Source organism: Triturus cristatus, chromosome 4_1, assembly GCF_964204655.1.
Source record: "Triturus cristatus chromosome 4_1, aTriCri1.1, whole genome shotgun sequence".
NCBI lineage: Eukaryota > Metazoa > Chordata > Amphibia > Caudata > Salamandridae > Triturus > Triturus cristatus.
The window spans coordinates 1,148,305,566-1,148,449,744 of NC_140585.1; the positions used below are offsets into that span (position 1 = coordinate 1,148,305,566).

Sequence of the window (144,179 nt, forward strand, 5' to 3'; positions counted from 1 at the left end):
GAGCAGACCCCAACACCATCTGGGACTGCCCCAACCCCTCATTAACTCCTGAGGCCCGATTCTATCAGAGTGTAACCCCTTACAACACCTCCTTCTCCCAGTGCCTTCCTGGAAGAACTGGAATTATGGGTAACGTTTGCCCCCCCACAAACCACACCTCTTTTGTGCTGCACAAGCATTTCCCCTAGATTCTGTTTCAATGGCTGCATCCATGGAGGTCATGAAACCTTTAGAAGAGGCTCAAGGGACACCCAGGACTTAAGTGGAGAGGGCCAGATGGGTCGCTGGCCAGCTACAAAATTTAACTGGTTCAATTACCTCCTACATTGCAGGGATTTAGTCTGGTCTCCCTTCATAGCCCGACACACCTCCTGTAGTCTCGTCTCCCAGATCATCTTTCCTTGCTATTTACCCTGTTACCCTTTGTTTGTTTGTTTGTTTCTTTCTTTCTTTTTATCTTTCGTCTGGTCCTGCCATGGCCAGATTATTTACATCTGTGTCGGAGAAGCATCTCAGTACCATTGTGTGAAAATAGAGAGAGGTTGGCCAGTGACTTTTGCCCTTAAGCCAGGAACCTGAGATGAACACATCCTCTGGCTTGGGGATGTAACTTCATTTTATTTTTTGACAGTGGACTCTTGTTTTTTGCCTCTTTATGGACTATTGATTTTTTTATCCCCCTTTGTTTGTAGACTGGTTCCGTTGATGCTTCCTAACATGTTTTAAATATTTGCCCAACCTCTTTCAAACTACTATGTCCCCCCTCACTTAAGACTACATTTTTCTTTCCTCTTGACTCCTTCCCCACAACAGTTTTTCTTTACACACAATATATGTTTTTGTCAAAAAATTATTTATTATTTATAAATCTTTTGAAATCTAACAAAAATCTCTTTCTTGCATTTACACATCATACTGTATGATGCATTGTATGTCAGCCAAGGGAAATGTTTGGTTATTTACCCCCCAGGAGATAATCTTCTCTTTGTAGAACAAGTAATGGAGACTATAGCCTCCAACTCTGACCCACAACAAAATCATATCTTCCTTGGGGACCTCAACATTCACCGGAACAACGCTAATGATCACTTACTGTGCACCTTTAAAGCTTTCCTCTCTGACCTAAACCACACACAGTCCTGCAACGAACCTACCCATATCAAGGGATCCACCCTCGACTTAATCATTGCCAAAGACAAAGTTATTCAAATGGATGCCATAACTCCCTGTGACTGGTCGGATCATTACTTAATCTCATTTCTCATCCTGGAAAGGGTGTTGACCAGACAAGGTCAACCTCGCAAGACCAAACAATGGTCATGTGACTTAATAAACATCAATATAATTGAGCTAACCAACATTATTAATAACCTACTTCCCCTGTCCTCTAACCTGACAAATCTAGATATCCTTACCGAACATTACATTCACTCCATTAATGATATACTTAACTCCGTTGCTCCAAAGCAACTCAAACGAATACCCAGAAGACCCTCCAAAACCTGGTTCAGCTGCTCCCTTAATGAGGAAAGACATAAACTGAGGCTGGCGGAAAGGTCATGGAGAAACTCTCCCTCTATAACAAACCTTAAGCAGCTGAGGACGATAAGATGCACTTATAACAAACATATCCATAGTCCCAAAACTGCTCACTTCAGGTCTCCGCTCAACCACGCCAAAAACAGGCTGAAAAAACGGTTTGAAATTATCAAACAACAACCTAACCACTCAACTAATCAACACTGTACACAATGACTTAACCCCTAGCTGTGAAGAATTTTCTGCACACTTCATCGAAAAGATAAGAAAGATCGAACAAGATTTACAGCGCAACTCACCAAACACACTGGGCCTGACCCAATCCACTGCCCGCCATTCCCATTGTTGAGTTCTGGTCCCTCTGGCTCCATGGTTCACTCACCAAAAAATCAGGCATTATGGAATTCCTTTATTCTCCCAGACGATGCTGAGTTACTCAAACCTATAAACTCAATAAAACCTTCAAATCTTTCAAGGATCCTCTGCCCGCCAAGCTTTTCAAAGATCTTATACCTTTCATACTCCCACTCTGGTCCAAGACTGTCGATGAATCTCTCCTTCAAGGCAGGATTCCTGATTGCCTCAAGACTGGCCAAGTCACCCCATACCTAAAAAGCCACATGCAGACTTAAATGATCCTAACAACTTTAGGCCAATTTTCAATATCATGATCCTAGCCAAACTACTTAATAAATGTGTTCACACACAACTGTGTAATCACATCGATCAGTTTCAACTCCTTGATCAATTCCAATCAGGTTTACGAGCGGGTCACAGTACCGAATCTGCCCTGACACACTAATGATGATGCTCTGAGATTTCTTGACCGAAAGGAAAGCTGCCTACTTATTCTCCTGGATCTCTCCTCAGCATTCGACACAGTCAAACATGATAACCTGATTGATGTTCTCGAAAAAAGGATGGGCTTATCAGACACCGTTTTAAATTGGTTTGCCTCATTCCTACACAATAGATCACAGAGAATCAAAGTCAACCATTCCCTTTCTAACAACACACCAGTCTCAATTGGGGTCCCTCAAGGATCTGCACTATCACCCACGCTCTTCAACCTGTACATAGAACCAGTTACGGAAATTCTGAACCGCTAGAAAATATATTATCACATGTACGCAGACGACACTCAAATACACCTAAAAGTCTCTTCACTTGACGATATCAAAACTCTTAACTCTGCCCTTGTAAAAACTCAACATTGGCTAACTCACAATCACCTCATGCTAAATAGCCTCAAGGCGGAATTCCTACTGATTGCCCCCCCACAATCATCCCACCCCCATTCAAGACTCAATTGCACTCCACAAGTTGTGGATTCCACCAGATTCTTAGGCATAACGCTGGACAAACACCTGAGCGTGAACGACCACATCAGTGCAACAACAAGAGGAGCCAATCATCATTCAATACTTTAGGGAAAATCAAACCGTTCTTGCCTCCCAATGATATGCAGTTAGCAGTCCAGTCCCTTGTTATCTCCCGCTTGGGTTATGGAATTGTGACCTTAGCTGGGCTTCCCAAAGCTAGTCTGGTCCTTTAAGGGCTACCCTGAACTCTGCTGCCTGACTCATCACAGGTTCTAGAAAAGGCTATCACATCAAGCCGGACCTAATTCAACTCAAGTGGCTCCCTCTCGAAGGAAGGATTTGTTTCAAGATAGCCTGCCTGACGCACAAAGCGCTACACTACAACACTACAGTCTACCTGGCAAAAAACTTGAACTATCTGGTTTGAACTGAGCCCTAAGAAGTTCGAATAATCTACTGCTGAAGCCTCAAAAATTCAACAAAAAGAGAACTTACAACCAATCCTTCTCTGGTCTTGCTCCAAGAATATGGATCTCTCTTCCTCCCAAAATCAGAACTAACCCCTTGATCGCCACATTCAAAAAAGAAGTCAAAGGGTTGTTCCTGAATAGCTACTTGCAATGATAGTCCTGAAATCACCCAAACAATCTGTACTTTCTGTTTACTGCACTGTTGTGTAATGTCCTACAATGCATTTTATACTGCTATTTACCTCCCATGACCTGGGCTATTCTTCATTCTTCTCCTGGTTGAATTGCTTGCTTTCATGTACAGCGCTCTGATACCCTGATGGGTCATGTTCGCGGTATATGAGACCTTTCAAATAAATAAATAAATTAATTTACAAGATGCTTTCAATATCTAGGTGCAATTATTAAATGCCTTACACTTTGAAAATGAACAAAGATAATAACACACATACCAGTATACTAGGTAGTAAATGCAACAGAAAACAGTCAACACAGATGAAAGGTTCACACAGGTTTGTGGTGTAAAAAGTGCACATGGTTTTATTATACAAACATGGTGAGAATAATAAGTAAACACACATATAATGGAGTCTTTCTCCTACTCCACCTATGCAATGCTGGAGGTAAGAGTCTTTGAGATTGTGCTCGTGTGGTGTATAGGTGGTGGTGTAGATGGTGTTTGTGGTGCAAGTGGTGCTGGTGGTGCAGGAGTCTTTGTCTTTGTATAACCTCCTGCATGCGTTGGTCATGAGATTGACATTGGCATTTTTTGGTGATTGTCTTTACACTTTTGAGTAACTTTACCCTGATTTTGTGAGTAGCTAAAAGTAGTAGAGATACTCAAAAGGGTAAGTCTAAGCTGCACATGTAAATTTACTAACAAGCGTAAGTTGCCTTTGTGGCTAGCCCATTTTGTCTGTTTTCCTTCTAATGCATACTCTCTTCTTGGTAGCCACATACCATTGATTTAATTGAGGATATCAATCATCAATACTATATTTTGTTTGCTGTCCCTACGCATCTCCCGGGCACCAAGCTAACTATACCAATATTTTAGCCTCTAAATTAGTTCACACTTACAAAGCATTTTAAAATGTTCATTTTATATGTTGCTTTTTTATGTATATATACTTTATTAATTTGCTGTTATTATTTAATTATCTAACCAGCGGCAGACTCCCTGGGTAGGCAATGCGGATGGTCCGCAGTGGGCACCAGATTAAGCACCATTTCTCCAGGCTTCACATCTTTGTGGCCACCCGGGTTTCTTCTAGGAGCTAGGCACTGAGACATTTGAAGCACGCGCACTCAGCAGTCTTAAAGTAAATGATTACAGCTTTGCTGTCAACATTCAGCCTTTTGTTTGTGCTAGCCAATAAATGCTGTCCAAACACGCCACCCCCTTTTCAATGACAATAACAGGAGCAGCGAAATGAAGGCAATGAATCCACAACAGTTGCTGTATTTCTAAAGCTGTGCAGGACAAAAGAACCTCGACAAATTTTCCTTTTTTCGATTAAATGATTATTTTCACATGTCTGTGAATACTGACATTTGTCCCGACAGCAGTTTCTCAGTAACAAAAAAGAAACTGTATTGATATTCTGCTTGTGTCAAAATTAGCAGGATAGGTATGTAGAATACTGTACTTCATGTATGCAAAGATTTTTTGTTCCCTCTCTATATTTAGTTCGATTGCTGCTCTGCGAGGCATGCTGTATTCAAGTATGGACTTGAAGCCCCGCCCACTCTGCCCATATTTATAATTGGCTTGTGCCTTTGTCCTTCGTAAACGCTGGCTTCTGATTGGTTAATAGGCTTGTTAGTCCCTCCGTAGTACCGCCTTGTCTTCATTTGTAACCTCCCATGAGGACTGGCCCTTTTACTTCTGTTGGTACATGGTCTTATTTAGTCTGTAAGCACTATTTTCTTCAATGAGTTTTGCCTACGGCAGGCTCAGCATGCATTCCTGCAACAGCAGCTGCTCTCTCGTTCCTTGGTTACAGCTGCACCCCTGCACCCCTTACTGCTCACTGCCCCAACCACCTCTCCGAGGTCTGTTTATTTTTTTCTTTGAATTTTTCTTCCCTCACCCCCAACCCCACTTGACCATGCTGTTTTTAAAAATGTTATTTACATTAGTAGATAGATTAAGTGATTTAATTTTGAGCCGATGCCAAGGCTCGAACACTGGTCCCCAGCTCCTGAGTTGGCAGCTCTGACCGCCAAGCCTTATCCTCTCCCTCTGGGGGGCAGCTCAATATTGTAAATATTTGCTTGTTATGCACACAAGTTCTGATACAAACTATACACAGGCAAATTACAATGGACAAATGTTAATAATCAATGCAAAAAAGCCTTCCTTTTTGGTTTTTGGTTTTTAAACAGACTTTAATTGATTTTCATGAAAATATACATTCAAACCCGCCGCCCACTGACTGGGCAACGTGATACTAAAGGGGATGATGGGCGGAGCGCTTGAGCAAATCAAACACTCACCCCCAGTCAACTGATCTGGGTTTAATCCATCATCATTCTTTAGCTCACTCCACCACCCCAGTTCAGACATGGCCATATGCAAATCAGTCTGATCCTGTGCCTCATGGGAACAGTCCAGCCCGAACTGCCAAGCCATGTCTTCCCTGGACCGGAAACAAGCATCCTGGGACCGGTTTCGGGTTCATAACCCTCATCAGCCAGGCTATCTTGAATCCAGTGGCAAAGTGAGCAAGGGGCCCACATCTGGGCATACCCTGCCAACTTAGGGCGAACAAGGCGATACTAAAGGGGATGATGGATGGAGCGCTTGAGCAAATCAAACACTCACCCCCAGTCAACTGATCTGCGTTTGATCCATCATCATTCTTTAGCTCACTCCACCACCCCAGTTCAGACATGGCCATATGCAAATCAGTCTGACCCTGTGCCTCATGGGAACAGTCCAGCCCGAACTGCCAAGCCATGTCTTCCCTGGACCGGAAACAAGCATCCTGGGACCGGTTTCGGGTTCATAACCCTCATCAGCCAATCTATCTTGAATCCAGTGGCAAAGTGAGCAAGGGACCCACGTTTGGGCATACCCTGCCATCTTAGGGCGAACAAAGCAATACTAAAGGGGATGATGGACGGAGCGCTTGAGCAAATCAAACACTCACCCCCAGTCAACTGATCTGGGTTTAATCCATCATCATTCTTTAGCTCACTCCACCACCCCAGTTCAGACATGGCCATATGCAAATCAGTCTGACCCTGTGCCTCATGGGAACAGTCCAGCCCGAACTGCCAAGCCATGTCTTCCCTGGACCGGAAACAAGCATCCTGGGACCGGTTTCGGGTTCATAACCCTCATCAGCCAGGCTATCTTGAATCCAGTGGCAAAGTGAGCAAGGGACCCACGTCTGGGCATACCCTGCCAACTTAGGGCGAACAAAGCGATACTAAAGGGGATGATGGACGGAGCGCGTGAGCAAATCAAACACTTTGTTTGATTTGCTCTAACGCTCCGTCCATCATCCCCTTTAGTATCACTGACTGGGCAACAGCGAAAACCAGGAGGAAATACAACGGACATCACGCCAATCTCAATATAGAGCCATATCCAATGTCCCATAAGGCGACCGTGATACAGTGCAGTCCGTCTTGCATGGTGGATCCAGTTCAATGGTGTGGAGCAAGAAGACCCCCCGCCCCCCCTCTCCCGCTCAAAAACTTCCACAACAGAGCCCACCACCCCAACCACCCTCCCAAGCATGTCGTCAGCCACTAATTTGTGCAAGAGAGCAGATATGACTCTCATACCACCTATCATACTCCCCATCCCACAGGGTGCAGTAGTGAGTGGAACAAGAACATCGGTGGAAGCTGCCTATCATGGTCCCAGTGGCCTCCCCCCCGCCCTGTACTCCCACCGGCGGGGAAGGGTCTCTCAAGGGCCCCTTGCCACGCCCCCCTCCTCAAGGGCCTCTTCATCGTCTACAGTCGAATGCTTGAGCAGCTCCAGGAGTGCCACCCATGCCCGGGCCATTTCTTGTGATTTCTCGCTGCCATTACACCGAGCCAACCTCAGTCTGTAGTTCCCTCTTCCCTCCACTAAGAGCCCTGGGAAATACCGGCCTGACCTGGCGTGAGCAGCCATGGGCTTCATCGCCAGGGCAAATAATAAAGGGGATAACGGGCATCCCAGCCTCGTTCCCCGAGCGACCGTGCGGGCATCAGATATCAAGACCCCTGTCCGTACCTGAGCAGTAGAAGCACTGTAGAGCAGCGCCGTCCACTGTACAAAGCATTCCCCCAATCCGAACTTTCGCAATACATTAAAAAGGTAGGGCCACTCCAGACTATCGAAGGCCTTTTCAATATCAACCGCGAAAATCCAGGCTTCCTCCTTGTCATAGGAGTTGGACCTCAAAATTCGCAGGAGTCTGCGTACATTCATCGCAATGTTGTGGAAGGGAATTAACCCGGCTTGATCCGCATGGATCAGTGTCGTCATATGAGGCATCAAACGACTGGCCAAGATGCGGCTTAAGATCTTGTAGTCAAGATTGAGCATCGCTAAGGGTCTGTACGAGGAACGGTCCCAAGTAGGTTTGCCCGGTTTAAGAAGGTGGACTAGGAGGGCTTTACGCGTGGAGGTAGGGAGGGCACCCTCCCGACGCGCCGTGTTATAGAGTGCCACCAGACAGGGAGCTAGGACATCTGCGTAAGCTGCGTAAAAGTCAACGGGGTGCCCATCAGTCCCCGACGTTTTATTCCTGGCCATGTGCTTTATGGCACTGCGTACCTCCCCCACTTCAATATCCCGGCCCAGAGCCTCGGTGTTGTCAGCCTTAAGCTGTGGCAGCTCCGCCTTTGGCAAAAATTCCTCATCCCCCGGGATCCCGGGACCCAACCTGCTCCGGTACAACTCGTGTAATACTGCAAGAAACAATCATTAATACGCTTTTGGGTGTGAAATACCTCATCACCTTGCCCCCTCAGCTCCATTATCAGGGTCCCCCTGCGCACTGGGTTGGCCAGCCAAGCTAGCAATGCCCCGTCTTGTTCCCGTTCCACATGCGCCTTATTTGTGTAGGCCTTGTAGTCAAAGCAGCGCCGTCTCCCGACTTGGACTGTGAGATCCTCCCGTGCCTCAAGTAACCCTGCTTGCCTGTCCGGACGTTCCGGCGCTCCTTCTCCGCAGCGCGCAACTGCTGTTCTGCCTTCTATACGTTGTGCAAAATGCCTTCATTTTTATGTAGCTAAAGCTTAATTGTACTCAGCTGTTCTCTCTTCGCTGCTAGTTTTAATTATCCTTCTTAAACTTTTAACATTTACCAGTTTTACTTTTATACTTCTTGCCCTGGTCTACTTACTGGCTTTTCCTCTTACTCTCTTGTGTCTCCTGCCCTGTCCCGCCGTGGCTGCAGTGCCGTTTGCACGGAGGGTGTTGGAGACTTTGCAACGCCATTTACGGCCACTTCCGGCCCATGGCTCACTTCCGGGTGGTGTGCGGTCTAGTTTTTTCCCGCCACCACCTATTTAATCATATGCCTAAATGGATGCACAGCAGACAGCGGTAAGGTTGCTGCTCCTGCCTTATTCAATCTCCTCACTGTGTGGCTCTTTTTAAATGCTGCTAGTTTTAATTATCCTTCTTAAACCTTTAACATTTACCAGTTTTACTTTTATACTTGTTGCTCTGGTCTATTTACTGGCTCTTCCTTGTACTCTCTCCTGTCTCCTGCCCTGTTCCGCCTTGGCTGCAGTGCCATTTGTATGGAGGGAGTTGGAGACCTTGCAACACCATTTACAGCCACTACAGGCCCACGGCTCACTTCCGGGTGGTGTGTGGTCTAGTTTTTTCCGCCACCACCTATTTAATCATATGTCTAAAAGGAAGTGCGGCAGACGCGCCCATCGGGTGCGCCAAAGTCAAGCCCGTCTGTGCCCGTTCCCGCCCGGCTGGGGCTACGGGCCAGAAACCCTGGTCCTCTTCAACTGGCTCTCAGATTTTTTTACTTCTCAGCTCTTTACAAGCTAAGGCCGACACCTAGCGTGCATTGCCAGGCTCTTAGTCCTGACACCCTTCCTTCTCTCTGCCCACGATGCCAGTTTGAATGCATCCCTCACCCACAGCTTAAGATCACTTATGACCTTCAGGTCAGGGTGGATGCACCTAAGCCACTCTCCAGTGCTCGGGCTGACCCTTTTCTGCCCAAAGAATTGCAATGTTTTAGTTTAAACTGCTGCTCTCTTTATAAAAACACCAGCTCCATCTATTTCATTTTCTCGTTGATGCTGACCCAGACATGTTTTTTTTAACAGAAACTTGGCTTTATGACGGGTCCTTTACCGTATATTATCTCAGCACTTCCTGATGATTTTGCCCTGTTGGGAAAAAATAGAACAGGTGGAGGTATCACTATTATTTTTAAAAAGATTCATAAATGTAAAATTGAGGACCTTGAGATCCCTCACTGTGAAGCCCTGCTTTTTTCTATCCCTCTCTCTCCTAAATTTACCTTCTCTGGTGCTCTTATTTACCAACCTTCGGGGCCTTCCAGCAACTGCTGCTCAGCTCTTTCTGACTCTTTGGCTCTCCATATTCTGCGGGTAGTCAATTTCTCTGTGCTTGGTGACCTTATATCCCAACCTGACCCAGACCAAATTTCCATGCACCAATGGCTTACGGAGGCTTCCGATTCGACCCTGCCACTTTCATCTAAACCACAATGCAGAATGCATCCCCCCGCCCCCTGGTTTACTGACTCCCACAGACATAATAAAAAACGCAGCAAAACCTTAGAAAGACATTGGAGGAAACATTATGTGCCTGAGGCTAAGTCTGAATATTTGGCAGCATTGAAGAAATACCATATACCATGCCCTTTGTAAATCTGCTCGTGTAACTTACTTCACGTAGAAGATCACCAACTCCCAACACTGTCAGAAAACTTTTAAAGTTGTGAACAAACGTTTGGCAGCTAGCACTTTTCTGCCACCCCCTTCTCTCTTTCATCATCAGTGCGATGAGCTAGCGACGTTTTCCCAAAATGAAGTTGAGTCCATACACCGTCAACTTGACGTGGTTGCCTCCTAACTAGGGAGTCTAACGCGCCCTGCAACTCAAGCAAATAGGCACCAGGACGGATTCCTCCTTGTTATTCAGTCTGAGGAACCTCTCCGAATTAGGTTATGGTCTTCTTTGGACCTGGTAACACTGCAATCATTACTGGGATCCATTAAGTCTAGTTCCCCGCTTGAGCCCCTTCTTCCCTCTAAACTCAGACTTTTGGACGATGCTGCCCTTACCATGATTCTCAACCTCCTCAACACATCTTAAAGTACAGGGCATATACCTCAGAGGTCGAGACATGCTCTTGTCCTTCCTTTGCTAAAGAAGGGTGATCATGATCCTCTCTGTTGTTCAAAGTTTCGCCCAATTCCCCTTCTTTATATTTTTTCTAAGATACTGGTAAGGCACGTTAATTCCCAACTCTCCTCTTTTGTTGCAACCCACAATTTGCTTCACCCATCACAGTCTGTCTTTAGGCCTGGCCATAGCACCGAATCTGGCTTATTCATGGTCACGGAATGTTTTAGGCTACAGCTCGGCTCTGGCGGTATGACCGCCCTCATCCTGCTTGACTTAAGTGCGGCCTTCGATATAGTGTCGCACTCCGTCTTGACAGGCCGACTTGAGACTTCAGGCATTGAGGGTTTGGCCGTGAAGTGGTCCATCTCCTTCCTAAAATATTGCACCTTTCAGATCTTCTTGACAAATACAAGATCGAAGACCTTAGCGTTAACCTCCGGAATCCCTCGGGGATCTATTTTGAGCCCATGACTCTTCAATATCTAAGTTCACCCTCCGGCGGATGTAGCTGAGAAGTCGGGACTCACCATCTTTTCATATGCTGAAGATACTAAGATTATCTTCTCATTATCAGCTGCTCAGCATTAAGATCCCTCCCTGCTCCAGCTTGGCCTGAGAAATATCTCCCTCTGTATGACTAGAAATGCACTGAAACTGAATGGCAATAAACCTGAGGTCCTGGGAAACAACTCCGAACTCTGGGGAGTTATCTACTGGCCGGATGCCCTGGGACCATTACCCACTCCGGTAACTAAGGTTAAGAATCTTGGTTTAATCATCAATAACAACCTCTCCCTCAAGCCTCAGGTGTCTAGGGTCACAGCCACCTGCTTCTCTGTTCACTAATGGCTTAAAAAGATTCTCTGGCTGATTCCGTCGGCCGCCCAGAGAACAGTGATGCAGGCTTTGGTGACATCCAGACTGGACTATAGCATTGCTTTATACCTGGGCGCAGACAAATCCTCGATCCGTCGTTTGCAGATCATCCAGAATGCGGCTGCATGCATTCTATTTTGGCTGCCTAGATATGCTTCAGTCTCAATGCTGCTTCACAAACTACACTGGATTAGGGTGAATAAGGGTATTGAATTCAAGACCTTATGCTTATGTTCAGGGCCACACTTGGCTTGCCTCCTTCTTACATCCAAGGCCTGGTGAAACCCTAGCTACCCACCCGACAGTTAAGATCATCCAGCCTCTCTCTGTTTACAGTGCCCACGTTTCATCTTGTCCACATGAAAGGCCGCACATTTTCTTACCTGCGGCCGAAACTCTGGAGCTTTCTTCCAACTGAGCTCAGGAACTGTCTCCCTTTGCTCGCCTTCCGTAAGAACCTGAAGACCCTGCTCTTTATTTGCTAAGATTGATTCTCAGGCCATGGGGTTGTTGTTTAGCAACCTTGTGACCCTGCCTGCCATCCTGTCCAGCACCGGGAGACCCTTCTTGGGTTGTCGCACTCTCTATAAATCCCCAATAAAATACAACACAATTGTTGTTAGTCACTTGTGCATGATGGCCGTGGGTTAAATTTGACGAGCTGAGCCCTGAGTGCAGGGACCGGCAGAAAAAAATATATAACAAGCATTTGCAATGCAATAGGTCTCGCATTTGCAAGAGTTTAAGCTATTGGCATTGTAAATGACAATGCCTTTTATTTATCTTTTTTAAAAACCAACAAATAAATAAAAGGCATTGTCATTTACATTGGCAATAGCTGAAACCCTCGCAAATGCAAGACGTATTGCATTACAAATGCTTGTTTATGTTTAAAATCAAGGTCATTTACACAGTTTTAACATCCATTCTGAGCCCTCCTTAAGAGTTGGCCAGTAATCGATGCACTATTTGTCACACCCGAAAAAAAATTGGACTCTGCTGGGCCAGAATGTATTGGGTGTGATAATTACCACCCAATTACGGTTTTCCCGATAATGGAGAATAACATACAGAGTTTGCTACTAGTCCCATTATATGCTTCCCCTGGTAAATATCAGCAGGTTTGACCTGCCAAATGTAACCATGGGATGGGATTTCTATCACAATGCTCTTAGTTTGAATATGTGCAGTAACAGGAGTTACAGCACATATTGGAATTGAACAGACAACTGGTGACGAGGTCCATAGTGTAGAGGCAGAGGAGCAGTGAAGTTTCCATGAAGCAAACTCGAGAGAAGATAAGCGGGTTGTGCTGCATGAAGAACATCTTAAATAGCGCGTAATACACTGATTTTATAAGTGGTGAAATTTACAGATGTTACTAGTATCCAATTTAATGTTACTTAATTTACCAACATTGGAGGAATAGAAGGCTGATTCTGCTTTGACAGATTCACTGTGCACCTTCAGATCACTGCAGATGTCAGCAGTAACAATGAGCCCCCTGAGCCATCACAGCAGCTATATGCGATAGATATGGGCTGAAGTTAGACAACTGATCATGTTGCTTTACTCATTATGTAGCCTTTCCTTATTTCACTTTTCTTTGGTTTTGGTGGCCACATTTAAGTGCATAATAGAGCTAATAAAAAGCATGTTCCAATATTTTTTATACCTCTGTGAAACATTAGTTTACTCCAACAGGTTAAAGGTAGCATGAACAAACTAACATGTTTGATTAGGAGATTGTTAAAAAGTATTTTTTATTCAGAACTAATTATTCAAATTAAAAATCAAATGAAAAGTAATTTCATGCTTCCCTTTACCCTAGTGGAGGCTGGCACTCCCTCAAACCAAAAACTACAGTGGACTGCAAATGAAGTGCCTGTGGGGATGGTCCACAAAGCTATTTACCCACCTACAGGATCAGTGCTACGTATATGAGAAAATGACCCCAGCTCTCGCACATCTCCCTCACCCTCATCCTTAAGTGCAGCCTCAAGATCACCTGAACATGATCATAAGACACCTCTGAGCATTATGCACTATACCATCCACCCTACTCATAGAATACACTATACACCAGCTCCCTGCCCCTACTGAATAGCCATGCATTCATCCTCTCAGAAGGTGCTCTGAGGCCTTGTTGGGGTAAGGGATAAAAAGCACTCCACACTTTCTAAAATATATTATTTAGGCGAACAATGTGCTTTTGTTATACACAAGACAGAAATGTGTCCATATAAATAAATGTATTCATATGTAGAATTTTGCAATTATGGGGCAGATTTATGTATCATGAGATCTCACAGGGGTGCATTGTGGAAGCTGAAGCCGAGAACACCTGCAGACGTAAATTTATTTGGGGTGTTTTGGAAAGCTCTTCTAACCACTTTATGATGTCTCCAGAACACTTTGGGTATGGATACATATATTTTATTTTTACTTATTTTGAAGGTTTTATATAGCGAGGACAAGACCCTTGCGGGTATCGGAGTGCTTTACAACAAATATAGGAAATAGACATATACATACAAAATACTATTAGTTATATTAGTCCAACAGTGGTAACTATTACAGCATAACAAATATCTACAAGACTGCATCTAATAGTTCAAATGAATTTGGCCAGGAGAATCGATTTCACTTCTTTTTTTAAGGATGCCGTGTGAGGGTTCTGTCTTGTTTTTGGGGGCAAGGCATTCCAAAGCCTAGGGGTCACTCCTGAGAAGGTGCGGTTATAATTTTTCTTCTTGGTAAATCGTTGTGGTTTCAGCAGAAGGTTGTAAGAACTCCTGGTGGTTCTGTTACCACCCGATAGTACTAATTTCTCCGCAAGGTATAGTGGGGTTTTGTGATGCAGTGCTTTAGGTAGTAGTGGGTTACAAGATAAGGATTTGCAAGTACGAGAAACCAGTCGATCAGCTGGCAAGGTTGGGGCGTGCCATTGATACCTGCTATTCGACATGTTAAAGCTTTGAAGAAGAGTAAGAGCCCTGAAAACCTATGGTGAAGAAGACAACACTGGTGTAAGGTCATTAGGGCTTCAGGCTCGAACTGAGAAGAAGTGTCTCGAGAAAGACCAAATTATTCAACCATTAAAGACATGGGTCTTTAAGGATCTTCTGAATTTGGAGTAGTCATTTTCCCCTGGCAAATGTAGTGGTAGGGAATTCCACATGCAAAAGCCTTAAACTTGAATAGACTAACCAACAAACCCTTTTTTGTAAGTGAGGTTGTTAAAAGATGGCTTTTATCAGACCAGAGGCTCCTGGTCAGAAAGTAAGATACAGTTATGTAAGGTACTGAAGGAAACAACCATATAGTACTGTGTGTACAATTCCACATATGTTGCTTTCTTTTCCTGGGAGCCAATGGAGGGATGTCAGGGCTGGTGTTATGGTGTCATGCCAAATCAAACAAACAATAGGTGAGTCGATTCATTATGAACTCTCTGGTGTATCTACTGAGGTGTTGCAGAGACCTGTGTATAGACTGCTGCAATAATCCAACAGGGACATGAACACAGTGAGCTTTAGGATATTTTTGGGAGAGGATTAGAGAAATGAAAGAACCCCTTTTGGCAGACGTAGATAGCGGAATGGTTTTCTGGGACTGCATTTATTTTGTGGTTAAATATTAGATCATGGTCAGGGTACCACTCCCAAGTTGTACGCTCTCTCCATGGGAATTAGCAGTGGGCCGAGTTCCTCGTGCCAAGATGAGCGCTGTCTCCTTCAACTGGTGTCAGAACTCTAGCTCGGGAGTCTATGGAGATCATCAGGTTAGTGTTGGTTGCCAGTATGCTTTGGATCCTGCTGTTCTCAACAGCAGTAGTGCATGTACCAAGTGTGAGCTGGTAATTCGAGCAGGAGAAAGGGCGGGCAGGCCACACACATACACTCACCCATCTACATGCAGAGGGCCGACTAAACAATTATTGCGCACTTAGGAGTGGGCAAACCACTCCTCCCCTGCCCAGCTCCAAAGGCAGAGCAGCCCTACCCACCCACAAAGGAAACAAAAAATTATAATAACTTTCATTTTATGTTTCCTCTTCTCGCACTGCTTGAAAGCAGTGGGGCGCTGTTCCTCCGCCATAGCAGAGAAGCTGCCACTGTCCCTGTCCCAGCCAGCCAAGGAGTGATTATGTACATGGAGGTAGACTCTGCAACGTAGACTCTGTCTTCTTTCATGATACATTTCCTTTTGCCAAAAATCTGTCATGGGGATGATAATAATCATATACTAAATTGAACTCTGCAATCCTTGTACAAAAGCCTGTATTTAATTTGTTTTTAATTGGCGACTTGTGATGCACCCATTCGTCGATATAAAGATATGATGCCAGAACTCAAGTGTAATAGCTATTACAGTTGAGTTCTCACATCACAATGCATGCTGCCAGGGCCAGAAGCTGGGTGACCAGGAGAGGGGTAGGAGTGGGAAAGGCAGGTCAGGTAATGGAGCATAAGAAAAGCAGCTATTGGAAGACAAATAAAAGTGGATTTTCTGTCTGTTGCTTTGTTTTTCTAGCTTACAGTGACAAGCAGAAAGGATATATTTACGTCGCCATGTTTATTTTATGTACTCCGTAGGTAATTAATAGAAAGGGTAGATTCTTTATCCGTGTCTCTACACATTTGAGCTACTGCGCCTTTTTATCTTTTTACAAGAAAACGACTTGTATTAAACTGAATCTACTATCTTTGTGCAACAATTATTTAACAGATTTTTGGTGTGTTTAATTTTGCAATAGAGATTCTATTCTTATTCAACATATTTGCAAACATGCTCTTTAGTTTCATATGAAAGAGCTACGCGCCAAGGATTTACGTGGTTTGTGGAAAAGGTGATGATGTGACCATGTATTATAAGGAATAAAGTACCCGCTGCCATACACAATAAGGATATTGTAAATCACCTCAGAGTTCCATTATCTCATTAAGGAACTTGGCCTTTGGATTTGCTCCTCTATACGGTCATGGAACTCTTCAGTGACTTGCAATATCCTTATGCTGTACCCAGGGGTACATTATCACATATATCCCACACACAGGCCAGCGGTCCTCTGTCATATCCAGCTCCCAGACGTTTTGGCTTTTGGCCAAGCTTGAGACTTGCAAGTACTTGTGGTGAAGGTTTACGACATGACATGGACTGTTATAGAATCCTACAATCTTATGATCCAAGTATTCTTTTTTTTTTAAAGATCTTTAAACAGTACTCTGCAATTGAGAACTGGTCCTCTGCTTGTACTACAACACACTCCTAGTCTGGTGGAGGTCAGACATCATAGTAACAATATTTCCATACCTGTAGGACAGCAACCGGGCTACCCCGATAAACATTCCATTTGCCCCAAACGTTTTCCCACTTTTTAGGGCAGCTGCTACTTTCATACACCACCCTCTCTGCAATCATGCACCAGTCCATGTCTCTCTTCCAGTTTCTGATGCACTGTGCAGATTCTGCCCCCCATTGACAGGCTATATTCCATTAAGCGATTATTATGCCTAGGGTCACCCAGGTTTGTTCCATTGATTCATATCTGCGGCATCCCAGATGTTGAGAAGACACCACTTTGCAGAAGGTGTGAAAGTGTGATTCAAGTATTCTTGGTTCTCCTTAAGAGTTACAGTTCACTCCGGGCCACTGCTGTACTGGACATATCCTGTAACAGAGTTTTAACAGAGACACTTCTTGGCAAATAGCAAGAACTAGTTTGCAGCACTGTACGGCGTGAGTCGTTTCACTAAATTGGTGAACACAGTTTGGCCTGCCCAGTTTTCGGTTGTATGATGGAACAACTACCACTTGAACAACTACAGTCTAAACAACTACTCCTTAACCACTACCAACTACTGTGCCTTTACCTCGCTTGCCTTTTCCCCATTAATGTAGCTATTTTACTGGTAAGTATAAACCCATATGTATATATATATATATACATGTATGTATGGGTAATGGGTCTGTATTACCTATAAAAGACACTTGAATTTCGTGGTAAAGGCATGCATGCTAAAGACATATGCATTTTAAAGTTAATATTGGTAAGTATTAACACTATATATATATATATATATATATATATACATATACATATACATACACACATATACACACACACAAACATACCCCTATACTCACTATTAATGTTATAAAATCCATTTCCACCCCAAACCTTTAAAATTCATTTTCCACCCAAAAACCTATACCCACACAAAACCCTACAAATTCCCTTTCCACCCAAAAACCCGCACCCACCCTAAACCCTAAAAATACCCTTGCAATCCCAAAAACCCATACCAACCCAAAACCCTAAAATTACCCTTGCCATCCAAAAACCCATACCCACCCTAAAATTACCCTTGTCACCCAAAAACCCATACCCATCCGTAACCCTGAAAATATACTTACCACCCAAAAACCCATGCCCATCCAAACCTTAAAAAGTACCTTTGCCATGCAAAAACCCATACCCACCTTAAATCCGAAAATTACACTGCCACCCAAAAACCCATACTCACCCTAAACCCTTAAAAATACACTTTTCCACACACCCACACACACACACACACACACACACACCCACACACGCACACACACACACACACACACACACACACACACACATATATTACACATAATACTTACCTTTTAAAGTATTTTTTTTTACTGTGAGTATGCCTTTAGCTTTAATGCATTTACAACGAAATTCAAAATCGTTTTCACATAATAAACTCTATTTTAGAAAACGGTTTCCTAAATTCCTTTTGTTTAAAAAAAAAATATCCAAAACCATATAAAATACAGCCATCCGCCATTTTATCAATAGTAATACATCTTTTATATACAATCCAAGAGTGCCATCTGCTGGCCAGAGGTAGTTGTAAATGCATTAGTGGTTAAAAGACTCCTGATTCAGGTTTAGTCCTTGTTAAGGAGTCGTGGTTCAGGCCCTTCCTTATGAATGAGTCGTTGTAAAGGTCGTTTCCCGTGTGCGACAGCACGCGAAGAATATTCTACAGACTTGCTACTACATGCGAGAAACAGTTTACTTGTTAATAGGTCATGCTGAAAAACAAACATATTTACTCCATTTCATTTTCTCTTGTTGATTCTCCGTTTTTCATTACACGTTCCGTGCCCGGGCTATGGACAGGTCAGCTCCATCGTGTGGTGCACATAGAGAGAGGACTTCAGTTTTTCATCGTCCGACTCCTGACCTAGATGAACAAGCTGCGATACAGAAACTACGAGTCCCATGTTGTCACATTGGCAACATACAGGACTTGGTTAGCCCATGTTTCGATTACGAGCACTGACTTACAAGAGTGCTCTCATACATTTCCAGCACCAACTCTGTTCAGCACTAGGTTATGTCGAGTGATGTGATTAATAAAAAGAAAGAAAATTAAATGTATCAATGGGAGGTTTATAGGGGTAGTCCGTGTGCCGCCCTCCTGGGGCCGTCCTACAGGTATGGAAATATTGTTACTATGATGTCTGACCTCCACCAGACTAGGGGCGTGTTGTAGTACAAGCAGAGGACCAGTTCCCAATTGCAGAGTACTGTTTACGCTTGTTGTATCTATACGTGCCTATTGTGGTATACTACCCAGTTTTGCTTTCTTGAGTGCCTAATAAAAAGAATTACAAAAAAAGAATACTTGGATCCTAAGGGGCAGATTTATGAGCCCCTTGCGCCACTTTTGCGTCACTTTTCCCATGTTAAAAGTGACGCAAAAGTGGCGCAAGGGGCTCATAAATCTGCCCCTAAGATTTTAGGAAGCTGTAACATTCCAGAGATACAAAGTATATAGTACATCCTGTGGCTCACGCATAAGGCCGGCACAGGTAACAGCGGTGGGGAGGGGGCAGGGCTGGGCAGGGGAAGTGGACAGATGACCGGATAGGGAAAGTAAAATAAAACAAATAATAAAACCATTGACCTTGCGCTGGCCACATCGCTGAGCCAGCAATGGGGTGAGCGCAATGCAAGTGTTTTTATTTTTATTTTTTATTTTACTTTCCCCATCCCGTCGTCTGTACGCTTATCACCCCCCCCCCCCATCTGCCTCGCCACACCCCTGCCTGACAGTTGTTACCTGTGCCGGCCGCTCCTGATTTGCGCACCTTTTGCACAGAAGGTTCAAACTGTAATCACACTCCTATACTGCCAGGAACAGGCTCGAGATAAACGGCATGAAAACCATGATGGCCACATTCAGGAAGAACACAGCAGGGTGTTGCAGGTGGCATCTTAACAGAGAATGGCTCCAGCACAGTCCTGAATATAAGTTTCTAAACATCCAACTGGACAGTCAAGGTTTGTGCCTTTCAAAAACAAAGGCACTAGCCCCATGTTTGCCCTTACGACTGTGGCCCGTAAATGACTGGGTCCAAGCCAAGGTCCCCCTACTCTAGGTGATGAAAGCAAAGGTCCTCCCTGCACTGTCCCACGGGGGCGAAATCACGCTGGGTAGGGAGGCCACCACACTGGATAACTACATCACGCAGATTTATAAAGCCGCCTTCGTCTCCCAGAGAGCATCACCGGCGCAAATAAGGCTAGAGTTTAACATAGAAAAGCAGTTTTGGGCCAGAAGCAGCTCATTCTTAAATTTCTGACACATGCTTAGACCTGCTCAGCAAGACTCTATGCACGGCTTAGTCTGACTTGACTTAGCAAGCTCAGGATCTTCCACTTGTAAATGCCACCTCAATGAAAAACCAATAGAACTCTCACCTACAGAGGCTTGGGGCAAGCACCTGCCACAGCTAGCATTTAAAAAGCTGACACCAAGTACCACAAAAGGCTGTCAAGGCTAAAGGATATGGCAGCACTGAGCAAACGCCTCCACACCTGGTTAGTAATTAACTCCTACATCCCTTGGAAACAACAGAATTACTTTACCTGCACCTACCCACTGTGGATAACAGCCAGGCTAGTGGCTCTTAGATTGGGGTAGTGGAACATGCAGGGTCATCTCCTGGCACAGCGATGCACACAATCCATGGTGTAATGTGCCATCTCTGTGAAATGGGCAAAGAAACTATTATCCACATCGTATCCATCTGTCCCTCCCTGTGACAGCAAAGAAAAGTTCTCCTTCACTGAGACTTTGTTAGTCTGGGAGTCCGAACCAGCAGACAGGCGGTAGTCGTCAGCCATATTACACATCAATAAAGTCAAATTCCTTGGGTTGGCCACAGCAAAACTAGGTACGGCAAACACCATCTGTGCTGCAATAACTGGTCCCTTAAACTTGATCACCACAATGCTTAGTCCCTACAAAACATCTGAGGCACTCCAGGGCTAATTTGCGGTTCCCTTTGTATTGTCTTTTACTTTCTAAATGCCCTAGTCCCAAGATGAACTTCGCTTGGTGCATTTCTGTGCAGTTGCCCTTCAATCTTGGGTCATCTGTGCTGTCTGCAACAGCACCTTCCACATTTGTATGGATCTTCTAAACGCAGTGCTGTGAAACGCTTGGAGACATCATCTGAAGGGCCTTGAGACACCCTCTGCATTCTTTTTCCGCGCTAAAAATGATCGTCATAACATCCTAAGATGCCCTCCGTTTGATGCATCTTTGTGCAGTCGCTACTTAATCCTGGGACAACCATGCTGCCTGTTCTAGCATTTTCCGCACTTGTCTGGATCCTCTATATCAGTGGTCTTCAAACTTTTTCATTTTGCGCTCTCCCAGTGTAGAAAAAAAAATCATCGGGCACACCCCCTCAACATTTTCACAATTATTCTATTTAACTGGCAATGTTTAAATATTTCTAGACTTAAACATTGCAGCTAAGTTCTGTCACTGTTTTAGAAATGCAAACAAATACAGGATTTCCAAACATACTATTCGGGTGAGGCAGGCCTTACTAATGTGTAATAGTATCCACAGTGTGATTATTCGAAATGGTAGTGGGGGTTTCGGAGAAAATTTGAAGTCCCTTCCCTCTTGACGCCTTCTCCCAGCCAGGATTTAAATGACGAAGGATGTTAATGAGGGCCCATTACAGACATGCTTACTGCCGCTCATTCTTTTGGGCTGAAAACTAAGCATAATGTTTCTTCTGGCCAGAGCCTCGCGCGCGCCCCTGGGATCACTTGAGGCCAGCCTAGGGGGGACCACCCCCCCAGTTTGAAGACCCCTGCTCTATATGATCTTTCATAGAACGCTCGGAGACCCCATCCATAAATTCCTAGGGACAATTCTTTACAATCTTTGAACACTGCACTTCTGCAGAAAGCCTGGAATTTTTATATGAAGCAACCTTGGAACATTCCCTTATTGCCCTCAGCACATTGCACTTCTTTTTTTGCTGACACTAAGAATGAATGTTATAGCATTCCTGCCATTGACCAAAATGCTGTGTTAGCTCCTCTGACTTTTTTTGTATTACCGGCTTTAATAATAGGCATTTTAAAATTTGCAATTTTTCTATGGAGCCTCAAACGAACGCAAACAATTGTTGTCATTGACCAAAATGCTGCTTTAACAATTTGCACTTTTTTGTATTATTTGTTTTTATAACGGGCAGCCTTGTTTTAACTGACTTTAATCAGGGTTAGCAGTTTATGTTTATTTATTATATCCTTTTGTAGCAGTTTATGCTTATTTATTATATCCTTTTGTATTTTGTTAATGGAAGGCGGCTATTTTACATGAGTGATTAATAGTAAGAACCTTTATGTAGTGGCTAAAAAGAGCGTCAAGACATCATATTTTAGCCCCTTAGAGGGAAGAGCAAAAGAAGAAAAAAAATCCCTTCTTTCACTTACAAATATAGGTTGCGGGCATGTTTATGTATATATTCATTAACAAATCGATATATGTCTATTGACCCGTTCCAAGATGGCACTGAAGTGAGGTCTTTCACCAAGAACACATGCTTTTACAATGCTACCCAAATTATTCATTTGAAGGACGTAATTATCAAAACCTATTATTTTAGAACTAGTCATCCTCTCACTCTGAATGTTTTAATGCGTTCCACTTACTAGGGTCTCCACTTACTAGGGTCAGGCTAACAAATTAGGACATTTTATACTGAATTGTCCTTTTTCTACTGAGTAATATGCAGGCTACTCTGAACTAGTTTTTATGTATCACATATAGCATAACTTCAGCTATAAGCAAACTATATAGAAATTACTTAAAATCAAAGGATAGATTGTTTTGGTATTAAGGAAAACAGTGAGTCTTTATACTTGATTCTTAGGTATTTCTGAGACCCATTATGGCTAAATTCCTTGCTTATAGAGAACTGATCTTGCTTTCACAAATATTCTTAGAGTTCCTTTTGAATCGCACCACAATTGTTCCTTTAATTTCTAAAGACATTTCATGTCATTTTGTGATATTTTACAGAATTTCTGATACTATATAGAAGGACTTGATACCATAAAACACCTGAACTGATCTATTGACTTACAACAAAATATTTCAGTATACAAATTGGAGATATGTTTCATTACATGATTCGTTTCTTCAAATTTAATATTAGAGTCAATCCAGAATTTCAGTACAATGGCTTGAGTCAATAATACAAAAAATAAATGGAGCTTACAAATGCCCTTCAAGAATGCTATATATTATGACCAGTATAAAAATCTATATCCAGAACTCCCAAAAACTAATAGGATGATAAAAAGAAATCTGTGACTTTGATAGTGAGCATGGTTTCGTTACCTTCTATGTATATGAAATATAGCAGGAGGGTATACTCAACATATAGAATTAATAATTTGAGTGTTCTGTACTGCATAAATCATATTATAGTGTTGATGTTGCACTGACTGTAAAAAGAATCGTGAGCATATCAAAATAAGTATGTAGAAATGTAAAGTCAATTGTTTTAAAATTTGTATATAGATGTACATTTTGTAAATATCTTTTTTTTTGTATGCACTTTTTGTAGCCCTGAAGAAGTACGCATAAGGACGAAACGCGTTAGTTACTATAACTATTACACAATGGCGTTTCTTTTTAAAGATGAATAAAAAGAATATTTGAATTGAAGAAAAAAACTGGGAGAAAAAAAAGTTGATCCACGACCATGCCAGAGACGTTGTAGCAACTTGGGCACACAAACTCAAATTTATGTTACTATATAGAAGGTCTCAATATCATGAAACACCAGAACTGATCTATTGACTTACAACAAAATATTTTAGTATGCATAGTGGAGCCCTAAAAAAGGCTGTGAAAGGACGAAACGCGTTGGCTACTATAACTAGTACACAATGGTGTTTCCTTTTAAAGATGAAGAAAAAGAATATTTGAATTGAGACACTGTAGTCAGATGATATGATTTATGTCGTGTATCAATTTCTCGGATATGCTCTCAGTGTAAATCATTGATTAATATAAGCAGGACTCTCATTAAATTGGATATATTACTAACAGTATTGTGTGTGCTGAACCACTAGTGGGAAATTGTTTTAATTGCTGTTCTGAGCGTACATCTTTGGAATGTTTGATTGCTAAGGTTTTAATTAACTGTACAATACACTGCTACTAATCGGCGACTTGCGCGCATTGTGAACAGCATGCACACTTTGTAAACAACATATGTAGATTGTACTCACCAGGGCAACAAAGGTGTATTGTCATACAGCAGGCTTTGGATTGAATAATTTCAGCAATTTGCACACTTTGTGAATAGAATGTGCTACAGAGGTCCATTGTTATACAGCAATTTTGGTTTGGCCGCAAACATACAATTTGGAAACAATTCACTACAGTAATCTGATCGCTTTCCATAGTGACCTAGCAGTGCTGTATTTTCCTACCTGATTGTTATTTTCTTGTTAACTATTCTGGTCAGTTTATTGGGTGGTACTACTATTGTTGATTAACAAAACTATCACAATGCAAAATATAATGGCACCAGTATAACTTATACAGTAATCAGGTAAACCACCTTTTTTTTTTTTGCAGAGTTTTATATAGCACGAACTTGACCCGAATTGGGTATCAGAGCGCTTTACACAGCAACAGTTACGTTACAGGAGGACATACATTCATTTTTGTTAGGCACGGGGAGATTAAGTGATTTGCCCAAAATCACAGGATATTCAGCCTCATTGCCGAGACTCAAACCCAGTTTCCCAGGTTCGAGGTTGACCGCCCTAGCCGTTAGGCCAACTCCTCTCCCTTTAGAAGTGACATTGTAGGTTAGGTCGCTCAAAGCATGTTTGGATGCTCAGAGGTATAGACCTGAAAGAAAGACAAGTTTAGTGTACTTTTATTTGGGAGTAGAAGGTCAGAACTTATTTGAATATCCAACTGAATATGTTATTCATGGTGGTAAAGATACTAATGAATTTCAAATCACTGTTGCTCAAGTGGACAAACATTTGCCTTGGTCAAAGAATCTAGTGGTAGGTAGATACAAGTTTTTTACAAGAGCACAAACGCAGAGCAAAACTACTAATACACCACTTCAATGCAAGTTCTAGCAGCAAAGTATCAACTTGAGCGTTTAACCTCATAATCAATTAGGGATCAATTAATTGCTAAGTGATTTGCAAAGAAAATACAAGAAATGCTTTTATCGCGTCAAGACCAACTGTTAGATAAAGTTACTGCCATAGCAAAGAGCATAGAAAGTTCTTGTGAAGACACAAAACAATCAGCGGTCTCTTTATCTAATATCACAGTCTCAAAGAAAGTCGTAAATAGACATTTTACTAATGAGGCTACAGAAAAGAGGAAACAATACTCACTGAGTTTTACAAGGTCAAACATTCAATTTAGACAAACACAGATGGTAATGTGTTACAGATGTGGTTCATTATTACATGTGTCAACATAAAAGAATTGCTCAGCTCTCTGACAACAATATAGGAACTGTCAAAAATGGGACTTTGCTCTTTTTTTCCCCTCCTCTGCATACTGTAAAAACAATGTTAGTTGAGTGTTACCTGAGGAATATGATAATAACAGAGATACAGTTGAAAGTACTAAAGAGTTAGTTTTAGTGGTGAAGAATGAGAACATAGGAAAGGAAAGGGATAGTGCTGATCCAGATATTGATGCACTAATTCATAAACAATGCTTCAAGCTATTGGTAGATGCTTGAGCTCATATTGTGTCCATGGACAAGTTCAAACAATAGTGATCTGTGGAATTGTTATTACTACCAGACGTATTGAGAGAAGCTATTGAAGGCTGCAAGGTAGATCTGATGGGTTATTTTTGGGCTACTTTTGAGACTTTGGGTACCTCTATCAAAACAAAGGTCTATGTAGCTAAGAAGGGCATCAATGTATTCGGATGGTTACATCAAGCAGAATTTGACACCACTATAAAACCAGAATTACCCAACTCATTACTATTGAAAGAAATAGAATTGAAGCACTCAAAGGAGCTAAGTGTAGTGATATGTGGGAAAAGCTTTAGTAATATTTTTCATGATAAATTAGGAAAAATCAAAGGTTTTGTGCATACCATTAAAATGAAGCACGGTGTGCCACCAGTTAAGCACAAACTATGCAACATCCCGCAGTACAAGAAATGATTTAACATCTATGCTGAAGGATATATGTGCATAAGAGATCATTGTGAAAGTAGAAGCCACTATATAGTTGTGTCCAATTGTTTTGGCATGCAGGAAATCAGCGGAACTAAAGTGTGTGTTGTTTTACGGAGATTAAATGAAGCCATTTGAGTTGATAATTTTCCTTTTCCCAGCATCAAGGATGTAATAACTAAGATAGGTCAGGCAAGCTGGTTCAGAAAATTAGATTTGAGAGTTGTCCATCATCAAGAAAAACTTCATGTGCAGAGTTGCAACTTGATGTTTTTTGTCAGTCCCAATAGAGTTTTCCCAAGTTTTCAGAATGTCGTTCGAATGTGCACCGGTAGCAGCTGTATTTTAAAGATTGATGTCAGATATGTTCCAGGAGAATCCTCATGTTGGAGTATCTCAAGATTACACTAGTGTTTTCTAAATACAAACATGATGGTGTTTTGTAGGACTATTAGAAAATAGAGTTGTAACACTCAAGAAAGAGAAATGTGTTTCTTTAAAATGAGAGATAAAACATATTTAGGACACATTTGGTCAGAGGAAAGGGTGAAGCCAAAACAGAGTTTGATAGAGTATAGTGGAAATGCTGCACCAAAAATCAAGGAACTACTATTATCTTTCCTGCGATTATGTGCATTTTACACAAAATTTATGAAAGATGTCGTCAAACTAACAATGTTTCAGAAATTGTTAATGAAGAGGGCTGAATTTGAATGGACTAGTGAATGTCAAAATATGTTTCATAAGATTAAACTGGAACGTGTAGAAGCTGCTGCCTTGCAACTGTTTGTGGAAGGATAGGAAACTATTATGACAGTGTATGTCTCAGAGTACAGTTTGAGTGCTTAATTGACTCAGCCCAATGGCAAACGGGAAGATACCATCGGCTTTCCAAATAGAACTTTGTATCAGGTTCAAAGAAAGTGTTCAGTAATGGAGAACGAAATTCAAGCTTGTGTTTGGAGTGTCGAAAAATTTAAACCTCATCAGTGGATATCTTATCAAAAAAATAAATTAAGCATTCCACAGCTAGACATGCAAGACTTTGTACTGAACTCATGGAATTTATTTTCAATATTGAATAAATCACAGGCGTGAAAAATGGTTGGTCCAATTGCCTATCAAGATTACTTATTGAGGATATTAATGAGCAAGAATGGGAACGGAAATTGAAGAATCCTTTGTGACATGCACTGGAGACGTAAATATTTGTGAAAGAGAATGTGAATGGATAAATGAGGTGAACACATGTAAGAAACTGGATTATTATTTGGTGTGGCTGACTACCCACCTCCAGTAATATTCACAACTTTTGTCAGGGTGACCCTTTCGAGTCCATAAATTAACCTGAGCTCAACCCTCTGGTAGCTATGGTACAGAACAGACAGGCTTACCTAAGGGAAATGTATAAAGTATTAATGCAGCACGAAAACAGTAATAAAAACAAAATACAAAAAATCTAATATTTGTTTAGAAAAATAGAGTATAATTTAAGAAAGAAAATGAAACTAAAATGATAAAAATGCAGTTTGGGGAACCTGGAGATATGAATGCTTAAAGTTTTAAATAGAAATTGTGCCAAAAAGAACAAAGCACCAATTACGGTCAATGGTCATGGTAGACCGAGACCTGAACGCAATTTAAGGCTGACCGCAATGGAGTGCAGGTTGGACACAGAATCCAGGTTTGCCCTGGTCAAAGATATTATCTTCTAACTTGGTCTTTTAAATCCCCATCTGGATCACTGATAGAATATAGGAAGCAAAAACACTGTGTGGACTAAATATAGTGTCCAAATAAATGGAGTACCAAAATATCGAGAAGGTAAGTGAAAATAGGCAAGTATAGATGTACTATTCTTAACTCCACACCTAATTTCTTTGAACAATATTTTTGCCCTCGATATTCCTGACACGCTATTTTCTCCCACAGTAATTTTGTTTCCGATATTCTGTCTAACCACCTCCAATCCACCACAAGAGTACACTTCTAAAGCTGGCACCAGGTCCTCAGGGGAGGCACTTAGAGACTCGGAAGGTGTCAGGCAGCGGCCAAAAGCAGAGTGCATTTGTAACTGGTTAGCTGGGGACTTCCATTAAAAGCCCTCTTGCAGTTTGTCTCCCTGTAGTCACAACCAAAGTCCTCGAACTGACCCTTGGAGTCCATTTCTTTGTACTTGGTGCAAGAGGGATCAGATCTAGTCCTTCAAGACTCCTCTCAGGTCACAGACAGCAGGATCGTCTGATCATCCGCAGGTCCAGGAAAGTGTCCTTAAGGGGGTACCTTCAGATGTCAGACTTATGCCTGGCATGAGCTAGGGGTGCAGACACCTCCCTAACCAATGGGTTAGACATTCCCAGGCCCTGACATACCTACGTTGGCAGGTGTTCCCGTTTACTTTACTGCAAACAGGCCCAAAATACAATGTTTCAAGGCAGATCCAAGATGATAAAAGGCTTCAGCCACACTCATCTTGGGTTGGGGTGTGTATGAGAAGTGTACTATGGTAATCTTAATGTCCTCCTACATCCAATACTAAAATGCAGTTGGAAGCAGCATCTGTACCCACATCAAACCCAGAGACAGAAGTCTGGTAAGACAAAAGCAGGGTCCTCCACCAACCAGTTGGTGGATACACAAACATTGTCTAGGCTTCTTGTTCCCTCCCTTTCAAGTGTGCCCCAAGTGTTTCATGTATGTAAACCCAGTGAAAGAAGTCTGTCGCAACAAAAGCAGGGTCCTTCAGCAACCAAACAGAGATATACAAAAATTGGCTTGGCATCATGTTCTCTCCTTTTGAAGTGCTCCCCAAGTGTTACACGCGGCTCAAATGACCTGCCAACCAACATTTGACATTTTGCTGTCAACATAAGGGCCACACACCCAACCTGCATACTCTGTGGAGTTAGAGAAGCAATCTCTGCCTATTTGGATCAACCCAATGTTGCTCCTAGGAGGCATTTCACATCTATTCAATGCTAATTGATGGCTGGGAGAAGCTAAAGAGCCAATGCAAATTAGCCTCCAGGAACATCAGGCAACGACGCGGTAGCTTTCTAAAAGTTACTTTTCCTTTATATTTGTTAAAAATCTGACTGAACAGTTGTTTAATTATTTGTCTAGCTAGTCCCAGTCCCCAAGATACAGTATTATTATTTGATATTTCTTCCCAGTGGTTCGGCATGGGCTGGTCAGCCAGCCTTCCTACAAAGAAAATAGCATTTTGGTGCTAGTCACTGTAAGGACATGTTAACATTAAATGTCTACATGTCCTACTTTTAAACACCATACACTGCACCCTATATTAGGGGCTAGAAGGCCTACAAAGGGGCGACTTATTTACATTTAGAAAGCACATTTTTTTTACCTGTCAACAGCATTTATTTTCAAATTTAGAATTGCATGTTTTCACTGCTTGACAGGCTACACATGCTTTGGCTGTAGCAGCAGTCCAGAAGTGGCATTTTAATTTCCAGGCCGTGTGTGCACTGTCGACAACCTATATTATGGACTTACAGTCCAGAGCAAGTAAAATGTTCCAGTTAGAAATAAGCTAATTTAACCATATTTAAAGGGGAAGCATAGGTACTTTTATTCCTGGCTAGTAGGGGTAAAGTGCACAGAGGTCTAAAGCTAGGAAATATTTAGGGCCCTGCAAAAGGTGAACAATCTGGGGAACTAAGCAGAAAAAATTGATTTCCCACAAGAAAGATGAAGTTTTGAATAATGTTGACATTGTTTTTTTTAATCTTTTTCACCGTAGTAAAATCTTATTTGGTTGATAAAACAACCATAAAAGAATACAAACTCCATCATCATTATAAAAAAGAGAATAATCGCAAAAAATGTACATTGTATGGTAATCAATAGAACATGAATAACTCAACCATCTGGAACAGGACATCAGTTAGTTCAGTCTCGAGCTCCTGGACGCCAAAGCAGCTCGCAAGAATGACAGAGCAGTAAAAGTAACACATTCATTAGGAAGCATTTGAAGATAAAGCATGGCTGCCTTACTTGGTTAAAACGTAAAGACTTCAAGGAAGGAATTAGAAAATGCTTCCTGGGCCAGCTAAATTAGGAACAAAGCATTACAAAATGAAGTGTCCTGCGGAGACTTGTTCTCGCAGCCGCAGGGCAACCTTGCCTCACGCCGCACCCAGCCACATGGGGACATCAAGAGATGATGAAGTTGGTTGAGCCTGAACCTGGCCAATAAAAACCTATCTTGCTGCAAGCGGACCATGGATATGTAAGGCTCCATACCCTGTATGGTTATCAACAGCATGTGGCCCTCACTGATGGTTTCTACAGCTCATGCTGCTCTCTCTCCATGCGGGTTCAATCCAAGAACAGCCTTTTAACACACCCCAGCTCACGCACAGACAGAGAAGTAGGATTCCCAAAAATGTCGGTCCTACCTAGGGAGGCGAAAGTTGCCTTCACATGGGCTATCCACTGTTTTTATGGGCTTGATCAAGGGTCAGGCAGTCCCAAAGGTCAACCGATTTAGCTTTAGATCTTCCCTGCTCCATATCTTGATACAGCATATTAAGGGGCTTAAGGACACCAAGTCCATCACGTGTCCAAGATGTAGCTCCACCAGCACAGAGAATGCTGGGGTAAAGTGTGGAACCTGTACCAACTGATGTAAAAATGGACCTTGTTCAGCCTTGCATAGCCCCAAACCTCACTACAATACCGCAGTTGAGAAATACATTTAGGCTGATACATTTCTAAATTTTCTCTTGGGGCCCACAAACCTAACCTACATGCAAAGCTGGAAACCACACCCATGGTTTTGATAAACTCAGATCTTTTAGCCTCGATTAGTGGCTTCAAGCAGTTTTTGGCATCAAATAAAACACCCGGGTAATTCAACGCCGTGACTCTACTCAAAGTAATATTGTCCACCTTAAAGGTCTTACTCCTTGTAGATTTTGGGCCCACTACCATCACATAAATCTTGGAAAAATTGACCGACAAATCTAGATTCCTCATAAATGAAACAAACCTGGCCAAAAGTAAGTCTAACCCCCGAGCAGTGCGGGCCATAGGAACCACATTATTGTGCATAATAAGATTGAGAGAGATCTAGCTTCCACCCTAGGGCAGTCCACCAAGACTGATAATAGGGTGGTCTCTAGCCCATTCACATATATAGTAAAGAGAAAAGGGGAAAGAATGCACCCTTGGCGGACACCACAACTAGTAGTGAATGAACGAGTGCAAGCAGCACCCTGGGAAAAACGCGAGGCAGATGTCTTTGCATGGAAATTGGCTAAAAGGGCCACACTGCTTGGATCAACCCCCAAATTGCTAGGCAGAGCTCAAAGTTTTGCCCGTTTGACCCTATTGAATGAGGAAGTAAAGTCCATGAATGCTAAATGCAAGGATTCAGATGGGGAAACCTTATCCTTGTTTATTATTAGATGAAGATAATGAATAATATTATGAAGTTTCCTAGATCTGGGTGAACTTTTCAAGTTTACTGAAAAGTGTTTGAGAAGCTGTCAATTGAAGTTAATACATTTGTTTGAAGTGACAAGCTTATTTCTCCTGAATTATATTGCACCAAGCTTATCAAAGCTGTTCAGTTGGGGAATTTGGTATCAACATTAACCAATAAGTAAATTCATAATGATTTCTGGGGTCCAGAAACGGATGGAGAGATTGATGATAACATATAAAAAATGTGTAAAGTGGAATGTGAGTGACAAAGCTCTGGTCACTGAAGGCACTGTGAAATTAATTATACTTTGTCTGGGAAAAGCATGACACAGATTGGAGGTTGATTTGTTGGCATCTTATGAACTCTAATCCAATGAGATATTTCACAATCTTATTTGATCATTTATTACTTTGGGTGGAGGTTAAACCAGTTGATGTTCCTATAACTAAATATTTAATTGCATTTTTTCAAGAGGTTTACAAGTGAAGGCATTCCTGAAGAGATCATGACATGTAAAGGTATTCAATTTATTTAATAAGAGATGCAACAATACTTGAATTAATGTATCAAACACATTAAACCTCCTTGCGATCACCCACAGAGAAATGGAAAAGTAGAGAGGTTTAAGGTGGTGTTAGGGGAATTCATTCGGGCTGCTCACAGGAATAATTTGAACATTGGAAGAAAGCGGTAAAACATTTGGTGTGATGTTATCGCCTTAATCCTCATGTCATTTCTAAAAATAATTATTTGGAAAAGATGCTAGGAAGGAAGGCTTCTTCTGAATTATGTCCAATTTGGATGATGAGGTTTGCAAAAGACAATGTGAGTGATTTATGGAAAATCACAAAGGCAATTCTGATGCCAATGAGTTTAAAATGGACAAATATTCAAGATTACAAGATCTGTAGACTGAAATTGATATTTGGGTGAAAGGGAAAAATCCTATTACCCAAAAGAAAGGTATATCTAAAGTCAGAGAACCTGAACAGGGGTGTGAAATACAAAAACAATTTAGTAAAATTGTCAGACATATTCTGATGAAGCACTAACAGAGTATCTATGAGCTCAGTGCTGAAGTAGTGGCTAAACACACGTGGTATGGAGCAGGAAAGAAACCTAAACTATGCTTCATTCGTGAGAGAAGTAGTTAAAGTTCATGTATTAGATGTAAGCCACAGCGGTTTAAGGATTTATTTTCCTTCGTGTCATGCTTTTATTTGCATGCAAGCCATTGTTTCAATTTTTTTGTTTTTTTCCTTTGTAGTTGTTGTTACACAAAAGTGTTTTTGAAGGGGAATAAAGGAGTGTCAAAAAGTTATTATTCTTCTGATATGTCTTTAATTGTAAAGGAGGAGAAATGCAATAATGGTTTACACCAGTGATACTCAAAGTATGGCCCGGGGGCCGCTTTTGGCCCTCTTGACCTTTACATACGGCCCCCTGTTCAACAGTAGCAATGGGTTGTGGTTTTCTCATCTCTGCACTAACATTGAGAAAGAGGTTAAATAAATTGCCAAGCATTTATTTACAGGCTAACTGTAGTTAAAGAAAGGAAATAATTAAGGTGTCATGCACCACTTAACTCTAGGAACACCTTCATTTTTAAAGACATATTGCAAAAAACGTGTAAAAATATGATAAAATCTCTTCAATATTCAAAAAGTGCATTTCATTAACATGCTGAAGCATTTCACCTTAGTACATCAGATTATATCACTGTATTGAGAAGTATTTTTTGTTTTTAAGTGATAGTTTGCAAAGATGAATTTAGAAACAGCCATGCTCCCGACCTGAAAACAATGCCAATAGTGAACTAAGAGCCAAGTCAGTTGTTATGTGCAACCTCTGGGTGGCCTGGTTGCTATTATACATGGACAACATTATAGTTTATTAAATAAAACACCAGTGAAAGTTTTGTACAGTAAGCATCCTGAAGTCATGTATTTCAAGGTCCTCTTGTATGAGATAATGAAGACAAAAGGAGACCAAGTGAAATAAAATAATTGGCAAGGGTCACACAATTTGGTAAAGTGAGGTAGCCGGGATTGATCTCAGGTTTATTTTGTTTCACAATGTGCAATTCAGCCTTTAGATATACACGCTTCGCTTTTCCTATGCCACCTTACTACAGAGCCCATTCCCCTCCACTGCTGGCATTAATGCGGTCCTCAGTCACACCACAGTCCAAATCTTTTGGTATTCTGAAAAATGTTTGCTAGTACCCATGGTTTGGAACATAGCATGGAATGTTATTGCTTCAAAGAATGTTATGACCAACGTGTTCTTAGTGTTCCTTTCCAGTCAGTTCACTCTGGGCCCCTGCTGTATTGGACAAATCCTGTAAGTGGCAATAAACAAGTTAACAAAACATACTGCTGTGTAAAAGCATCGTCGCCTCAGTATTGTTTTGTAACAATGCACCTCTTCTGATTGCTTCTCCTGAACTTGATCCTGCATCATCTCTGGCTCATGTCTAGCAATGAGTGGGAAGGTAACAGGACATTTTAACAATCATGAACATTGCTTGGTATTAACCATTTGAAGGAGGTGTTCTAAGGGTTGCTGGAGCAAGTTCTGGAATGCCCCCAGCTCCCCAAAATAGACAGTGGTAACATCCCTTAACTTCCAGGCATTAGGTGCACTTTCAACAGCATATATTATGGACTTACAGACAAGTTAAATGTTCCAATTAGCAATAAGCTAATTTAGACATGTTTAAAGAGAAGCACAGGTACTTTTACTCCTGGCTACCAGGGGTAAAGGGCACAGAGTTCTAATGCTAGTAAAAATATAGGGTCTTGCAAAAGGTAAACATTCTGGGGAGATCATGCAGAAAAAATTGATTTCCTACAAGAAAGATTTTGAATAATATTAAATAGTTTTTAAGATCTGGGAGGCACTAGGGAAAAAAAGGCATCAGTCAATCTTAAATTGTTCTGGAAAGTTGTCACTTGAAGGCAATAAATTGGTTTCAAATGACAAGCTTATTCCTCCTGAATGTTATTATTCCAAGCTTATTGAGTCTGTTCATTGGAAGCCTTTGGGGATTGATAGTAACCAAAAGGAAAATGCATAATTTCTGGTGTCCAGGAACGGAGGGAGAGATTGATGAATATGTAAAAAGAAAGTGGGTGAAGTGCAATGTGTGTGACAAAGCTCTGCTCACTGAAGGTATTGTGGAATCAATTATACCTTGTCTGGGAAGAGCATGGCACAGATTAGATGTTGATTTTTTTTGACACCTTATTATATACTACCATCACATATGAGAGATTTCAATGTCTTAAATGATCATATATCCCCCTTGGCTAGAGGTTGAACCAGATAGTGTTCCTATCACTAAATGTGTAATAGCACTTTTTCAAAAAGTGTTTGAGTGAAGTTCTCCTGAAGAAATCACGACAGATAATGGTGTTCAATTTATTTAATCAAAGATGCAGAAATGTTTTAATTAACGTATCAGACACATTAAATCTCCTTTAGATCACCCACAGAGTTATGGAAAAGTGGAGTGGTTTACAATCATGTTAGGAGAATGCATTTGGGCTGCGTGCAGGAATAATATGTCTATTGGTAATATGATTAAAGATTTAATGTGGTATTATTGTATTCCTCCTCAAATATCTTCAAAATGTTCCCTGCATGGGAAGTACCTTGCCTCACTTTGTTTGCTGTAGCAGGTCATGAAAAGAGCTTTGCCAGAGACATCCTTGGTTAGAAACCCTGGAAGTTTCCGTCAGAGTTCTTTCAGTTGACTCAGCCAGTCCATGCACCTACCCAGCATGGAAGTGTGATCCAAAGATAAAGCATGATAGGTCCTGGAACATAACTTGCATTCCGAAAGAGCAGTGAGAATCCTAAGGAAATATATATTTTTGTGCACTCAAATTATATATATATATATATATATATATATATCCAAATCCAATAACGTACGCTCTCTGGCAAACAGGCAGGACACCAGTATTAAGTCCAAGTTTATTTACACCAATAAATAAACTTGGACTTAATGCTGGTGTCCTGCCTGTTTGCCCGAGAGCGTACGTTATTGGATTTGGTTATTACTTGCTGGTACGCTCTGCCGGCGTGTACGCCACCCTTCTTGGGTTCCAGCACTCTGGGAGGAGCAACTTGGTTTTTGGGGATATATATATATATTATCTACTGGCGGTCGCCAGTAGATAGTTATAGTTGGGACCGTGTTTCCATAGGAAATCCGCAACATTCTATTTGGAATTCCCCATGCATTTTTCCATAGGACCTTTAGTTCAAGCTACAGCCCGAACGGCTGAACAGAATTACTTGAAATTTGGCAGAGAGGTAGTCCTCAGTTCAGGGATGTGCCTTTTGCAGGTCTGGTGTAAATCTGTTCATTAGTTCCTGAGAAAATTGCAGTTAAAAGCATATATATATCTATAAGCGCGCACCGTGCGCGTACGGTAAGCATACCGTACGCGCACGGTGACGTGCGCGAGCGCAATTCTGATTGGTTGTTAGATGTCAGTAAACATTAGAATCGGTCGAAATCAGGAAGTGTCGGCCGCCATTTTGTCTCTCGCAGTCTGAGGCAATGAGAAACAAAGGGGGAAAACGTGAGAAGGGGGCAGGATGGACAGGTCCTGACCCCCTAGCCTTTGTCAGGGGGTCACTGAAGGACCCCCAAGGGTAAAAAAAATAAAATATTTTTTTTTGTGATAAATCGCGGGGTGCGCGCACCGTACGCGCACGGCCAACGCATCGTGGGCGTACGGTACGCGCACGGTGAAAAAACTTTAAAAAAAAGAAAAAAAATACATAACTTAGCATTTAAAAAACCGTACAAATTCACTGAAAAAACCATAGGTTTTACACACGTTATAGTTAGGAATTAGCATTTAAAAAACCTTGCAAATTCACTTAAAAAACCATAGGTTTCACACATGTTATAGTTAGCTGGACATTTCACTCGTGAAAAACCATTGAAATTCCCCCGTTATAGTTAGTGCAGGCAACTATAACTCACGCGACCGCAATCCTCTGCTGATGACGTCAGATATTACATCACTGATGACATATGTGTCTTTCTGAAAAAAAAATATTTGTAATATATGTATAGCTAAAAATTAATGGAAGAAGACATGGGTAAATAAGTGTCTAAATACAGTGATGTAATATCTGACGTCATCAGCAGAGGATTGCGGTCGCGTGAGTTATAGTTGCCTGCACTAACTATAACGGGGGAATTTCAATGGTTTTTCACGAGTGAAATGTCCAGCTAACTATAACATGTGTGAAACCTATGGTTTTTTAAGTGAATTATATATATATATATATATATATATATATATACACACACACATATACATATACACACACACATATATACACATACATACATGCTGGAAAAAACAAAAGGTTAAAGGGATGTTAGGTGAGAATGTCAGTTAAAATATAGCATTTTAAATTAAGAAAACCACTAAGACCCACGAGTAACAGTTATCTTAAACAACTATAACTCATGTCCTAAAGTAACTATGACTAGCACTCCCGCCATGCACAGTGTTGTCATCAATGATATCAATTAAGATGTTACAGTGATGTTATAAATGATGTCACAGAACATGTAATGAGTGATGTAATAGAGGAGGTAATTAGCAGTTCAAGGCGAGGGCGTAAGTTACATTTACTTTAGGGCACAAGTTATAGTTACTTGAGATAACTATAACTGGTGAAATTCGGTGGTTTTGAGATTTTAAAATGGTATGTTTTGATTGACATTTCACCTAACTATAACATCCTTTTAATCTTTATTTTTTCAGTCAATTTCTAAGGTTTTCTTTTTAATACCTATCTAGAACTGTCACTTTAACTGTTGTTTTTTTCAGTGGAGAGCTACTTTTTTTAATGCAAGTTATTTTCAATAAATAAAAGGCAAGCCTATTAGTTTTGTAAATAAACATTTAAATAAAGGATATATGATTGAAAAAAAACATGAAGTATTTGCCAGTCTTTTTTACATTCCTCAGACCACATTGTGTAGCCATAAAACCAACCACAGCGGGTCCCTGCGTTCCTATGCTGAAAAGCAAAAGCTCCAGCTCAAGAAATATTTAAAAACACCAATTTCCTTTGTGGGCTATATTCTATATACCCCAGGAAACAGTGTTTTGTGTTTTAGTTAGTATTTGTAGGGCCTGCAACACTCCATGCAAGCGGCCCCATGCCATGGGGCTGGGCAGAAGCAGACATATTTTGCTTTTTTTCCCCATTCTCTCAGGTGCCCACCCAGGCCACCCCAAAACATTTTGTATTATGCTGGAGGCCAGGGGTGGAGTCCCAGGGCTTTTGCAGGCCCAACAGCTCCCTGCAAGCAGCCCATTCTATGGGGCCACGCAGGTGCTGGCAACACCTTTTGCCTTTAATAAAATTAAATAAAAAAAACTTTCTGGTGGACCAGTGTCCACCCAGGGCATCTCACAATGTTTTTTATGTTGGTGACTGGGTTGGGGGGGGGTGATGGGGAGGGAGAGTCCAAAGGCCCCGGCAGCTGTTCCGGATCCACTGCCATCACCCATCCCAGGTGCGGCTTAAGAAGCTTTTCGGTTTCTCTGCCTGCAAAAGCCAAGCACAGAGCAACGTTTGTTCTCCCGCCACGTAAATGCACAGAAAGTAATGGTGTCCCGGAGGATGGGGTACCCGGAGCCCAGGAAGGGGGCTGTATGCCCCCTCCCCATTTCAAATGAATTGGCCCAAACTGCTGGGTCTGCCAGATAAAGTAGTTTGTCATCTGTGTATTAGGATATGTGCTCCTTCCAGGTGTTCTCCCAGCTGAGCTCGCACACTAGGGTGTCCATACCCAGCAAGCAAAATGGTTTGCGCGCCAGGGCATACATCATAAGGGATAGCGGAAACCCTTGCCTGGTCCCCTCTCCAAGGTGTAACAGCTTTGAGAGTGTCCCATTCACCCTGACTCTAGCCATCATCTCACTGTAAAGCAGACCCCACCCAGGCCTTGTAATGCGGAACAAAGCCCATACGTGTCAAAACCTCACACGAATGCTTATTCCAGCATGTTGAATTCTTTGGCAGCGTCCAGCAACAGAAGAGCTCTTGGCTCCAGCTCACCTGTAGTATGGTCCATACATCTAAAGAGCTGTCTAAGTTTGAAGTGGGTTCCCTGGTCAAGCATAAAGCCCACTTGGTCTGGGTGTATTGAAGTTGAGATGACCCGCGTGAGGCGATACTGGCCGTTAAGAGTCACACCCATCCATATTCTAGCCTTTTTTGTTTGTTGATCATCCCAATCATTGCCTTGTAAAGGTTGTGTGGTAGTACCCTGGCTCTGGTGCTCCCTCAAACGTGGCAAGAGGTGAGGTGTTAACTTACTATGAAACACAAACAGGCCCCTGGGTCTAGAAGAAAATGGTACTAAATATTGGAGGAGTGCAGGAATGTCCCACTTATAGGACGGTTTCCCTCACCCTCCCGAAGGGGGCATACTTCATCATATTGTAACCGCCTCACATTGTAAACCTGGTCATGAAGTGGGGTTCTACCCCCTGATGGACCATCACAGTTCTATAACAGGTTGAATTCCTTCCGGTTATAGATTTTGTTCTTAAACCAGACCTTGGGAAGCCCTTATAAAGTCTCTGACATCCTTGGAGTTAGTTTTATCTCACATACACTTCCTTTTCTTTTTTTTTTCACACCTCACCACACCCTGCTCAACCACAGATTTTAGTATACCTCTACCCAACACAAAAACATCCCTGAGCTCCTCCCTCTCAGAGAGGGGGGTTGTAGCCTGCTTTGTGACCAGGATTCCAATGCGAGGTTACCAGATGATGAATCATGCCACTTTTGGGTGGGTGAGGGAAACTGTCCTATAAAAGGGGCCCTCCTCCAATATCTATTTCCATTTTCTAGACCATGGGGCCGGTTTGTGATTTATGACTTTGTCATAGGGGAGTTGTCTCCTGCTGGCCTCTAAATCTCCTCAGGCCTTCTTTGTGTTAGTGTTAAATTACTAGCCATGCCTTTATAAGATTTCGCCAGCAGCCTGATGGGCCCAGAAGTCGAGTGAATTGCAATGCTTTAATTACATAATTGGCTTCCCGTCTAGTAAGATTCACCTCAACCATCTACCTGTCTGCAGGGCAAAGCTGTGGCACCTGGATATCTTCTAGAAAAGTCAAAATCCTCCTCCATGCCCCTGCATGTTTTTGACTGAGGGAGTGCTTCATAGTAGCACAAAACATTGCAGCAATCTCAGTATTTCTGGATATCAGGGTTACATGTGTTCCCCAGTGGGATACCACCCAATAAATGCCCCTATTCCATCTCCCCAACTAGGCCAGCAGTTGTCCCCTAAATCATAAAGGTGCTTTCAGTAGCCAAGTACAGGTTTCGGACCTTATTATGCATTTGGTCCTGGGATTGGTTTTATTTTAGTCAGAGGACCTGCCCAGTCGGCGCATCTTGATTGGCAGTGCAACTCCGTTCTAACCTGAGAATTTTCGCCACAACCAGTGCAGCCACCGCAATGTGTTCCCGGTTTTTATCAGTCATTATTGAAATTGCCTGGCCCCCCTCGTGTATGCTACCTACATGGTCACAGGGGAAATGACAGAGTCCTTATTTTCTGAGAAATTGTTTTCTGTATCTTCTTGGAGCTTTGCCCTCCCTAGCCTTTCTTTCAGGATCCAGGATCTAGCCTCCAAGTGTGGTAATACTACAGTTCCCTGCCCAGGAAGTCCACGCAAACAGGGAAATGCACAGATATCTCAGTTGCCAAATATTTGGTGTTTTGAAACTGAACACTAGTGTGCTCACGTGTATGGCAATGATCAACGTGAGAAAAACTTTGGTGACCTCGGAGTAAAAAGAGTATTGCCTGGCAGTGGGCTGATGCGTCCGCCAAACGTCCACAACATTCATAGGCTCCAAAAACATCCCCAGCCACATCCATCCCCCAGCCTCCAACCTTGTTGTGGTGTGATCTGTCAAGCTCAGCTGATAGGGGTAGCCCTCCCCCTAAAACTAATATCACCCATGAAGGCATAGCAATAGTGATCCAATATCTTCTACAGTCAAAGTTTGGGGGTGGGGGACAAATGTAGAGAGGCACAGTTAAGCCATCTGTTCCATGTGCTGGCCACAAACCTTACCAGGGGGGTCTATCCCCATCTCACTCCCCATAAAGGGAACAGACTTTTTAAATCAGTATGGCCACTGCTATCGATTCGGATGTGAAACCTGCATAGGCCAACAGCCCATCCCTGCCTCTACTAAACATGTTTTAAAAATTCCCCCCTGATTTGCATTTCTTGAAGGAGAACCTCTTCTGGACTACCCCTCTCAATCTTGCTCTCCAAGCCGTTAACGTTCCATGAGAGAATACTCAGTTTCCATGGCTATGTGACTCCAACATGTGTACCTATGTGATTCAGTAACAATGCCACCATTTTGCGGTATTTGTTAATCCAAGCTAGAGCCCCTGGGCTATACCTACAGTGTGGCTGTGTATGTACCGTCAAATTCATTTCACAAAACTATCCGATGACACCCCCAACCCGCAATCCTGCGCTGTCAGCTTTGAACGGACTGCCTCACCCTAGTTCACAGGATGACTGTTGCCCTACCCAACTCAAAACCATTGCAATACAACTCCCTAACTAATAGGTAATCAATCAGGAGCAGGGTGCTCAACCAGCTAAGACCCAATTTCTGCCCAAGGACAATACACACACACACACAGATTGGCAGTTGGAGACTATACCAAGGTCCGGAGAGGGGGCGAGATCCACGGCCCTCGCAGAAGAGTGACACTACTGCTTGGCGCAATTTGATGATACATCCTCGGGTGGATTGCATCACTTACTTCGAAGGATCCGTTATGGCAGTTGTCTTCAAGAGTTTGGGCCAATACTCCGGCTTGCCCACAGACAGACTGCTGCCGCCTCAATTGTGGCCACCTGTCCATCCAATCCCAAGTAGCTTCAGGCATGTTAAAGAACAAAATCTTATTTTTAAAAAGGAACTTGTGGCAGGCCCTGTAGAGCAGTTTCTGCTTCACTGTGGCAAAGGAGCAAGGCTGTTGAACTTTGAGTGAAACTGGGAACGTGACAACTTCCACCGAGCCACAGGTTCGAGAGCACAGCTGTCAGGAGGCCATTAAGATAGCAGCCCTGTGCGCATAATTGAAGATGCAGGCAATGAAGGGCTCTGGTGGAGGCCACCAGTGGGGTGCAGAAAATCAGTCCAACAAACCTACTCCAACAAAAAACACGTCAAGACATTTCTAGCAGGGACCCAGGTTTTCACCCAGTTCATAATAAATGGCAGAAGATCGGCTCCTTCTGTCCGCTCTGGAACTCACACAATGCGAATGTTCTTCTGCCAGAAGCACCCCTCAGTCTCAACACCGGCTTCTAGCTGAGGCACCACCAACTTGCAATTTTAGCTTGCAATCCACAAATTAAGTCCTGTGCCCCATATATCTACTCCTCCGCAACCCTATTCAATGTGTTTATTTATTAATTTGAATAGTTTTATAAAGCGCAAACAAGACCCACAGGGCTATCAGAGCACTGTACAGAGTTGGCGCAAGCAGGGGTACAACCTCAATGTGAAAGTAGGTGAAGTTACAACATAGGGGAAAACATTCAGGTTAAGAGTAGGGGGTATCAACGGTGCCCTAGAGCATGAAGAGTAAAACATCATAGAATAAAACGCACCAAAGAAGTGCAATACGATCAGAGCATTTTAACAAAAACAGGAGCGAGAGCACCAATTAATGCAATTAAGTAGCCATCGAGGACTAGATCAGAATAACATAAAAGCATACAATAACACATCAGTGTAGTACAACAAGAATACGGGTATTAATAAAAACAAGAGCATGATCATAAGATGAGGGTGTGAACGTTCGTTCAGGAGTAGTCGTTTGACCAGTTTTTTAAAGGACATAGTGAAAGGATTGAATCTGATCTCGGATGGCAAGGAGTTCCAGATTCTCGGAGCAAGACCAGTGAAAGCATGGTTGTAAGATCTTTTCTTTTTTAATCTTGGAGGTTTCAAGAGAAGGGTGGACGTACTTCTGAGGTTCCGGCTGGAGCCCGATAGTTCAAGCTTATTTGCTAGGTAGTACAGGGTGTTGTAGTGTATGGCTTATGAGTCAGGCAAGCTATCTGGAGTCGGATTCTGGCTTCATAGATAGCCAATTTAGCTGCAGAAGGTCGGGGGAAATGTGGTCATATTTTCTTGAGCCAGTTATAAGTCTAGCCGATGCGTTCAAGGTAGCTCTGAGTGGTGCCAAGTTAGCTTTGGGAAGTCCAGCAAGGGCCACCAGCCCATATTCCAATCTAGGGATAGTCAGGGATTGAACCGCCGGCCTGAGATCTTCGGGGGGGGGGGGGGGGGGGAGAAATTTGATTTTCTTAAGTGTGTTAAGTTGGAAATTGGCTCCCCTAGTAGTAGCACTGATGTGCGCTTGCATGTTTAAGTGTTTATCCAGGGTGATACCTAGAGATATGCCAGAGTCTACAACGTGAGCGGTGCAGTTCAGAGCAGTGAGGTGTTTTATCCAGTCAAGGGTAGAAGCCGAGTGATTGGGTGCGGAGATCAAAAGAAATTCCGTTTTGAGAGGATTTAGTAGGAGATGGTTTTGAGCTAACCATTGTTGGGTTTATGCAAGTGCAGCATTACACATTTATGTTTTCTTGAGAGGAGATCTTCAGGTACTGTTGCGTGTCATCCGCATACATGTGGTATTGAATGTTCACTCGGTTCAGAATGACAGCAAGTGGCTCCATAAAAAGGTGGAAGAGAGTGGGCGAGAACTCGGATCCTTGGGGTGACTCCAATCATGACAGGGGTACGGGAAGCAAGGGAATATTTAACTTTGATCCTTTGAGTGCGGTTGTGCAGGAAGGATGCAAACCAATTTAGGACCGGGCCCGAGAAACCCATCCTATCTTGAAGAAGATCAATCAGGTTTTCATGTTTGATGGTATCGAAGACTGAGGACAAGTCCAGAAAGATCAGGAGACAAGGGACATTTTGGTTAAGGGCTCTCAAGGCATCATCAACAATGTGCCTTAGTGCCGTTTCAGTACTATGCCCTGATCTGAAACCTAACTGATGAGGGTCAAGAAGTTGATATTTCGCAATGTGGTTGCAGAGTTGTGAATGGACACATTTTCAAGCAATTTAGCTAGAGTCATACTGCTGGTTATTGGTCAGAAGTTGTTTGGATCCAATGGGTCCGCATTGGGCTTCGTAGGAATGGGAGTAACTTGCCAAACCTTTAGGCAGTCCGGAATCTTTCCCTGTAAGAGGGATTTATGAATGATACTGGACCAAAGAGGGAGAATGGCAGAGTTTAAATATTAATAGAGCTTAGCGGGTAAAGGATCACCAAAATTGTTGGAGGGTTTAAGGAATGCCATGGTGTGAAGGAGCTCAGTGCAATCAATGTTCCAAGAGGCATTGTTTTTGAGAGAGCAGCCCAAAGGCAAGGCTATTGTCGAGGATTCTGCCAGCTCCACTGATCCTGCGGGAGGTTTCATAGGTGACAAAGTTGGGGTGACAGGTAATAGCTCCAACTCTATTTTTCTTTTTTTTTCAGAGAAGTGAGCTGTGAAATCATCACCACTAGGGAGCAGGGATGTCGGAGTAGAGATCTGGTTGGAAGACAGGTTAGATTGTTCCTTAATGATTTCGTGTTGCACAAATCTTGTCGCAATACTGAGATGTTGAGATGAAGATAACGGATTTTCCCTTCCAGGGAAAGCAGAGAGTCCTCCATTGATCAGATCATAGATAGTCTACTCCAAGAAGGTGTCGCTGGGGGCCGCATGTCTCGTGGTGGATCCCCTTATGGGCCAGAAGTGGGCCATGCAAATGTATGAATTCTGTCCTGGCTATGACGGATAGTGGGCCTTTCCCTCCAAGTGTCCCTTCAACTTTCTCCCAGGATTCCAATGCTGCAGGATTGCATAGCCGTGGTGAGGCGCCCAGGATAGATAGTAAAGAGCCCAGGTCGTGCAAGCCACCTATCCCTCCGAGAGTCAGGAACTGCCTTGGGATCAGGGCCTGTTGACCCAGCTCCTGCGCCCCCCCCTCCAATTTTGCTATGTCCCCGCTTGACAGATCACCCAAAACATTCCAGGAAAAAGCTGAGGTGGAGGATTTTTGGGGGAAAGTTTTATGAAAATTCATCAAATGGCACCAAAGTTATTAGCAAACAAACAAAAAAAAATTCTATGGAAGCTTGGTTCTAACTATTACTACCCAGTGGCAAGCGCCACTTGAGAGGTCATCAATGATATCATAGAACATGTCATGAGTGATGTAATATGGAAGGTAATAAGCATTGCGTGGTGCTGCACAAATTATAGTTAGCTCTGCTAATTTCTGGTGAACTTATGTGTATTTTTTTTTTAAATGTTACATTGGCACTGAAACTTTCACTTAATAACATAGCTTTAACCTTTGTTTTTTCAAGTGAATTTCTAAGGTGTTTTTTTTTTTTTTACTGTGTGATAATTACAATTCCTAGAGGGTCACTTTTAAGTAAAAAAGTGCACTTATCTAGCACCACCACTCTCACTCCCAGATGGTGCATTAGGCCCTGCTACTGGTCGAATACATTGGCTCAACAGGGAGTCACATGCTGCTGGGTACAGGAGACCCTGTGAGGTTCTGTAATTCTCGAGTCTGACTCCATTTTGTTCTGTGCCACCATTTTGTGTTGCCCTCACGTAGGCCTGTGAAGGTAGCCTGGCGAATAAAGTGGCCTGGCCTTCTTAGTTCATGTATACATTAACTAGGTTTCTTTTTGACTCTGAAATGAACTGTAAGAAACTGAACTCTGCACCTGAAACTGACCCCGCAAAGCCAATTTTTCCTGATCGATCTTTGTCTGAGATTGCCAATCAATGTTCAGGACATCGTTAACTTTTAGTTTCCTTGCACATGCCTTATCTTGTTCAGCATCTGTTACCGTTTCTTTTTTATGTTTCTTCATTACATGGGTTATGCTTTCAATTATAGGTTTGTCCGGCTTGTGGAGATTGAATTTGGGACATTCTTAATAATTAACTTTTGGGTTGGGATACTGTAAATTGAGTTTTTGTTATGTGACACTTTGTTTGAAAATGTACCTTATTGGCTAGAATTTTGTGCAGTGGGTGTACATTTATAAGGTGAATATTGGGTATAAAAGGAGACGGCTCGCCTTAGTAAAATGAGCAGTCTCCTGAGAATTTACACTGTGATGTATTTCTAGGATCACTGTTACTAGCTGCAGCTAATAAACTTGGTCTCTGATGCCATCCAGAAGTATTCCGTGTCTCTGTATACCAAGACAGGTGAACTCGAAGATCTTAGGCGTGTCCCTGATGCCGCTGGGTTAAACCCCGGTTCTTCAACTGGCGCCCAACGTTGGGCGACTTCAGCGGTACTGGTCCAAGCCCGAAGATTGTGAGGAGCCCCGTGAGGAAATTCTGGAGGACGGCCGCCACTTCATCGACCCCTGCATGTCGACGTGGACCTAAGGTTTTTTCTGCGAGGCTTCCCCTTTCCGACGGCTGCGAAGGACTGCTGCCCTGACTGTCGCCCTGTCTTGGGCCCTCTTGTGATGATTTGTAAGGCGAGACCTTAGACGGTCTTCTGGTGGCGCGACAGACATTTTTGGTTAAGTATAAGTGGGTCGCTCCCACAACTTTGTTTTGTTTCTTGGTTTTGAATCGGCCATTGCAATAGTCGAAGCCGGGGTGTTCGTATATTTGCGAGTGTATCATTTTTGATAAGTTTGAAGCAAGACTAGTGAGCTAAAAGATGCCTGGTTTTAGCAAATTTAGGAAATGGTTTTGTTGTAGTTGTAATAGGGATTCCCGATTGGAGGACTCATGTCCGATACCTCCGGTTGGAACTTCAACTTATGAGCTCTATTCAAAGCATGGTGTAGGTCCCATTACCTTTAATGAAGTATGGGTCCGTTATACAAGGAAAGATGGTGTTTTACGATGGCCACAACATGGTAGTTTTGAATCAGATGTTTTAGATAACCTAGAGGTTGTGCTATTTAAGAAGAAAGCCCGGCCGGCGATGTTTGACTCTTTCCGCCTTTGGCGTAAGGAAGCCAAACAGCGAGAAATTAAGCAAGCTAAGAGAGATAGGAAGGAAAGGAATATATCGGTAATGCAAGCTGCTAGGCAGTTTAAGGAAGATGAAGAAGATCGTGCGATTGAAGTGTCAGACAACATTGCATGGCCATTGACAAATGTTACCCGGCTTTGCCACCTCCCCTTTCAAATGTGACTATAGACCCTGAAAAGGATCCTTTGATGTCACATTTACTGAGATTACCACCCCCTTATGTGCAGGGTGCTACTGCACCTCCGTTACCTCCAGTTGTTGCACCCCTTGTTGTCGTTCAACCCCCTGTTGTTGTTCAGCCACCCGTTGCTTCACAGGTGGTTCTTCCTCCCCCGGCGCAGCCCCCTCCAGGGCCACCAGCCTTGCCTCAAACTCCTTTGCCTTACACTCCTTTATCTTTGACTTCTCTTATTTCTGTCCCTACGTCTCTGTCACCTCAAAACACTTTGTCTCCTGTCCTCATGTCAACTTCTTCTCCTTCTGCTCGGCAACGAATGACTGAGACTGTCACTAGTCTTTTGTCTCCTTTCTTTGGGTCACTGAATATGACCCCTGTTTCTGAACGTAAGCAGAGACGTAGTCATCTCCCTGGTCCCGAAGAGCGGGCAGTGTTAGATCTCCTTGCTCGTAGATGGGTTTCGAATACCTCCAAGTACAGTCCACAAGTGGTTATGGATATCTTCCTACAGTGGGAGGCACCAAAACAAAGGTATGTTTTTGATGTCATGTGTGCCTTCCTTCGTCAGGAGTGGGAAGATAATGAGTTGGGTTCAATTCCACTGGAATTGCTTAATGTTCAGTCTGAATTTGCTAAAGGGACGATAGTGGGTTCCGATGTTGAGGAAGCAGTAGAGACACTACTCACTTTTAGGTCTAGACTTCCACCACAGTCATTGTTCGAACCTGACCCCTCTATTAGGAGAAAAGTGAAGCAGTATCCTATGAGAGAGGTTCCCCCTGTATGGAGAGAGGCAGTTGTGGCTGATGCCGCTTATGGTATTGCGGCTGCACCGGCTCATTTTCAGCGAGTGTTGGTGCATGTCCCTTGGAAGAGAGCTGAGGTCCTGGCTCTTAAGCAGACTTTGCCTGACCCCCGTAAAAATCCTGCTGGTTATTATAAGGAGTTGTCTCAGACAGTTGATGCGTGTGTTATGAATTTAGCTGACATAGAAATGTTGATGGGTAATGTAGTTCCTCAACCCTTGTGGGCGAAGATCCGTCACGAGGATCACGCGCCAGAGTTAGGAGATACGTGGGATAATATTACTGCTGCAGATGGTCGGCAGGTAGGAGGTGCCAAACCTGAACCCTTAGTTGCAGAACTACCTGGTAGGATTATTAATTTAATGAAAACTATGATGCCTCCTCTGCGGGTGATTTGGGACGAGTTAGCAGCATGCAAACAAAAGAAAGACAAGAGTGTCTGATTTCTTCACTAGGTTTGAGGAAACATTCATTGATCATACTGGTCAGGATATGAGTACAGAAGGTGGTCAGAGGTTGTTTGTAGATAAGTTTGTTTTTAATTTACTTCCTGAACTTTCTAATAAGTTAAAGGACTCAGAGTTCATGGGCTGTTTCTTCTTCGGCTCAGATATTGGCTACTACACAATACTATGAGAATAGAGATAAAGATGAGAAGGATAAAGTAAAGAAGAAGACTAGAGAATTAAAAACGGAAGTTCTTCTGCAGCAGGCTTATCCGCCTCGCCCTAATCAGCGTCAGTTTCAGCAACCTTCCCAGTTTCAGCAACCCCCACAGTTTCAGAAACTGTTGCAGAAGCCTGAGTCTTTTGCTTCGCGACTCCCGCTAGGCCCTAATCAGTGTGCTTATTGTAAAGAAGGTGGTCACTTCAAGAATAGTTGCCCGATCTTGCTACAGCGTGCGAATGGTATGTCTGGTCTGAGAGGTCGTGGTGGTTTCCAACAAGTACCTAGGGGTAGGGGACGTGGTACGTTTCCCCAGAATGAACGTTCCTTTTCCCCTCAGAATTCTATTAATTATTTTGACCAACAGAATGTTCCGACCATCCAGTCCGCTCAGTACTACACTGATGATTATTATGTTGGAAGTGAGATTGCTGGTTTTAATGATAGTTAGGACAGCCATGGACAAAGGGAGGGAGTAGTGTCAGTTCCAGTAGACCAGAGTGGACCTTATGTTGAAGTGATTACATCAGGTGTGGCAGAACCTTTTCTTTTGGATACTGGTGCAGCAAAGAGTTCTATCATGCACTCTAAACTCCCCGGCACACCTTTGTCTGGCTTGACCAATGTTTACGGATGATGTGGGTCAAGGGAATGCGTTGGCAGATGAAGTCGCGAGAGAAACGGCGAAAGATGTGACGAGTCGGATGTATGTTGCAGGTCCTGCCAGATGGGTTGTGGAAGGAGGAATGTGTGAAGATACAACAGAAAGTGTGAAGAGGATTCAGGCAGAAGCTACTGAGAAATAATTGAGTATGTGGAGAGAGAGTACGGGAATGTTGGATTCAACAGGCTGTTGGGTTGAGTTGTCAGAGCACCAGCGATGGTTGTTGCCGGATGCATATGTGCTTCCGGTGGTTACTATGGCTCAAGGGTTGGCTCACATTAGTTCAAAAGGGATATGTAAGTTGTTGGCTCCGGTATGGCAGAATGGTGGAATTCCTAAGTGTGCTGAGAATTTGGTTAAACACTGCATGATTTGCTTGATGCATAATCCTGGAAAGGGAACCCCAACTCCAGCGGGTCATTTTGCTCCTCCAACGTATCCGTTCGAGGTGCTGCAGATAGACTATATTCATATGGAAAGATGCAATAACTTGAAGTATGTCCTTGTGGTTGTTTGTGCCTTTTCCAGATGAATAGAGGCCTACCCCCTAAAGGATAATACTGCCTAGTCTACAGCCAAGGATTTGCTCAAAGAATTCTTTCCCAGATATGGCTTGCCGAGGATGGTATGGAGTGATAATGGAAGTGAATTCGTGGGTCAGATTATGAAGTAAGTATGTGCGGGTCTGGGTATTAAACAGAAATTTCACGCTGCGAATCACCCCCAGTCAGCAGGCCTGGTCGAGTGCTATAATGGCACTCTGAAGCTGAAGTTGGCCAAGGTGCAAGCGAGCTCTGGTCTTACATGGCCCGATGCCTTACCATTGGCACTTTTGTCCACGAGAACGACAGTACATTCTCGCGTGGGACTTAGCCCATACAAGATGGTTTTTGGACGCCCAGCGAATGTCTGGGGTGTGCCGAGGCCTAAGAAGTACAGTGATATCGAGTACCCTATGTTGATTGACTACTTACATGATTTGACTGCTAAATTGCGTGTTCTTCACCAACAGGTCCATGACACTTTGCCTTCAGTTTCTGTAGACGCAGGCCACACGATTCAACCTGGCGTCTGGGTTCTAACCAAGAATTTCCAGATGTCAAAGAACTTGGAACCAAGATGGACCGGTCCATACCAAGTCCTGTTATCAACTCGGACTGCTATTAAGGTGTTCGGCAAGAAAAACTGGGTACATGGTACCCATTGTAAGAAGATACCTTTGACCTTACCGTATGATAAGTGGGTCCGGGAAGGTGTTGCCGATTCCGAGAGTGAAAGGGTTCCGAGATTTGTACCTTTTAGCGATGCACATCTGGAATGGACTCAGTCAGAACGTGCGGATGATAAAGTCTTGCAAGAAGCTGTGCCGCCGTGTTTGAGACTTGATACTACGCACCCAGAGACACTCTTTCAGTATCAAACTGTGCCTGGTAAAGAACGCTACAACTTAAGGTCTAAAAAGGACAAATAAAATTAGAATTTTTTTGTGAATTACACTCTTTCAGACAAGAGACTATTTTTCTTTTTCGAACCACCATCCGGGTTCAGCTGCAGGGTCGCGGTATAAGAACTTAAGGGGTGGCCCGCGTATTGACGAAAGGTCTGCGGTTCTAGGGACGTCTAGGACGCCTGGACGCACACTTGAGTGAAGAAGGAAATTTGCTGCGAGCAGCACGTTAGAGGATGGAGTCTGTTGTAACTGAAAGAGATGTTGAGAGAATAGATCTTAAGATAAGATTTTGTACATTGATACATAGCAAATGTTTTATAATATTGTGCTTTTTGATGTTTTTAAGTATCACATTAGCTTGTGTGGGTTGGACTGTCTATGCTACACAACAGACATCTGCACCCACCTCCCAACCTATGCTTTCTTTCACTACTGTTTCTTTGCACCAGTTTTATACGTTGCCTGAACATGAACAGACAAGGAGATTTGAATTTGTCAACAACTCGTTTATACAGTTGTTGCATCAGCATCAGTTAGTAGTAAATACCACTAATTGTTGGGTTTGTGGTCTTATGCCTCATACGACAGATAAAGGTATGCCACATTTGGTTTTGCCTTTTTCTTTTAATGGGTCTGTGTGGGCTTTTCAGACCATGTTTATCTATGCAAATGAGGTACGCCCCTTACGTTCCCTTCAAGATAACTCGAGCAATAGTGCCTTAATAAGGGGAATAGTAGCTATGATCCGAGATATTGATGCATATAATGCGATCCCTAAGGATGAGGTGCAGGCTTACGTTGGTTGGAACGTGACTGGATATAGTACCAGTTTGACAGAGAAGGAGAGACGAAAAAGGTCTCCCCCTATTTGGATTGTACCCCACCGAGGCCACTTTTGTTTTCAAGGTAATGGTCGGAATCCGAAAGCTCAGCTAGGTAAGAGTGTGTGTGCTCAAACCTATGTCTATTCATCTCGGACTTCTCCACCGTTTGTGCCAGCTAAAGGCACATATTTTGTTTGTCATGACAGAGCCTACACATGGTTGCCACCTGATTTTTCAGGAACGTGTTATGTGGCGTTTCTACTTCCCCCTACATACACTACTGCTTCAGACTATCATAGAACGAGATATGGTAGAGGTGTCTTCAATAAGGAAGATACCACAGCACACGAAGTAGGAGATTTCTTCAAGGGCTTCTTGCCCTTTTGGGGTCCTATGATCAAATAGTAGGCATATTCGACAGCTTGTCCGCGTTGTTGGAGCTACTATTAATGAGACAGCAGGTGCTCTTAGTAATGTTACAGCTGAGCTTCAAGCGGACCGTCTTATGACTTTGCAGAACCGTATGGTATTAGACATCATACTTGCAGATCGAGGAGGAGTATGTAAATTGATTGGATCCAGTTGCTGTATTTACATACCAGATAATGCCCCTACAGTGTACCAAGCCACCTCTAGGTTGTAGAAAATCTCTGAGTCTATCCATGTAGACGAAGGAGACTGGTCATTGACGGGATGGTTTTGGGGACTGCTGTCCAAATGGGGATGGAATATTTTGACATTCCTTGGTATGGTTTTAACCATCCTTTTCTCTTGTTGTCTTTGCATCCAGTGTGGTCCCGCCCTTTGTAGTCTTTGTGCTACTGTGTGTGTTCTGAGACCTGTCCCGAGAAGTAGAGAATAATAAGTTGATGCTACAGCAACACCTTGATGACCTAATGAATATCGACATAGACCTAGATTCAGATTAACATGAGTCTTAGGTTATTGCCTACGTAATGGCAAAAGGAGGGTCTGAGGTTCTGTAATACTCGAGTCTGACTCCATTTTGTTCTGTGCCACCATTTTGTGTTGCCCTCACGTAGGCCTGTGAAGGTAGCCTGGCGAATAAAGTGGCCTGGCCTTCTTATTTCATGTATACATAAACTAGGTTTCTTTTTGACTCTGAAATGAACTGTAAGAAACTGACCTCTGCACCTGAAACTGACCCCGCAAAGCCAATTTCCCTGATCGATCTTTGTCTGAGATTGCCAATCAATGTTCAGGACATCGTTAACTTTTAGTTTCCTTGCACATGCCTTATCTTGTTCAGCATCTGTTACCGTTTCTTTTTTTATGTTTCTTCATTACATGGGTTATGCTTTCAATTATAGGTTTGTCCGGCTTGTGGAGATTGAATTTGGGACATTCCTAATAATTAACTTTTGGGTTGGGATACTGTAAATTGAGTTTTTGTTATGTGACACTTTGTTTGAAAATGTACCTTATTGGCTAGAATTTTGTGCAGTGGGTGTACATTTATAATGTGAATATTGGGTATAAAAGGAGACGTCTCGCCTTAGTAAAATGAGCAGTCTCCTGAGAATTTACACTTTGATGTATTTCTAGGATCACTGTTACTAGCTGCAGCTAATAAACTTGGTCTCTGATGCCATCCAGCAGTATGCCGTGTCTCTGTATACCAAGACAGGTGAACTCGAAGATCTTAGGCGTGTCCCTGACGCCGCTGGGTTAAACCCCGGTTCTTCAACTGATACAGCATGGGGGAAGGTGGTGCTGCACATACATATCTATCACTACCACCCCCGCCTCGCTAAACAAGTGGCAGGGCATCATCCCCTTGCGCTGACGTCTTCCACAGGGAGGTGCAGGAGCCAGCAGCGCTACCTGCCTCTGTCATGGCTAGGGCTTAGGCGGGACAGGTACATAAACACAAAATGACTAACTGGGCAGGGGCAGGGGGCGGGAATTCAAAATAAACACACAGAGGAATAGGAAACTAATAAAAAGTGGAAATCTTTTTATTTTTTTAAAAAGGAGTAACGGGTGGAGCAGAAATGGGTGAATGGGGCCGAGGGAATCTGGAATACGAGGGAATGGCTAGGCTTGGAGCAGACATTAAAAGAAAAATGGCGCCAGCACTGTTTTTTTAGCAAGAGCAGCATCACTGGCATTTTTCTGACATAACATCTTGTGTATTTCAGCATAGTCTCACGGAATTCTGCAAGTTACGCCCACCCCTAGTTTGCTCCTCAAGTGACTTTAAACAGAAATCTGTTATACAATTACCCCTTGTATTGAGAAGACAACAAGACAACAAAGAGTTGATTCTCCACCAAACAAGGTACTTCCTCTCAATTAAACAAAGTATGGGCTATACTATTTGGTAGAGGTTTTCGTTTTATTCCTCTGCAAAAAGAAAGCTTCACCAAAAATGTTCGGAAATACACGGGGGGCTTTGGTAAGTGGAGCTGTCCATAAGCCTGGAAAATGTCAGGAAGACTAAGATATACCACTAACATGGATGGGGCTGGGCCAGAGCTTGTAGGTGATTTGGCGACTTTGCATACTCAGAAGTAATTAAAAGGAAGAACCATGGGCTCTGCTCTCAGACCACAAGCAGACAAGAAATAACCTACTTGTCTTGGAAAGTTAGTACAGAAGAGATTGTGCTCCAATAAGTCAACAATACATTAACCTCCATCAAGGATTTCAGATTATTTTTATACGTGGAGCTGTGGAGAAAACACGCTTTCCATTGGCCAAGCACAAGAACTTAGAATGCTATGTCCTTTCAACTGTGGCACCCGCTATGTTCATATTGTAAGTGCTTGCTGCAGAGGTTTTATTTCTGTGAAATGAGCATCTGTGCCAGATGAGAAGTCACCTCTAACCCATTGGGAGCTTTTTTAAATCTCCTGCCTGCTGGAAGCTGACATGAATTCCCTGCTGGCTGGGAAGGCGGGTTTGCTCACGCCCAGCTGGAGACTTAAAAATGGAGGGGGGGTGGGGGGAGCAAGGGTATATTTCCCTGTCCCGGGGATGGGCTCCCCGGGTGGAGTAATTGAGTCTGCCCCGCAGGATGGGGTCCATTGGCCTTTTAAGGCTCCTCTTTTTTTATGAATTCAGCCCTGGGAGATGGGGTCCCCAGGGCCTCATAAGGACCAGGCACGCAGGGCTGTACACCCTCTCCACGTAATTAATGTACAGGGCCCAAAGCCTCCTGCCCAAGAAATGTATAATAAATGACAAGCCACCATTTGTTTTAGTTTGTTTTCTGCAATCCCTCAGGAGCCCCACGAGATTGTGACAGAAATGGTCAACTTCTTTTTAAATTTTAACGGCAGGTCTCCTCCCCCACCACCCCACCAACTATGAGGGGAAAGATGTTTTTTTTTTTTATAACTCACTGACATAATAATAAGGTCCTTGGGCCCAGTTATGACTGGCAGGAAAGATTTTCTTCATCTGCTAGCAGCCAGTGTGCTCGTTCCCCTGGATGTCCGACTACCATGGAAGCGAGATGGCCCATCAAAACAAAAGCTCCCTGGGCCAATCAGAACGCTCTAGTTTTTAAAAACTAGGTTCGAGGGTACAAGTAGGAAGCCAGGACTCAGGTGATTGGTTCAGTGTGGTGTAGAGAAGTGCAGTCCTTTTTTCTTGATTTTATTGCAAAACAGCTGTTTGAACTGTGTCTATACCCTGAGAGCGTTAGTCTGGGCCACCCCTGCCCTTACTCTATGCAATACTTGGGTTACTCTATATTCATGATGGGGTTGAAGCAGAAATTTGTCTTTACAAGTGGGCCGGTCAGCTAACGTCCACTTTATATAGAAATCGCCCTATCGGGGCAGGCTTACGCCGTCCCGCTTATACAATAACGTGAAGTAGAGACCTAGGTCGCAACATAACTGATGAAATGTGGGGGAAAGATATAGACCACAGCAGCGAAATCATCCATATGTGCGCAACATAAAGAGAATGCCTGCAAGTTACTAAAGAGGTGGCATTTTACACCAGTCAGATTAATAGCAATCATGAGCAGATAGGATCTCTGCTGGCGGGATGTGGGGAGAGAGGTTACCTGACCCATATGTGGTGGTCATGTCCTTTAGCCATCAATTATAGGGTGCAGATCCTTCAGGAAGTGAAGCAATTACAAAGACAAAGTTCCCATTGGATCCCCTTATACTATTGTTGGGGGCCCTGAGAGACACTTCCATGTATCCATTGACCATCCTGTCTGGCATACTCATCTGCTCATAGATGCTCGCCTAACACTAGCTCAATTCTGGAAACCAGCTCTAATCACCCTATTCATGTTTGGTGCTCTAAAATATGGTCAATATATGCAACAAAAAGAACAAAACAGCTCTAATACGGGATAACCTGCCTAAATTCAAGAAGACATGGGCTCCAATTCCTACTGAAGATGGGTTGGCACTACAAGGTGGGGGGCCCTACGGGTAGACCTCCTGTCATTCAATGCTCTGGTTTGGATGGAATGTTCATATCATCTGAGACAGTTACATCCGAGCAGAAAATGTGGCAGAGGCCAGATCCCCTCTCTTAATACTCCCGGTTCGCCAAAAAAAACAGTGTACACCTTAACAATGCAGCATATAGGGGACTTTTACACATTCTTTATTTCATCCATTTAACTACTAACGCTGGCTTTGATCCAAAGACACTTTAAGCTTATGCACTGTTTTTTGTCAAGCCCAGATGATTACAGTGCGTTTATAGTACTGTGCATTGTGAACCTCTGGATGTTAAATAAAGTTTGGGGAAAAAAATTGGGTTTGAGGGACTCTTGCAAGAGTCCCTCAAACCCAACCTTTAGATATGCAAATATATTTGGAGCTTAATATCTCCAAAACTAAAAAGCACACTTTCTGAACCAAGATCTACGTTCCTGGCAAATTTGTTGTAATTCTGTTAAGCAGTTTGAGATAGTACTTAAAAGAAGTCTTGGAAAATGCATAGAGATTTTGCATTTGGGACCCCCTTTTTCCCTCAGCCCCCACTTGACAGATGAGCCCTTAACTTTCCACACACAAACTAGGCCAAAAACACACTTTTTTGGAAATTTCCTTGAAGATTCATTAATCAGTGGCAGGTTAAAAATAAAAACAGGAAATTATAAATATACATCAGCATGCTCTCGCAGATTTAGATGAATCTCTCCAACAAAGGCGAGTGAAGACCCATAAATAGTGCAAAATTAATTATTTAATCACCAGATATGTCCATGACGCGTTTCGGCTGACAACGAAGCCTTGATCACATATATATAAAAAAATATATATACATTGTACTGCTAGGCCCGAAATCTTGGAGGCGCACTCGACAGATGCTGCAAAGCCAAGGCTTTATTAACATGGAGAGCCAGCGTCTACATATGAAGTCTCAGAGTCTTGGTCGACGCGTTTCGAGGCAACGGCCTATTCTTCATGGACAGCTCGAGATTTCCACCAGATGGCTCCAATTGGTTGTTTTAAATACATGCGCAGACCCCCAGTGGGTCATGCATGCATAGTGCATTTGTTTAGTACAGTGCATGTTGGGACATGTAGTCCTCCTTGGTGAATAGTGTTGCCCTTTGTAGGTTTCTGTGTGGTCTCAATTGTTGAGCATTTTCTAACCTTTAGTGGGCCTCCATATGCCACGCTGGTTTTATTGAGTGAGTGAGCATGGTGTTCTCCTCACACTTGGCTGGGTGCCGTCAATGTTCTCAACTCTGTCTCCTGTATATAGCACATAGGGTGTTTTAGAACACTGTGTTGCTGCAATATCGGTCATCAAACAAAGCACTGGGGTTGATTATCTGCCCTTCTACCTGAAAACAGCACATTAAATGGAACAACATTTAAACTGATGTTGAGTGTTGATACATTACCATGAGTCAATGGTAATTTGGGCTACAACAACTAACAAAAAAGGTTCACGAGCTGGGAAGAACAAAAGTAGGCTGACCATTGATTCAAGAGGGCAAATGCCAGATGGGCTGGGCAGCATTAAAGGCTGTAGGGCCCCTCCTGCCTATGGGGTACTTTGCTGTGTTCACATTTCTCCTTATTAGTATCTCTGAAGGTAAAATCCATTTCTAAAGCTGGGTATTGTAGGACACTTTTAATGCTTTAGCATTACAGTGTTCAAGGGTGTTTGCCAGTCAGTGGCCCCTTGTTCCTTACCAGCAGCATCCATGCCAGGGTTTCAGAATATGCACATTTATATATATTTCATCTGAAAATTCATCACATACATATGGTGAAAAAATGAATTATGGAAGTAGCAAGCTAATGTAGGATATTGTCAGAGGGGTTTCAAGCTCCTATGGTTAATCTGGAAGTAGGGGGCCAAAAAACTGGGGCCACTCACGGCTGAAAAGCATGTGTGGGGGTGGCCCTTGAAGAGGAGGGTGGGCGGTAAACAGTGCTGGGTCAATAAGGGAGGGAGAATTACTTAATGTGGAGAAGAGTGAAATGCATTACTTTGATAAAAATAGAACGCCTTCTAACAATTTTTGACTAAATCCGGGACACCGAAGGCAGACATTACCCGCCTTACATTTTTTAAGCCATTCCATAATTATAACAATGTGTTATTTATATAATTCTACCTAATACTAGCTTACATCATTAAATGAACAGCCATTGACTCAAAGAATGGAAAGCCGAGTAGACTACTACATTTCTAATCTGTAGCCTGCAAACCACACTGGCAAGACCTGATCCCACTTAGCTAGACTACCATGTTAAAAACATTGAGAGTTTTATGCATTTAGATCAAAATTTGTATTAATAGTTGGAACAGCAATTAATCTACACTTGAATTCACGTGTATTCAGATATGCAATATTACAATTGAAACAAATTTGCTACATGTTAAAGTGTGTTTTCCTGGCTTAAGCTAGCTAGGCTGCAGTTAGTGCAACACCGTCTTGACCAAAACAGATGCTGTCTCATAAGGTTTATTTTCTTTTTATATTTTTGCTTTACACCATCTGCTGCAAGATGTGGATATGTTTTTCCTGAATAACACTGTTCTCCAAGAGAGCCTGCCAGAGGAAGTTTTAGTAACAATTTCCAGCAACCTTCCACTTGCACGCCATATTGCATTTATTTACTATGGTTCAAAGATGTTTATGTAGCTAGTTTATTCTGACACCTTCAGATGACATTTGGTAAGAAGTGCTGAATCAATATTCATGCAGCAGGTTAGTTGTAAGGTGATAGGGCTATGTGACTTTTTAATTGTAAAACTGCGATTCATTGGAGCAATGATCATACCACGCTGACTTTGACATTCTGCATAAGTTCTGTGCAACAATACTGTATATAAACCCTTAAAGTTGTGGGTGAGCCCGAAACGTTTGCCCTCTAGTAGGGATAATGCCCAATTTCTTATTGATTTTGCTGCACATTTGAGACTCAGTCTATTTCGAAGTTTGCTTATTATTCTGCATTGTACCAATTACTGACGCCTTCATGACCATGAGTTTATGCATGTAAATGAGAATATTGCTGCATCTGCACTTTTACTATTTCTGTATAGTACTTTTGAATTTAGTAATAAAACTTGTTTTTCTAAAATCTGCTCCATAATTCACTTTTTAAGTCAGTCCTTTCATTACCAGTATTTTAAAATGCTGTTTTGAACCTTGTCCCTGGGGCACATTGCCTCATGATTCGAGGTTCACATGATCCACCCAACAATTTGGATGTGCTATTCATTTATACGTTTTCTAGGGGTACAGCTCGCCCATACAGATTTGCCTTTACCTTTCTATAATCTCACCATGAGCCAGGTTATGTTATTGTTCAGTATGACTTAAAGCAAACACTTATGAAGTAGGTTCAGATAGCTGTTTCACCGCTCTGGTTTCATGGAATTCCCAATACAGCCCCATCCTACAGACTTCGGGAGGTCTGGACACATTTTTTCCACTCGATCACAGCAGCGTCCAGTGCGGTGCCAAGACCTCAAAGTTCAGAACAATTCATATAAAAAAAAAAAAAACACTTTAACTCCCTGCATACATTTTCGGTAATAACTCTCTCACTGTTTGAAATCATTGAACCCATAACTTCTCAACTTTCCTAAGCAACATCTCATATAGCATATGTAGCCAGTGATCCTTCCTGCACCTCCAAAGAGCCTGTCCCTGTTCACTCTTAAGCTCAAGAACTAGCACTTACGCAGGCCTATCCTCTTTCGCAATCAGTTCTATCACCTCGAAGTAATGTTGGAAATAAATATCTAGAAATGAACTACCCCTACATATTGTGCTATCAGACCTCTTTTAATATTAACAATATACAGAATAAGCTAGTGCTGCGAGTTCCTTCACAGCGACTATTCCACCAGGCCCTCTCTAATGTAGGAAGGCAATGTTTGAAGAAGATCTTCCTCTACAGTGAGACCACTCTTCTTCAGCAGTGAACAGAAGCTGATCTCTGATGGCAGGGCTTGCAGAACATTCCCCTTCAAATCCAGGTTAGTCAGATGAATCAACTCTCCAATCTCTGGGGAGAGAGAAGACAGCTTGTTCCTTCCCACATGCAAAGTTTTCAGCCGAAGGCATCTGAAAAGTTGGCTGGGGAGATCTTCGAGCTGGTTGCCGCTCACAGAGAGGACCTGCAGAAGACCAAGCTGACCAATCTCCTCTGGGAGGACCTGGATCAAGTTGTTGCTGAGATCGAGATGCCTCAGCTTATCTAGAGTAAACAGGGCTGACGGCACGGAATCCAGCTTGTTGTCTGACAGAAAAAGCTGCTCAAGGTTTTTCAGAACCTCAATGGAGTTTGGGATCGAAGAGATGGCATTGTGACAGAGTTTCAAACAGGTGAGACGGCGGAGATGCTGGAAGCTTGCCATATCCTCAATCGCCTGGATGCTATTGGACTCAAGGTCAAGTTTCTGAAGACTGGTCAAGCTAAAGATGGCATGGGGAATCTTCTCCAGCTCACAGTGATGGAGCTCCAACTCTAAGAGATTGGACATCTTCTTTAGGTTACTTAGAATTACCAGTTTAGTCCCATCATTCTCGATTACCAGCCTGGAGAGGTGGCTAGCCAGGTCCGTCACAGCTGAGGGGACTTTATTCAAGTTGCTCTTGATGGTCAGCACTTTGAGATTTTTCAGCTCCTTTAGTGATTCCAATGAAATGACTTTGTTGTTGACTGAGCTGAGGTTGCCAGACAGGTGAAGCTCCAACAGATTTTTTAGGGAATAAACCCAAAGAGGGATCTCGTCGATGTCTGTGAACTTGATATGCAGCACTTTGAGGTGGTCCCTCAGGAAACTGAAGGCAATATGTTCCACCTTTGCAGGGCAGTGGTAGAGGTAAAGCTCAGTGAGGCAGCTCATCTTTGAGATCTTTGCAGGTAGCTTGACATCAGAGATGAGCTCCAGCTTCAACACTTCCAGATCCATCATATCAAAGACAGCCTTGGGCAGACCAGAGAGCATGAAGAGCTGCAGCTCGAGCTTGCCACTTGAGTTCCTGCTGATGTGCTGCCGCAGCTTCTCATACGTCCATTCGTGATTGAGGTTGAGCTCCAGCAGCTTGTTCTCACTCACTGCCGAGAGGAAAATGGCAAACCTCTTTGAATACAACTGGTCATACTGGTCGGCCATATGCAGCAGGAAGGCAAAATCATTCTTAACATCTGGGATGTCACTGAAGTTGCTTTCCTCACGGACCTTCTCAAATGAATATTCCTTCAAGGACTTCTTGAAAATCCAGAACAGAGTGTAGATACCAACCAGCCCATATATACAAACTAGGCCTATGTAGGCAATCAACAACTTCTGGAGTATAAATGCCAAGTTGTGGGTGCAGAAAAAGATGGAGTAGCCAGTCAGGCTTTTTATGTTGGGCTTGCAGATGTGACGAAAGCGGATTGCACCCACAAAGCTGGAAGTGTACCCCAAAATTATAAGGAACTTGACAACCTTAAAAACTGTTTGTCCAACATAGACTTTGTAGATGAGATCAGCATCCTCCGTGTGTGTTCGGAATTTGCGAATCTTTTCAAAGAGTGCTTTGGCCTGCTCTCCATCCTTTTTGTCCAAGATATTGGAGGAGGTCACCTCCGAGATTTCAAAGGGAATGTCTCCTCTGTAGGAGCCTGGAGAAGTGACCTCATCAGTTGTCCGCATTTCGCAGGCCCGTGAAGCACATGACTTGAGACGTCCAGTGTCCTCTTCAGAGTGTTGGCAAGCTGTCTCAGAAAGAGCCTTGGTGGTCCAGGGTGACTCAAAGCACTTCTTCAGAATTGAGATGAAGTGCTCAATCTTGGAAGAGGTCTTGGGATACTTAAACCAGAAGTTACTACTGATGAGCAAGAGGAGAGAATGCATCAAGGCAAGGTAAGGGGAGTATTTGGAGTACCATGGCAGCGCTTTCTGGTAGCAGACATGGCTGATGTAGATGTACTGTTGATAGTCTAGGTTGGTTGGATGACCTCCTGTCTTGGAAGAGGCCCTTCTGGAGAAAGGGAGATGTGGCTCCTCTCCAACAGCTGCTCCAGAGCTGGTTTCGTGCATAAGGACAGAGGTGGCAGTCGAAGTGGTGGCAGTGGTGGCCACCGCAACAGTGGACAGCTGTGAAGAATTTGACACAGTCTTGTTTAAATCTTCATCTAATGGCAGGCAGACTACCTGGTCTTTGGAGATCAGGAGAGTTCCAGAGAAGAATGACACCATGAGCATCAAGATGACCAGATAGTCCATCAGGACGTCCCACCAGGGCTTCAGAGTTTTGAAGGCGCTTTGACTGTCGTTCAGTGTAGCAACTTCCGTGATGGTAAACATTTCTGAGGGAAAATGCAGAAAAACAGGAAAATTAGTAAAATAACTAGTTTTTAAAACATCTATATTTTATTTTCCTGAAAAACCTAATTAGCTGCACTTTGCATCAAGACTATGGCACGCAGCTTGGTAACCGCTGGGAGGAAAAGAGGTGGAGTTAATTTGTGAAGAGTTAGGGAGGGTGATGAGGGAATGAGGCAGTCTGAGAAGCAACGGGGTTGGAGATCTTGAGTTCAAGAGGCCACAAGAGTAACAATGGGAGATTTATGATCAAAAGCTTATGCTTCAAAGAGAAGGAATGTCTGACGTGAATCTGTGCCCCAAGGAGAGTGTCGCATCCAAAGATGGGAGACTGGCGTGTCTGGGGTTTGCAGCCTGCTGGGAGAGGGGAAGCTGGAACATTAAAGAGAGAAAGACTCAGTCTGCTAAAAGGCCATGTAAATAAAATGCAGAGGGTGAACTGTGGAAGATGGGGGAGCGGATGAGTCCTACTGCCTTGATAAAAGCCAACAACAGGTGTCATTTTACTGGTTTGTACCACACATGCATTCCTCCTTGGAGCAATGGTGGAGAGCTCGGTTTCTTACAGCTTTTCAAACAGTTTGGAAGAGAAAAACATATCCCACCCCCTGCATTTCCTTCCTGAACCCACTCCCTCCCCCATTGTTAGACACTTTGTGACCCGCCTTCCCAGAAAAATTCAAACAACCTTAATAGCCCTCCCTTTGTGCTGCTACCTCCCCTATCATTCATCGCTCCACTTTCCTAAGCACTACTTCTTTCTCTCCATCTTCCTTAACAACCACTCACTGAGCTCTCAATTCTACAGTTGGGGATCTCCAACCGTCCAACACCCTTCTTGCGCCCCCAAATCAAATTTTATTTATTTATTTATTTTTTCTTGGATCACGAACTATAGACACAATGGTCTTTCTGTATCGTAGGTTCCAGTTCCATCTATCTATCTGAGCAAGAGAGCTTCCCATGGAGATAGTCTCTATGATCAAGAGATATCCTCCTTAACTGGGTGGATCACCAAATGATAGTACTGATCACGATAAAAGATTGATGGTAATCCAACCTCTGCTCTAAGAAGTCTATGTTTTGACTCTCCATTTATACTCCTGTCTTTTTGTGCTTCTGTTTATTCACTTTAGACCCCTAGTTCTCTTTGTGGTTTTTATACCCCCCAAATCAAACCTCAATTTCTTATTTATAGTAAAGGTAGTTGGAACAAATTTTCCATGCTGTTAGGAATATTATTCAAGTAGGCCACCACTCTAAACTACACCTTTGCCCCATTAGAGGCCTACTCTTTAGCATGATTTCTAAACCTGTAGTCTGTGGACCCCTGGTGGTCTGCGACGCCTACTGAGAGGGTCCACAGGGGCTTGGAAAATTAAATAATAACAAACACACACAATATATATATAAATATATATATATATATATATTTATATTACCTACTGGCGGTCGCCAGTAGGTAGTTATAGTTAGGACCCTGTTTCCATAGGAAATCTGCAACATTCTATTTTGAATAACTTTGGCGCCGGTCGACGAATCCTCGCGAATTTTTCAAAATAGGTGGGGCGCTACGCTCCGCTCTTTCCCTGAAAGTCTCGGGGGGATTCGTCAAGCGGGGGCTGAGATAAAAGGGGGGTCCCAAAACGCGTTTTTCCCATGCATTTTTCCATAGGACCTTTAGACACAGCTACAGCCCGAACGGCTGAACAGAATTACTTGAAATTTGGCAGAGAGCTAGTCCTCAGGTCAAGGAAGTGCCTTTTGTAGGTTTGGTGTAAATCTGTTCAGTAGATTCTGAGAAAATAGCCTTTAAATCAATATATATATCTGAGCCAGCTTACGGTGCGCTTACGGTGCGCTTACCGTACGCGTACGGTGGCGTGCGCGAGCGCGATTCTGATTGGCTCTTATATCTTAGTAAACATTCGAATCGGTCGAAACCAGGAAGCGGCGGCCGCCATTTTCTCTCTCGCTCTCTGAGTTGGGCAGCAAAAACGAAGCCAAAAAATGGCTAAAGAGGCAGTTTCGTCACATCCTAACCACCCAGCATTGATATAGGGGTCCCCAAACAACCCTCAAGCCCAAAAAAAAAATTTTTTTTTTCGGAAATTCGCCGATTACGCTTACCGTACGCGTACGGTAAAAATTATTTAAAAAAAATAAATTATCCACATTCTCCCCACCCCGTGTGCAAATGGTGCCCGAAGGGCACAATTTGTGCATGGCATATTACACATATCAAATTAACAAAGAATACATTTCAAAAAGATGCGCATAATATGTCCCCCATGTGCGCACGGTGCCACCCCGTGTGCAAATGGTGCCCGAAGGGCACCATTTGTGCATGGCATATAACAACAATAAAATTAACAAAGAATACATTTCAAAAAGATGCGCATAATATGTCCCCCATGTGCGCACGGTGCCACCCCGTGTGCAAATGGTGCCCGAAGGGCACCATTTGTGCATGGCATATAACAACAATAAAATTAATAAAGAATACATTTCAAAAAGATGCGCATAATATGTCCGCCATGTGCGCACGGTGCGCGAAGCGCATTGTGCGTACATGGCCCATCCCGCATAATGTGGGCACGCGGTGCGCTGCGCGCACCGCGTGACCACCGTGTGTGCACGGCACTAACTGCGTAAAGTGGGCGCGCGGTGCGCAAAGCGCACCGCGTGATCACTGTGCGCGCACGGTGCGCGCACGGAACGAACTGCGTTAACTGGGCGCGCAACGCCACGAATGGCGTAAAGTAACTTAGCATTTAAAAAACCGTACAAATTCACTGAAAAAACCATAGGTTTCACACATGTTATAGTTAGGAATTAGCATTTAAAAAACCTTGCAAATTCACTGAAAAAACCATAGGTTTCACACATGTTATAGTTAGCTGGACATTTTACTGATAAAAAACCAATGAAATTCCCCCGTTATAGTTAGTGCAGGCAACTATAACTCACGCGACCGCAATCTTCTGCTGATGACATATGTGTCTTTATGAAAAAAAAATATTTGTAATATATGTATAGCTAAAAATTAATGGAAGAAGACATGGGCAAATAAGTGTCTAAATACAGTATTAGCATCAGCAGAGGATTGCGGTCGCGTGAGTTATAGTTGCCTGCACTAACTATAACGGGGGAATTTCATTGGTTTTTTTATCAGTAAAATGTCCAGCTAACTATAACATGTGTGAAACCTATGGTTTTTTCAGTGAATATATATATACACACACACACACACACACACACACCAATTTTAATTTGAAAATGTTGAAATGCTCTGCAAAAAGAGAATACATCAAGAACAAAAAGACAGTGATATACTACAGTCTAATATATTTCTTCTCATGGAAATAAAACTTACTTTTGAAAAGCTTCAACGTTCCCGCTAAAGTTACAATTTTGAGTTTCGTTATTATTTTGTTTGTGAATTACATAAAATATTTCACGTTGTGCGTATTTGTTTTAAATATACTTTTTTCTCTATTTTTGGGTATTGCTCAGAGGTTCAAATAGTAGAAATTACTTGTTCAGGGTCTCAGGCTTCCAAAAGTGATTTATTGGGTGGGGGCACTGAAGTTAAAAGGTTAAGAACCACTGCTCTATAGTTTTGGACCAAAAGGCCTGGTTAGCATCTGGCACATAAAATATGTTTATAATGAGGATTCTGCTTCACTAATTTGTACGTTTGAACCATGGTGCCACTCACTATGTCCCTATTCTATATATTAGAGGCACATCTGTTGAAATTGACAGCTGTTTTTTTTTTTTTTACTAATGACATGGTGGCATTCCAGAATGTTAAAGACTTGGCAGAGGATTTAAGTCCATTATGTTTTCCCATATGGCGTCAGCTCTCTGAGTAACCACTTTCACCAATTTTAGATCCAATGATAATCAGTGGATATCAGGAGTTTGGTTCTGCTCCTGCCTGTTGGAAGTACGTTTACTCAAGCAATCCGAGTAATTTGATGTCAATGTTATGCCCCATATTGAGGGCGAGCTACCCGCTAAAGAAATTGTTAAGGATAGTGTACACAGGCTCAAGCGATGCCGCACTAAGACAGTCGGTGTGTCTGGAAAATGAGGTATTAGAGTATGGTTATACTGAGTCAATCGACTGAGTGCAAGACGAAAAGGTCAATCGGGTATTCATCAGACTAGATGAATTGTTGAAAAGGTCAGAGAGATGACTAACCGCATGGCTGGCCAGTGAGTTAATCGGGTCATCGAACTGCAAGTTCAAGTCACCCGGTATAGTAACAAAAAAAGAACTTGTCCATAAAAGGTCAAAGATAATCAATAGAGCAATAGGGGTTTGGCAAGTTGGACTACCTGGGTGATGGATGAGGATCTAATCTAGATTTGGTTTAGGTTAGTGAAGTGAGGCCAACAGCATTGCCATTCGTAACCAATGTCCAATCGTCTGACCGTCTTGATCACCACCATGTCCTTGACCCCATTACCCTGGGTCCAATTGTGAAACATGATTTTTTACTCCGTTGCCACAGAGTAGTTCAGGATTGGATGGCTTGTGGGAGCAAATCACGATTCTGCACTCAATAAAGTAACATATTGGACAGTGGGAGACATTGAAGTAGTTCCATGTGACATTTTAAAACACTTGTGTGATATGTCAAGGGGCAACTGAGCTGGAAGAAAACTGGAAGGCGAGCTCTGGGGGACAAAGAGGACATGTACCGACTAGTCTCTTGGAGAGCGATCCTTGCAATATTATCCACTTCCATACTGCAGCGGCAGGGCATGGCCACAGGTATAGGCCTTTTCAATGGCTAAAGCAATGAGGGAACAGAGCTGGAGGGCGGAAGCAGGCCACATGCTGCAGCTGAAGGATGTGCAGCACTAGAAGCAGGGGCGTAAGATGCACCCCTGTGGTGCAGGGGAGCTCCCAACCCTTTATCGGCCCCCATGTAGCCCCACACCAATGTATGTATATGTTTGAAATATGGGAGACTGTGTGTCCCTTCTTCACATTCTGCAGGGGAGGGCCTACATTTTGCGTTACGCCACTGCTAGCAGGGTTACCATTGTTAAATTGAGAGCAGCAGCAAGCATGCCATATGCCACAGATAGTGGTCGCGCAGCTATATAACTAGGGCTACTCGAATTATGCGGCAAGAGGGCCAAATTATGCGGCAAGGGTAATGTAAATTATGCGACAAGAAAAAAGGTGAAATATGCGCTATAATACTCTGTAATAGTATTACTTCATTATTTCATCATTGTTTAAACCGGGTAACACTGTCTGGCCATTGGTTGCACCTCATTAGTACCAGTTTAACACTCAAATATAGCAATAAGCAACAAAAAGGTGACCTTCAACATTTACAAACAGCACTTTGCAGCAACACGTATTGCTGAATTTTTAGTAGCTTCTGAACGGTTTGAGCTAGAAACTTTATTTTTCGTTTCAATCTGCTAGTTATGCGGCAGATAATGGATTATGTGGCAAATGCTGCAACTCTATAATTATGCGAAAAACACTGCGGCTGCACAATTGCATAGTTCCAGTAGCCCTGGCTCTAACAGTGGTTTAAAGATCTCATTGCAAAAGATGTGCCTCTGTGGATTGGGCAGCTGAAGCAGCCCTCATGCCATTGGATAATAGGTCTTTAAAAGCGATGTACCAGGGTTCCACAGCAATCACATGAGTGAACGGGAAACCTGGTTTAAAGTCCCAGCGTGGGCACAGTTTGTAGCATGAACAGACATTTCATGCCTTCAGCAGCCACGTGTTCAGGGAGATTCTGAACGTCTGCAGGATATCCTGGTTTACTTCGATTCCACTGAAAAGTTTGTTTGTCGAGTCTAGGGTGTGCTTGGTTGGTTCAGGAAGCCAGCTGGCTTTACCCCAGGCTAAATAAACGTGTCTTCCCCTAGTAACCACTTGAGATTTTGCAGTGCGTGACTTCACGCAATGAACTGCCAATGAATTTACTAGTAATCAGTGCCATCTAAACATGGCGGTGATCCAAGACAGTATACGCCTTTTCTGTTGGACTTTGGCAATTAGAACGGCCATTTTATTATCTGGTTTTCTCACAGCCTGCTGTCCAACGTTAACAGAAGTTTGAATGATTCCACTGAGGATTTCGGTTCCTCAGAAGAGTTATTTCTGCTCCTCCCTTGCTTAAAGATAATATTTAGTTCGAAGCCTAAAGAGTTCCTGGGGATATTTCCAAAGCTTCCCTGGGTATGCATTCCGCCCATTGCTTACCATTGGCTTTGCAAATCGCACTTGCTTGCTTTCTATTTGCTGGCTGTATTTGTTTTAGGCGGTCCAGCTCGAGTTAGTCCCTCCCTTGGAGCATAGCCCGTTTATAGAAAGCCAGCACTTGTGAAAGAATGTTTTTTTTAAAGGGCTGTTAACTGCAATCTAAAACACTAACTTTTAGCCATGGTGAACAGCACCCAAGCTGGTGAACAACATGGCTAAAACACATTTGCAAAGCCAATAGCTCTTGCATAGGTGAGAACCTATTGGCTTTGCCAATGCTTGTTAAACTAAGTTGTGCCCTTTGAAAACCAATGGTTAAAAGTGTGCGCTTGGACCATACACATTATTGCTTTTTTTCTGCTAAAAAACCCAAGCAAACAAAACATAATTACCATGGGTTTGAAATTAAACATGACAATAACTAGTTCTCTTACAGCGCGCTGTGCTATTTTGTTGCCTAGCCGCCTGGTACTGAATATATTTTGATCTCTCAAGCATGAACTGCAGAGCTGGCCAAGTCGAATTCCAAAGCTTGACTTGCAGACTGTACACAGTGATCAATTGTGAGTGATTTACAGACCCAGCTATTTTGCTACCTACGTGGCATTATTGACACCTTAGAAAGCAGTTTAACAACAGAGTTAATGTTGGAGTAAGTGCAACTTCCTGCGCCTGTGGTAAGGGCCAGCAGAAAGGAAAGCATTCTAGAGGAAATGTTTATAAGCAAATGTATTCAAACTATAATTTGAAGTGATTGTGGGCTGCTCAAAGGGTGGGTGTTCTGAACTTCACGAGTTCTGAACAGTCACAGTCTATTTTCGTGCACTGGGAAGGTTTGCAAATGTCAATTGCCCACAACCCTCTTAGCATAATTCCTCTCAGATGATTTTTCCCGCCATCTTTTCTCGAAATTTCATGTGCTTCTGATTCAGTAAACAAAATTAATTCGTTCAAGTCCATATTTTTAGATTTCTCCGTTGGGAGGCTGGACTTTTAGATCGTTTCAATGCATAGAGCCTGTGCAAGTTCATCTACCTTTAACAGTAGCAGTGATAAGTCATGGAAATGTTGGTCATGGCAATAGTATTCATATACTATCAAGTTTTGCATCATCATATTGACGGTCTGCGTCAAGTCAGAAACTGTCATGTACCAGAAGAAAGTGATCGACGCCGAGTGATGCACCTGCATGTTCTAAGGAACAGTTTTACACCTGGAAGCTCTCCAAGACATCAAGCTTTCGAGGTTAAGTTTCACAATGGTAGAAGGATTGAGTGAAATGTGTATCTGATTCTCAAACTAGAGGCAGGAACTTCAAAAGGCAATATTTTGGACGAGTTATCGTCTCTAAAACAATTTTATCTCTTAAGACAACATTTTCCTGAAAAAATGTTTCTGGTGGCCATGATATCATCTGTCACTGATCGAAGAAAACTCATATTGTTGGTAGGATGAGCATGTCGTACCTTTGGGGCATGAAGGTGCTAACATTTAATAGCATTCAGATGTGATGAAAAGTAGGCGGTGAGTGGTCTGTGCTTCTCGATCAATAACTTCTATTGTTGGTGATGAGCAAATAAGATAATCTGGGTCTACTGAGGCCAAAGTTGGGAGCAATTCCATCAATTGCGCTTGCAAAGTTAGAATGGCATGAGAGCTTTTCTCGTATCCATGTCCTGTATTGTCCCATAGAGTCAACTGAGAGGCCTGAGAGAGAGTACAGAAAGGATAAACTATTAGTTAATAATGACATCTACACAACATTTGAAAAGAAAAATTGGTAGAAATGAAGAATAAAGTATACTGAGTGGCCAATTCATAGAAGAAAAACTACTGAGGTGTGGTGCAGCGGCCAGGGTGCCCGATTCCGGACCACGGGGTTCACGTGACACCAGCGGCAGGTTAACCCAGCACCATGTGACTCTGGGCAATAGCTCGCTTAAACTTCCCGACGGCCCCCAGCGCTGGGACACCTCTCCGGAGGTAGCTGTGCGCTTTACAAATGCTGGGATTTCACTTCATTTCTGTCAGACTGACCAACAGGATTCTACAAAGGGAGAGGTACTTAATCTGCCTTAATTGCAATTTGGGAGAGTTTACAAAACAGTTGACAAAATGCTGTAGCTGTATTACTAACCCAGGACCTTTCAGCAACTTTTGACACATTACACCATGACACATTACTTCATAGACTGAAAAAGTCAGGCTAGATGGCATCACTCTTAATTCTAAATCCTCATATCAGCAAGAGATCGTACGAGATTCACACATCACCTTTCTTTTCAAATCATTACTGTATAAAAACAGACCATCCACAAGTGTCTTTCCTCTCTCCTCCTCTTCTTTTTAACATATACATGAATTCATTACTAAATCTTAGCAACAGTTTTAAATTCTCATGCTACAACTACGTAGATGATACAGATCATTCCGAAACTGGAAAATCCTAAGGACATGGAAACCTCAACACTTAACATCTGCCTCAGAGTCATAGATGAATGACGCGGAATCAGCTTAAGCTAAATCCTTCAAAAACTGAAATATTGACCTGTGGTGACTAGAAAGTTCATAACCCCATTTCTTTCTGGCTAGACCAACGTGGATCCAAACCAACATTAGGTAAAAGCTTGGAAAATGTCAGACTCTTCTTTGACTCTGCACTTTCCATGAATACTCAAGTGGACAGGCTGTCCCAATAAACTTTCTACATAATGGGTCATAGACGCATCTTTACACATCTTGGATGTTCTCAAAACGTACAAGCGACAACATTACTCATTCTCTCCAAACTTGACTGGGCAAATGGTCTTTACCACAGCATACCACTCTCAACTATTAGATAGCTAGAAAGGATACATTACTCAGCAGGAAGACTCCTTATACAGGTAAATATACAAACTCACATCTCCAGATCCTCTACACTGGCTCCCAGTAGCAAGAAAGTTCCTCTTTCAAAAGACCGTGCATCACACACAGAGCTATCTATGGCAAACAAGCAAAACTCCCAACCCAGGAACTTACGTTCCAGACTGGAACCCTGCTTAATAATTCCTGCTTACAGGATGAAAAACTTTGGTGGCCTTACTTTTTTCATTCATGCCACAAAAATATGGAATTCCCTTTGTGCACAGATCAGAGCCACTAAAAGTAACTTGGAGTTCAGAAAGACGATTAGGACCTGGACTGTTCCCATGAGGCACAGGGTCAGACTGATTTGCATATGGCCATGTCTGCACTGGGGTGGCAGAGTGGTCTAAAGAACGGTGATGGATTAAACCCAGATCAGTTGACTGGGGGTGAGTGCTTGCAATGTTCAACACTCCGCCCATCATTTCCTTTGGTTTTGCTTTGTTCACCATAAGTTGGCTGGGTATGCTCAGACGTGAGTCCCTTGCTCACTTTGCCACTGGATTCAAGCAAGCTGGCTGATGACGGCTGAAATGCCAGAAACCGGTCCTAGGAAGCTTGTTTCCGGTCCAGGGAAGACATGGCTTGGCAGTTCGGGCTGGACTGTTCCCATGAGGCACAGGGTCAGACTGATTTGCATATGGCCATGTCTGAACTGGGGTGGCAGAGTGGGCTAAAGAACGGTGATGGATCAAACCCAGATCTGTTGACTGGGGGTGAGTGCTTGCAATGTTCAACACTCCGTCCATCATTTCCTTTGGTTTTGCTTAGTTCCAATATGCTTCAACAGAAAATCCACACATTCTCATTTTCTGCACATAGGCAGATACTCTCCAGGATCCCTCTTAGATTAAGGACATGCTAAAGCAGCAGAGTCCTTTTACAAACAACCCGCCAATATTAGGGGGAATTGCATCCAACTAGAAACTTACCACCCATGTATCAGTCTCAAACAAACAAATAAATAATGGAGTGTTCAATGAAAACCACAGGGATGTCCACTCCTCAAAATAGATTCACACAAACCTAAACAACCCACTACGCGGACATACCACATAACTCAATACCCCATTTTTAAAAAAGAAGTACAAAGTCAAACATTTCTAATACTGTTCAATATCGGAGTAAAAACAGACCGCTGTACCAACACCATCAACAGCAAAACGCAACAACCCAAAAAGCAACAAGTTACATCACCTGCCCCCAGGTAATCAACTTTCTTTTCTACTATTTATTCTTCCCAGATTGCATCCTATCTCAATATTCCAAAATCCTGCATACAAGCTAACCTGATTTATAGCTATGGATTATTTAACCTTTTTATTTGACTGATACTCTCCTTACACTCCATCCTCTGAGGGTACCATACTCATTCACTTACCTGCCACTTTACTCTCTACAATACCTCAGTATACTAACCATACCCCTCCTTACAAATCAAACTGTCCGTCTGAGTATCCATATCTGCATAATCTAACCTTTTCTAACCTGCTGACCCACTATCCTAAATCACAATTTCTCCTTCAGTGTAACATCTCTTTGCAATCTCATAATGTCTAACTTCCAACACCCTGTTTACTAATCCGACTTTTTCAACTTGCATGAACTCACGCTCATGATTACACCCAACGGTTAGTAACTTAGTCCACCACTAAAAACTGGAGGAAATGCTTCATTTTCTCCAGGGCACAAGACTGAAATAACAAACAAATTTACAACAAGTAATAACCACTGGATTAACTATTAACTTTGGGTTCCCATAGCACACTTAAATTCCTCATCAGATATAGTAAGCGGTATTTAAAGGCAAGTAGAATACAAAAAAGAAACAATTTCCAGCCCACTCTCTAGATCAGTCGGTGATTGTAGGATGGATGACATGAGTGACCCGCTCTTTGTGTGCGAGTCCAAGAAAGATACAAGCTAAGGGCTCGTCTCCGTAAGTGCAACCACTCCACTGTCAGCAACAGTGGGCTCTATTAGGGCTGACACCCAAACATTGCTTTCTGGCAGAAGGAGCTGCATCAGGCATTGAGCAAAGATAAACCAACAGAAATGCAGCCGCTAATCAACGGCAAAGGTGGTTTGCAGTAAAAACACTCATCTGCGAGTCGCACAATAATCGAATCTTACTTTATAGACCTAGGTGTCTGCATAATTTGCCGTTTTTTCCTTAAACATACAAAACTGCCTGCATTTTTGAACGGCTGCGGTCCGTGCAGGTAACAGTGGTGGGACTGCGTTGGGGAGGAGGGTGGCGGGGGTCGAAAGACGATGCAGAGGGAAAAGACATTTATTTAATTTTCCCACGGCATCGTCCCTGGAAATCCCCCCCAATGCAGTTACCTGCAGGGACCGCGGCTGGTTTTGAATCAACCTAATGTGGAATCCAAGGATGTCCCACCTCTATAATGGAACATCCAAGGGCCAGACAATGACGGAGAGAGTAGCAGTCCCTGGTGGTGCGGCATGAAGATAAGCAAAAGCCGGCTGCCAAAACCCAGGACTGCTACAGCTCTCAGGGAACTGGTAATGTAGACTTCCCAGTAAATTTACTGTATAGTTATTTCAGTGGCCATTCGAACAACTTGCCTCACTTTAGCAGATGCAGGATTTGTGGACGTCATAGCAGTGTGCCACAGTGACTTTGCGACAATGGAGTGCCTCCTTGATCTTACAACCTGAGCTTTAAGTGTGCCGGATGCTGCCCGGTCTCAGACCCTGTAGCAATACAGACTTTGCAACGGGCACCTACTAAGCCCCGAAATAAATTCACCGACAAATTCTCAGATGTATTTCCAAACAATGACTGTGAAAGAAACTGGAGTTTAATTTGTGTAAGCAATGCAGCAGTCCCGGTTTATATTTCACATAATTTTCTTAATCCTGCATTCCACTAAGAGAATTGAAAGAATGAAAAGACAGCCATGGAGAGGGAGGAGTTGACTTGTGACTAATGCACATAGATGTGGAGAATAAAATGGTGTAAGAGCCTAACAGAGGGAGGGATTGCAGAGGAGAGCGTCGAGAGGGGAGAACAGAAGTGACTGAGACTCTAAAGACTACGACCTCTTCCACAGACATTTTTAATTCACAGCCTCATGTTTTGAAACATTTTCAAATTAGTCACATTGTTACTGACGTTGTTACTCATTTATCAGACACTTCTAACAAGCATTGGCTAAGCCAATGGCTCTGGCTTGCTTTAAGTGTTGGTTTGTTGTTGTTATCTATTTCTGGATGTAATAACAAAGGGGTTAGGGAGACTCCCAAAATCCTACGGTGGCATGCGTGTGTCAAGCATAGCATTCAAAATTCAAATGTTTCAGGATGCGCCCTTAATTACATGGTGAGCGGGGTCAAGACTCATTTGCACATGGCTGTGTTTAAACAAATGGCATGGGGAGAAAAATACGATGGATTTAGGCCATGATCTCTGTACTGAAGTGAATGTTTGACATTGTTCAGCATTTTGTCTATCAATTGTTCTTTTTGCATTTGTCACACCGGGTGTGACGGGCATGCCGAGACGCGTGTCCCGTGCTCTCCATGCCACTGGAGTCAAGCTATTCTGGTTGATGTGGGGTGAAACCCCGAAACCAGTCCTAGGATGCTTGTTTCCAGTCCAGGAAGGGCCTGGCCTGACAATTCGGGTTGGACTGTTCCCATGGGGAGCAGGGTCAAGACTGATTTGCATATGGCTGGGTTCAAACTGGAACGGCATGGTGAGCAAAAAAACGATGGAGTTAGACCCAAATCTCTGTACAGGGGTGAATGTTTGACATTGTTCAGTATTCTGTCCATCAATTGTTCTTTTTGCACTTGATTACAAAGGCTGTGCCTCTTAGTAAAGATTCCTAGTTATACTTTTGCTGGTCACTGTCCTTTATCAGACTCCCCCCCCCCCCCCCCCCCCTTTCATCCGAACTAAAGTTCTGCTTCCAACAAAGACACTCAATTGTAGTGGGGTACAGTTGACGGGTCATTGTCACGTTGAGCATAAAACAGGCCGTGTTTCTGCTGAACACTCGGGGTGCCCTCAAGCACTTATGTTGTCAGCCGTAAACAGTGTGCTTTGCCAGTCTTAAAGCAGTCATGCCAAACACATAACATCCCAGGATGCCTGCAGCACAACAGTCAGTGGTCCTAGTCACACAGCAATCTGGTCCTGTCCGGGGTGTCCACCACACTAAGATGCCTACCCGGCGCACAGCATTCTGGAAAATCCGCTTGGGCCCTTCAGCGCTGCTGTCTGGTGAGCAACCCGGGGGCCTTACAGGCTACTGCACAACAGCCTGTGGAGCAATCAGTCCGTGGTGCCCTCAGCACACCAATCTGGACTCGCTCAGTATAGCAGTCAGACTTTACAGTTATATAGTTCAGTTGCGCAAGAAGCAGGGATTTGCACCCAGCCACCCTATTACTGCACTCTTCAATTTAACCAGTAAACCAATCCCTTTGTCCTCCCAGAACCGGCCCGTGGAAAGGAGTAAATGTTCAGGGCAGCTGAAGCAAAGATCTCAATTGCAAGCACCTAATTATAAATAAAAAAAAACACACAGACACAACCTTGGGACACCCAATCTGTTACCCCTACACTCAGTTTTAGACCTGCGTCGCTGACTCTGTCCATGTTGTTCCTTTCTGTGAGATGTCACCTACACATATAACGTTGGTATTAGCTCTGTACAGCCTGTCCTCTTTACTCACAGGGGCGAGGTCGTAGTATAAAGGATGTGGCAACATACTACTTAAATGATCCACAGAGGAGACAGCCGACGCCTTTGGTGCGTCACCCGGAAGTGTTTGGAACATTCTGCACCCGATTTTAGGTGGAGGGGGGAGGCCCGAGGCAAAACAGAGAAAAACAGACATTGCCTTGCGGTGCAGGCGACTTCTGATCAGAAACTGCCCAGATCTACAGAGTAGTGTCTCGGACCAGTGAAGGAGGTTCTTGTGTTGACTTGACTACAAGATTCGTCACTTTGGGTAATCCAAAAAACGTTGCCACATAGAACAACAATGGTCCCAAATTATATTCTGTGGTCTTTTTTGCTCTATTTTGGCCCCTATATTATTTTGTGATCACGCCTCTAGAATGACTGGTGTAGGGAAGACTTGTGACTTTCTGTGCGTCACATTGTGTGTGATCTTTTAATAGTAAATTACAGAATCTATTAATTTGAAATTAAATACCTCTGGCCAGATATTTTTTCATGCAAGTCTACGGGGTACGGTGTCTCACTTTACCCCCACTTCCTTCAGACCTTCGACCTGGTCTTCGGCCACCAGGGGGAAGCCAATGAGACTCTGGAGCCCCGTTTGCTTGGACAAGGATGTACATTAAGTGCGTTGCTGTTAGGACGCTTTTTTTTGTTGCACATTTATATTGCGCGAACTCGACCCGAAGGTATTGGAGCGCTTTACATGAGCACCGTATTTACATTACACATTCAGGTACGGGGAGATTAAGTGATTTGCCCAGAATCACAGGATGTGGACGCGACCTCGAGGCTCGAAACCTGGTTTCCGGCACCAAAGTGAGGCAGTTTAAGCCGACGGACCACATCCTCTCCCTTACCGCTTCAGCAGCTGCTTAGTAAGACAGCGTTTATAAATGAGATATCTGCCTCAGGATACGTTGTAGGTGTAGTGGAAGCCTCAGGGATCTAAACAGGAACAAAATGTAGGTGTAGGTAGAGGGAAGCAATATGCACCTGGTTCATCGGTCTGGTCACCCAATAATGGAGATTCGCCAGCAGTCGGATTCTTCCAGTTGTGAGTCACTTGAATCACCCAAGAGCCCACCAGTGGTGTAACAATAAGTGAGGGGGCCCTCCTGCAAAATAGCCTGAAGGTGCCCTCACACTATCCGTAGGGGCCGACGGAGGGAGCCCTCTGCAGTATGGGTAAGCCTGGAGGCCCTCCTGGTCCGCGGGGGACTTCAATACGCCCCTGGAGCCCAATCGTACCCCGAGCGTGCTGTCACAAGCGTGGCAGGAGGTTCTTGGAACACAACACACCAGCCAACAGGCTGCGAGATGTCATGGGTGGGACTGGGGCTTCTGGTTATACTGCTACACGCGACAACTGGACAGTGCCAAGGTACTCAGAGTGTCTAGTGTGTCACAAGGATATCTGAGCAGCGCATGCACGGGAGTTATGGTTGCATGGTTTATTGGTGAAAAGAGTTTTCTTTTTTAGGTTTTGCATCATAGCCGTTACCCTTTTTTTTCTTTCAAGGAATGTTTTTTTTGGGGGGGGGGGCATATCTAGGGTTTGTACAACAAGCGCTATTTTCTTGTGAAAAGACATACATTTTTTTGAACAAAATTATATGACAAAAAAATATATACAAGCGTTACAGGGGCGTTCTAGTTGGGTTCAGATTTTACACACACAAAACTATGGAAAATCAACAGTTAGAGTTAACTCAAGTGATTATAACTCGTATCCTTCGGTAACTATAACTAAACTGGTAAAGTGTTCTTCATCCCACAGCCAGTAGTGCGCCTGGAGGCGCTTTGGCAGAGGGGTGGAGAAAGGGGGTGTGGCCTTTTGAACACCTCTTTGCAATTCCGCTGTGAGGGACTAACTGGAGGTAACAGGAGGTGGAGTTGGCTCCCAAGGACGTCCTTGGGGGGTCAACTACCCCTCCTGTTACCTTCAGTAAGTCCCACACAGCAGGATTGTTGAGAGGTTGTCGGAGGCCTCGCCCCCTTGCTCTACCACTTGGCAAACGCGCCTTCTGGCGCATTACTAGTAGGGGGAAGAAGTCCCCTTGGCTATTGATGGTCCTTGGAGACCAACTACCCCTCCTGTTACCTTCAGTAATTCTCACACAGTGGGAATGCTGAGAGGTTTTCGATGGCCATGCCCCATTTCTCCACCACCCTGCAAACACCTCCTGGTGCAATACTAGTTGGGGGATGAAGTCCCCTTGGCTCTTGAGGGTCCTTGGGGGCCAACTACCCCTCCTGTTTCTTCCATTTTTTCCCACACAGCTGGACTGCCGAGGGGTCTTTGGCAGCCACTCCCCCTTTCTCCACCTCTCTGCAAACACGCCTCCTGACACACTACTGGTTGGGGGAGAAGACCACTAAAGTCCTGTGCCCTCAGGAGCCAAGGAGACTTAATCCCCCAACCAGTAGTGAGCCAGGAAACGCGATTGCAGAGTGGTGCAGGAAGGGGGCGGGTCCTCTGGTGTAGTGCCAGTAACTTTTTTTTTTTTTTTTTTTGAAACCGTTTATTGCAATCTCAAGTATATACAAGTATGGGCCTACAACCTTCCGGCCGGCCGCTAGAGTGACAGGAGCACCTGACAAACTTACAAAAGGGCACTTGGCGTTGCAGAGAAGTAAATCAGGAGGCATCAACGACGTGGGCCACATGACTCTAAGCCCACAATACGGTTTCATTTTATACAAACACAACAACATAGAAAAACCACACCCGCAAGGCAACCCGCAATCGAAGATAACCGCACGTGCTCCTCAAATGAGGGACCCCGACCATCCACAGGAATCTAAAGAGGGGGAAGGGAAACAAGTCCAGGACTGGGGGAACTCAGTGCCCGGGGCTGGGGGAGGGGGTCAACTAGGGGGACGGAGCCGGTGAGGCAGCAGGCAGCAGTGGTGGCTCGCAGATACCCCCGCGGTAGGCGTTCCAGGGGCCCCATATTTTCACCCACGCCCCAGGCTTGCCCCTCGCCACATACACCACCTTTTCTCGGAACATGCACCAATCCATATGTTCTTTCCAGGCCGACACCGCCGGGGGCCGCTGGGATCCCCACAGTTGAGCGATGTCACGCTTAGCTATCATATATCCCAGAGTCACCCATCGCGTCTGCGGAACCGAGTAATCAGTTGGTTCCCACACATTCAGCAAGCATCTCCTCGCTTCAGGCAACAGCGCGACATGCGTAACCAGACGCAGGACCTCATGCACACCACGCCAGAATCGCTCCACCTTCGGGCATTCCCACAAAATATGCAAAAAAGTCGCCAAAGCACCACACCCACGCTTACACAACCCATCCTCAGCATAACCCATACGCAGAAGCCTTGGCCCCGTCATGTAAACCCGGTGGAGTATCTTAAGCTGGACGAAGCAAAGGCGAGCCGGTATGGCCACCTCCTTCGGAGAGGCCACCGCGGAAATCCAGTCTTCGTCGTCCAACTCCAGCCCGTCGGCAACCCAAGCCTCACGGAGGCCGGTCAGCAGGCCCGAGCGGTCATTAATCATTTTTTTGTAAATGAGGGAGATCGTGCTATCCGGAACGTGGCCATCCAGCACTCTATCCTCCAGGGGGGAAGACTCCGGGATGGAGGCGACGTCTGGGAAGACGGAGCCCAGCGCGTGACGGACCTGCAAGTACCGAAAGTATTCACTGCCCTGCAGCTGAAACTCCGTCTGCAGCGTCTCGAATGTTTTAAATCCCCCTCTCGTCCAGAGGTCCCCCACTTTGCTGATGCCAATCGTGTCCCACTTCTCGAAGCCCTTCGAGGTCCACAGGGAGCCCAACCGCTGAGGCGCATACAACGGCGACGCCCGGGTCAAACGGTCCTTCCACCCCATAGCTGCATTGGCCGCGTGCCACACCCGCACCATGACACGCGTGGGCCCCGTCAAGCGGGGATCCGGCGCGCCAGAGTAGAGCGCTCGATTGTAGTCGCCACCGGGCAGGAGCATCTTGTCCATTTCAAATGCCGGGTTCAAGGCGGGCCCATAGAGGCCGTGATTAATTGCAGCTAGCTGGGAGGCCCAGTAATACCGCTTAATGTCCGGGAGGGCAATCCCCCCGTCATACCACGGGAGCGTCAACTTCGCCAGGGCTATACGCGGCCTCCCATCCCAGAACAGGCGGCGCTGTAGACTTTCCACCTCACGGAAGTAGCGCGCCGGGACTAGGTCCATAGTGTTCTGGAGAGCGTACAGGAAGCGCGGCAACGACATCATCTTAAACAATGCCGCCCGGCCGAGCGGCGAAAGCGGCAGGCGCCGCCAGCGCGCGACGTCCTCCTTCAAGCGCTGGAGGGGGGGAAGCAAGTTTCGCTCGTAGCGGGCCTCCGGGTCCAGCGTGATATAGACACCCAGGTACCGAAACCCCTGCGAGGCAATCTGGATCAGACATCCCCGCGGGAGGACGGGAGCCTCCCCGGAAAGCACATAGACACATGATTTAGCCCAGTTGATGACAAGGCCTGAGTTACGGCCAAAGGAGCGCAGGACATCAACCAGGACAATCAGTGATTTGCGCGGGGAGGCTAGGTACAAAAGGATATCGTCAGCGTAGAGGGACACGCGGTCCTCATACTCGGGGGTCCAACGGAGACCACGGATGGAAGGGTGCCACCGCAGCCACTCCGCCAGGGGTTCCAAGGCCAATGCAAACAGGAGCGGCGACAAGGGGCAGCCCTGTCGCGTGCCCCGTCCCAGTGCGAGTGGGGCCGAGACTCGCCCATTCACTACCACATGCGCTAACGGGCCCGAGTACAACAATTTGACCCAGCTGATGAATCCCGGTCCAAATCCAAATTTCGCCAGCATCGCCCAAATGTATGGCCATTCGAGCGTGTCAAACGCCATGGTGGCGTCTAAGGACGCCAAGATGGCCGGCTCCCGCACAAACGGAACACGCGCGAGCACCCCGTGCAAGCGCCGCAGATTGAGGGCCGTGTTGCGATGGGGGATAAAGCCAGACTGGTCTTGGTGGACCAAATCGCCTACCACGCCGACCAGCCGGTTGGCGAGCACCTTGGCAAGGATTTTGGGCTCCGCATTCAAGAGCGAGATAGGCCGATAGGAGGTAACCCGGTCTCGGGGTTTCCCCTCCTTGTGGATCACCACGATTGTAGCCAGACGTTGGTCCGGCGGGAGGGAGCCCCGCGAGTGGGCCGCCAGGAACATCGCGCGGAGGTGGGGTGCCAGTACGTCCGGTCGCAGCTTATACAACTCGATAGGGATGCCGTTCGGGCCCATGGCCTTGCCAGATGCGACCGAGCGTATAGCGAGGGCAATTTCGTCCGAGGTAGGAGCAGCATCCAACGACTCCCTGTCCTCCACCGAAAGGGAGGGCAGCGCGATATCTCGAAGCAGGGCATGGGAATCCGCCTCCGAGCAGGGAGAGACCGGGGAATACACCTCGCGGAAATAATCCGCGAAGCAAGAGACAATGTCTTCTGGCTCGGTGACACGTACACCATCCATCCTCTCAATCAGCGGGACCACACGACTCGCTCTCTCCTTTTTATCCAACCACGCAATCAATTTACCAGCCTTATCACCCACATCATACAGTCGCCCCTGTTGCTCTCTACTGAGGCCCCTGGCTGCCTCCGTGACGAGGGCCCTATAGGCCGCTTGCTTAAGGTGTAGAACATGCAGTGCAGCATCCGTCACCCCACTCCCCAGATCACCCTCTAATTCAGTAATTTCGGCCTCCACTCGGGTCACCTCCTCCTGCTCGCGCCTCCGGGCATGGGATATGAAGGAGAGGGCCTCCCCCCTAATAACTGTCTTGAAGGCCTCCCAAAGGGAGATAGCCGAAGGGACAGACCCCACATTCTCCTCAAAATACCGCTGCAAGGATTTAATCAGGTCAGCACGAATGGTGGGGTCGCGCAGGTACCAGGCATTGATCGGAGCTACCCTGCCCTCCCCCCTCGGGAGGACACCAAAGTGCAACAGGAGCGGGGAGTGATCTGAAATACCCCGCGCCAGATGGCGCACCTCTCCCACCCTCCCAGCATAGGCCGCAGGGACAAGGATATGATCAAGCCGCGAGAGGCTACCATGGGCACCCGAATGGAAGGTGTATTGCAGCTGCGTGGGATGTTTTAAGCGCCAGCAGTCCACCAATCCCAATGTATCCAAGAGGCCGGACAGCCACGCCTGCGCCCGGGGGAGGTCCCTAGGGGGGTGACGATCCATAGTCCCAGAAACCACCGCATTGAAATCCCCCCCAACCACCAGAAGCCCCCCCGGAAGGTCAAGGAGGAGGCGCCCCAGGTCCGCAAAAGTGGTAGACTGTAGCCCCGGTGGGACATACACTGAAACAAAGACAACCACTTTGCCCTCCATTCTCCCCACCAAGGCAGTGTAGCGTCCCCTCATCATGGCGCACCTCATCTATTTCCAGCGGGAGCGAGTTCTTAACCATGATGCCCACCCCCCGCGAGCCAGACGTGAAGCCCGAGTGGGCCACCAAACGATAGCCACGCCGATTCATGGCACAAAAGGAATTACCAATAAGGTGTGTCTCCTGCAGAAAGACCACATCTGGCGAAATTCGTTTCAGATACTGCAGGACCACACCTCGCTTAATCCTATCCCCCAGTCCATTAACGTTCCAAGACAACAAAGTCAAGTCCCTACCCCCATCAAATACAGAAGCCATCATTCGTCCCCCCGAGAGCACCTCAAAAACACCAATACAGTAAAGGGTTTGCCTTGCGGTAAAAACGAACAACACCCCACCCCAACCCACCCGTCCCAACAGAACTCCCCCCTCCCTGCACCCCTGCATGAGCCCAAACAGCCCCCCCAAAGTGCAGTGTGCCTGTCGCCCCATAGATGAAAACACTAACTAGTCCCCCAGAGGAGGAGGGAAAGCCCCCAAGAGACCCCGTACGACCTCCACGGGAGGGGAACTTACACAATCAGTCAATGATGACAATAATGTTGTCCAGAGCAAGGCCTACTATTAGTCCCTCAGTCCTGATCCGGCAAGCCCTCCCCACCAACCGCGCCCCCCCCACCCCCCCGGCCCCGATCAAAGTGTCCAACCAGTCCCCGGCCGCCTCGGGACAATCAAAAAAGTGCGTGCGGCCATCCACCTCTACCCTCAACTTCGCTGGAAAAAGCATCGCATACTTGAGGTTCAGGTCCCGTAGGCGACGTTTGACTCCGAGAAAACTCAGTCTCTGCTTCTGGACCGCCGGAGTAAAATCAGGATAGAAGTTTACGTCCATATTGTCGAGTCTGACCGGTCCTTGTTGCCTAGAAGTCTGCAGGATAGCGTCTCTGTCCCGAAAGTTGAAGATCCGGGCAATGAGAGGCCTCGGAGGGGCTCCGATCTTAGGTCTCCCTCCGGGGACCCTGTGGGCACGTTCCACTGCGAAGAGTTTACTCAGCCCCCGGGGCTGGAGACGGGTGAGGATCAGGTCCTCCACAAACAGATCCGCCGCCTCCTCCTCACGTCCCTCCGGCACCCGACAATGCGAACATTGTTCCTCCGGGCCCGACCCTCGGAATCTTCCAGTCGACGATCCATCAGGGCGCTCGCCTGGCCCAGTCGGCGCACCTCCTTTTGGAGGGCCGCCACGTCCGTTGTGAGGCCCGAGGTGGTGTGGGCCAAAGAGTCGACCCGGTCATTCGTCTTGGACAGATCGGCCCTCACCAGGCCCACATCCACGAGGACCGAGTCAATCTTCTGCGCCAGAGTGTCAAAGCGCTGGTCCACTGAGGCCTTCATCTCGGCGATGGCGCCCATGACGTCCCGGAGGGTCAGATCCGCGGGCAGAGCAGGAGCATCAGTCGGGCCAACAGGGGACCTACGCGGCGCCTCTGGAGATCCCTTCTGGAGAGTGTAGCGGTCCATGCTGTTAGATTGAGGGGCTGCGCCACGGCGGGTCGATTTCACCTTTGCCCGGTCGCCATCTTGTTTCGTGGACATGGCTCCAGTCCCCAAATCGTGCCAATCTCCTTGAAAGGGGCTGACAAACCAGTTCACGGGCTCCGGGTGGGGGGGCGACCACAGCTCCGAAGGGCGGATCACAGCTGGCGGGCCGGCAGGGCACCCCGACGAAGCCACACCACCGCACGCCGCCTCGCGACCCTACCTCGCTTGGCAGCAAGGAGGGCGCGAAAGCGAAAGTGCGGGGTACGCGAATCGCCAAGCCTCGCCCGCCGCTGTTGTTCACTTTGTCTCCGGATCGCCCCACAACTCCAATCCGGGGGGCCGGCGTGGAGAAGGCCGCAAACCTCAATCGATGCTCCCGCCGGTGTCCGAGGTCCGATTTGGAAACGGAAAACGGGTGGCACCTCAGCTCGGTCTCACGAACACAGTCCCCTCATCTAGGACAGGATATGGTCAGGATTTATGCAGGAGGTCGCGGAGGTCCTCGGGAGCCTCGCACCTACGCGGCCATCTTGGTTGCGCGCTAAGCTCCTCCCTTAGTGCCAGTAACTTGATTTTTTTTTAGTTATAAGGGAAGGGGCCACATGGACTCCATCCTCTAGGGCCAGTGATTTTTAGAATGGGGACAGGGGCTGCGTGGCCCCCCTCCCCAGGCCGAATATGGCCCCGGGGATCTCATCCCATGGGTCTGGCTTTATTTTTATTTTTTTAAATAAAGGAAGGGGGGGGCGGCGAGGACCCCTTTCCTGACCAGATTACTCTATCTCCGGGGCCTCCCCTTTATTTCTATTTCTTTTTGTAAACAGGGGTGTCTGGCCTGATTTTGGCCCTGGGGACCCCATCCTCCGGGGCCCAGCCACAATACTGGGTGCCCTGGTCCCATCCATGGCACCTAGTTTCTCACATTGGGGACCGTGGGGGGAGCCTGAAAGCCCCCGCGGTCCCAGGCCAGCTCCCCGCGTTCTTCGGGAGTTGGCATTGCTTTTGGACAGAGGGAGCTGCTAAACATGCAGCTCCCTCTGTCCAAAAGTAATTCTGCTCCGCCTAGAGCAAGTGAGAGCATTTTACATGCTCTCGCTTGTAAGAAGAAGAGCAGAGTTTGCTATGCCGCTTCTGCCAAGCCATATCAGATAGCAATGTCCCGGGAGTGGTTACCCCAAGACATTGCAGGAGCCGGCCCTGGGAGATGACGGTCCCCAGGGCCATCTATGGCTCCAGGAGGCTGGCCACGTGGCCTCCCTCTTTGTTTTAATTTGCCCTGAAAAGGTGGTGGTCCCCAGGGCTGCGGAGGGGCCACGCGGCATCCCCGCATCAATTACAATTAAATCCCAGGGAGGTGGTAGCCCTTGAGACTGCGTGGGGGGGTGGGTCAGTGCAGCCCCCGAGGTTTTAATTTTAATTACAGCCCCTCCGCTTGGCCACTCCGCATTTTGTAAACATTAAACCCCTGAGAGGTGGCAGTCCCTGGAGGTGGGGGGGGGGCGGGTCTGAGAGGCCCCTACATTGATTGACAAGATACAGATGCCACGGGGAGGGCATGGGCCCCATGCAATATTAAGCCCCAGGAGAGGGGTCCGTGCACCCCCTCCTTTAGCTGCAAAATGCTCCCAGGACCTGGCCCACCCTGGGGATGTTAATTAATGAAGCACTTTGTTTTTTTTTTTCTTTTTCAGATGGATCCAGACGAATTATAAAAAATACAAAAATAAAATCTTTGGGCCCTGCAAGGTCTCAGTGGGCCTAAAGGGTCTGGATGTTTCTACCCTACCCCGTGCTTTTTTTTTAAATTTCTTTTTTACATTTTTTGAGGGACTCTGCTCCCTGGTTGAAGTGTTGGCAGCCAATAAAATTTCAGTAGGATATTGGGCTCCCAGATTGCTTTATTTAAATATCTCTGAAGCTACTGAACGGACTTCCACCAAATCACAAAAAACACGCTTTCTGGACAACCATCTAGCCTTCTGCCAAATTTGGTGTAATTTCGTTCAACCGTTTGGGCTGTAGGCGTGTTTAAAAAAAACCTGAAAAATCCCCATAGACACAACATGGGGAAAATGTGTTTTGGGACCCCCCCCCTTTTTTTCTCCTCGGCCCCTGCTCGATGGCTCACCCCAAAATTTTCGACACAGCAGCTGAGCAGAAAAGGGGAAGTTTGTTGAAAATTGTGTGAAGATTCATCAAGCGACACACAAGTTATTGTTTGCAAAACAAAAAGCGCTTTTCTTATGGAAACACACACAGACATATATATATATATATATATATATATATACACACACACACACACACACACACACATATATACATACACACTTTTTTTCTCACTGAAAAAAACAAAAGGTTAAAGTGACTTTATAGTTAGATGAGAATTTCAGTGACAATGTAACCTTTTAAACATACAAAACTACTGACATTCACCAGTTAGTTGCCTCTGGTAACTATAATTCATGCCCTAAGGAAAATATAATTCACGCCCCCACCATGCAGTTTTCTCATCAATAATTTCATTGCAAATGTTGCAGTGATATTATCAATGATGTCATAGAATATGTCACGAGTGACGCAATATGTGGTGAAATTAGCTGTGCATGCGAGGGTGCGAGATATAGTTACCTTAGGGTGTAAGTTATATTTACCTTAGCCAACTGTAAATGGTGAATTTCAATGCTGTTCGCCCTAATTTGGCAGGGTATGCCCAGACGTGGGTCCCTTGCTCACTTTGCCACTGGATTCAAGCTAGCCTGGATGAAGAGGGCAGTTAGCACAAAACCGGTCCTAGGATGCTAGTTTCCGGTCCAGGGAAGACATGGCTTGGCAGTTCGGGCTGGACTGTACCATGAGGCACAGGGTCAAGACTGATTTGCTAATAGCTGTGTCTGAACTGGGGTGGCAAAGTGAGCAAAACAACGATGATGGATTCTACCCAGATCTGTGACTGGGGGAAGAGGGTTTGAAAAGTTTCAGCACTCCGTCCATCATCTTCTTGTGTTTTCATTGCGATTTACAATGCCAACAGCTTAAACTCTTGCAAATGAGAGACCTATTACATTGCAAATTCTTGTTAATATTTATATGGCACTGCTAGAAGCAAGTCCAGGCAGGCCTTTTGTTGCACTATGCATTTCCCATTTGGGCTAGAGAATGTTTCTTAGGGCAGGGGATGCTTCAGGTGCCTCTTTCACTTTCCATAGTAGAGAGAGAGAGAATTTTTTTTGTTGGAAAATATATATATATATATATATATATATAATATCAATCATAACTCTGGTCTAATGCCTGATGGCCTATAGATCTAGGACCACCTTTTCTGGCGACACAATTAACTAGGAACATACGAATCTTTGTCGACAGCCAGCTTGCTATGACCAACCATAGGACAGCAGTTTCGGCATCCTTACGATGCTCAAAAAATACACAAGGGGTTGCCACTGACCTCAAGAAAGATAACTCAAGCGCTTGTTAGTAGCAGCCTAGATTAAGGAATTTCTCTCTATGTTAGCATCCCAGCCCACCTCCTCCCGTGGCTACAGGTGGTTCAGAATGCAGCCGCCAGGCTAGTACTTAATCTTCCACATCCGTAGGTATCAAATCATCTGCAAACTCTCCATGACTTCCCGTCCACATGCGTGCTTTTATCAAACTTCTCTGTCATACTTACAAGGCTTGCAATTACCCCCTCCCATACCTTAGCAATAGGATTCACTTCCACGGTCCTCCCAAACTCCTCCGATATGCCTCCATCTTGTTTCCTCACGTGCCTCGCATCCACTGCACCAGAGGTGGTGGGGGTCGTTCCTTTTCCTATCTAGCCCCGAAACCTTAGAACAAGCTACCCATATCCATCTGCTCCACCAGTTCTATTCTGGACTTTACAATAAAATTGAAAGCATGGCTATTTTAACTACCCCAGTGGCTGACTGGCCTTTCTTACTCTGCTCCTGGATAGCCCTTGGGAAAGAGACCTGCACACAACAAACCCTATATAGAAAAGCGGGATTGTAGCGGAGTGGGGGTTGGACATAGAGGAGAAGATTAGACTGACAAAAAGCCTATGATCTGGCTCTAGTTGAGAGAGGCACTTGAACTAGCACAATGTCAAGGATGGCTTCTGGTGATGCTAAAAAATAAGCATTCAGCCGAATCATAAGGAAGGACCTGTTGCCGTTTTCCTAAAAGAAGGGACCACTGTGTATGACCGCATTAATTAAACTGCTTCTCTTGACTGCTGTGTGCCACTGGTCGGGAGTAAATCCAATCCTCACTCCACTTATATGCCCAGCCCTCACTCTCCTATTAGTACCTTAACATCTTTTTTTTAAAATTTCTACAGTCGATGTGTGCTCTGACTTTACCTCTGTTCCGATGACCTCATAATGGATCCAACGGTGGAAGTGTGGACGACATTTATACAGCTAGTGTCTGGGAACTGCCTTTCTGGTGCCTTTTCCTAGTTCGAGCCTCTTATTCGCAACTGACCCCCTCTCGATTACCCCCAATTCCTGAATCGTATATTTTGAATTTTTATATACAATTTATTTCTTCCACTTCACTTGTGCACGGTGATATCATTTCTTTGACCACATAAATTATTTTCTTTCACAAGTGAAATTATTGGTGCAAGTAATTAAATTGCCTTTTTTTTTTACATTACACTTGATGTTTTTTCTTTTTCGGATTGTTTGGCTGGATAGTTACCCTTCGACATATCACTGGTTTTATATTAATTATCCAGATATTTGTGAATTTGTTGTAGAATGTGTCCACTTAGAACCAATGTTTCGTGTTCACATCCAAGAAAGAAACATTTAGTTACCATAACATCCTTCGTAGACACAATCTGTCACAAGCCAGCACTTTACAGAATAACAATATTATTAAAATTGTGTCACTGCCTGTGCTGGAACAGTTCCAGAATCCAGTTTGGGTGACTGGAGTGTTAAGTGGACGTATGCGTTTGTTCCAAAGTAAACTGTATTAACTCTGTTTATTTTCTCTGAATAAAATGATCATCGACACCATGTACATTGTTACAAGAAATAAGTAAATATTAGCCCACTGGTTGCATCGTGACCTGCCAGCGTTCCGGCGGGGCAGGTTTGTCGGTAGGGCGTTGCCACTGTTTACAAGGAACAAGACCAGGGCCTAAATTGCGAAGTATTGGGGGCAGGAAGTGCCTGGTTTTGCGTAGGCAGCAGAGTTGGAACCAAGCCACCAGGTCTTCCTACTTCATGTGATCCTTGAAGGCCATCTTGTATTCAATGCAGCAGCCAAGCGGCTCTGTACAGGCGATGCAGCACGGAGCAAAGCCTAGGTGCTTCATGTTCCAATTGTGCCACAACCGACGAATGCAACTTCACACTTCAGGAGGCTGAGGTGCAGATCCAGATGCAGCCATGGCCTGTCTAACTCCACCCTTTTTCATCCTTGAGGGCATCTAGAATACTGCTGGCATGGCTCATTAAGGACCTCAGGCCATATGACCACATCTTCCCACATTAATGGTGCTCCACTGGCTTCCCTTGCCAGCCTGACCATCCATTTTTTGGGGAAAATATTTTTATTACGTTTCATACAGAAATAGACAACAGAACAAAACCATCCCCAGCTGTATGATGCAAGTGATTGAGCATACATAAAAATATTACTTGTCCCTCCATAATAATACCGGCTGGACGGCAACCATCAGCAGAACCATCCATTGTAGTCTTCTTAGCTGCACCCATTCATCCCAGCTGGAACCTCTCGCACTCCCTCATCCTGCTCCCCCAGCCACTTCCATGCCCTTGCCATGCCATGTTTCTTATTGCCATCCAAGGGCCCCATATTTTGTCAAATTTACTTGGACAGCCCCTTGCTCGGTACACTAACTTCTCTGCACCCATACACCAATGCATACCTTCTTCCCAATCCTGAAGGGTTGGCAGCGATCTCTTCCCTCAGTTTCTTATCAAATCACTCCACACCACCATCAGGCCAACATTATTAAAGAGCAAGATGCAACAATCAATGGATTGTTCCCCCCATATGCCTATGGAGATCAACTGTGGAGCAAGAGTCACTCTAAACTCCGATAACCTGTACCTTATCGCCTCGCAGTATGCTCGGCCCCGGGCAATCCCAAATAGTGTGAATCAGAGAACCCCTCAACTGACTGCCCCTGAAACAAATGTCTTCGGCAAACATACCCATTTGGAATTATATTGTCCTAGTGTAATACGCCCTGTAAAAATGTTTCACTTATATTAACCCAAAAAAACCTGCCCAGATTGCTACCTCCCCTGGGTATCGACACGCCATCCCCCCAATCATCACCTTCAAGTCTGCCCAGGTCTCTCTCCCATTTCTCTCGGAGCGTGTCAAGTGGTGGGAGACTATTGTGAAGGAGAGTAGAATAAATCTGAGGCACTATGTCACTCTTCCGAGGAGAACTCAGGACCATATACTCTAGTGGAAATTGCTCCGTCGCCTCCTTTTTGAAGGCTGTGCACGTACCCGTAAGATAGTGCAATCGTTATTGCAGGAGTTGTCATCTCCCATCATTTCAGATGTCCCCCCAACTTGGAGATCCCGAGCAAGTCCCATTTCTTATATCCTATCTTGAGCTGGTTGCTAAGGAGGTCAGAGTCCCAGAAGGGGCTCTGCAACATCAGTCTTCCCTGCCATCCCACAGCCTGGGTCACCAGTTTCAATGACTTAACAACTGTCGCAGTCTGCAGACATAACATTCCGTCTCCATTGTATGCCTACCTGCCATCAGGGATGATTCATCTTGCATCGAAAATGCCCAATCGTTTATCACTAGAAGCTGTGTGGCCCAGTAGTAAAAGGAGAGACTCGGATGGAGATCTCCCCATCTGCGGGACATCTGGCCACAGTCGATAGGGCAACTCTAGGCACTTCTCCATCCCACAACAGTACCCGCATAGTCACATCGACAACCCGGAAAAATGTATTCCAGACCTCAAAAGGAGTATTTTGCAAGACATAAGAATTTGGATAAATAAATCATTTTGCAGAGCTGGCCGTCCCAGTAAAGAGTGGGAGTCTCCGCCACTGCTCCACATTGCTTCTATATGACACAAGGCTCCTCGTCAGGTTATGTTGGAGAAATAAACCTGGATCCAATCTTAAAGATTCAAAGGCATCGAAAACCCCGAGTCTCCCAGTTGAGGCGGTTTCTCCACTTCTGATGCATATTGCCCTCCCACAGTGGGAAGGCCACTGATTTGTGCCAATAAATGAGGATCCCTGCATAGGATCCAGAAATATCTAAGATGCTGAATATATTTGGTATGTAGCTTTGTGGGTTCGCTAAGTGTAGCAGGATATCATCCACATTGAGAGCGATCACGTCTTCCAAGTCCAACTGGAACACACAAATCAGGGCGTGCACTCGGATCCAGGCCATCAGGGGCTTAAATGCCACTATGAAAAGCAGGGGGGGGGGGGAGAGATAGACAAACACTGCTGCCTACTACCCCTGTACATCCCAAATTTCCCCTCGAGAACACACCCCTGACCTTGGCCACAGGGCCCCTATACAGCAGCCTAAGACAGGAAGTTTGGACCAAAGCGCTTCTTCCAGAGGATGGCCAGCATGCACAGCCACTCCAGTGAGTCAATGCTTTTTCAGCATCGAGGGCTAACAGAACTGCTGGTTCATCTAGTCCGTCACAATGGGCCAGGCACACTGTCTCCCCCTTCTAGTTATGTCTCATATCCCTATAGGGCATAAAGCCCAGTTTGTCTTGGGCCACCATAGAATCCACCACCTCCACCATCTTTAAAATCAGCTACATCACCTGCACAGTCATAAGCACTGGAACCCTCCACACCCCTTCCTATCGGCTGAGAAGCTCGCCACTTTCGATGGCTCTCGCGCAGCCTGGGCAACACCAGAGTGAAGATAAGTAAATGAGCAAACAAAGTCAAGAGTCCTTCTCTAGGTGTGCACCCAGTATCTGAAACAGCATCCATCAGGACCCCCCCCCCCCAACCCTGCGTCAATTTAAGAAAGGGCGGAAGACGCCCCTCCTTAAAGAACTCTACATCATGGTGCAGGAACAGCCCACCTCCGCTCTTAGAACTCAGCTGCCCCTACCATCACTCGTTGACTGCATCTTTGTATTGACTCCCAGAGCGCTCTGCTGTCGTTGGGCACATGCTACATATTTACAAACTGCGGGGGTTGGGAGACGTGAATAAACACGCTTCTAGTCTGATAGGTAGAGCAGCGCATGGTTTTGCCCTCTTGTGTCTCCACACCATTGTTGATGTTGTTTGGCAATAAAGGCCTAGGTAAAACCAAAAGAGGTCAGGAGATGTCAGCGCCATGAAATTAGCGCCCAGCAAGAAGAACCTGTGGGGCTTCGCGCCAAGAAACTCGGAAACAGTGATCAAGCTGGCGATATAAATCAGTTTTGAGGCGTCTTTGATTCTCGTGTCAGACGTGCCTGAAGGAGGCTCTACGCATGCGCTCTCTGCGCGGAATCCACGGCCCCAGGCGGCACTCGCCCAAGTGTCAGGCGGCACGTGAGCGCACAGGTGCAAGCACGCAGCTAGTGAAGGCCTTTGCTAAGATAGCGCCCTGGGCGAGGGCGGAGAGAAAAGTGGCGCCTTAGCTGATGGCAGAGAGTTAAATGGCAGCAGGGGGTGCCTGTTGTGTTAGCTGGTCAGTACCTGGATGAGCAGGGACAGGCCCCTCAACACAAACATCTCCGGACCTCCCCCAGCTCACCTAAATCACCCATTGTTTAGCTGCCTCACGCAAATAACGGTTTTGTAGATGTATGCCAGCAGGGGGATAGGGAGGCAAGGAAGGAGGCTAAAGGTGTGTGCAAAGCACTGTTACGGTCATATGGAGCATGCTGGGCACGCGGCACAGACCGTCCAAACAATTCGGTGCAATTGCATGTGTGACGTATCCTGGCCGTATGGCCTTGCTGTGCGGGGCACCGTGCCAAGCCTGCAACGTGCACTCCACTTTCTAACCATAACATTGGCTCTGCCATGCCAGCACTAGACCACACACGACCCGTCGCCCAGACATTCTAGGGCTGAAGTGGGCACTGCAACCGCTTCAAACAAAGGATGAAGTAGTCACGCTGGGCGCCCACAGAGCACTGCAGGCTTCACCAAAGCACGTCCTGGCAGGGTGATTCAAATGGGGAAAAACATAGTGCAAGTACTCATTTAAATGGGGCGAGTGGGCGGGGCTAAGAGCAAGACATACTGCTACTTATTGACTTCAGTACTAGTTGCAGCACGTACCAAAACACACGGGAAATGCGTTTCTATAAACAAACTAGGTTAGCTCCTAACAAAAGCCAAACGTGGTGATGTTTTAACATATCCTTATTTTATAATATTTGAAATTTCCATACTGTTATTTGGTGTTGCTTTGCAAAATACTATATATTCTCGAGTGTGCACGCGCACACACTCAAAAACAAGCAGATGTGCACACACAAAGCATTCCACACATTTCATTTAATATACCTCCCAAGAGTGTCTCGAATCTCACCCCCTTCTCTCACTTTTTTTCCTCACACAAAGCCGCCCACAGGCAAACAGACAAACATAAGCAGACACTCAAGCAAAAGAATCAGGAAAGATTAAAGCCCTTTTAACCTCCTTACCTTCTTTGGATTTCTTAATTTGAGCCCACTCTGAATAGTTCAGAGGGGGCTCAGCTCACCAGTCACTGCTACAGAAGTGCCTTGGTGTCAGACAGGTCACCAGCACTAACAGCCAAGGTGCCAACCGTTTATGAGTCCCGGTACTCTCCATGGCAGCAGAGAAGTGCCGGTAGTAAGAGTGGTAAAAATAAGAAGTGCCGGTACTCCGTACCTGTGAGTGCCGGCCCATTTAAAGCACTAAGGGCATTGTGTGCGCACTGCACTTTTTATGAAAATGACAGCTTTGCTGCGCAGTCAGCGAGTGCTTCTGCAAGACTATTTCATGGCCATGCTGGGCCCGCATAGCACACAGTGCTTAATTTGCAAACGAATAAGTGCCGTGGGCCCAAGGTTTCTCACAGGAGTCCCGCGACGGGGCTATCGGGTGTCGGTGGTGCAATAGTCACCAAGGCTACGTAGTCGTTATTCCCGCTCGTTGACTCGTTAGTCCACGATCAGCCACTCCCTGCTCAAGCAGGTTCCCTCTCATCCCTGCGTTGTTTCTCTGAACCATTTTTTATCTTTCCATTCTGTCTTCTTTCCTCCGCTTGTGCTCTCTCTCTCTCTTACTGTGGGTAGAAGTCTGAGGAGGTAAAAATACGTGCCGGTCGTCCCATCTGCAATCATCGGCTTAGAATAAGCCCTGCGCTTGGCCATGGTCCCTGATCTCCGCACCTGTAGCTAGAAGGGCATGGCACACGTAGCTGCTGCATGTTTCCCTGGCCCATGCAGGACTAGGTGCTCTAGCCTACGTTTTTCCCCCTTTGCATTCTGGGACATGTAGTCCCCGTTTTATAATAAACACAAAGCAATATCGCGGACTGGAACAGCTAGTCATGAATGGACATGGAAAACATTGCAGGGCAGAATACACCGCCTAGTCTTCGAGAACCAATTGAAAACGGAATTGTTCGGACCATTATACGACAAAGAAGTGACTCGCAGATACACAGTCACGAGTAGGATGATGAGGTGGCGCCATGTCCCTGGGGCACACGGCTCTTCCATTACTGGACCTTTCTGTTACAGATCATTGACAGGCGTGTTGGTCCAATTGTCTTAATTAAAATGACCAAATACTATAACTCCCTTAATACACGGAGATATTAAATCAAAATCCAGCACTGGAAAAGTTGTGTCTGGTGACATGGCGTCATGTAGTCACCAACAGTCATAAGCGAAGTAGAACGGCTGTGACTCCGCTGTGAGCGACCAACGCAGAGGCGCGGATACCACAGCCTTCTCCATACGCCACGGTCACCCTCACTAAATGTTTTGTCACCGTTTAACTCTTGCCAGTTTTTTATTGCAGCCAGTCATATCGATTAAGTACGATATCCATATAATTCCACAAAAACTAGTGTTTAACGTTCCTAATTGTATCCACAGCCAATCCGATCAAGGAATATGCCATGACACTTCAGCGGGGCCAAAAGTTTTATTTTTAGCATAAAATCAAACTAGTAGACAGAAACTGCCACAAATGTAACGACGACGTTTGGTCCTGCAACGAGCGCCAGGAAGTAGTGACACAGTTAGATATACAAGCGCTCCCACATGGTAAAAATTACAAGTTACTGTTAGAAGCGCACCAGAAAAAAAATCTCTCCACATGTTGATGCCACATACTTCCGAGGTACTGGCCGGCCACCAGAGCCGGAGCACCAGGGGTTAAAGCCATGCCGTGCGTGCGCTGTAACAACAGATCAACGGAGGGAAACAAACCAGATGCCGGATTCTGTGGCTCCTGTTGAACAGGATCACTTTTGCAAGAGCTCTGCGCTAAAGACACAGTGGGCACGTTAAAACCGGCCCTTTTCTGGTACCATCAGTGCGGTCCGACTTACCGTTGCCGCCGGCAGCCTGGCATCGTCCGGTGGGGTCTCAGTCGACGCCGCTCCTCTGGTCGCGGTGGCCGGACTGTGCCTCCCTGGCTCGCGTCCGGTTGTTACAGCGAGTCAGCGCTTCCCAAACCTTGGGCTCCCTTGGCCCGGAGCCCTGGCCCCGGCCCACGTGACCCGCTTCCCTTTGTAATCGTAAAGCAGCGCCTCGCGCCCCAGGGAAAGTCTCCCTCTAAAAATAAAAGGCCATTAAAACCAGGAACAAAACATCCCAGCAGAGGAGGCAGGAATTCCCGCCAAGGACTGCGCGAAAGGGGCGGGGGTCGTGATTGTAGTAAACTTCCTGCTTTTAATCAAAACAAGGACTCCTCTTAGAGGCTCTGAAATGGAAACCACATCACAGTGCGAGAGACAAAGTCTGCAGAACGTGCTCGATTTCCTCTCCGCGGTTTTCAGAATCGCCTCCTCTTCGTCAGAGTTATCTTGCGGGAGTGCCGGCACAGCAGCCTGTAGATGGCTCACAGTTTACAGTTCTTCTCTCCTGCAACATGTCGAAACAGGCGCCTTGAAGAGTTTATCTCTTCAGGAGCAGGGCTTTTACGAGCCTCGAAACTGTCAAGCGGCCTCGTGACATCGTCACTGTCTGCCAGTCCTGGCTTCTTTGACTAACTGCACTTTGCATGCTGGGACTTGTAGGATTAAGCTTATTCTGGACAACCAGAGACTGCAAATCCCAGCATGCACGAAAGGGGGAGCATAAAAGTGAGGAGTGGTGCTCATGAGGCTTTACTTGGCAGCTGCATTTCAAATAAGGCGGGCAAGACTCCATGGGTTAAGGTGGCAGTCAGAACGAAGAATACGCTAAAAAAGGTGGAGTGGGTGGGGCACAAGTGTGAAGCACTGCTGCTTTTGTTACTTGGGGTTTTATATTGTATTGTATCGTAATCGCATTTATTTAGCGCTTACTAGCCCTGACGAGGCGTTGAAGCGCTTTTTTCAGTGTGTATCACGCTACCCCGGAACCCATAAAGGATTAGTGATGAATTAGTATAGTGAAACATGAAAGTAATTTGAGTGGTGGCTATGTTAGTGCGTTATGTGGATTGATAAGGATAGTGCAGGGATAGAAGAGGGGAAAGGTTTGCATTTATATAGAGGTAGCTACCCCTGATGAGGTGTTGAAGCGCTTTGTCAGTGAGTAGCACGCTACTCCGGAACCCATAAAGCATTACTGGTGAATTAGTATAGAGAAATATGAAAGTATATTGCAGCACCACTGCAAGACCAGCCCCCAGTAACATAACCGGCCTCCACCGTCCCAGCCTCCTGGGGAAACGCCCGACACCTGGTACGGCCAGTCCGTCCCTGGAGATACTGGTAGCTCTCCTGCTACTTCTAGGTAGTGTTCCTGTGGGCAGCTCATCCTTACTAAATCAGGAGCCTTTGCTTGGTTGAATTAATATACGTGTGCCAAAATTGTAAAGTGTGTCTTCAAGACAAAAAATGTGTGTATTTTCAGAAATCATAGGTTGTTGTTTAGAGAAAAATGGATGAAAATCCAAAATACAGTTAAAGCTGATATGTGAGTGATAAATCATAGTGTTGGGGAGAATTATTACTATTACTACTACCTTGGTGTCGGTGGCATTACCACTATGGTTGTTATGCATTACCCAAGTAGAGGCGTTCCACTTTGACGAAGCCTTATGTACAATACTGCTGGCAACAATGCAGAGGCGGAGGTGATCACTGCTCATGATCTTGCATATGGCAGCCCCACTGATGTAATCTTGTCTTATATGGTCATTATTACGCTACTAATAATATTAGTAGCTCAGGGTGATTTTCATTAAACATACGTAGCTCTTATTACAGAAAAGGTTGGAGACCCCTAATCTAAAGTTTGGCACGAACAGTAGGCCTCAGAAAAGAAAATCTTCCATCTTCCAGTTAAATCTTTTAATAGCTACGGAAGAAAGAGCTGCGTAATGGAATGTGCTAGATTTACCTCTTAGTAAAGCACCTTGGTGCAGCACTGTGGAAGTATTTATAGGTGATAGTCCGGATTTTAAACTTAGGCCAGTCTCAGACGGGACCCTCTGTCCCAGATTTTCTAAAGTTTTGCATCAACAGAAATCGGTGTAAAACATCGCTGCGTGGCTGCAAAATTTCCGAGGTGCATACACGAGGAGCTAATCCAGGCCAGGGTTTTTCCTTTAAATTCTGTGACTTGTTGTTTCAGTTTTATAATGGAGTAAAAGAGGCTGCAAGTCCCAGAATTCAGAGGGAAAAACTTTACTGTGTCAGCTAGTCAAGCATGGAATCGGGAAACCTTGAAGGGCTGAGCATGGTACTTACTCTCTAGGGGAAACAGTGATTTACACTCGAAAGGTGTCCTTTTGTGCTGCTTTGCATCATTTTGTGGCAAGGGGCAGTTAGTTACTGCATACATGCCAACATTTTAGAACAGGATAGTGGGAGATTTTGAAACAAAAATCGGAACACTGTATTTTCCCCAATGACGTCTAGCGAGGCTGAGGCAATTTCAGGCCGGAGACAGCTAAAATAGTCTTTTTTGGCTTCAAAACTCAGGAGACTCTCACCTGAATCGGGTCTTTTGGCCTATACATTACTGGAACCCATCAACACAAACACCTATAGGTTTTGGCATATAGCCAGATCTCCTAAAATAGCCAGAATCAGATTTGCTTAAAAAACTACAGCTTCTTGAAGCAGGGTTAAACAATTCATTTCTAAAAACAAAAAAACATGCATTGAATGTGTACTACTGTACACAGCACAAATTAAATACATAGGATCCTTTCAAGTGTTTGTCTAGAGAGTGGAATTTGCACCCAAAAATTATGCTGTCAATATAAATTCTATGCCACACAGAGCACACTCACCTCTGCACTGTGGTGCGCTGCTTTGCATTGTGTAAGATAGCCTTGTGAGAGCACCAGGAGAGCAGCAGTAGGCCAACCGTTGAAGATATGGCTCGGAACTGTGTTGTCTCTACTATGCATGCTGGATCCTTGCCTATTTCCCAGAGTCATAATCCACCAGGTTATGGTTGGTGAATATGTTGCCAACAGATCCTCAGTAATGTAGTTTTTCACATCTCAGAATCCCAATTTAGCCAGGAAGCCGTGTTAATAGCAGAATTGGGGTACCCCATTAGCTTGGAATAGGGTCTTAGTGCACTGTGATGAAGGAGTTGAGGCTTACTCAAAGGAAATGAGTGAAGGTTGGTTTCACATTCAATGTACCTCATAATGGGAATGTCTTTAACATATACCTCAAATGAGAGAATTATTATTAAAATGAGAATGAAAAACAGACACGCCTAGCACTTGTTCTTCCACTGATATAATCCTAAAAAGATTTACATAGTCTATCAGAGCATAAAACAAAATGGCACCTACTACTTGTACTTTGAAAGTTTGAGTGTTCCTCATGGACTAACTAAGGGATGTCTTGTAAGCAATCGGGTACAATCTCTACAAAGCCACCATGATTCAGGAAACGACTACTTTGTTTACAAACATACAGACAGCCAATGAACCCAGAAGCCTATTGTGACATACCCATTATCGTGAAGTGTCAGATACAGTTTAAGTGCAGCTCGGATTCCCAAGTCTTTAGTATGTAAGAATTTAGGAAAAAAAACACAATATCATTTAAATATACTGAAATCTAAGTTGGAATGTTTCCTACATTCACTGGTATCCTAGAGCTCATAAATTTCCTACTTGGGCTGTATAGTAGACATAAAGGCCTGTACCATCCATTAGAGACAAGCAAGTCCTTAAACCAAGGGTTTCTGGTGCCCTTGGGATACTGGTAAGAGTTTGATGTGGGGTAGACTTAGTGAATCATCACTCACAAGTGTCTGTGAGGCCTTTTCTCTGCATCCTGGGGTTTTCAGTGGTTACCTACTCGCTACACGGGCGTCTAAGGGCTTCAAACTCCAGTTGAGTAACCCAGTTACTCCTTTTGTGCACTTGATATTTTCTGTCCCGTGAGGATGAGCAGTCAAGGTTTATTTCCAAGGAGCTATTGAGGGCTTGTAACTCAGACACCATGGTCATTACGTTGAATAACCTGAATGTCTGCTCAGAGCTATTTCCTTAACAATAGCAGGTTCTTTATTTACATGTATGTAAAAGTACATTTGAAACTAGACACAATCTAAAAAGTGCAAAATCATGCCATATCACCTTCTCTGCCAGAGACCTGAGCCCAAATTTTAGTGGCTGCACAGCAAGGCACTATACTTGGCCTGGGAACCTGAGAACTTTGATGGTTCTTGGTTGGTGAGGTTGGTTGAACCTGGGCACCAGTAGAACCCAATAAATTCCAGAAGTAACTGAGAAACTTGGGTTTCAGGTTATGATCCGTCTGTGCCTTCAAATAACAATATCTCTTGAAACTCATGGGGTAGAGTGAGGGTTTTTTATTTTTTTTTATTTTTTGAAAACCTTTATTCGTGCATATTAAAAGAACAAATACGGGCCTACAACCTTCAGGCCGGCCACGATACGGTTAAGCACTGATACAAACATTACGGCCCCTGTGCTTCAACGGCCAAGATTAGCAACGATTTATGAATTATACACTGGAGAGATCCTTGACACCAGGGGGAGGAGAAGTGAAGGTTAATTTTAAAGTGTTTCAAAATAATTTTATCAGGAAAAAAGTCAGTGAAGAGTAAGAACCAAGGAGATTCGAGTCCGCACGATATCTTCACCACACGGGAGAGCAGCAGCATCATTAAAACAGCAATGGAAGTAAAATCTCAGGCAGTGGGGCAATGCAGTTATATAACAGGATAGTCACATGAGCAATTACGCACCCCTCCAGTGCCGCCCCCACTCAGTCAACCCCACACCCGGACCCAGAATCGAAACAAGTATAGCGCAGAAACATAAAAAGAAAAAAGGGCCCATAGAACTAATTAAAAACAGTAAATTACCCCCCCACCCTACACCAATGCGGAGGCTACGGCCTGCCCCCCCCCAGCATAGTGCCTGTCGCCCAATAAACCCGAAATATAGACGAGAAAGAGAGTAAGAATAGAGTAAAGAAAGATAAGAAAAACATTACACCTATGATAAAGGGGGTAAGAAAAGAAGAGAACTATTCTAATCTAAACTCCCAAAAAGAAGAAAGTGGGGAGGAGCCTACGTATCATCAGAGCGCCCTAAACCATCGGCCATCTATGGCCTCCACACACTGAGAACCCACTACACCAAAAGCGGTCGTGTGAAAATGAATTGTCACAACAATTTAAATGAAGGAAGACAGATCGCGACGAGTGCGCACAACATATACATACAGTTCCAGTCCCAGTCCAGCCCATCCGTGAAACCATGGCGATATAAATCAGTCTAGCCCTGGCCCGATCGCGGGCTTGAGATTAAGCCAGCCCCTACATGAAGGCCCCGCATCCCGTGCAGACAAAGACAATATGGCCGCTTGGGAGAAGATGGTGAAGTAGAATCACAAAATGGCCGCCGACCATCTGTAGAGGTCCCTTTGTGCACCACATAAAGTCCAGACATGGCATGTAAAGTACAGGAGTTCCACAGAAAAGAAGCAGTAGGCCACCGTGAACAATTCCTCGAGGATGTTAGGTGTTGCTCAGCTGGATACTCTTGCAGACGCGGTGAGGCAGGCAACAATGAAGCCGGCAGCAATGAACGGGGAAACAAAGTATCCGCTGTTGAGCTGGAGAGCAATTGATCCTGGGTGCCGGGAAAGCCAGTTGCAGGCACCAGTGTAGCACGATCACACACAGCCGTTGCGTCCCCGCAAGAGGACAAAAGCACTGGCAGACCCACGCCGTGTTGATGACAAACGGAGCGCTCACGACCCGCAGCCGACAGCATGGAGTCAAACTGCTCACTCAGCGCCTGCAAGCCAGCACACATTTGTAGACGAAAGTCCCGCAGGACAGCCAGAACGGAGCCGCATGTCAGCGGAAGCTGCACCCCCACATCGGCAGCAATCCGGGACGGCACTGTGGAGCTGGTGTCTGGTGGAGGGAGGGCGACGCGGGCAGCGGGCAAGACCGGAGTATCACCCCCCAGCCGCGAGCAGGCAAACAACGCCATGTTTTACCGCCGGACGGTACAATGGCCAGGGGGGGGGTCGTAGCAAGGAGTCAGTTCCCCTCAGGTCTGCGCCGCAACAGGGAAAGCCAACAGTCGCCTCTCTTCCCTCGGGTTCTCTTTGCAGCCGACTAGGCAATGGAAGAAGGGGGTCGGCAGCCTCCCACAGCGCGGTCCACAGATCGGGGCAGGAGACCCGCCGCACCGGGGCTTACCTTACGGCCCCAGCCCTTCGGGCGCAGGGTGCAGGAGGTGTCTGGCCGTCCCTCCCCAGGCTCAGCTGGCGACAGTCTGTGGTGTGAGGTGAGGTCGGGACCGCGCGGCTCGGGTTTGCGCTAGCGGGTCCGGTGACTGCGGAGCCTCCAGGGGGCCGGCAAAGGCAACAATGGAGCAGGGGTCCAGGGCGGAAAACAAAAGCACCAAGAACTCCGGCGTCCGGGCGGGCTGAGACTTCGGGGAAGCGGCGGCGTGGACAGCGCGTCGTCGCACATGTTTCACCTCGAAAATCGGCGAGGATAGGAATCAGGATGATAGTCCGAGGCCAAGGGCCGACGGAGCCGGGCGCTCAAGCGTCTGCTCCGGTCGCCATCTTGGCTCCTCCTCCTAGAGTGAGGGTTTAAACAGTTCCAGAACCAGGGTGATCAGTTCCAACTACCACATTATTATTATTTATTAATACATTTTCATATTGTGCACAAATCACCCCAGCAGCAGTATCTCGGCGCTGGGTCAATTGAAGCCTGTGTATGACATCTAGAACCGTACTGTTCTTATTTTATTATAAATCTTTTTATTGATGGCATTGTATTAACGTTACACACATCGAACAGTACTGTTTTTAATGCTTTCCTGATGTTGGTATAGTTAGGGCAAGTTCGAAGAGAGAAAGGCAAACTGTTCCACATGGTGGGGGCCACATAAGAAAAAGCGCTGCCACCACATCTAGCACTCAAATGCGTGGGATCACAGGCAGCTGTTTATCACTGGAACGCAGATTCCTAGTGGGAAGATAGCGCTTTAGTTTCTGACCGAGATGTTGGGAACCTTTTCCCTGAAGTGCTTTATAGGTTAAGCAGCAGATTTTAAGTAACTCTTTTTTTCACTGGCAACCAGTGTAAAGAATGTAGAAGAGGAGCCGAGGGCGTTCTGGGCGGCTGATTACAGATCTGTTGTGCGGGCGTGTTTTGGACGACCTGCCACATCATGTCCTAGAGTAAAAAGATAAAAAATATTCAGCTCTGGCTTTAAAAGAGACATTATAGATTCCCACAGAATTAGCCATGCTACCCAGCGGGTTGAGTATCACAGGCTAGCCACTTTCGCAGTCCTGGAATGTATCCTGCAGGGCCTTGACCCTTCTCATAGAGCAGATGTCTTTGGCTTGGGTTTAGTCAGCCGATCTACAAGGTCCTCATGGCTCCTGGTGGCTCATTCAATTGAACTTTTCAGGCTTTGGTTAGCTGGCCCCATTCTTGTCCTCCTAGTTATAGGCCAGCTCTTTTCCACAATGGTAAGTGTAGCTTCTTCTCCCTGGGCAGGGTACAGCAAAAGAGCTTCTACAGAGTCCTAGGCTTGGTCCCTTCTATGAGAAATTAGCAACTTGCATCCCTGTTCCTCTGGCATTGTGCACAGGGCGGGCCTCTGGCCTGAGAGTTCCTGACTGGGTCTGGACTGTGGGTGGCCCCTCCACGTACTTTGCCGGGGGCCCCCTCCAGTTTTGTTATGCCACTGAGAGGAGGCAGGAATAAAATTGTGAGGGGATGCGTATTCCGTAAATGGCTAGCGATAAAATATACCCATTTGACAGCATATACGGAAGGGAGATCAGGTTTGTTTTTGTACATATACATACATAGGATGGTAGGATAGTGTTGTTTCTCACCCAGATACTTTCTGAGTCCCCAAAGTTAGGCCCCATGGAATATCAGCGCGTAGGTTACTTTGTCTGGAGAGGGCGACAAATAGCCTGATGGGGAACACAATTGTGTGCAACAATCACTGGGTGCACAAGGGCACACCATTTACTCTACGCCTGGTATTTGAGCCAAAAGGCACAGATGAAACATGTGCAGCCTGGGTTTCCTCTACCGGGAGGACCCATTATCCCTAGTGCAGTTTTTAGGTCTCGCCTACGCAGCGCGCAAGCGGTGCTTTGGGGTGACCTCTTGGAATCGCTCCCGCCTTTACTTGAAACTCGTGCATGTTTTGCACTGTTTCCTATTAGTACTCGTGCATGTATGGCGTTTACCTTGCAGGAGCGAGCAGCGGCCACCATCTGTTAGCAATTATCACGCCTGCCGCTGTTCGCTCGCGCAAGGTAAACGCAACACATGGACTTCCGGCCTCGCACCACTGAAACCCATTTGAGTGGTGCCCTCAGCGTCGCTTTAACTTTCGCGGCCGCGGGGCTGCGCTTGTCTTTCAGCGCTTGTTTTTGGTGGAAGGGTAGCTTAGCGTTCTGTGACTTCTGAAGCACGAGGGCTCACTCACTTGAATGTATACAGAGGACGAGTCTCCCAGTCGATAACACGTGCCACCACTAGCACATCTGTGTCCAGTGACGACTTCTTTAGAACGCTACAAATCCACGTGGTTGCTGCAGAAAACTGTATGTATTTGTTTAAAAACACCACGCTCCATTCCAGTTTACCTTGTGAAGTATGTTTCCCGTTGACGAGGTTTCGGACGTATGTAGTATTTATATTTTTTGACGTTTGCAGCGGACACACCATAATTTTCTTGGCATCGCCAGGTATGTAATAGTATTTACACATGATGTGGCTGTGACACGGGTGACTGCTTGCCTATCCCCGTCTGCCTCCTGACTGCGAGAACTGCAGCAGTGAATGCGTGCAGCCTGTGCAGTCACTGCCTCAGACTGTTGATCAGTGACTGACTTACTGCAGAGACCTCCTGCACCCAGCACCCGCAACATGTACGCAACCGGTCGGATTGCAACAGACAAACCGCAGCCTGAAGCGTCAAGGCAGGTGTAGATTCCACCATGCCCCCACCCTCGCACGCTTTTCTGCCACCCTGTGCTTGTGCGCCGTTCACACTTGTATAAACCACACCAGGCTCTCTGAGGTGAGCGCATGGACCTCTCGGAGCTAGTTCCAAGGACCGGTTTATTCTTGTGGAAAAGCGGCCCTTCAGCACTCCCTCGCCGTTTCATCCCCCTCTTCGCCCGCTTCTCTGAACGGACAGCAGGGACCCAGTTCATCTTGTAGTGTCGATGCATACCTCATCTGTACTTCTTAGCCTACTTGCATCTCTTTCAAAATTGGGTCATTCACAGGGCGGTTATTTGTGTGTTTACCCTTGGCGACCATACGAGTTTCATTGTTAAGAATCCTGTGCCATCCATGATGCCGTGTTTGCTCCAAAACGAAAATCTATTCCGATGAGCCTGTGCGATCGTGCCGCATGGAACAATAAAAATATCCTGGGCACTCAAAGTAAATTGTTTTACTGAAACTGAATACAACAGGATTGCCTGCATCTGAAAACGTGTTCATGTTTTCATAGAGCTTATTCAATAGGAGTAGGGGTGTTTAAATCCACGTGCAACTGTCTTCAGCGCCTTGAGGTGACATTCTTTCGAGGTAGTAGGGTAGGCTAACGCTTTTCACCTTTTTTCTGAGTAGCCAGGCACGCAACACCCATTGGACTCAAAGGGCTTCCGCCACCCCCCGTCATGTGTGGCAGCCCGAGATGAGACAGCTTCCTGGGAACACACACAGCCTCACCCGAGCACTTCACAGGTCTTTAAAAGACCATTTGCATGTTAATGAGGCCTCGCTGTTGTTTCACCCCCTCTAAGAGCCACTGCAGCTCCACTCTGCCTATTGCTCACCCCTTCTAAGAGACCCTGCAGCTCCACTCTGCCTATTGCTTAAAGATTCAGCCCCCCCGAAAAGATTTAGCCCCCCCCGATATTTTTTCTTAGCCCCCCCGAAATATGTCTCTAGTTGCGCCTCTGTGAGTAGCTACTCCGTATATGACCTCTTTTCCAGTGCAAGGCGTACTGGTAGCTTCAGACAGCCGGTCTGCCATAGACTAATACACTATTCCGCTGGGAACATCACATCCAGTATACTAGGGAACACTGCCCTGGTCTGTGCCGGCTGCATCAAGTCTGCGGTGCGGATCAGGGCAGTGCACCCATGTGTGATAGAGCCCCGGGGTCATCGTAGAAGGACATCTTCATGTCAAATGAGAGTGTTGGGGTTCTGTAATAAACCAAGCTTCTTGCAAGTCGAGATCATTATTATTTTAGCTGGTGTTGTATGCTATCACCACAAACAGTTTTGTCATAAAGTTTGAGCCTCTTCACATTTTTTTTTCTCCTAAAAAGATATCTTCTGTAATGCAGGGATTATCCGTGACTGCTAAACAGATATGCCCTCCCAAATGAGTGGTCTCTATATCCATCATGTGAGAAGTTGGCCTGGTATATGATGTTCACTAGTTAAAGTGACCACCTTGTACCATGCCAAGCAATCCTTATGGTGTGGTTGTAAGTCAACCTTTTCAGACTAGCTGCCCTAGTGGTAGCGTAGGCTAAGCAGTCTTTGAGGCTAAACTCGTTAAAGTGTGTGAAGCAGGCTGTTTTACCAAATGTAACCCCCTTTTATACCAATGAAAGGACACCACACAGATATATATTCAAAATATATAGGTATTTATTTCTCAAAGTAACCCCTAGACTCTTTATGAGCACAGGAGCACAAATTGTTAAACAAGAATACGTTAGAATACACAGAAGTTGCACTTTATATGGATAGGCCCTGGTGGCCACTCGAACCATATACTAAAATAGTGGTATAAGTACCACGAACAGAAAAGGGAAAAGGCCTAGGGCCTCTAGAATCGCTGGGCCTACAAGGAGCTAACTTTAGTTAGTGACCAGGAGGTCCACGGGTTGCGTGTGCAGAGCAAATAGTCACACGCGAGCTCCCATAGGTTTTCAATAGGTGCGTAAAAGTTACAAAGTTACTGCAAAAAGGATCTTCCGGATGGACTATGAACTCAAGATTGGAAACACAGACACTAGAGATGATACTCTACACTTGGGCACCGGAGTGCCAGCTTTACCTCACCCACAGGAAGCGGGTGCATAGGTCTCGAAGTGCGTCGGGTTTCTTCTATATGTTCAATGGAGCCTGAAGACAAAGGTGCTGCAGGCGGTCGGCCCGGAAGAGATGCGGTGGATCCAAGGGTGGATCAGAGTTGTAGAAGACCTGTAAGCAGAGGGGACAGTGTTCACAGTCACTAGCCAGTGACCAGCGTGGCACCAGGTGGATACCAGGCGATGTCGGGTGCAAACAGGAGGAAAGGTACAGCTTGTCTCTGCAGCCACGTGGTCCCCGAAGGTCGACGACGTCCAGGAGTCAGTTCACGAGCTGTCCCACGCAGGCTCTCGCTGTCGGCGGTGTTGGCGACTTGATCGAAGCAAACAAGCCTTGGCAAAAGCAATTGTTGTGGAAAACGAAATAAGCTGATGGCTCTGACCAGCAAGGTCAGAGGGACTGCTCCTTTGGAGGGGAGCAAGGGCCAGTCTGGAGCAACCAGACCAGCAGTGTAGTTCTTGAAGTTCGTCACCAAGATGGCCACTAGCCAACGGGCCAGCAACCGATTAGGCGCGTCGAGTGGCAAAATGCAGAGGGGCCCCACGCAGATCGTGGAGATGCTGGAGGGCAGGTGCTGCTCGGGTGTTGGGCTTCTCAGGACCCAAAGCACAACTTGGAGGGAGCCTCGGTTGTCGCGCTTGCAGCTTGTCGTGGTCTTTTCAAGATGGCTGGCTCCACGTGTCTCGGTGCCTCCACGGGTTCCTTCTTTTCAGGGACTGTGGATCGGGCGGTGAGAGGTCTGGAGGTCTAGGTCTTGTCAGTCTCTGGGCTCGGGCTCCGGCGGGAGGCGGCGGCAAAGCAGACGTTGATTCGCTGGATGGTGCTTGCGTTAGCAAGGTGGTCACTCCCTGACCACAGGGGAGATTTCCTTCAGTCCTCTGTGCGGCAGAGCGTCGAAGTTCCTGTCTTCTTCTTGTAGCTAAGTTGATTCCAGGATGTCTGAAGTCTTAGGACACAGCTCCTACCTTTAAGCGGATTCTATGGGCCGGACTACCTACTAGGTCCCTCCCTAAGGGTGGGACCAGGAAGGGGGGTGGTTACACCCCCAATACTTTGTCCAGCTCGCCCCAGGTCCGGGGCTGGTGTGCCCCAGGACCGGATTGAACTGGCATATGCACCGAGGCTCCTTGTGAGCCTCAGGCATGTCTGGTTTCTTTCAAGCCCTACCTGACCAATACACAAACTCCTGTCTGGGGTGGTGCTCGCACCTCCCCTGGCAGGAAACCCTTTGTCCACGTCTCCCAAGCTGGAAGGACTCCCAGCAGCAGGAGGGAAGACTTGTGTCTGTGGTGGCAGCATCCATTTTGTGGAGCTGAGGCTATGTCTGATTTTACCCGGGTTTCAGGTACTGTACATGTCGTGTCCCTCTAGAAGGGTGAAATGCTAACCCCGTCGCCAGAATTGGCGAGGGGTTAGTATTCCAATTCGTATGACACCTTACTCGACATGTTTTGATAAAGCCAAACCAAAGATAGCATTTAACCGCGAGGTTCATAATGCACTTAAGAGTATATGGTATGACGATATCTGGAAACAGTAGAAGGAAGTTGTTCCGTCCACTGCAGACAGGCTCAGCTCATGCCAGAGCACCATCTCACATGGAACCAAGCACTCTGCCTTCAGGATTGTTAAGGCCTGCCATAGGAGTGACTTATAGGTTACCAGGTGTCCCATTTAAGTTTAGGTATAGGTATACTACACCTAAGTAAGAGGTGGTTACACCAACTTACCCCAGCTGAGTGATCAGCCAGTTGTGTCAAATTTGTTAGGCCAAGCCTGGGGTGGCATAATACATGCTTCAGCCCCTGGCAGGCCTTAGATACACCAATGCCCTGGGTACCTAGTGTACACTGGTACAGGGGCTCACAGGGTGATCCACTTCCAATTGGTTATGCACCTAGGGTGCATAGTGTCAATTTAGTTAGAGAGAACAGCAGGCTGGGGGTCTGATTAGCAGGCCCACAGCCTCAATATGTCATAAACCAGTGAAGCAAAAAGCAAAAATTTGGGGTGACCATAGGATAGCAGACCCTACTCTCCTACACATCATTACCCGTCTTCTCTCTGGAGCCTGTTTTCCTTGAAACTGTTGTAAATGTAGTGGTCCATCTTAAACCTATTAACACTTACTTGACCCAGTTCTAGTTTGGCTACTAAAAGAACGTACCACAGTTTATTTGCTTTCCTGGTTCAGAATCTTATAATTGAATCCTTCTTTGAAGGTATAGTTCACTCAACTTTTAAAATGGAATGCTGTCCCAATTTTAAGCAAAGAAATATATATATTTTACCATTCTACTAGCATTAAGCACCGACCATTACTGGGCTACCAGTACTTAAACCAAAATCACTGCTGCTGAAATCACCTAGCAGCTCGCTTGCAAGGGTGGGCCGGGGTGAGGGGTGTTACATTGAAGAAAGGGCTTTGGCAGGTAAGTAATCCAGTAGCAGTAGGTATAATTAAGTAGGTTTATTAGTCATAAGTTAGATGGTAAAGAAGGCCCCACCGGGAGCAGCTGGATGCTCAAACTGACCACACTTCAAACCATGCATTCACGAACATTCCGATGACATCACACACACAGGCTGAGCAGCAGGGAGAAGGAGAAGACAAGAATATAACAAGGGGTGCTGGAGGAGTGTCCCATTCTGATCGGCAATTGTGCGCAAGGTAAGAGCCGCTCTTCATCCATGCTGCCACCCAAACCCCCCCACACACTTTAATCCATGGGCACATATAGGGAATGGTGCCTTCCAAACAGGACAGCCTGGAGTTCTACTACGAACCTCCTTGGTACCAACCCGGCACCCGTCCTCAGAGCACCCATGTCTCTGTAAACGGATTACATTCCCAATTACTTTATAAAGCGTGCTGTGAATCTGCCCTGTTCTTCTAACAGGTCTCGCAGAGATGTGGTACTGGTTTGAAGCATGGAGTTCAAGGAAAGATCCCAGATGCTCAATGACCCTCTGTGTGATTCTGTGCCATGTTCTGTAGCGCTGCACTCGATTCCCGGCAAAGAAGAATCTGCCCCCGTTCCAGCTGCAGATTGGGGGCAGCGTTAAATGAATGAAATATACAGCACTCTCGCCCTGTGCACTGCAGCTCTGTGACCACCCCTGTGCATCGTGAATAGTGGCAGGGCAACCCTCACTCTTTTCATGCACACAATAGATACATACATTCAGTATAGACGAGCATCCCAAAAACAGCGTGAACAGAAACGGCACAGAAGGGTAGATGTTCCTTACATTACTTAATGACTGCCTTTATATAGTAAAGCCATTTTTGACTGCCCCTATTAGTTTTAATTCTGTTGCTTAACCTGTATATTTGTTTAGCCATGGACAGCAGTGGCTAAAAGTAAAGAAAGAAAAGTGGTATGATATGGCCAGTGCTGACCGCACAATAGCACTTTTTTCCCTTTATTTTCAGCCACGCTGCTATACAACATGGCTAAAACATATAGACAAAGCCAACAGCTCTCACGTAGTAATGTGCTGCATGGCTAAACACTTACAAGTCCTAAAGGCGAGATCTATTGGCTATGCCAATGCTTGTTTGGTTTGGCTCTGCCCTGTACAGAAGCAGGCTCACATCCTGACCAGGTGCCTGATAGACATTCATCACACAGTCCTATTCTGTGCCAAAGGCACTGTCATCAGGTGCACTTGATGCGTAACATGACAGTGTACCAGGTAACACATAGAATACCTTCTCCCCAGCACAGACACAAACAAGAAAGTCTTTGCGTTTGGGAGATTGTAGCAGTAAGGAACAGAGACGCAATCCTGCTTCTCACTGTCAGCAGCCCCAATCTGATAAGAGGGGCAGAGATCCCATTGCAGGCAGGCACAGTCAGTGATTATACCTGCTTGTAGGAGGATGTCTGTGGACTCTCTGAGGCCTCCATGCCACCTCATATTTGGTGCTCCTCCCACCAGTGTATTGTCCCTGTACCAGCTTTATAATACAATGCATTTCCAGATCTTTCTGTAATACCAATGTGCCCTGTGGTTGCAAAAACAGCTGCCAACTCCTGCTGTGCCCCTGAAGCAGTATATGTAATTAGGCTCCACGTATTCAAATGGAATTCTTTTTTTCCCCTGGCCATCCCGTGTGTATTATACATAAGCTTATGGGTCCCATTGCATCATGACTCATTCTATATTTCGGCCTCCACATGATTATCAGGGCCCAGGAATCCTTATTCTCAAGCACCTCCGAAATAGAGGCTATGACATGCAGCTGGCTGGAATCTACTCTCTGATCTGTCTTTCCATGAAAAGGATTAGGGTTCCCTGATTCAGAGTGTCTTGTAATCCATTTTGCTGGCGGCAGGGTAAGCTCACCCAAGAGATGTGTATTAAACAGCACCGTGCATCCAGAAAGCTGAGTTAACAAATACTCCAAGTATCTCATCAGAGGATAGAATATCTGACTCATCATCCATTTATATTCTCTCCCTTTGCCTCTCTTTCTTTCTCCCCCCCGTTGGTCTACTCTCCTTCAATTTGAAAATGGAGCAACCACTACTACTATTATTTATTAACTGTTCAATTAATTAAAATCATTACAGTAAAAAAGCATAAAATTGGTAAATGAAAAATTGATCACATTAAAACTATGAAGGCTGCCGGTTAAAATGTTTTTTTGTTCAAGTACTATATCCCTTCTCCGCTGCACCCACTTGGGCCGCCAGCACAGAGTCTTTATTATAAGTCCTTGCACAGAGTTTTTTAGACAGCTGTGTCGGCCTTAGCGGTTTTCTGCTACAGCAGTCTGTGGATCATTCTCCTTGTCCCTTCCATTTAGAGCCATTGATGTGGTGCGGTCTCTGTAGGACGGGTGAATAGGATCAGGGCTCTTCCCTCGTTTGAGGGGAGGCTGCATTGTCCCCCTTGTTATAACTCGCTGGTGGCCCTGGTTTGTTTGTGTTCGTTTGCTGCCTTTAAAGCCTTTCTAAATCAGATGAATGAATTTCCCAAGACTCGCCAAGGTCATCGTGGTTGTTCTAGAAAAGCACAAGGCTGATGCTTCGCGACATATCTTGATTCCCTTGGGGATGCAGACTGGGCTGAGAAGTCGACGACGTTCGTTCGTGCGGGAGGGGCAGCAGCATAAAAGGTGAAGCCAGGATTCTCTCGTGTAGGGGCATAGTCTGCAGCTGTAATTTCCCCCTTGCAACCCCATGCGGGGTTAAATTCGGTGATTCCTAGAGTACACAGTCTCATGCAGAGGATTTTGGTTCTGGCTTGTGGTGTCAGGGCCTCATGCAGGTAGGGTTGTGCCTTGCCTACCGTGTAGGAGCTGTTCAGCGGGTCTAGGTGGGGGCTATAAGGAAGGGATTTAAGATCCAGATCGAATTAGGTTTTGCGGACTTGTCTGTTTATGGCTTTTTTCCATGCATTTAGTGGGATTTCTGGCAGTGGTATGCTCTTTTCCTTGATCTTTAAAGTCTTGAGTGCTTTACCAAGGCTGGTGTGGCATGCTGATCTTAGCCCCTCAAAGATGGCTCTCAATTGGTGTCTTAAACAGTTTGTTGGGGCACTTATAATCCTTAAATATAGTCTGGGGCCCTTATAATCCTTAAGTATAGTCATAATCCTTAAGTATAGTATAATCCTTAAGTATAGTATTATAATCCTTAAGTATAGTGCAACCACTACCATCCCTCTCTGTTACCCAGAAGTGTCTCCCTTCTTGCTTGGGGGTAGTACACAAAAGGCAGTGAGGTGTTATGGGTATATGTGAGGGCAGTGGGAGGGTCCTTCCTCCTAAACTCAAGGAGTCAACTCACAATAGGTCTCAACAAGAGCCCCTTGCTTGGAATCTCTTGACTTGTGACTTAGGTAAGGGTCAAAGATGGAACAGGACCCATTCCTGGTAAAAAAATGTGGATTCCACCTTCCCCTGTGTCACTGATCATGGTTGGTATTCCTTTATGTGTAGACCTGCAGCACATCACCAATTTACTACCACTTACAGTCATCGGGCAAGGGCACCTTCCTGCTTGTCTTTGTCACCTTTTAATTTTTTTATTATTATTTTTTTTATGAAGGGTTTTGTAAAGCGCTCAGCTACTGTGAGAGTGTCCCGACACTAGGGTAGAAGGCCAGTAGAAGGATCTTCTTCACCTTATTCTTTAAACTGATTGGTTTTTAGCTGTTTGTGGAACAGTTTTTTCTCTGGTATGCATCTGAAGGGGAAGGAAGTTTGTTCCAGTGTTTAGCAGCCAGAACCGATCAAACCGAGCCACCCCACCTCTTTCATTTTGTGTAGGGGATGGTCAGCAGACACGCGGACTGTGAGCGCAGGGATCTTTGAGGGAAGTATGTAGTCAACCTTTCATGTAAGTATTTGGGGCCTGATTTTATAAAGAGCCGAGTGACCTACTGTGAAGGCTTAAAAAATGGGAGTCCTATGTATAAACCATTAGCATAGTCCAGCCTGGACAGGATCAATGCCTGTACCACTGTTTTCTGGGTTTCCCAAGACAAATGTTTTAGAAATGTCCTCAGCATCCTTAGTATCCGGCATGCAGATTGGATCACAGCTGAGATCTGGGGGTTAAGGCATACGTGTGTGTTAATAAGGAACCCTAGGTTCCTGGCCAGCTCAGTGGGGGGGGGGGGGGGAGGAGGAGCAGGTCTACAGGTTGGCCATGCCCCTGACACCGAATAGTAGGACCTTCATTTTTTCTGGGTTGTATTGTACGGAATTAGTTTTGAGCCATCCCATCAAGGCTACAATTTTAATTTTGACCTCTCTGACTCATTGTTATTATAGGTCAGCAGAAGTTGGGCATCATCTGCATAGGGGACCACCCAAATGCCAAAGGAGTCGATAAGATATGCCAGTGGCGTCATATAAATGTTAAAAAGTGTGGGGCCCAGGGCTGAGCACTGCGGCACTCCATATGTGATGGTTTTGGCTTCGGATAAGAATGGCTTGAGCCATACGGGCTGTTCCTTGTGCTCTAAAAAGGACCTCAGCCAGGCCAGAGCCTTCCCCTCCACCCCTATGTAGGCAAGACGTCGTAGCAGGATCTCATGCAAGTTCGTGTCAAATGCCATTGAGAGGTCTAACAGAATCAATGCAGCATTTTGTCCAGTGTGGATTTGATGGTGTCTGTAATCTATATGAGTGGTGACTCATACTATGGAGGGCCCTAAAGCCTGATGTATTGTGATGTCACCTGCATCTTGATGCATAGTGGAGGTAGTTCAGCAATTCTTAGGACCATGGTGGCTACGGGCAATCTGCCTGCTTTTTGTCCCAATAACAAAGCTTTGCCTTAGGCAGTCCAGCTCCTGGGTCCCACAGGGTCCTGTCCATCCTTCTGAAGAGGCCCGCCATGCACAGGTATCGAGAAGGACAGCTTCCTTTCCTCTGCCTCCAACTGCAACTTTGACCCAACCTGAGAAAGGCTAGAATGCCCCTCTGAAGGCAAATGAGGCTTGAAGGCCAGCTGCCCTTTTTTTTCTAAAGACCAAAAGCAATTTACTTTGCACTGTCTGCATGCAGGGTTGAGACCAGAGCAAAACAATACAAATAATGTGTTTTTTTTCAGTACCTGTCCAACCCCTCACCTCTTTTCCCTGAATGGTTAAAGAGCTGCCAAGCATTCAAGCTGTATTGGGTTATCGCGTATTCAAAACTGGACTGGGCATACAGACACCAACATCCCAAGACCAGCATTTTGCAGTGATTCAAATGGGGAGAGAAATACATTAAATAAATGTACTTAGTGTAAAACATTATTCTTAACAATAAATAATAAAGGAGAGCTGTGGCCAGAAATAAGGTTGGACATTTTAATATTTAGGCAACATCTAAATGCTTGGAATACAATCAGCAACTTAAATGTAGAAGGTGGCATAGGTTTTTTAAAACAAGGGGTATAGCTAGCTAGGAAAAAAACATTTTTCCCCAATGTGTTCTTGTCATTCATATGAATGTAGTGGACAGTGCTTAATTTGAGCCGGTGGTTTCCGGTGTTCAGCCCTGACACTTGATTCGCAACATCGGCTGCTATGGCAGTCCATCACATGGTGGAGCTGTTTATCTAATTTTTTAGATGAGCACACCACAGTGTTTAGCAATTCAATATACATTAAAAATGAATAATACCTTCCACCAACACCATTCTTAGAGCTTTGAGTGACCTGGAATAGTCTAAATTGTCACACTTGTAGGGGTGTGATGGTTATTAGTTATTTTGGCTCTGTCATTGCAGCATTGGCAGAAGCGATGGGTCGTGCAAGCTGCAGTGGGCTCCTGAGAAGGGCCCTGGTACTTGCCTTTTAACAAACTAAGGACAAAACCACTAATAGGATGGTGCCTTCTGATTCCAAATATGATCTTTATAATTGAAGGCTCTCTTTGAATTTGTAGGGTACAGTGCTCTAATCCGCATGTATTAGTCTACACCATTAGTTTCACAGGCCCTGCCTCTTATAGGGGCCCCTGAGCTCCTAGGCCACGGCCTCATTTGAGACCCCCCAATTTTTCACCCTACTTAGAGCACTGCTTACACTGGTCACGATTTTACAACTGAGAGGTCATTCAGGTTTTGACCGATGTTTAAACTAGCTGGTCATTTTAATTACAATACAGACTACCACACGTGGAAAACTTTACCTATAAATAGATATGCTTTTAGAATAAAATCTGTCTTCTTCGGGGCATCGGAATGAAGGAACTTTGCCGTCACCTAAAGTGCTCTGCAGCCATGAGGTGGTCAATGACGTATTTACAGCCAAAACTTTTGAAGGAAGTATTTATTAGGTTTGGCTAGAGACACCTTTAGCTCTTCCGATGGATGCATCATTGCATCTAAGAAAAAATCTTAAATAAAAAAACATATATCCATAATTATATTGAAGGGGTTTGGATCAGCCATCTTCACTCATAGCATCAGCTCGCCTCAGTCACTGACTTTTTTGCACAGTGAGTGATCGCCTGAGCACATCTGACCGAAAAGAAGTGTACTTCGGTGCCAGTGCTGGTGGGGCAATATTTTAATTTGTATGTGATTTTTTTCCTATTCTTTATTGTATATTATTGTATTGTAATTGCATTTATATACCCCTGACGAGGTATCAAAGCGCTTTTTCGGCGAGTAGCACGCTACTCCAGAACCCATAAAGGATTAGTGGAGAATTAGTATAGTGAAATATGAAAGTAATATGAGTGGTGGATGTGTTAGTCAGTTATTTGGATTGAGAAGGATAGCGGAGGGATAGAAGAGGGAAAAAGGTTTGCATTTATATAGCATTTTCTACCCCTGATGAGGCGTTGAAGCTCTTTTTCGGCGAGTAGCACATTACTCCGAAACCGATAAAGGATTAGTGGTGAATTAGTACAGTCAAATTTGAAATTAATTTGAGAGGTGGACTTGTTAGTCTGTTATGTGTTTTGAAATGATAGTGGAGTAATAGAAGAGGGAAGGATTTAGACATTTAATTTTTTTTGTTTATTGGTTTTGGAGGAGGCTTGGGATGAGTAAAAGGGATGTTGGAGGATGAAGAGTCAAGGGGAAGGGTTTAGAAAGGCTTAATTTGGGGGGATGGAATTGTAAAAGAGGTATGAGATGATGCAAGGAGGGGTAGCGTAGGGAAGAGTCCAGAAAGGGTCACAAGGGGGTTTGTCTATGTACATACCTGTGTCAGGTGCAGTGCTGCCGAATGTAATCCTTTTTTTACTTTTTCTACCTATCTATCTATGTTTAAACTATGTTTTCGGGTTACAGCAGTTTAAAGCCAGAAGTAACTTTTCTTTGCACCAATAAAAATTATTTTTTTCTACTATGTGCATTAAAACTTTTTTAAAGGGTTTTAAGTGCACCTGCCTGCTAGGAAGCACCTGTACTGTTCTATTAAAATTATATGCAGTGGTTAACTATTTTTAAATGTAAAAAACCTTATTGCAAATACATGGCCACCAAACTCAAATGGCGGCTTGTTTTCTTTCTAATTTCTATTTTTGTGGCACATGTTTGCAATAACAAAAAAATTAACTATCACACCACCTTGCCAAGGCCTGGCCTATTAGGCTTTCCAATGCTTATTTTTCTATCTGAGGCAATACATTTCATTGTACAATTCGAAATCAGTATGCCAGGGAAGCCGACTCATCGCCTTGTACGTCAAAGACTGAAAGTCTAAGTATTTTAAAATGTTTGCATATTAATTTTAGCCAGTCCCTTAAACGTGTATTAAAGTCCAAGTCGTCATATAGTTACAGAAGCATAGCTATGAGTGGTGCAGCCAGTGTAGTGGCTCCGGGCCGCGGGGGGTGTCGGGGGTTTAGGACCCAGTCTGCCTTGCCAAAGTGGCAGTTTTTTTAAATAGGGTGCCAGGTACATCTTTTTAAAGATTCTGCTCTGAGACGCTGCGCTGTGCCCCTGGAAAGGGGGAGGGAAGGACACAGGGAGCAAGACAGGCCCAGACTAAAGAAGTCCCACGCTTCACACCACAGTTGGTGCATACACAGGCTCTCTCTTGTGGCGCAGGTGGTTGTTGCCACGAGCTCAGGTGCTCTGGGATTGAATGACGGCAACGGCAGCCAAAGAGTAAACAAAGCACCTAGAGGAAGCACGTACACCGCAAGGGCGCGGAAGCGAAGCTCTGCGGATCTATGCCATGGCTCCAATTCCTGTGAGGGTCCGGTGCTTGAAGGCATCCTGTAGGTAAGCTGCATGTGCAAGAGAGGCCTGCAGTGCGCGCATTAGAGTGGCTCACGGCTGCTGGGCTGTGGCGCAGCGAGGTTGTGCTCGGAATGAACCAGCGAATGCATGCCCAGTCCGCCGTGAACGGTTTTACTCTGAGACCTAGTCCGCGCCCGCGCTACTCTTCCTGCATGCTGGCAATCAGCTGCCGAAAGTGCACCTGCTAGGACCGCGCAGTGTAAGTGCTTAATTTGAGCTGCTGGCGTCAGGTGGGGGCACCAGGACTTCATTTCTTGGGCTCTGGCACTTGTTTTTCGTCATCAGTAATTGGCCGAGAACTGGAGGTTGAAAGGCAGAAAAGAGAGAAAGATGAGGGTAGAGAACGATGGGAAAAGAGTGATGTGGAAAGCGGGGGTGAAAAAGGACCCGCAATAGTGAAATAAAAGGGCAGAGAGTGTAGGATGGCGAATCAAACTGGCGAAAAGTGGGAGCAAGGATAAGCAGCCTTTGTATTCGGTAAGCCTGAAACTCAGCAACGGAGGCGGCAAACTTCTAAGAGAAACTTTGGGCACCAGCACTTAATGTTTTACAAATTAAGCACTGGTAGTAATCTCTCCAAGCGGATTGTCACGTTTCCCCATTAATTTCCCGTCACTACCAACTACTTACTGCTATCTTAATGTTACACCAAAATTAATAATAATTTGTTTTTATACAATTCATTTATGTATGACGCACTGCTAAAAATTAGAGTTGTTCCTAATACCCATTTTAATGGCACTTACCTTCACCATAAGCGATCTTGTAAGGAGGAAGTTGGCCTTACTGGACACAGATTTGTGACCTGTAGATCACCTCAGATGAAAGTGATGAGGGTTAACTCGCTGAGCCATCTTGCTGGCACATCTGAAGATTGTCTGTACTTAACATCGATCCAATGTTAATGGTGAGGGTAGGAGCCCGAAGAGCAGGAGGAAAGAGTGGCACGTGAAAAAGTGTCCGGGTTGCCCAGTGGGAGCATGTCCTACCACCACTGTGCAAAACCAGCTCCCAGTTAGGTAAACACTGTTTCTCTAAGTCAGCCTGTCCACTCCCTAGTAGGGCAGGGCTGAGACAGAAGGCAACTCCTGAGAAAGTGTGTTAATGGTTAACAGTATCAGCACAACGCTTGCATCAAGAAAGTATCTCAGTAAAGCTACCAGACTACTTTAGTAATATCTAAAAATATTGTATTATATTATTAAAATAGGAACAAAAATGACAAAACTGCATGACGATCGTTAAGCGCAACATTGCCCAACGATGGGGATCCAGTATATGCCCCACATTGACTCAATGGTGTAAGGACATGGATATGGCAATGGTGGCGGAAAAGTCAGTGTATATTCATCAGAGGTGCCCAAAAAAGTGGGGGAAGGTCTGGGGTGGATGGAATGCGTACAGAGGGAATATTTGTGAACCCCCTCCGTCTGAGGACCCAGATTCAGAGGATAGTGACTCAGCAGGGTAGATGGGCCGCGCATACAGGGATGGGGATGAACAGACTGTAAGACTATCAAACAAGCTGGAAAAACGGAGGGAAAGCCAAGAAAGTTGGGAATGCCAATATAGAAGATGTAACAATGCAGTTCGTATGATGCAAAGATGTAAAGCTATTGTCATAACGTGCAAGATGTTCAATAAAAAGTATTTACAAAAAAAAAAAAAAAAATGACAAAACTGAATCTGTCCCTGGAAAGTTATAGCTTGTTAAAGTGACATTTCCATTACACATGGCTCCCCCAGTCCACATGAAGAGTCAACGTTTCCTTTGCAGTACTCACAAATGGCCACTGGAGGCTTCTTCTTTCTCCAGTCACACAGCAAGGCTTCCAGCTCTAGGCTTCCTCCAGCCTTCTGTCAGGTCGGAGGGGCAGGATGAGAGTCAGTCGTCTTCTGCCGGCAAGTGCAGTTCACAGCTTCCAAACTTCACAGAGTTCGTGTAGGGGTGTCTCTGGCTTATGTCTCCAAAATAGATAGGCGCTCTGGTCTTCTCGACCTACATAAGCCAGTCGACAGCACCCTCCTCTCCCTCAAATATTCTGCTTCCATCACAGTCCTTGGTACTGACATCAAAGCCCGTGGGAGAGTCCTCTCTCTGGATACCAGTTCACAGTGGGGGTAAGGTAGTGTTGTTATTCACTTTCCTGTTCCAAAAACAAATCTCCACCAAGTGAAGTCCCAGCCGGTTACGACTCGTCTGCTTCAAAAGAGGGGGGTCCTTGGGTGCTCTTTGATGTTCCTCCGGCTGAGCCATTCGGGAAATCAGTTGACACTGAACCTTTTGTAGGATAAAACACACAAGTCTTGGGCGTGGTCGGTCACATTACAAGCAGATTCGATCCACTCCCATGTCCTGCTCCATTCAAACCTGCATGTGTCTGTCTCCTCAGACTTCTAGCTCTGCTCCTGTATGGTCCCAGTAGCTATCCTGCCCACCCCATCCTCCCCCACTCCACTTCAGAAGGTCCATGTTTCTGAGGCTCTCGAGCGAATGATAGGCTGCAGCAGCATGCCTGCCTCCAATCCAAAGCTTCCACTGAAACACCAATAGAAGTGGTTCTTAGTAGCGGTGGGGAAGGAACGTCCTATTGTAATGCCCCACATCTATAAGGTACAACAGTCTTTCGTTTATGGCAAGGATCTGGCTATCTCAATGGTCATTTCAAGCTTTTTAAAAAATGTTTAAACTAGTAACGTTAAAAACTGGGCTGCTCTTTTTTTAGACGAATTATATTGGTTTTCTCTCATTGAATACCAAGAATGGACTCACATAAACTGGTTTGGTAACCTCTGACCCCAGGCTTCAGTGGAGGACAGCATGAAAATATATATTTCTCCTCTTAAATTCTAGGCCTGCCAATCCCTATGAATATTCACTAAAAGACATTCCTTTCTTATCTTCAATTGGGCCTCCTAGGAAGTTGGTCATCACCCCCATTTTCTCTTCTGCAGATCCCTGTGAGGTTGAGCAAAGTGAAAACAGCTGATCTGCAACTCTCTCCTGCAAGGAATCAGCAGGTTGCACGCCTGTGGCTGAGAAACTGAATACAGTCAACAGTATACAACAACATAAAGAAAATGCATGCAAAGGGAAACCAGTCAGTTGTCTCTCAATGTGCAGAGTCAAACTATCAGCAGTGAGTGTCTAGCAGAGAAATAGGACAGGAACGATGTGCAAAAGCAGATTTCCTACAATAACCGACCATGGAAAGATATAAGTTGGCCATATGCTGTTATGCAGATTTGTGACTTGCAGATCACAGGTGATGAGAGTGGTGAGGGTTAACTCACTGAGCCATTTTGTTGGCATATCTGAAGGCAGCATGTACTTACATGGATATAACATTAATGAAGAGGGTTGGAGCCTGAAGAAAAGGAGGAAACGAAGCTGCACAGAAAAGAGCGTGAAATAAGATGGGAACTAGAAAAGAACATTATGGTACAAAGAATGAAAGGGAGGGAGAAAAGAACATGGCATTGAGGACTTGATAGATAGCTGAAGCAGCAGTGAATGGTGAGAAAGCCGGTGTTTTTTTGGAGAGACTAGAAGAAGGAAGGAAGAAAAGAGGAAGCAAAGGCAGTAAGAAGGAGAAAAGAATTGAGCACCAAGAAGTTCTGAGAGGGAACATGCAGGGTAGGTAGGGATTAAAGTAGTCCATTCTTCTTACCTGATCAATTCCAATAAGTTCTGAGTTCAGCTAAAATATATTATGTCACTTTTCACTGTGAATGGCTGAGTAGCTGTTATGGAAACTGCATGTAATTCCTTTAGACTTCAACCTCCTGTTTTCAGTTTGGCCAGAGGCTTCCATAGTGCTACAGATAACAGCATTTCCGGTGAGGTCACTTATTGGAATAGCACATGTTTGAAATATCTTTTTTCATGTTTGAATGTCATGTCTTTTAGGCTCAGCCCCCTTGGGGAAATATGGAAGTTGGCTGTTCTGGCATGGCTAATACAGGCAGTATGGGAAACCAGTGAGGCCACTTCTTGTGCAAATGGATGATGAGAAATTTAGTGATGTCTCTTCCTGTGCAGATGGATGATAGGAAATGGTCAATTAAACAAATGTCAGCATGAGCACCACAACCACGCGTTAAAGGGTTAATAGTTTTGTAAGTGATAAAGATAATGAGGGGTGTGAGTGGCTATGATATGTAGTGTAAGTAATTCTAGGCTTCCTCTGTCACAGTTGTGACTTCTTCCCCATCACTCCCCTTTCACTTGTCCTCTTTCTAATATCGGAGAGCTATCCACTGAGACCAACCCACAGAGGGGCAGAGTGAGGTAAGGTATGTTTTTCAATCATCAGAGGGGCATCCTCCCTAACACACAGTTTATCACAAAAGTACCTGACACTTCATATAGAGAAATACTGGAATCCCTAACCCCTTCTAAGGGGTTACCAAGAAAGGCCGAAGGTTGACACTCTCCAAAGTGGCATGCTTCACCATAGGGCCCCTCCTCACCGGGTTACCATGGTTCCACACATTGGGCTCCCAAAAGATCTCTCTCTGAGGGGACATATATTGCTCCCTATTGGTCAGGTATGTGGAACCTAATACATTAAAAATGCATAAGAGATGGTATATTACATAGGCAATTTTATTAGTACCTTACTGTCACAGAAATAAAAACTGGAGTCAAGAATCTGTGTAATTCAGAACCTCAGTTTAGTGCCATCACTGGGCGGAGCCGGATGACGAAGTATGCCACTTTGGTGGGTGAGGGTCTTTGTCCATCTGAGGAAACACCCTTAGGGTACTATCTGTGAGTGGCAGAGGGTCCCAATACTTCTTTTTTATAGAGTGGCAGGAACTTTCCTGTTAAGTTGCCCATTGAGAAAAGCAGACCTAATAACAGGTCGACCCCGATTTGCCAAAACATTCTCACATCTCTCCTGTGGCTGTGGGCTGTTTGGGGGCCACAAATCCAATTAATATGCTTTGTTCTGAGTGGTTTTATTCAGGTTTTCTGAACTATTGTACCTCTCATAATTGCTGCAGGACAAGTAGCTGTTCATCAAGAGGATATCTTCAAGAAGGTCTGTCGTCATCACCAGGTTTGAGTCATTAGGATACATAAGGTATCTGCAGAATTTGAGTGACAAGGTCTTCACACCAAGGATACTAGAAAGGCTCCTTGGAACATGTGACCCATCTGGAGCATTGTGGACTTGATGGACCACATCCAGATATAACTTAAAAAAACATCAATCTTGTTTACAAAGAGTTCCTTTAGGAGATCCAGAGTCTGGACCACAAGCAGCACCATTGGATACACTTGAACCATCTGCAGGTTTATAGATTAGAAGGACTTTCTCTGGGGAATACCATCTGGAAGATCCGTTGGCGTCTCCTGTGCAGCTCAGGGGAACACCCATGATGTAGTGGGTGAAAAGATCCTCAGCCAAAGGATACCTTCGGGAAGATCTGTCATCTTCTCCAGGCTGGTGCCAAGAGATAGAGGAGTCATCTTCAGCAACCCTGATGAGCACTTCATCCTAAGGACATCTCTAGGAAGGTTTGTCATATTCACCAGAACAGAACCTTGGGTTAAGCGAGATGTCATGATATTAGAAGAACCTCAACCAGAGGATACCTTTAGGAACAGTGGTCATCTTTTCCAGAGTTATGTTATGCTAATTTATAAAGCGCATGGCTACCCAAAGAATTCCGAACGCATAACCCGTGCTTGGCAAATCAATACTGGGCAGATTGGCTTGTGGGGTATAGCCAGGTCTTAAGCGTTTTCCAGAAGCAGCTCTCATTAGTTTTGTTTCTAAGGTTGGCCAATATAGAATTCCAGAGTTTTTGGGTGCAGTATGAAAAAGACCTGCCACCCCATCAAGTCCTTTGAATTCTAGAGACCTTTATCAAACGCACCTTAGAAGATCTTAGAGTCCTAGACAGGGTATAAGGCACTAGAATGTCCATGATCAAAGAAGGGTCCCTCCGATTCGTTGTTCTATGAGCCATACAGAGTGTCTTGAAGTTGATTCTTTCCATTACTAGGAGCCAGTGCAATGTGGCTAATGCACGTTTTGCTGAAGAGTGTTTGGGCAAATTAAAAATCAGCTTGGCAGCTGCATTCTGGATCAGTTGCAGTCTTTCGATGATATATTGGGGGGCACCCAGATACAGGAAGTTCCTGTAATCAACACGGGACAAGAGCAGAGCGTGCACTACTATTCTCCTAGAGCGGACATGAATTTGTTTAGGGTTCTGATTGTCCCAAAACAGGAAGCTCTATTTTTTTTTACCTGTGCTTCCATGGTTAAGGCCCTGTCAAGCCACATTCTTAGGCTCTTTATGGAGGTGAGGTGGGGTTAGGGGTAGTCCTAAACTCCCTGGCAATTCTATGTTTATTTGAGGGTTTGGAGTTGCAAATAAGAATGTCTTCAGCTAGAAGATGCTTTTAGGAAGGCTGTTGTCTTTGCTAGACCAGCTCCTTGGGTTGTGTGAGATGTTGTAGACAAGAAGGACTTCAAGAATCTCAGTCAATCATCTTCACCAGAGTGACTTGTTGGGATATGCAAGATATATTCACATTAAAGGTTAAATGAAAAAAACTTTTTTCAATGCCTAGAAGGGTAGAGAGGATTCAGAGTTAGAGTAACTCCTCCTGTTTATAATCAATTAGTCACTTAAATTACTCTAACAAATCAAACGTGGTTGATATAGATGCACTATAGTGGGAAGAGATGTGAAGGATTTAGATAAGGTAAACTCTTTTTTCTTCACCAAAAGGTGAGCAAGGAAAAAAACAAAAAGGAAGATTTGCCTTGCTCACCTTTTGGTGAAGAAAAAAGAGTTTACCTTATCTAAATCCTTCACATCTCTTCCCACTATAGTGCATCTATATCAACCACGTTTGATTTGTTAGAGTAATTTAAGTGACTAATTGATTATAAACAGGAGGAGTTACTCTAACTCTGAATCCTCTCTACCCTTCTAGGCATTGAAAAAAGTTTTTTTCATTTAACCTTTAATGTGAATATATGATTAGCGCAGCGCACAGCTGTAGGGTTTACTAACAGAGATCATCTGTAAGATAACTCACTATATATTTCTCTGATATTCCTCATATGCCCTAACACTCATTTCACGCTCCAGACAAACAACAAAAAACTCCCTCCTTTCTTTCAAAAAAATCATAAGGATAGAATATATTATCTATCTGTATAAATATGGCAGAACAATTGGGTATTGGCTATTCAGATGATATAGCATCTGCCATCTTAGCAGGACCTTCACTATTACCAGACACGAACATCAGTCAGAACCTTTCCCAGGCCCAGAATTGGGATGAACTAAAAGAATTAAAGCGGAACCAAATGAAAATTTTGTTACATGGAGCTATTATGACAGAGTACCTCAGAGGCAATACAGCACCGACGGGATTACTTGTTACTAATGCACCTAGGATCTTTCTTGAAGATCCACAATTTAAGAAGGAATGGTCTCTCATCGCATGGAGATGCTCACGCGATTGGCTTATTTTAATTATTAATACAGCCAAGCGCTTAGCAGACGCTCTACTGATTAAAATCAAAATAAGCGAGGATTCATTGATGACTGAGATAAAACTATCCTTATACAAGAAGAAACTTGAAGAAGTGAATAAGGAGATAAGTGAACATAAAGATTATCTCATGCAAAGCAAAATCAATAAACTACAGAAAGACCTAAAAAAGTTTAGTCACGAAAAGGTCTATCCTTACATCCGAGACGATTATAAAGGTCAAGAGAATTCGGACTCAGGATCAGCACATAGTGAACAGACGGTATCATCGGACTCTGAATATGACGACTGGTCTACTGATGGATCAAATAAAAGCTGGCGAGGCAGAGGTAGAAGACAACGAAGAGGCAATTACAATCAAAGATATGGACACCAGCAGATGTACCCATGGCCCGCCCCCTTTGGTCCAATCCCATTCCATGGCCCCGCCCAATTCCCTATGGGTCCATACTATCAACCCGATTTTAACCAACGTTTTTTAGGACAGGGCGGCAGGAGAGGCAGACGTGGAAGAAGAGGGAACAAAAGAGTCCAATGGGAAGAAGACCGGAGTACCATGAATACAAGGAGCAATACCAGGGACCAACAACCAGGAACGAGCAACATGAGAGACTAGTGGTAAATTTGACAGACATCATCCTTACCACTGACGAAGAAATAGTCCTAGAAAAAGGCTTAGGGTTTGTACCTACATCACACTTGGATAAATTCCGTTTACGTTGTGAATTGGGAGATTTCTTCAGGAAGATCCGGTTAAAAACATTCTTTAGGGACAAAGAGGACCCACAAGAGGATAAGACCCATACTAATTTAAGGTGTAAATCTACTTTTTATCCTCCAACCAACATGATGCCCCCGGAGGTACTCGCCTTTGAAGAAGCTGTGACGAAGGAAGTGGAACTACTCCCAATCAGGAAGAATACATTCAACAACTTAAGCAAAAAAGAACGAGATGCTTTGACCACTCTTCAATCCAGGACGGACATAATCATAAAACCGGCGGATAAGGGTGGAGCCACGGTTATCCAAAGTACTAGTGCCTATAGGACTGCCTGTATGAATTTACTAGCAGATACTAGGTACTATAAAAAGATCAATAGAGATCCCACACAACGGATTAAAACTACCATCTCTACGCTGACAGCGAACGCATTAGACAAAGAGTGGATTACCAAAAAGGAACATGACTTTCTAAACCAGGAGGATCCAAGAATACCATTATTCTACACAATCCCAAAAATACATAAAGGGAAAACTCCACCGCCAGGCAGACCAATTGTCTCTGGGATAGAGTCCCTTCTCGAACCTTTATCCAAATACACAGACTGGTTTCTACGTCCTCTTGTAACTAAGATCAAATCCTATGTACAGGATACCAAGCACCTCTTCAATCTACTGGATAAAATACAATATAATCCAGACGAGAATATCCTGGTCAGCCTTGACGTTGAGGCATTATATACAAACATTCCTCAGGCTGAGAGTATTAGGGTAGTTGAAGAAATTCTCAAACAAGAAGAATGGCCATGGGCGGCACCAATTGAATGGATCACCACCCTTATCCATGTGGCACTCACAGAAAACTTCTTTAAGTTTGAAAACCAGATATATCTTCAAACCCACGGCACTTCGATGGGCAGTACATTCGCCCCGAGCCTGGCCTGTCTATATGTGGGGTTTTTTGAAGATCAATATATATGGACACAGAATCCATTTTCTGCCAATATACGTTGTTGGTATAGATATATTGATGATGTCCTCCTGATCTGGGAAGGAGATATGATTGGTCTCAATAATTTCAAGACATGGATCAATAGTCTGAATCCTCACCTCCATTTCACAATGACAATGAACAGAGAAAGAATATCATTTCTAGATGTAATCTTCACAGCTAGTGAAGGTACTCTTAAGAACTCTCTGTTCACAAAAGCTACAGATAAGAACAGCCTACTTAGATTTGATAGCGCACATCCACGCTCACTAAGGGAAAATCTACCTGTAGGTCAGTTCTTAAGGGTACGTAGAAACTGTTCTGATCTCGAAACATACAAAAAGGAAGCAGTTATCTTTACTAACAAACTTAAACAAAAAATGTACCCGACTAAGATTGTAGATAGAGCAAACAAGAGAGCCCGTAACACACCAAGAGAGGCTCTTTTGGAAACACACGTAAAGAAACAGTCTGACCAATTGATATGTGTTACCACATATAATACATCTTCTAATGATCTTAAGAAGATAATAAACAAGAAGTGGTCCATTTTGACTTCTAACACAATATCTTTTGAGAAACCTATGTTCTCATTTAAAAAGAACACAAGTCTGAGAGATGTACTAGTACATACTGATACATTCACACCAAAAACAACTAATCAATTAACCCTCTGGAGAACGCCCCAGGTCACTGGACACTATCCATGTGGCTCATGTGTAGCATGCCCTTTCACTGAACACACTAAAACAATAGAACTAGGATTACATTCACCATGGGAACAAAGATCACATACCAATTGTAATTCTGAAGCAGTGATCTATATGATCAAGTGCCCATGTGACTTAATGTATATTGGGATGACGAGTCGTAAAGTAAAAGTGCGCATTAGCGAACATAGAAGCACAATAAGACGTGCAATAACAGCGACTAAACTCACTGCACACTACAATGATAAAAAACATAAGGATACAGAGATTAAGTGGACCATTATAAAGAAAATTAAACATGTAAATAACCTGCAACGCAAACTTCTGGAACGTGAACAACGATGGGTTCACCGATTAAAAACTCATGAAAGGGGCCTAAATGACTGTATACCTTGGAACCAATTAACCAGATGAAGGAAATGAATTTAATTACAACTAGGCCTTATACCTGTATGTTAAGTTGTATCCCTTTTGAGTGATGTTGAAACACTATATATATCCAACTTAGGAACCTTAACAAGGTGGTCATATAATTGTACATTCATTTCTAAAAAAGCAGTACCAGAATACAGCATTTTAGGTTTCATAACTTTGATCCATGATGAAAGGTATATGAATATGCTCATCATATATCTTAGCGCATTGTGTCAGTCCCGATACGAGTAAAAACCTCAGTGAACACCACGAATGGAATAGCTCCTGTAACATACCCCCAATGGCCATTCTCAGAGGACTAGAGACACCTCATAATAGTAATAATCCCCTAATGACTATCAAGTAGGGTATATTCTGAAACAGTTATCTTCTGATAGGATATATAAACAGTGACACTTAAGTACAATATGTTTCGTATGAATTGTTCTTTCAATTTGGAAACTACAATTCCCATAATCCTTGGAACATAACATCCGGCAGTATATTAGACTCGATACATCAACTGGTGTTCATCTACCAATACGAGCCATTTAATATACATAAGTGACGATTTCCTTAAAACATTACGAACTTATGTATAGCTTTTATTTAATTAAACGTTTTTTAATAAATTTTTGTATACTGTTAGAGAGCATAGAAACATGCTTTGCTTCATATAACTAACTATTCAAACACAATAAACTGAACCAGACGCGTAAGAATTGCGCTTTAGAATGGCTTAAGGTCCTAATGTATACAGATGAGAGACAGAGACAATATGTCAGCACATAGACATCCAGTTTTCCGTTGGTTTTATCGACATTGTTAGACGGACCGGGAGGGTCGGCCGAGGACAAGAGGAGAGGTCTCCGGGGAGAGCCGTCTCCAGCGATCGTACAGACAAATAACTTCCCCCCCACAGACAGATACCACACAAGGAGATGAGTTAGCGTTCTTTATAAGCACTTCTTAAGGTACGATGAAAAGGTACAAGGAGGTCTGGACTCAGGGGTCCCCTCGGTTCAAGTCTCTCAAGATGGGAAAAGGGGGTAGCGGGACAGTCTGGTTACCAGTCTGGTAGTTGAGGTGGTGTGGTGGGTAGCTCACAATCCTCGAGCTTAGGTGGTCTAGCTGGTACGGGCCGCGGCAGCGCCAGCAGGTCCCAGTGAAGATGGTCGATACACGGGCCGCGGCAGCGCCAGCAGGTCCCAGAGAAGATGGTCGATGTACGGTCCGCGGCAGCGCCAGCAGGTCCCGGTGAAGATGGTCGTTACAACGGGCCGCGGCAGCGCCAGCAGGTCCCGACGAGGATGGATGTTGCAGAAGGCCGCGGCAGCGCCAGCAGGCAGGACGATAGATCACAAGATAGGGCTACGGCAGCGCCAGTAGTCCGTCAAGGCTGAGTTCTCTCGGTGTCTCTCGACTCCAGGATACAACTGCCTTCTTGCTCCGCAGCTGCTCCAGTTATAGGGCAGGTGCCCTTTGATGTCCGGACCCTCGCACTTGGGGGTCGGAGGGTCCGGGATGAAGGTGTCCAGACACCCAGCGGGGGGGTGGAGCCGGTGCCTGGGGGAGCTGGAGGCGATCGTCACCTGGCGGGGGAGAGTCCTTGGCACTTCGTCCTCCCAATGACCTGCCAAGTGATCCGCTCACCTCCTGGGTGGATGGTGGTGCCGGGATGTCGGGGCCGGCCAGGCCCAGGGTTAGGGTCGGGGGGAGGCCACGCGGCCTCGTGGCGCAGGGCCCAAGATGGCGGCTTGACCCGGCCGAGGGAGCCGGTGGTGGCTTGGGCCCGTGCTACAGGGAGATCCGAGGGCAGGAGTTCCGTCGGGAGACGGGGTGCGGGTGATTCTCGTGGGCCGCGCCTGGGGGGCCGGGGCTTGGGCCCTGTCATGCGGGGGGGGGCGCAAGCCCTTCGTGTGGCCTGTCCAACATGCGTCCCCCCCAGCTGAAGGCGGGGAGAGTCACCCATCTCCTTGGGGACTCTCTTCGTCGAGGCGGAAGAAGCGGGACAGGCCATCTGCGTTGGCGTGGTCTTGGCCCGGTCGGTGCTCCACGGTGAAGTCCATTCCCTGCAGGGAGATGGACCAGCGCAGTAGTTTGGGGTTTTCCCCCCGCATCTGCATCAGCCACTGCAGGGGTCTATGGTCGGTTTGTACCCGGAAGTGGGTACCGAAGTGATAGGGCCGGAGCTTTTTGAGGGCCCACACCACTGCGAAGGCCTCCCTCTCGATGGTGCTCCAGCGCTGTTCTCGGCCCAGGAGACGTCGGCTGATGAAGGCCACCGGCTGGTCATGACCCTCGGGGTTCACTTGGGAAAGAACCGCTCCGATGCCGTGGTCGGAGGCGTCTGTCTGTACTACGAATTCCCGACTGTAATCGGGGGCCTGGAGCACAGGGGCGGTGCACAGGGCGGCCTTCAGCTTTTCGAAGGCCGCTTGACAATCGGGGGTCCAGTTAATCCGCTTTGGTTGGTTCTTGGACGTGAGACCCGTGAGGGGCCCCACAATGCTGCCGTAGTCCCTCACGAACCGCCGGTAGTAGCCGGTGAGCCCCAAGAAGGCTCGGACTTCGGTCTGAGTGACGGGGGGCTGCCAGGACTGGATGGCAGCAATCTTAAGTTGCAGTGGGGCCACCAGCCCGCTCCCCACCTGGTGCCCCAGGTAGGTCACGGACCCTTGACCAATTTGGCATTTGCCGGCCTTAATCGTGAGGCCGGCCCGCTGGAGGGCCTGTAGGACCTCCTGGAGGTGGAGGAGGTGGTCGGACCAGTGGCGGCTGTATACAGCGATATCGTCCAGGTAGGCAGCGCTGAACTCTTCGAGCCCCGCCAAGACCTGGTTCACAAGACGTTGAAATGTAGCGGGGGCGTTCTTCATGCCAAAGGGCATGACCTTGAAGTGGTAGTGGCCATCGGGGGTAGAGAAGGCGGATCGTTCTTGAGCTCGGGGTGTGAGACCGATCTGCCAGTAGCCCGCTGTTAGGTCGAAGATACTGAGGAAGCGGGCGGCCCCCAGTCGGTCGATCAATTCATCCGCTCTGGGGATAGGATGAGCGTCGGTTCGGGTGACAGCGTTCAAGCCCCGATAGTCGACGCAGAATCTCAGTTCAGGTGTGGTGCCGGGGGCAGCGGCTTTGGGGACCAATACAACTGGACTGGCCCAGGGACTGTCCGAGGGCTCGATGACCCCGATCGTGAGCATTTTGGCCACTTCCTCTTGTATGCAGGCCCGTACCCGATCTGGTACGCGGTAGGCCCGGTGCCGGACAGGGGGACTGTCCCCGGTGTCTACGTCGTGCAAGCACCAAGGGGTGACCCCGGGAGTGAGGGAGAACAGTGAAGCGAACCGCAGCAGGAGGTCCCGGCAGCCCTGGCGTTGCTCTGGGGTGAGGGCATCGGAGAGCCGGACCCCGTCCACGGAACCGTCTTTCTCCCGAGTCTTCAGGAGATCAGGGAGAGGCTCGGAGTCTTCTTCCGCCCCACTGTCTGTAGCCATCAGGAGGCTGAGTTCTGAGCGCACAAAGTGTGGTTTGAGTCTGTTGGTGTGGAGGACCCGAAGGGGGTTCCGGGTGGTCCCCATGTCGATGAGGTAAGTGACGGGGCTTTTGCGCTCGACCACCTTGAAGGGCCCCGTCCACTTATCTTGCAAGGCACATGGTTCGGTGGGGGACATCACCCACACTTGTTGTCCCGGTTCGAACTCGACGGAGGAGGCATTGTGATCATACCATCTCTTCATGTCTCCCTGGCTGGCCTCGAGGTTCGCCTTGGCCATCTCCCTGAAGCGCCGGGTCTGATTACGTAGGGCCAGGAGGTACTTGAAGACGTCTGGAGGGGTCTTTAGGGGGGCCATCTCCCAACCTTCTTTGACTAGGCTGAGGGGCCCTCGCACAGGGTGCCCGTACAGGAGTTCGAAGGGGCTAAACCCGAGGGACTTCTGGGGAACTTCCCGGTAGGCGAAGAGGAGGCACGGGAGTAGTACATCCCACTGGCGACGGAGGGGCTCTTCCAATCCTCCAATCATCCCCTTGAGAGTGCGGTTGAATCGCTCCACTAGTCCGTTCCCTTGGGGGTGATAGGGGGTCGTGAATCGGTAGGTGACCCCGCACTGTTGCCAGAGGGACTTCATGTATTTGGAGATGAAGTTCGTGCCTCGGTCGCTGACGACTTCTCGGGGGAAGCCCACCCGGGAGAAGATCCCCATTAGGGCCCGGCCAACCACCGGAGCTGTTACTGTTCGTAGAGGCACCGCCTCGGGGTAGCGGGTGGTGTGATCCACCAGTACTAGGATGAACCTATGTCCTTGTGCCGTGCGGGGGTCCAGGGGCCCCACAATGTCTATTCCTACCCTCTCGAACGGGGTGGTGACCACCGGGAAGGGTTGTAGAGGGGCCTTCAGCTTACGGCCACTCTTCCCGCTGGCCTGGCACGTGGGGCAGGACCGGCAGTGGTTCAGGACGTCGTTCCGCATCTTCGGCCAGAAAAAGTGGGTCACTAGGCGACTGTAAGTTTTGTCTTGGCCCAGGTGTCCAGCCAGGGGGACATCGTGGGCCAGATTGAGCAGGAAGTTTCTGAAGCGGAGAGGTACCACCAGTACTCGACCGGCCCCTAGCTCTGCGATCCTCTGTTCGCTGTATAGCAGGTCGTTCTCCCAGTAGACCCAGTGAGTTCCGGTGGAGTCCCCTGCGCTCTGGGCGCTGGCTTGTTGGCGGAGTCCCTCGAGGGAGGGGCAGGTCTTTTGCTCCTGGCGGAACTGTTCTTGGGTGGGCCCCCCTTCTTGACGCCACTGAGCCAGGCCGGGGACGTCCTGGAGGTGCGCGTCCCCTTCGGTCGTTGGCTCCGGGGGGTTGGCCTCATCGTTGTCTTCTGCTGGGGCGACCGGGGGCGGAGGTGATGGCCATTCCGGTTCTTCTGGTCGGGGAACGGCACGGGCTGCCCTGGACCGGGTGGTTACGCAGGCCCAGTCCGGGAGGCCCAGCATCCCCAGGTGCTCTCTTCTCTCGACGGTGGCCCATTGGGAACTCTCAAGGTCATTCCCCAGGAGGCAGTCCACGGGGGCATCATCCCGGACCGTCACTTTCAACAGGCCGGAGACCCCTCCCCATTCGAAGGGGACGCAGGCCATTTGACACAGACTTTCGGAATTGTCAGCTGAGCGGACGGGGCAGAGAATGTTCGGCAGGATCTGCTCGGGTTTCACCAGGTGACAGCGGACGGCCGTCACACTGGCGCCTGTGTCACGTAAGGCCTCGGCCCGATGCCCATTAATGGTCACCCACTGACCGTATTTCCTGGTGTTGGCGGGTAGGGGAGCCCGCGGGACTATGTCTTTTCCCCCTAGGCACGCTAGAACCATGGCGGCCGGTTCCCACTCTTGCTGGGCCGGCTCATACTCTTCCTGTTCCTCTGACAGTCGTTCTTCCCCCAGGGCGGCGGCAGCTACCTGGCGGGGCTTGGGCGTCTGGTTCTGCGGGCAGCTCGGGTCATTGGCGTAATGGCCGACTCGCTGGCATCGGTGGCACGTGACATTGGCTCGGAACCCTGGACGCATCGGGGGGTTTCCCCGGCCGGCCGGGGGCGGGGTGCTGGCCACGGGTGTTGCCGGGAGGGTGTCTCTCCCTCGCCCCTGGCCTCCTCCTCCTCCTCCCCGAGGATGGTGCTGGCCTTGGTTGCTTCGGTTCTGCTCGTGCGGTCCTCTCCGGCCCACTCGGGTGCTCTCCCATCGGTCAGCTTCAGCGGCGAGCTGCCGGGGGTCGGTCAATTTACTGTCGAGGAGGTGCTGCCTGAGCTCGACGAAACAGTTGTTCGACAGGTGTTCCCATACCATGAGGTTAAAGAGTTGTTCGTAGGTCGTTACATGGCTCCCCTTGATCCACCCCTCGAAGGCTCTGCTGAAATAGTTTACGTACTCCACCCAAGTTGTACCCGGGATCCGGGTGCAATCTCTGAACCTCTGGCGGTACATCTCGGGTGTGAGGCCGTAGCGGGTGAGGAGGGCAGCCTTCATGTGGTCGTAGGACGACATTTGGTGATCTGGGAGCTGCAACAGGGCATCGCGACCTTCGTTGACGAACCTCCCCCATAGTCCAGCTCCCCAATCACTCCGGTCGATCCGGTGGGAGGTCATGGCGATCTCGTAGGCTTTGAACCACTGCTGTATGTCGTCTTCTCGGACATACTCTCGGACAACATCCTTGGGGATGTGGACTTTTTTCTCGGTTGCCCCTGGGGTGTGCGGTCGCTCAGGCACCCCCGTCTCTTTATTCTGTTTCCGAAGTTCTATTTCCGCCAGTTTGCGTTCGTGTTCGAGTGTTATTCTTTTTTCCTCAAGCTCTCTCTGTCTCTGTTTTTCTTCTCGCTCCTCTCGGAGCCGCAGATGCTCTAGATTTAGTTTCTGCTCGGCTAACTTTAGTTCACCGTCCATCTTGAGTCGTGCCATTTCCAACTCGTGTAATCTGGTCCTTTCTCTTTCCTGGATCTCCTCCTGCGAGAGGCCCGTTCCCCTCTCCTCGGGAGCCGTGGCGTTCCCCTCTGGTGCGACACTGTTTTGGTCGGAGGATCCGGTGATCCCAGTTTCTGCCCACGACTCAAGGGCGCGCTTCAAATCCTCTTTGGTACTCAGGCCGGTGGTAGCAATGCCTAGTTCCATGCAGAATTGTTTAAGTTCGCGGTGGTTATACTCTTCCAACTTATCCATTTGGAACTTTTCAGTGGAACCGCTATCTTTAGCTGACATCGTGTTTTTGTCGTGGGGTGAGCTACTCTCTGTACGATTACGCGTTGATTCGGATCGCGCCGCTGGCCACCAATGTTAGACGGACCGGGAGGGTCGGCCGAGGACAAGAGGAGAGGTCTCCGGGGAGAGCCGTCTCCAGCGATCGTACAGACAAATAACTTCCCCCCCACAGACAGATACCACACAAGGAGATGAGTTAGCGTTCTTTATAAGCACTTCTTAAGGTACGATGAAAAGGTACAAGGAGGTCTGGACTCAGGGGTCCCCTCGGTTCAAGTCTCTCAAGATGGGAAAAGGGGGTAGCGGGACAGTCTGGTTACCAGTCTGGTAGTTGAGGTGGTGTGGTGGGTAGCTCACAATCCTCGAGCTTAGGTGGTCTAGCTGGTACGGGCCGCGGCAGCGCCAGCAGGTCCCAGTGAAGATGGTCGATACACGGGCCGCGGCAGCGCCAGCAGGTCCCAGAGAAGATGGTCGATGTACGGTCCGCGGCAGCGCCAGCAGGTCCCGGTGAAGATGGTCGTTACAACGGGCCGCGGCAGCGCCAGCAGGTCCCGACGAGGATGGATGTTGCAGAAGGCCGTGGCAGCGCCAGCAGGCAGGACGATAGATCACAAGATAGGGCTACGGCAGCGCCAGTAGTCCGTCAAGGCTGAGTTCTCTCGGTGTCTCTCGACTCCAGGATACAACTGCCTTCTTGCTCCGCAGCTGCTCCAGTTATAGGGCAGGTGCCCTTTGATGTCCGGACCCTCGCACTTGGGGGTCGGAGGGTCCGGGATGAAGGTGTCCAGACACCCAGCGGGGGGGTGGAGCCGGTGCCTGGGGGAGCTGGAGGCGATCGTCACCTGGCGGGGGAGAGTCCTTGGCACTTTGTCCTCCCATTGACCTGCCAAGTGATCCGCTCACCTCCTGGGTGGATGGTGGTGCCGGGATGTCGGGGCCGGCCAGGCCCAGGGTTAGGGTCGGGGGGAGGCCACGCGGCCTCGTGGCGCAGGGCCCAAGATGGCGGCTTGACCCGGCTGAGGGAGCCGGTGGTGGCTTGGGCCCGTGCTACAGAGAGATCCGAGGGCAGGAGTTCCGTCGGGAGACGGGGTGCGGGTGATTCTCGTGGGCCGCGCCTGGGGGGCCGGGGCTTGGGCCCTGTCATGCGGGGGGGGCGCAAGCCCTTCGTGTGGCCTGTCCAACAGACATCATTACAAACTATAAGTCCCATGATCCTCTATACGTCATATGCGCCATTGCGTCATAGTGACTGCGCCGACTATCGCCTACCAATCAGTGCCATAGACAATACGGAAGTACAAAAACCCGGCTCCTTCGCAATACCAGCGCGAAAGCCGGGAACCGAAGCCAAGTAGGTGTGCAGGCGGGGCAGGACTCTTGACGAAGTAAGTTACGGATAGGCATATGGAGATCCACTCCTATCGTTTTCAGTCGTGTTCCTCCATAAGGGGAACACGCGGGAAAAGATACGCAGTCCAAAAAATCACTCACTTTGTTTCCTTACATCTCCCTTACCTACCTGGGGTTACAACATTAGGGTGTGACTATAGAGCTACCCCTAGATGCTTTTCGGTCCCCTGAGACACAGAAACCCTTCAAGACTTTGGTAAGGGAATTTTCGTTGAAATTTTCTGCACAAACCATGATAAGGAGGGATAATGATAAATGTACATGACTAGAGATTACCGTTATTTTATTCACAAGCACGGTATGAGTGTTGAGTGAGTGCGAGGTATAGAGCGTTGTTTTAGTGAATTTATAGACTTACTGACAAGAATCTTTTGTCAGTTTTTGAGTATAATTGCCACCCCACGAATCATCTGTCACGTAAAAGTATTATGTGAAGATACGGATATGAGTGGCACATGTTTGGAAAGAATTGATTACCACTATGTCATAGACACAATTTGGCACGTGTGGTTTTTTGTTTATTTCCAAAGCACGCAATGTGGGACACAGTATTATAGAAATACTATGACTATACCATACAAATGTATGTTGTTTTGTTTTCTTTGTTGTTTGTTCTTCTCTTTACAGATGGAGGATGACACGTGATTGATAAATAATCAATTACTTACACAAGGAGCAGCTACTCTGCCCTTGCACTACGTACAGGATAGGGAATTCCCTTTTGTCCTGTCTCCTAGGGAGGCCTACTTTGCCCTGAAGAAAGTCCTGGACCTTTACGGCCATTATTGGACTGAAACATGTTGGCACTAGGGTCTTAGGACCATAAGACTCCCAATAAGACCCAATATTCTTTTTTAGTAACCCAGACAGACCCAAAAATAAAGGGATACCGGGGATCTGTCTGAGGTGTTTTAATCTTTCAGCCCCCCAGGTCATAAACTTCTAACAAGAGCTCCCAACACTGTGGTTGAGCCCACCCCGACTTATAGGCGTCGGGGTGACCCGATGATGAAGCATGACACCACTAGGGTGTGTGAGGGTAAATAAACAAAAAGGAAGATTTTCCTTGCTCACCTTTTGGTGAAGAAAAAAGAGTTTACCTTATCTAAATCCTTCACATCTCTTCCCACTATAGTGCATCTATATCAACCACGTTTGATTTGTTAGAGTAATTTAAGTGACTAAATGGGATATGCAAGATGTCACGTTCATGTAGTAGAAGGACCACGTCCAGATGATACCTTCAGGAAGGTTGTCATCTTCTCTGGGGTTGCTGCTTGTCAATAAAAATGTCTTCACACAGAGGATACCTTGTTAGTCTCCTGGAGGTAGCCAGGAGCGGCTTTGTCACAATGATGATGTCTGCATAGCATGTGTCCAGGTACATTGGTGGCGTTGAAGTAGGCCTTCCCTAGGAACGCCTGGCGAGGGCAAATCCACTTCTCACAGTTTCTAACAGGATAGGAAAAGCTTTTCTCTTTCACATTTCTTGACATGAGATCCCCCCCCCTTTGTGTTATGTCCAGCTGAAGCTTGTAACTATATTACATATTTTTCAGTAGCTTCCTTTTTATTAAAAGATTTTTAACCATTGGCTTTTAATCTACTGAGGACACCTCACACCTGTAGGGCATGCGTCACATTTGTACTTATAGGTTAATCCCAGTGGCGGCAGCCCTAGGTTTCAGTTGAGTTTTAGGATGTCCCTCTTGGTACATTGTGCTCAGAGTTCCCAATCGACGACTCTTTTCAGTCTTCCCATTCCAGAGCAAAGTCTGAACTGGGTGAAGCAAATGGAACAATCAAAGGGTGATGATAAATGCGCACGCAAAATGCAAAGAGAACGGGTAAATATGCACTCTAAATGGGTGTAAAGATATTTCTGTAATTTGCTATTAATATTTTCTATCAAAGTGCAAAATGGCCATAACAACACATCTGATGTGGGAAAGGATGGCCTGGCTGGGCAAAATCTTTGACATGCACAGCTGAGGATCCTGAACGTAACCCCCGTTTAATCCTACATTATCCTGTTGAGCACTGATGGTCAAGAAGCAAATAATGTACCAAGTAGATTTTGCACTACTGCACCTATAGTGTCCTGGTGGGAGTGACGGCAGTGTAGTCATGCCCTGGCATGCCTTGGGGCCGAAGTGAGGCCCACTTGCCCAAAAATATACTGTGTGGTGATCTACTCTCCCAAAGCATTAGAGGAGAGCCTGGAAACGCGGGGGAGGATGATGGTGATGTGCTGGTCCTGACAACCACAGGTGTCTTCGGATAAGTGAAGCAGGCTAGGGAGCCTGTTGGGCAAGGGTTGGCTGGAGGGGCTAGTGGGTGGGGCTTAGGGGATGCAAAGGCATAAATGGTAGCAAGGGTCCCTTTTGTGGTAGGTACACGCTGGCCACAGAAGTTTAGTAGGGCGTGGGCCATCCTTAGCATAGGGCCTTAGCGTTAGTGGTTACTCTTCACCATTAAAATCTTTTTGTATGGTAAGGGGCCGTTATTGGCAGGGCGCTATGTCTCATGAAAAGGTGTTGGAAGCCCTGATGGCATTACAGGAGGAGGAGAGGGCCAACCTATTGAAGCCAGAATTTCTCGAACAGGTTTGGGTGCATAGGGTACTGCACCCATTAAGGCGCAAAGCGGGGTGTGGGGTGATGTCTGTTGTGTTGGTGTGCTTGCCACCCAAAGCAACGGTTCTCAGAACAAAGGTTCAGCAGGCAGTGGAGATGGGTCAGGAGGTGGCAAGGCAATCTAAAACAGGATGTCCGATGTGGGGGGGGGGAAGGTCCTGCAGCAGGGGCGTAATTAAACTTAAGGGCCACCCCTACAAAGTACATGGAGCCCCCCCCCCCCTCTAGACTCACTCAGGAGCTCTTGGGCCAGGTTACTGTGCTGAGGGGGCCCCTTAAAGCTCGGGTTCCCCCGCACTACGGGGGCTGCGGGTGCCTTTGTTACGCCACTGTTCCACAGGGCTGTGGGAGTGAAGAAGGGACCGGTGGTAGCCTTACCGGTTCCTGGAGAAGCGGGCACTGGCTGCAGTTTGAAGCAGACCCGGATGCGGGGTTGGGCCAGACAGTAGTGGTGGACATAGTGAACAGGCAGTTTGCTAGAGATGCCACTGTCATTCAACTCTTACGAGCCTTTGTGCTGGGGTGCTTGACACATAATGTTACCTTTCGGGCGAGGCACGATCCTGGAGTGAACGACTGTGCGGATGCCTTGTCTGTTCTCAGCGGAGGAGATTCCGTGGACTCACACTGGAGGCAGGCAGGGAGAAAACTCACATGGCAGCAGAACTCTGGGCAATAGGAGATGCAGATGGATGAGACTGGTGGAAGGGCTGCTGACTTCACCCACGAGGAGCGCTTACCGGCAAGCTTGGATTGAGTTCAGGAGCGTGGAGAAAGGATGGCAGGGGTGTCGGAGCAGAAGAGCGGATAAAGGATGCATTTAGTTTCATATCAGGACTAATAGAGAAGAGCGTTGTCTCTGGTGTCTATAGCTGGGAAACTGTCAAGATGGCTTTCTACGGGAAGAATTTCTGGGGTTACGATCCTTCGGCGGGTGAGGTAGGGAGAAGGATGCTGGAAGGATGGGCTAGAGAGCGTGGGGTGGGACAAAGGATACGGACACCATTACGCTCGAATCGTAGTAGGAGATTGTTCTGCTGTTGGAAGTGGTGTGCAGAACGGACGATGAAGCAATTTTGTTTGCTGGTGTGATGGTTTGGCTGTTTTTTTAAGCCTTTCATATTTCAGAGTAAATAGGGGCAGAGTAGGTGGAGGATTTCAACTTAGCGATGTGGGTCACCGAACCCCCATGTAAATACTAACTTCTTTCCCAGATTTTAACCCTACAGACTGAGGCGTATATTAAAGTGATTGCAGCCCCCAGACAGGTATTTTTAACCCACAAATAAAACCCCTCCATCTCCAATTCACTTGGTACATCTGCTTTGTATCAGTCAGTGCTCTTGTGTAATTCACTGGTAGCAGCACCACTGGCGTAACAAACCTTGAGGGGGCCTCCCTGCAAGGCACCTGGGGGCCCTCTGGGCTCAATCAGGAGCCCTGCAGTCAGAGTGCTGTGCTGAGGGGGCACCCTGGAGTTTGGGGCCCCCCGCACCACGGGGGCTGCGGGGGCCTGTGTTACGCCCCTGAGCAGCACACCTCGTTCTGTAGTGGAACGGGAAGGAACCCAATGATGAAGCATTCCACCAAGGGGTAACCCTGGTGGACGAGGGTTTTCCTTACAACAAGCATTTGCTTTCCTCGTCAGGACATCTGGTTAGTCCATGTGATGGGGCAGGGCTCTCTACTTGGGATATATGTGATGTGCACCTGTCTCATTAAAGCGGCCCTTTGCAGACACTTATGTGTCAGTAGTCATTTGGTATGCATTGTCTCCCTCAGGAAGACTTTGGGGTGGACTGCTGGGAGTCTTGCCACCCAACACCCACCGAGTCTTCTGCTGGGTGGTGCAGACCAGGGAGCATGCTGGATAGGTGTTGCCTGGAAGGACTAGTGGGTGGGTCGTAGGGAATGAAATTGCATGAATAGTTAGGGGAGGGTCCCTTCGGTGGTGCGTACATGCTGGCCACTGGAGTTCGGTAGGACGAGGACGGTTTTTAGCACAGTCCACCTACCCATCCTTTCTCAAGGGTTTGGGGCTTTTTTGAACACGACCTGTGAGGAGTGTGGCAGAAAAGGAACATGTGTTTTTTTCTCTTGTTGGTGTATGGGGTTGGGATTAAGTTTCGCTGCCGATGAGTAGGTGCTGGCAAGTTTTATACTGTAGGTAAGGTGAGAAACAGGGATGGTTTTGCTGTGGTATGGGCGGATCAGCTCCTGAGAGAAGGGTCATTGAGTTTACAGTAGTTAACAGGTAAAGAGGTCACGTCGGCCTGAAGTGTTGTAGAAAGACAAAGAGAACAAGCATTGGCATAGCCAATAGGTCTCGCATTTGGGACCTTAAATGTATAGCCATGCATTTTTGACATTGCAAATAACAAATGTCTTTTATTTTTGTTTTTGTTTTTAAAACATAAATAAAAGGTATTGTCATTTACAATGCCAATAGCTTAAACTCGCTTAAATGCTAGACCTATTGCATTGCAAATGCTTGTTTCCCTTTCCTGTCAGGAGCACAGAGAAAGGGCTATGGCAGGCAGAGAGTGCGTGACACAAATATTGTGCACTGGCCTGCAGGAGCAGGTCACTGGCAGTGAATATTTCGAGTCTCACTAGACCAGTCCCACCTGAAACCCTCTGAGGAATCAGGTTTTTAAATGCAGGGAGGCGGGAGACTAGCCTTGAAATCTGTAGTCTCCTGTCTGAATCGGGAGGGTTGGCATGTATGCAGTCATCGTTGTTGAAATGTCACTCATAATTACACTGAAATTCTGAATATGACACAGATATCAATTTGAAACCTTGGTAGCTATGAACAAGCTGTAGCGCTACTTAACTTGGTCCCCAAAATACAAGACGATTTAGCAGATTGCTTCATCAGCAAGCAATGGGCTCACAACGTGAAAATACCGTAGTGCACTGCATCTTGGAAGGCAGACAGCCCTTATCTAGATGCATCTCTGCTTACCCTACAATCAGTGCTTTTAAATAGCCCGGTACTGTCCGGTATGGCGTATGCCAATAGCTTAAACTCGCTTAAATGCTAGACCTATTGCATTGCAAATGCTTGTTTCCCTTTCCTGTCAGGAGCACAGAGAAAGGGCTATGGCAGGCAGAGAGTGCGTGACACAAATATTGTGCACTGGCCTGCAGGAGCAGGTCACTGGCAGTGAATATTTCGAGTCTCACTAGACCAGTCCCACCTGAAACCCTCTGAGGAATCAGGTTTTTAAATGCAGGGAGGCGGGAGACTAGCCTTGAAATCTGTAGTCTCCTGTCTGAATCGGGAGGGTTGGCATGTATGCAGTCATCGTTGTTGAAATGCCACTCATAATTACGTTGAAATTCTGAAAATGACACAGAGATCAATTTGAAACCTTGGTAGCTATGAACAAGCTGTAGCGCTACTTAACTTGGTCCCCAAAATACAAGACGAGTTAGCTGACTGCTTCGTCAGCAAGCAATGGGCTCACAAAGTGGTAGCTTTTTGTGAGGTCAGAACTGAAAATACCGTAGTGCCCTGCATCTTGGAAAGCAGACACAGCCCTTATCTAGATGCATCTCTGCTTATCCTACAATCAGTGCTTTTAAATAGCTCGGTACTGTCCGGTATGGAGTACCAGCACTTTTTAATTTTGAAAGGGAGAGTACCTGCACTTCTCAAGAGTGACGTAACACTTTTAATTGGAGAGTACCCGCACTTCTCAGAAACAAGCAGGTACTCTGGCAGAGAGTACCTGCACTTCTGTTTTTCCATTTCAAGCACTGCCTACAATCACTGGTCTGTCTAACTGAAATTATGATGCACACTATTTGTAAATACAAACCTAAACACCTGCTGAGGTCATCGCGAATAAATCCTCACATACATACACAAAATAAAATAGTGACATAAGGACTTTTACTGACATTCCCGTTGTGGTGATGGGTTCCCCGTCCGATGTGACAGCTTGCGCACGCTACTTTACATTAACAGCTTGCAAGCCGCAGGCCTCCACTGCTCCTATCGAACGCTGACGTAGTGCGCTCATTTCATTTCACAATGAATGTTTTACGTCTCTTCCTTTTTTTCTGTCATCAGTGGAGAGCATGATTGGCGTTTAACCCGCCGCTGACCTCCATAGAAATCCACTCTTTTGGCAGAGGGCTTTTTAATGGGAAGAGCTCGTAGTCTGGGGCGGGCAGGGAGGCAGACGCGGCGCTCATTTTAACCCAGAGAACGTCGCTAGTAAATACATCAGTGATGCGGCCTTTGATTTAATAAGCCAGACTCCCTCATCTTTCTAATCATAATGCATTTTTAATGGGCCTGTTTTTAACTCTGGCTGAATCCGAGCAGGGTCAAATTTAGCTCTGTTTTGCAGGGTGACGCAGCTGAAGACATGCTCGTATTATTTTTGGTCCTGCTAACTTTATTGGCCACGCCCATCTAGTTGTGAAAGCCTGCACGACGGTTACAACCAAAATAAACCATTGGATAAAAGGTAGCGTGTAAGGCCGGCGGTGACAACCAAAGTAAACCACGGCAGCATAGGGAGTTGGTCTACTGTAGCCTGGTTTCAGGATTGGGGCCAGGTAAATGTATCCTGCTTTATGCAACGTGCACGTAGTAGACGCCAATCCCATTTTGTCGTCACAGCAGCCCGCAGTGTCGTACAAACATAGCTGCAGAGTATTTCAGCTTGCCTATTTGTGTCATTTCCTTGTTTTAGGTGTGCCTACGTGTGACCTTTCAATGCTTTCAGTGTGCTTATTCCATGCCTTACGTGACCACGGATCAGCGGAATGCCCTACTGCCAGTGTAATCAGGTGCGAGCTATGCCGTTGTGAGTCTATGACCCACACAAACCGCTCCGGTTTAATCACTACCACTGACTGCCCTGCAGAGTCCCTCCCATTTCCCCTCGCTCCTCACCCCGGCACTCTAGCTCTCAGCGCCCAGCAACAGCCGCCATGAAACCAACGATCCCTGCCGCGAAGCAGGCGACTTAATCCCGGCCGTGACGTCACAGCGGAGCTCTACGACCTGCGAGGGTCTGAAGGGGTAGCGCGGGAGCTTAGGCCTCGTGTCCAGCGAGAGCGAGCAGGTCGTCGCGAGACAGGATGTTCTATTGGAAGGCGACAGGGGGCATTGTGGTGGGAGAAAACAAGGGCACTGAGGCAAAAGTGAAACAAGCGCGGCCCTCGGCCGCGAAAGTTAAAGTGACTCGCAGCCATGCGCCAACAGTTGTCTATTGCCACTCGTGCACGTCTGGCGTTTACCTTGCGGGAGCGAGCAGAGGCAGGTGCAATAATTGCTAACAGATGGCGCTGCTGCTCGCTCCCGCAAGGGAAACGCCAAATGTGCTCGAGTGGCAATAGAGAACAGTGCAAAACATGCACGAGTTTGACAAAAGTCCGGAGCGATGCCAAGAGATCCCTCCTAAGCAGCGCTTGCGCGCTGCGTAGGCGAGACCTAAAAATATGTCACTGTGCGTGACATTTGAGATAAACAAGAAAGAGAACTTTGGAAAGGGAAGAGATTGGGTGGGGGTCAGTCAGGAATATGATGTACTCCCCGACGGCCCCTCCTGCGCATACAGCCTATCTGCCAGCTGCGCCATGGTGTTATCCATTTCCCCAATCTTCCTCATCAGGGCGTCTAAAACACTCACGATACC

The 144,179-nt window shown here is 45.8% G+C and overlaps 1 protein-coding gene across 2 annotated transcripts; it reads right to left on the bottom strand.

Annotated features, from left to right (window-relative positions):
* Positions 1–56,473: 56,473 nt before the first annotated feature.
* On the bottom strand, positions 56,474–118,390 carry LOC146856225 (volume-regulated anion channel subunit LRRC8D-like). Of its 2 annotated transcripts, none has more exons than XM_085654287.1 (2): positions 118,120–118,390; positions 56,474–62,082 (listed from the first exon to the last, which is right to left on the bottom strand). In XM_085654287.1, exon 2 carries the CDS (start codon positions 62,078–62,080, stop codon positions 59,618–59,620), a length of 2,463 nt encoding a protein of 820 aa, XP_085510413.1. In that variant the 5' UTR covers positions 62,081–62,082; positions 118,120–118,390; the 3' UTR covers positions 56,474–59,617. The 2 variants fall into 2 exon arrangements, with proteins under 2 accessions (XP_085510413.1, XP_085510412.1); XM_085654286.1 differs by lacking the exon at positions 118,120–118,390 and adding an exon at positions 95,423–96,051.
* Positions 118,391–144,179: the final 25,789 nt, after the last annotated feature.

Excerpts from the sequence above, each read along its gene's own strand:
- LOC146856225 (XM_085654287.1), bottom strand. The coding sequence starts at position 62,080 with ATGTTTACCATCACGGAAGTTGCTACACTGAACGACAGTCAAAGCGCC.